Source organism: Erpetoichthys calabaricus, chromosome 15 (assembly GCF_900747795.2).
Source record: "Erpetoichthys calabaricus chromosome 15, fErpCal1.3, whole genome shotgun sequence".
Classification (NCBI taxonomy): Eukaryota; Metazoa; Chordata; class Cladistia; order Polypteriformes; family Polypteridae; genus Erpetoichthys; species Erpetoichthys calabaricus.
In genome coordinates, this window is record NC_041408.2 from 95,656,314 (window position 1) to 95,800,492 (window position 144,179).

At 47.0% G+C, this 144,179-nt stretch overlaps 4 protein-coding genes and 1 non-coding gene across 10 annotated transcripts in view; 2 read left to right on the top strand and 3 right to left on the bottom strand.

Annotated features, from left to right (window-relative positions):
• LOC114665841 (serine/threonine-protein kinase ICK-like) overlaps positions 1-598 on the bottom strand; it is a 24,655-nt gene extending 24,057 nt beyond the window's left edge. The window contains exon 1 of the mRNA XM_051919262.1: positions 454-598. The gene's annotated coding sequence lies outside the window, so the exon portion shown is untranslated. The remainder of the gene's footprint in view (positions 1-453) is intronic.
• A 4,828-nt stretch (positions 599-5,426) lies between these two features.
• fbxo9 (F-box protein 9) lies at positions 5,427-29,695 on the top strand. Of its 3 annotated transcripts, none has more exons than XM_028820674.2 (13): positions 5,432-5,593; positions 8,927-9,001; positions 11,834-11,968; positions 13,994-14,051; positions 15,893-15,992; positions 16,569-16,699; positions 17,487-17,649; positions 20,324-20,442; positions 21,641-21,731; positions 22,256-22,351; positions 22,448-22,541; positions 24,604-24,758; positions 25,648-25,886. In XM_028820674.2, exons 1-13 carry the CDS (start codon positions 5,591-5,593, stop codon positions 25,754-25,756), a joined length of 1,329 nt encoding a protein of 442 aa, XP_028676507.1. In that variant the 5' UTR covers positions 5,432-5,590; the 3' UTR covers positions 25,757-25,886. The 3 variants fall into 3 exon arrangements, with proteins under 3 accessions (XP_051775371.1, XP_028676507.1, XP_028676508.1); XM_028820675.2 differs by having other exon boundaries at positions 17,535-17,649; XM_051919411.1 differs by lacking the exons at positions 24,604-24,758; positions 25,648-25,886 and adding an exon at positions 29,630-29,695 and having other exon boundaries at positions 5,427-5,593.
• LOC114665983 (chorion-specific transcription factor GCMa-like) lies at positions 28,427-35,820 on the bottom strand. Of its 2 annotated transcripts, XM_028820676.2 has the most exons (6): positions 35,712-35,820; positions 33,537-33,628; positions 32,917-33,169; positions 31,170-31,282; positions 30,721-30,849; positions 28,427-29,376 (listed from the first exon to the last, which is right to left on the bottom strand). In XM_028820676.2, exons 2-6 carry the CDS (start codon positions 33,612-33,614, stop codon positions 28,669-28,671), a joined length of 1,281 nt encoding a protein of 426 aa, XP_028676509.2. In that variant the 5' UTR covers positions 33,615-33,628; positions 35,712-35,820; the 3' UTR covers positions 28,427-28,668. The 2 variants fall into 2 exon arrangements, with proteins under 2 accessions (XP_028676509.2, XP_051775370.1); XM_051919410.1 differs by lacking the exon at positions 35,712-35,820 and having other exon boundaries at positions 33,537-34,507.
• A 28,202-nt stretch (positions 35,821-64,022) lies between these two features.
• Positions 64,023-106,237, bottom strand: elovl5 (ELOVL fatty acid elongase 5). 3 transcript variants are annotated; one of them, XM_028820727.2, is made up of 9 exons: positions 106,129-106,237; positions 105,362-105,430; positions 96,134-96,198; positions 85,718-85,905; positions 73,194-73,271; positions 70,827-70,998; positions 68,452-68,576; positions 66,612-66,746; positions 64,023-64,779 (listed from the first exon to the last, which is right to left on the bottom strand). In XM_028820727.2, exons 3-9 carry the CDS (start codon positions 96,189-96,191, stop codon positions 64,666-64,668), a joined length of 870 nt encoding a protein of 289 aa, XP_028676560.1. In that variant the 5' UTR covers positions 96,192-96,198; positions 105,362-105,430; positions 106,129-106,237; the 3' UTR covers positions 64,023-64,665. The 3 variants fall into 3 exon arrangements, with proteins under 3 accessions (XP_028676560.1, XP_028676559.1, XP_028676558.1); XM_028820726.2 differs by having other exon boundaries at positions 106,124-106,211; XM_028820725.2 differs by lacking the exon at positions 106,129-106,237 and adding an exon at positions 105,952-106,117.
• Positions 102,379-102,455, top strand: trnak-uuu (transfer RNA lysine (anticodon UUU)). The gene has a single exon. It is a non-coding gene; the product is annotated as a tRNA-Lys (tRNA).
• Positions 106,238-144,179: the final 37,942 nt, after the last annotated feature.

Below are 144,179 nucleotides of genomic sequence, written 5' to 3' on the forward strand. Positions count from 1 at the left end.
TTAAGTAAAGATAACCCAAATGTTAACGTGTGCGCTCTTAATGGACGTCAAGTCGGCTGTTGAGCCTGATAAAGGCCACAAACACCTCATCAACCCGGCAGTTCTAACAACTGCAGACGGGCTGAGAACTCCGTGACTCTGACTGGCGACTTCACGAACGCGGCTCGGTCCCGACAACGCTCTACCAGGATGCCGCCCTCCATCCCATAGCTGCACGCCTGCTGCCGCCTCTTGTTCTCCTCTCGTTTCTCGAGGTGACGCACGAGAACCCACCGCGGGGACACTTGAAGAAAAGTTCGGCACGGAGAAGCATCAGCACGGGCTGGCCATCATCCCATAGGCGCGACCCCGCTCGTTTCACCGCCCTTACGGCGACCCAGGCAAGCCCTTTATGGCACATGAGACGGGGCTAACCTTCGCCTAACCGAAGAGAACGCCACGTACAGCACTCACCTACAGCCGGCGCCTGCTTTTCAACTACTTTTGTGTCACCGCTGCTGTCCCTCACGCCACAAAGCCATCGTCTCAGTAGCGGATAAACATGGCGCCGCTACGCGCGGACTGCAAGGAGAGGAGGGCTTCCCGCGAGTGGGCGGGCTCAATTATTCAAAGTCTCTTCCCACATTCTAAATACAGAGGCTGTGTGAGAAGGCGTGGGCGTGGCCTGTTATTCATTAGCATGATCCGTATAGGATGTAATCGCAGTGCCCGCCGGTGTGGGCGTGGTTTCCTTTTCCTTCTGTGTTGTTTTTTATCCCCATCTGTCCCGCGCACAGCCGTGAGCCGCAGCCGAAAACAGAAGCATCTGGACGGCTCGACCCCGGGGCTCTGGGCCCTTCGTTTCTTGTCAAGTTTTCCTTGTTTTACTTTATTTAACACTTTAAAATACGCCGTGATAGTTGCAGACAATGTTTATTGAAGGAAATGCTAATAAAAGTGCATGATAAACTAATCTTTTCGTCCGCAGTAGTATTAGAAAGCACAGGGATAAAGGGGACGACGTGTAGACTCCACAGAGGACGGTGTCCAAGGCGGGAGTGTTGAGCGGTGGGGCAGAAACCCCGACCCATGTGGCCACTAATAAACACATTTGTATTCTAAAGTCTAATGTCTATGCTGCTTATTCAGATGGGGGCCCCAGTGAACGCACAGTGCTGTGTTTGGCTCGCTTTCCCGACTTGGCACTCTGCTGTGAGTCTGGTTATCATTATCATTAAGCACAGCAGCACATTAGGCAACCGCCAAATGGGCGTAGGCAACTGGGGAAAAGCGCGCTGATACTCTGGAGGGATGGCACGCCACACCCCAGGCTGTGTCACAGAAGAACTGGGGCCACCCCTTATTAAATGACAGTGACCTACCGCACTCATTCAAAGGCTTCGACTAAGAGGGTCGTGAGAGCTGTGGTGTTTACCCCTTGAACCTGGCACTTCATTAGTCTCATTGTGTGGTATTGGAAATGAAGAGCAGACTGTGATACAATAAACAGGCATACATGCACTCCCGGGGCCGAGCCCATGGTCACCTAGTGATAAAAACCAAGAGTAGGGTGGCACTGCTATAAAGGCACAAGGATGCAACGCAGTGACAGGTAATTCAGCAATCGGCCTGCTTGGACGTGGCGCTCGCTACCCGTTCAATCACAAGTCACTTGACAAAGCAGAGCGGGTTGATAGCACGCTGAAGGGGTTAACCGGGCATCTGTGTCACTATCACAACTTGCAGCTCATCCTGCTGGCCTGCCATGGCAGCTGAGGGGCACACTGGCACTGGCGGGCCTAAACCTCCTGCCATCCTGGTTAGATGCCCACACCACCTCAGTAGGCCCCTCTTGAGCTGGAGGAGTAGCTGCTCCAGTGGTATTACCATGATGGCATCCTTGGGCAGGCATTTGGACATATGGGGATGGTGACCCACAGCTGAATTAATGGCAAAATATTCTTCTCAATGGGCAACTTGTTGACGTAGTGCTTTCATGGACTCGGCCTGCTGGGTTTAAATTTCATGGCGGGCCGTTGTCAGTGTGGAGTTTGCACTTTCTCATGGGGTGTCTGCTGCTCCCTCATCCTCAAAGATGGGCATGGCAGATTCATTGGCACAATGACTTGGGCCTGTTTACAGTTTGCCAGCTCTCAAAATTCAAACGCAGGCTTTCAATCAAAAGGTAGGCCTTGGTGCTCCTGTGAGGCCAGGAAACAAACATCAGCTGAGCCACAAACCCCACCTAAGTTAGCATGATAGACCTTTCTCGCTAGAACGGGGGTACGGTCTGATAATTGTGCCAGCTGATATTAGAACAGGGGGTCTCAGCACTCAGGGACTTACAAGACCCAACTTAGAAATGGGATAGGCACACAGTTTTCTGACTGTCGTCTTTTTGAAATGGTTCAGAAACGTCTTGAAGCGACTTGTAATGATCTGAAATGTAACAAGACTCAAGCTTTGAACATAACGTTTCTTTTTTTTTTTTGGCTATTTTTCTTTTTTGTGTGAACATTGGGGTGGCACGGTGGTGCAGTGGGTAGCGCTGCTGTGGGTCCTCCCTGCATGGAGTTTGCATGTTCTCCCCGTGTCTGCGTGGGTTTCCTCCCACAGTCCAAAGATTTGCATGTTAGGTGCATGGGCGACCCTAAATTGTCCCATGTGTGTGTGTGTGTGTGTATGCGCCCTGCAGTGGGCTGGCACCCTGCCCGGGTTTTGTTTCCTGCCTCGTGCCCTGTGTTGGCTGGGATTGGCTCCAGCAGACCCCGTGACCCTGTAGTTAGGATATAACGGGTAGGATAATGGATGGATGGATGTTTTACTTTGAATTTTAACTAAAACTTTTCAAAACAAAGTATTAAATATTTAGTCTGTGGAATCATTTCAGTGCATCAGGCTTTTGTTGAATCCAATTTTTAAGTTAGAGCTGCTGAACTTTGGTAATTTTAGAAAAACACAGCTAGCACTTATAAAATGACACAGTTCAAAATTCAACATTCAGGAGGCAGCCAAACAGACAGGAGTGTTAACCAATGCCTCAGCACCAGCACTGCATGCTCCACCAGGCTGTAGGGGCCCGAGGGTGGTCCCACAGCGGCCGTGGCCCCGGGATCAACACACAAAGATTATGAACTGAACGGAAATGCATAACAAACACATAAACAGGAAAGCAGCAAATGCCTACTAACGATACACAAAGGACCCCCAGTTGAGGTGGGACACGTCCTGTAGCCTCTGCATGTGCCGAGCGGCCCGTCCTCTTGCGGAAGCCGTACATTTATCACGAGATTAACAGGCTGCGTTTCTTATTTCTTGGTGTGTTTATTTCATTCTTCTTCATGTGTTTACTTCAAGGACGCCACTCGCTACGTTACGGCCAACGTGAACTCCAGAGACCCTGGCACATCAGTTGATGCCATCGCTTCAATGGGACTCGGCCGTCACTGAAAGCTGCTGAGCTACCACAAGCCCATCGGGTCTCCATTTGTAACTACATGACATTGTAAAGTGCGGTTGAAATGACGTCTCAGAATCGGCACAGCAAGGGGGGGCAGACACAAGGGGGGCACTTCACACGTTTAGTGCTCTCATTGTGTAAAAAGACAACAGAAAGTGAACTCTTCTAAAAGGGAATAATAAAGAAGAAAACTGAACGGCACCCCAGCGCCTCGGGGTCTCCCCTGCCCATCGAGGTAGCTAAACGGCCCCCTCACATCTCCATTCCAGGCCTGTCCAAACTCCTCCCCTCCCCCCCCCGTTTGCACAGGTCCAAATGGCCACTGCCCAGCAAACCAGAGGGTACCAAAATAAACTCCAAAAGGGGGCCATCAAGTTATCAGAGACGCACAACTAGCACACGCGGTGGGTGACATTCCATCATCACTGTTCTCTTTGAAGTTCATCAACTAAAACGGGACAACAGACTGTTGGATGAAGGAAGGAAGGAAGTAAAGCTCCTTCAAACGCTCCACGCTAGCTGACCCGGTCATTGGACCCTCCTGAGTGTTACGCCTCGCTGACATCTTCTAACTGGTTTGATCAGCCAGCTACACACAATGTGCAGCAATCAAAAAGCAGAAACGCTCTTTATGAATTTTTGTAAATGTGTTAATAAATAAAATGAAATATCAAATTTCCAGAAATCTTGAGACCCTCTTGCTATGACCTCAGGTGCAACTCATTTCTATGGATTATCTCGGAGATGTGAAGTGTCCAATGCGATTGACTGGACCGGATTTGGAAGGCCCACCTCGGCTTCTTTTGGGGTCTCACATGGCCAGTGCCAAGCGGTCAAAGGGATTGTCCTCCAGCCTCTGAGGCAGGACTGTGTCAAAGCACAGAAAAATGTCAGCAGCTTTGAAGGTAGTGAGGAACACAGTGGCCACCACCATCCTCGGACCCTTCCTTGAGCTCGCTGCCACTCCAAACTGAGCAAACGAAGGGGAAGGCGCAGACCGAGAACTGAGTGAAGGGCACTCGGACAGAACTCCAGACGTTTCCACAACCTGCCAGAAGGACAAATCCACCAATCGGCGTTTTCAGTAGAGTGGCCATACAGAAGCAACTCCCCAGTACAAGACGCGTGGAGGCTCACATGGGCTTAGCCAAGACACCTAAAAGACTTGGGAGGCCATAGAGGAATAGGATTACGTGGTGTGACAAAGCCAAGTCCTCGGCTGGAGAAAAGCAGGCAGTGGTGGGAACATCATGCTGGAAGAGTGGTCTTCAGCAGCAGGGCCTTGTCAGGATTTAGGGACAGAGGGACATAGCGAAAGACAAAGAAATCTTGGAGGTAAACTCAGTAGCTCAGGTTTGGACAAAGGCGATCCTTCCAACACATTAAAGACCCAACACACACACAGCCCGGTCCACACAGAAGGGTCTTTGGGATGAGGGCATTAATGTCCTTGAGTGGCCCAACTCTGGAAGGACCTTTAAACAGCGAGAGGTGCCCGACAGGCCAAGCTTCACCCATCATAGCCAAGAAGACTGCCAAGGGGCTTCAACAAAGTCCTCGGGCAGGAGTCAAAGCCTTATGGGCGTGTGAGATTTCATTTTGGTAATACATGTACAAAAACTGTTAAGACCTGCTCGTGCTTTTTGATTCCTTTGATTACAAAATAAATCGAACCAATTTTAGTCCACGGCCCCCCCAATTAATGGCCGCCTCCTATGAAAGTAGAACGGACGGACGGACCCGTGTCCAGCGGCCTCTACAACACGGGGCACCGACTTTAACCAAAGACACTGGGAGATGGACAACATCTCGACCGCGGACACCGGAGGACCACCCCTGGCACCCTGGCCGGGTCTGTTCGCAGTGACGTCCGGCGTGAAGCGCAGCCCGTTTCGCCAGAACGCAGCGCTGCAGGTCGCGTTTCAAGCGCGCACGCGTGCAGTTTGTCCGCCGCGGCTCGCCGTATTGTTGTTCTGCTGTAGTTTGTCCTCTCGGGTTCTTCGCACTTTGCGCTCGCAGACGGCGTCCGACATGGCTGCGGTGTGGAGAGCTCGTAATTTTGCTCGCTGTGTCGTTCGCTTTTCCGACCGAGAACTCTACTAAGAGACGGTTCTCCGCGGGAAGCAGAGAAAGACGCGCCCTTACGTCAGAATGGTAACGTATGAAATGCGAGGCGATAGCGCCGTACGAGCCCCGACACTCGAGCGCCGTTGAGGGGGAAGGCCTGCATGCTCTCGTGAGGCGAGAGGGGCGCCGTATGTGGTGGCGACTCGAGACAGCCGTGCACCCCGCCGCTTGAAGACTTGCGGGCCCTCGGGAAGTGTCGGCCGTGAGTTCCTCCTTGCTGCTGCCACTACTAAAGAGCCGAGAGCTGGCGGTACTGCTGCTGTTTGCAGTCGACCCAGAGAAAGGCCCGTTTACCGTCGTGGATACGTCAGTGGGGCGGCTGGTAAGGGGGCGTTTCGGGGATCGGCCAAGTGACTGATTGGCACTCGCCCTACGTGGTAGGTAACTCCATATCAGGGCGGCCTGTTCCGAGGTCATTGACGTGAAATACGAGGCGAGTCCCACATTCGGCTGTCATCGAGCAGCTCGGCGCCCGTGTCAGTCCCACGATCCAGAGGGGTCTTTAGCCAACTCGGGTGCTCTTGAGGTGGCCGCACATTTTAAAGGTCGCATGCGTGGCGCAGTGGTTGGCGCTGCTGCCTTGGCGAATGCCCCGTCCAGATGATCCCCCAGCTTGCACTTTCTCCGCGTGTCCTCGTGGGTTTTTTCTCACACCTGCCGCATCCCACAGCAGCGCGAGTCAGCGCAGGTACAGCTCGGTCTTGGCTCTGTTCACGTCTCTTCTGTGGCGAGGATCGGGTTTTGTTAATCAATTACTCGGGTTCACTGTTTGTTCGCTCCTTAACCTAATTTGTGATTTTGTGGATGCACGTCACGAAGTTTATCAAATGTGTCATTTGTTACAGCACTCTGGGCCTGCGCGGCATACAAAAATGAATGGGCTGGGAGGTAGCAGCAGGTTCAGAACATGAAGGAATCTTCATGTTTGTGTAACCAGCAGATATTTTGCAATGTCGGCCTTGGCAGGACGCGCACCATGTGGTTGTTCTACGTTGTTCTTTTCTCTTCTTATTCTTCTTATTACAAGGATGTTCTGCCATTTAAATTGCTTTAGATATGAAGACTCAAACAGCAAAGTGAAGGAAGTTTCCGAGAAAAGCTCAGCACACCGTAGGCACATTCACGATGGGAGTGCAGAAGGTGACCCATTCGGCGTTTGGGGAATTTCAATGAAAACAGACAGATAAGACCCTCGAATCGCCCGCCTTTAACAACTGGGCTATAATGAAAACCTGTGTGCACAGCGGCACTGCTGGCGTTGAGCTAATTCAGCTGTTAAATTGGTGGTCAGATGGCTCCATGATTGTGAAACTGGTTGGAACAAAACCCTCCAGCCAGAGTGGAGACTCACAGTGGTAACTGGTGGACTTCATCGTTGTGAATTCCGCTGCGTTTGTTTGTTTTGACTGGCATGTGGAATCGCAGTAGTAAGGTCACAGACTCTTTATTGTCGCACTGATTTTTCTTTCGGGCTGCACGGTAGTGCAGTGGGTAGCGCTGCTGCCTCGCAGTTGGGAGACCTGGGGACCTGGGTTCACTTCCCGGGTCCTCCCTGCGTGGAGTTTGCATGTTCTCCCCGTGTCTGCGTGGGTTTCCTCCGGGCGCTCCGGTTTCCTCCCACAGTCCAAAGACATGCAGGTTAGGTGGACAGGTGATTCTAAATTGGCCCTAGTGTGTGCTTGGTGTGTGGATGTGTTTGTGTGTGTCCTGTGGTGGGTTGGCACCCTGCCCGGGATTGGTTCCTGCCTTGTGCCCTGTATTGGCTGGGATTGACTCCAGCAGACCCCCGTGACCCTGTGTTCGGATTCAGCGGGTTGGAAAATGGATGGATGGGTGGATGTTTTTTCTTTCTATGAGGCCTCACAGTAAATGTCGCAGTGCAGCCAGTTGTTTCATTTTAGTTATTTTTGATGTTGCACCCAACAAATAATATTTAATGGAATCAAAAATGGAGTAAGTTATAGCTATTAAGAAACCACTGCAGGGAGACGAGTAGACATTGTGATTGTGTTCAGTTCCGCTTTTCAGATTTTTTTATTTGAGTTTATTTGCAAGCGATTAAAACAGTTGTGACAAGGACAGGCCATCGAGCCCAGCGAGTTTGACAGTTCTGTGCACCTCCATGTAACATCAAGTCACGCTTTGAAGGTCCCTAACGTCCGGCTGTTCACCCCACTACTTGGTCACTTATTTCATGTGTTTGTGCTTCTCAGTGTGAAGAAAATCTTTCTAATGTCTTTGTGAAGTTTACCACTAACTTACCAACTGTATCGTCAAGTTCTTGTTGAAGAATTCGTTGTAAAGTAGCAGGTAGGATTCCGGGACTCAAAGGTCTGAACTATGAGGAGAGATGGAAGGAGTCGGAACCTTTTCAGTTGAAGCAAATGGTAATTAAGAGGGAAGAGGAATGACGTTTTTAAATGAATAAACTTAATTTGTGCAGTGGATCCCAGTTGTTACTTTAGATTCTGCAACAACAGCATGGGGAGTCAGTTGAAATCCTGTTCAGGGCAGATTTGGTACAAACGTTAGAAAGTTTCTTCTTCACCCCAAGAGCCACAGACACATGGAATGAAATACCAGGTAGTGTGGTGGCCAGCAGGACTTTAGGGACCTTCACATCTTGACTTGATGACATGTTGGACAATCAAGTGGTGAATAGAATGGATGAGCTTGGTGGGCTGAATGGCTTGTCCTTGTCACAATGCTTCTCATGTTCTGACATGCCGTTAGCCTTTTTAATGGCTTGCTTCTCTACACTGTCTAGATGTTTACAGTTGCCAGTCAACCTCATAAAATGAACTTTCAAGTTTCAAACCCCACATCGTCACAAACGTCACATTTACTTACGTTACATTTCATCTACCCAAGCATGTATTCTGTCCCGGCCTCTCTCTGACAGTGATGGTGCCTTATCCGCCCTTGCGCCTGGTTTGTTTTTTTACTGTTTGGTTTGTGTTTTGCTTCCCCTCAAAAATGCAATTGTTCTAGAAAGCTGCACTCTTCAGATTATGCTGGTAACGTCAAGGGGTCATCCTTTTCTGCCCTGCTTGCCCAGTTCAGCTTCAGAAGGGACCACAGCCTCTCCCACCAGGATGACACGGGCATACGTGGCGCACACTCCAACAGTACTGGCATTGCTATAAACACTGTAAGTTAAGTCTGGCGGCACCAGGGAGAGAAACATACGACTTTAAGAGCAGGAGCCTTTTTTTCAAGGCTTCCCTGTTGAGGGCCCTGTAAGCGCCATGGAGTTGTCCTTGCTCTTTTCTTTCTGGGTCTAACATTGTCAATACTGGAGTTCTGGTTACTTTGTGCTTCACTCTTTAATGAAGTCTCTTTCCTCTGCTTTTCAAACAGGCAGAACAGGATGTAAATCCTGCAGAAACACTGGAAGAGGAAGACTGTGAAAGTACTGACGATCCTGACCTTAACGTGAGTATGAAGGCCCTGTCAGCAATGGCCAGTACACTGTATGCTGTGTGTTTGCACCATTTAGGCTTTGTTCACATTTGCTTAGGTGTTAAAGAGCGGAGTTGTTGATGCTGTGAAATTCTTTAACAATACTGACTGACTTATGGTGTTTTATGTTTACTCTTCTTACATCTGGACAGTAGAATTTTGAAAAACATTGAGTAAAAAATCCATACTGGGCACAAATAAAATAAAAGTTAAACAGTCCTACACACCAGGCCTTTAATGACCTCTTGGGCACAGCCATCAGCAGTGTGTCTGTCTGCGGAGAGAGTGTCGACTTCGTCGAGAGGTATACTTACCTTGGCAGTGACAATCATGTGACTCTTCCTATGAAGTCAGTAGATGGATTGGGAGAGCATGGGGGATGGGGGGGGGGTCATGAGGTCACTGGTAAGGGGTGTGTGGCGCTCCCGATATCTGCAAAAGGACGAAGTCTTTAGAGTCCTGGTGCTTCCTGTCTTACTATATGGTTGTGAGACATGGACGCAATCCAGTGACCTGAGACAAAGACTGGACTCCTTTGGTACTGCGTCTCTCCGGAGAATCCTTGGGTCCCGTTGGTTCGACTTTGTGTTGCTCGTGGAGTCCTGAATGAGGCACATGACCTGCATTGTGAAGGAGCGTCAGTTACGGCACTACGCGTTTCCCAGAGGGTGAACCAGCTCGTAAGACCCTCATTGTTGGGGACCTGAGTGGCTGGACAAGGCCAAGGGGTCACCCACGTAACCCCTGGCTGCGGCAGATAGGGGGTCATTTCTGGAGGGTGGGACTGGACCGCGTGTCTGTCCTGGGGGGTTGCCAACCGGGATCCCGAGTTGTTTCGTCATGTAGTGGGTGCAGCAACGCGCTGTATCAGTGCATGCTCCCCAACTTGACTTGACTTGAGTCCCACACGCTCTAAATAAATAAATTCAAAGCAATTGAGAATGAAGGAAAGACAAAAATTGCATATGTTGTATCTTATTCAAAAATTTTATAATGAATCCCTGAATATTACTAATATTAATCTCTTATTACAAAAAGACTCATCAGATTAGATTCGATAAAACTTCATTCATCCCAGTGGGAACTTTAGATGCATACAGCAGCAGAAACATTATACACAAAGACACAAACTCACAGGACAAATGAAACAAATCCGTGGGCCCACCCATTAACATGCGGACCCTGACAACTCCAGAAGTCTACTGGAGGTTATCACATTTAAGACATGGTGCTCTGCTGGCGTGACGCGACAAAGGGCAGTCAGAGGGTGGGCATTTGTGGTAGCTCTAGAGCTGCTCTTTAAGACGGTGAGCACTTGTGTACTGTACGGTATACGATAAGACGTGGCTGAGGGCAGCAAGCAATTGAAAACATACCTCGCATGAGGAATCTAATCCAGGGCTCCCCTCAGATTAGGCCAGACCTGGAACATATAGGATTGACTTCCATTTGTGATCTGAGGATTCACCTGTGTGGTCCTCTTTTCAGCACAGTCTTAGGTTATCTAAATGCATGTTATTGTCAAAAGTTGAGTATGGTGTGGATAGACGTCTGCAGTGGTGCTTGTAATAAGGGCTCAGTAGTAAATGCAATTCTCAAGTTAACCTAAAACAAGTTGGCTTCATGTCTGCAAAGCAGGACACCACTCTGGACATGGTGCCAGTCCATCACATTGCCCACTCGTGTGCACACCCTCATTTACATGGGGCCAACGGACACTGCTCTTTGGTAGCAATGTGGGAGGAAATCTGAAGTATCCAGAAGAGAACCCATGTAGACACCGAGAGGATGTAGAGGCTCTGTGCTTACTGCCCACCATTGCTGCTGCCTGACTTGCTTCTCGTTACTCCTGATATGTTTCTTGTGTACACCAAGCATAGTGATTTAAGTGATTTCCACAATACCTGAAAAATGTCATTTAAATGTCCCAAAAGTAGCAAAATACCACCGTAGCTCTCGTCTTTGTTTCCTAAAATATCATAGCATAAACAAAACACTGTATGTGAGTGTGTATGTGTGTGTGACATAAAATATTCTTGACTCCTGTGCTTCCTTTATTTTGTGTGTCATGTGCTGCTGTTGTGTTTTGGTCTCCAGTTCTGAGGAGACTTGAAGAGGTGGAAACCCACTGTTCTGAAAATTGAACTTTCTGAGGATGCAGGTTGAAATTTAAAATCATGTAAAGTGCTTTTTGTCAGCTGCTGACCTTTATGAGCAGCTCCAGTCCTGCTTTCGGAGACGTGCACTGGTTTGAGGATCGATATTCATGGCTCCACATCCTGCTCTGATTGCTTCTGCTGGATCTTTCAGCACCTTTCAACACAAGTCAATCGTCAGGTTGTGGGACGCCATCTGGAACCAGTGTGGCTATGTCTGGTACTCTTCTTAAACCGAGGACCTAGGCCAGTATTTGGCTGTAAATACAAATGGACGACATCTTGTCCAGTCTTCTGATGTTCTCTGAGGCTCAATTTTAGGTCCCGTTTTGTTTTTATATTCTTCGGTAGTATTATGTATAAATCAGGTCTAAATGACTGTGAACAATGTGTGGTCCTTGTCCTCCTAGAACAAAAACAGTGAAAACCTGAAATTTGATTTCAAGTTAACACTTAATGTGGAGTTGGGGTAGCGGTAGAATGGCAACTTTATAGTAAGGACTGCGCACATTGAGTTTTTGTAAAAGAAAATGACTGGTGATTGCCTAATGGATTCAAAGTTGAAATGGAGGAAGATTGTGGAGTCACTTGTGGAGCCAGTTAAGTCATGCATTAGAGTTTGGCTTTTCTTTTCTTACTGTATCTTTAGGTGGAACTCAGTGTGTTCCGAGCTCAGTGGATGTCTGAATTGAATCCTTCTTCTGGCTCCAGTGTTGCTAAAAAGGAGTTCCTGTCTAGATCTGCAGACCTGAAAAAGAGACAGGAGCTGGCCCGGGAGGAGAAGGTGAGTGCCCGGTACACTTGGGGAGCCAGTCATTCTGCCATAGCAACAAAAAGTGTAGCTTGGAGGGCGTTACAAGAAGTAAACGAGAGAATTACAGAGACGGTAAATAATAAAAAGAGAGGTAAAACTGCAGGTTGTGAAGTCCTTAACACAAGTAAGCATAAGTTGAAATAGTTGTACCTGAATACAGTTTTCAGAGTTGAATCTGTAGAGTTAAAAGTCAGAGCCCAGTGCAGTGGTCAGAAGGCCAAGGAGGAGGAGAAAACCAAAAGTGCAGACATTAAACCTGACAATTAAAAGGAGCAATCAGAAATCCTACCGCACCTCGAGCTAAAGTTGCTCTTCATGAACAGGAAATGCATTCCCATAAGACCTGAGTTTTTTATTTGAAGATCAGCATCTCCCCCTCATTCATTGGTCAACAGTCCTGTCTTCAGTTCAGAAACTCTGTTCCATGTGACTTTGCCATTCCTATTAAAGATGTGCAGCGATTATTCTGAAAGTGTCTAATTAATCATTTTTACATTAAATTTGTGTGTTTTTCACGTTTTGAGCATGCAACTGGATAACTGATGGTGGGCTATGTAACACGAGTTAAGTGAGATTTCCCCCCATAGACATTTTTGTTACATCATTTGCTGGTCACCATTGGCTTATATCATATCTTAAACATTTTATCTTTCTTTGTTTTGTATGAAAACATGATTTTAAGTTTTTTCTCGGTTATTGCTAAAAAGCACAGTAAGTAACATACGTATGTGAAAATAACATTTTAAGGTGGAGTATTCCATGCAGGGTGGTAGCTTACCCTTTGGAGCCTTCATTTTCAAGTCAAGTCGTCTTATGTTTTTCTGGGTTTGGGGTGGGAGGTTTGATTTGCTTGAATGAGATGAGTGTTGTGTGTCTTCTTGACGGACAATGGGCGCCGGGCTCTTCGTATTTTTTATTAGCGAGTGTTGTGCCTGCAGCATCGCGGAGTGCTGGGTGTTCGGTTACCGTAACCATCTGAGCACAGGAATGCAGTTTTGTTTTGTTTTTTTTGTGAGTATTTTGTGCAGGAGAGAGAGATGATCCGTCTCTTTGTATAGCAACTTCCCCACAACCTGATTTTAAGGTAATCTTTTCATAATATTGGAGCAAAAATGGGTGTCTTTGCCAGAATTTCAATGTAAGGGTGAAAGGGGGCAGAGGAAGAGAAGTGGGGTGAGAATCGTTCAGAGCTCTGTACTTGTGTCCCTTTTCATGAGAAGCCGTATAGCTAGTTTGCTGAGGCAGAGGTTTTAAAGCCCGTTGCAGAGTGTAATGTGAATGGCTTACCTCAGAATACATCGCTTTGTGGGTTTTGTGGTTCCCATGGACCAAATATTTGGAGCCTCCTACACCCGCATTCTTGCAGGATTTTCCACAGCCCTGTTTTCAAGAGGGAGCTTCTTCAGCTCTGGTCTCCCTGCATGTTTCACTTTCTTGAAGAATTTTGACATTTTCAAAAATAGATTAGATTTGAATCATTTGTTTCAAATTCTGAATTCTACACATAGCGTGGGTTTCCCATTCCAGAGCACAGTAAGAGGCAGGGATCGAGAACATTTAGAGAACGGTCTGCCAGTACAAATGTCCCCATTGTGCTTTGGCTGAGAGGACTCGTTGAGTGATGTGTGTTTCCTTGCAGCTGTTTTTCTGACAAATACGTTTTTCTCCCCCATAATGCATTTGAGTTGCAGTGACACATTGGCCGCGCTACTGAGTAGATCCATCAATTCGTTTTTAGACATTTTTGAAGGAGCAAGTGTTTTATTTTGCTTTTGAAAACCATTAGGCTAATTGCAGACTTTTATACAGCAATCTATTAAAGACAGACATGCTAACACTTTGAGTGACCGACCCAGCAGTGTATTGGCTTTGTGCACACTCAAGCTGAAATGATGAATTCCCAAGAATTTTAGCTAAACCTGCAAAACTTTGTCTCATGTTGTGCTGGTTGAGTATGATCTGTGACATCACTACTGCTCTTCTCTTTTTCGCTAGGCCAGAGAACTGTTCCTTCAGGCAGTGGAGCAAGAGCAGAATGGAGCTGTTTATGAAGGTAGGGAAGGATTCTGCTAATTGTGAGTCACTTTTAAATAGCAAAATCTTTTTGCTTGTCATCTTACTGGAGTTCTTCTTCACCACTGTAGCTGCTCATTTCCGCTTGTATTGTAGTCAGTCTGACTTTTACTGGTGCGAATGAATGTAGTGGGAGTCACACGTGCAGGTTCTACCTTTGAGTCTGCCCATCTTCAGCTTTTATTTGTTTATTTCCTAATAATGACTGGCTTGGTCTGAGGGATGGGCGGCCCAGCATTTACCATCGCCTTTTCTGAACTCTACTGTATGTTTCAGTTCTGGGTTGGCACCATGGACTTGTGTGGGGGTATGCAGCCGGGTTTGTGTGCCTCTGCAGGGCTCATCTCTGTCCTGAACCAGTTGCTGCTGTTTTAGGCATCACTTCCTTGGCACAGCAGGTGGAGTGAAGACAGAGGCAGGCTCTTGAGATGATGTGTGAAGTTAAAGTGAAAAGAGAAGAAACATTCCGATGTCTAGTGATGTAAAATAGGATTTGGACAAATGGAGTCAAAGGGTTTGCATTTTGAATATGGACAGTAGGACATGGTAGTAGATTTAGATGAATTACATTCAGGTTTCCATGGTCCATGGCTTGATTTACATTTTTCACGGTGAAGTCTGCTCAGCCGACTTGTAGTTGTGGATGTGGAAGGATATTAAGGTAGGCCATTAGCATAGTACGGGATAGCCATCATCTAAAATAATCGCAGGCTTGAATAAATTTACAGAAAAACGAAATCCACCATAGAGAATGTTAGAAAACCACATTCTCCTTTGTTATTTGCAGGTGGCTTTGTGCTAATGCCGAACCATTTAGTAGAAAGGAGGATCATGCCTTTTGTGACACATCGCCTAACCGACACAGAGTGTTCTTGCAGAGTTCATGCTGCCATCTCAGATGGACCTTTTGTTCCTGCTCTTTTCGTAGTCGTGCAGCACCAGAAATGTATTATCGAAGAATTAGCTAAAAGTACTCGGATTCTTGATGTTTGAGTTCTTCCACCAGCTCAGTACTCAATGAGTGATGTTATCGGTCCGCTCCCTTCTGTCGATGTACACAAACATGGTGGCCACATTCTTTCACACCACAATCTTCTTTGAATCTCCCACATGAAAGACTAGTTTTAGTTTTTGTATGAATTGCCAGAGGTGAGCACACCAGTGACGTCCTTGGTGTGGTATTGAGCTGGTGGAAGAACTCAGATCTCAAGAATCAATGTTCTTTTAGCTATTCAAACAGAAAAATGTCACTGTTCCTTTTAATGTTGCAGGAGGACAAAGGTATGAATGTACTGAAGTAGTGATATCTCTGATAGTGACAAAGACGTAGCTACAGGTTAGCCAGGAGGTAACTTACTGTCCCTGCAACCTGATGTTCAGAATGGCGTGAAACCTGAAGCTAAATATTCTGATGTGGTGCTCATGAATGGCCACAAAGCAGTGGGCTTTACCCAAGTTCGTTTGTCTCACTTTTTGGTAAGAAGCAGGTACTGAATCTGTGAGCACAATAATGAGAGATCAGCAGCATGGAGGCAGTAAAAGCTGAAGCAGGCCTTGAATTTTTCTTTCTTCATTGGTGGGATACGCGCTGAGGTGTTTGTATGTTACTGACCCTGCGGTGTTTGTGACACTACAGTTTATGCTGTGATGACAGTTGGAAGCTCCGCTCTGTGACTTTGCTAAGCAGTGACACAACAAGTGTAATGAAATGTTTTATAGAGTGTGTTTGAAATAAGGCCTTTCTGAAGCTTTTATCCTTAGATTATGTGACGGTACCTGATGTTTACATGCTGAACTGTTGATTTATTTTTTTATTTCCAGCCATCAAGTACTATCGAAGAGCCATGCAGATCGTACCTGACATTGAATTTAAAATCAACTACTCCCGGCCTCCAGACTCCGATGGAATAGGAAAGAACTAGTATGTGTGTAATTGTTGGTTTCTTGCACCTTGTCTTTGTTTCTCAATTGCAAGGCACGGCAGAGCAGCTGCTGGAAGTGATGTTTGGGCCTCTGGCACCAGGAGGCTTGCTGCGTGTGTGGCATTTCTGTTTTCCTCCGAGTTTGTGTGTTATGTCTCTGAGAGCAGAGGGTCACTCACCTGGCATGCCGATTTAATCAGACTCTCTTTTTCTTTGTGCGTGTGTGTGCGCATGTCTGTGTGCATCTGTGTGTGTTTGCGTGCGTGCGCGCATGTGTCTGTCTGTGTGTGTGCGTGTCTCTGTGTGTGTGTGCGTCTGTGCGCGTGAGTGTGCGCGTCTGTGTGTGTATGCGCACACTCTGTTTAGCCTCCCAGCCTGAGTTGGTTATCTGCAATGGGGGTTTGTTTCTTGAAAGGCAATGAGCCTCTTTAGAAAAGCATCAGTGTGGTGTAATGAATTTGTGAGGCCACCCTAACAAATGTAAAGTGCCCGTTTGTGACGTGGCACCAGAGCGAGCGAATGTAATTGGGGGTTCATTATACGGTTTTTCATTGGTTTGTTACTCTTATTCATAGCTTGGAAGAGACCAGCAGCATCGGAGAGATTGATGATCTGCCATCCTATTTCCTGCAGCAGCTTCACCTACAGGATATCTCTTTTAAAATTTGCCAACCAGAAGGGGACATTACACAAACTCACATTTCAGGTAAAGTCGTTTGTTAGTTTTTCATATCATTTCAGTTTAGATAGATAGATAGATAGATACTTTATTAATCCCAAAGGGAAATTCACAATTTAGAAGGAGATTAAGACGCACTGTACCACTGATAGACTGTTTTATGACTGTTTTATTGTTATTAAGTAAATGTGTCGGTCATGTGTAGCACTGGCAAAGGCACACGGAGCAAAAGGAGATTTATTTAATCCTCCCAGTCCTTTTCAGCGGTGCCAGCAGCCTGACACGGGTTGATGTAAGCTGGCGTATGATTGGAGTGCCCTCTGTGTGATGAAGTTGTCAAAGTCTGAGGACAACTTAAAAGTATTGAGCTCAGCTGTGCAAGTCAGCCATTGAGGGCTTCATCACGGTAATCTCTCCTTCATATTTACTGCTTGTATACCTCACAGATGTACCCCAGCAGACTCCAGTTTGCATGCTCAGGTATGTGGTGACTCTAAATTCGCCACCCATTAGGGAGTGTGCCCTGTGATGAAGTGGCACACCCTGAATACGTAAATGGATGGGTGATCATTGCAGGGACCTCATTTCTGTGACTCCTAGCGAGTGGGTCTTTGTTCCAAATGACACAACTAGTTGTAAGGAGACCCTGAGGCCGCATGCTGTACACCTTTTGGAAAGTCCAAGACTACATTGTTAAAATGCTGTTATTGTTTCATGTAATTTCTTTTCTATTGGTTTACATTTCTGCAGATTTCTCATGTGAATTTTAAAATGAGCTCAGCTTGAAACCCTCTGCTTCCTGTTTGCTCTCCAGCCCAACAGCTTGCTAAATGTCATGTTATGGGAATGCTTTTGTTGACAGCTCTGCCCATGGAACTTTTGATGTACGTTTTCCGCTGGGTTGTGTCCAGTGATTTGGATCTCAGGTCACTTGAACAACTGTCTCTGGTTTGTCGTGGGTTTTACATTTGTGCCAGGTATTGTACTGCTCTCATGATTTATTTACTTACTTATTTTCTGTGATGTTGTTCAGGAGAGCTTCTCTCTCTGTTACTGCTTTCTTTAAAGTGCATGAGTGGGAAAAACAAACAACAACCCTAAGTAAAGGCTGGCTGAATGACTGCGGTCAGCGTAGATGATGTGAATGAAATGCTGACTCATTTTGAGTAACTGATTGTGAGAATTGAAATGATGAATTAGTCAAATATTTGATACTCCTGTACTACACTGAGGCATGTTGTGCACATGACAGTAGAAGACGTTCAGCTGTGCCACTGCAGGGGCGAGAGAAGTCAACTAACTAACCTGACGAGCACCATAAGCATAAACCTGGAGAAGCACAAGGGTCACAAGCAAACTCCACCCAGAGGGGACTCGAAGTATGCGCCATGATATGATATATGATATATATGATATGATATGACACAACATGCGCCAGGGTTTTTCATGGAGGTGCTGATGTTCTTTGCTGCTGTTGAACGTTGGTGCCAGTTGAGTAGCACAGCCATAACAGCAAACCACACACCAAGACTAACAACCAAAAAAACAAAAGAAGTGTCCATTTGTGGAATTAAGAGGACATGTGATTGATGTGTTTAAAATGAGGGAAGAGAGCCAGTACAGTGGAACTTAGTCATTACTTTAAAATGAACAACAAAGAGACATGGATAGAAAGTCATTCTGGGTAAAAATCGCACAAACCGTAGAAAGGCTTCAGTTACACAAAGAACCCCAGATGCCTGGAATGAGAGACCAAGTGCTGTGGTGGACAGCAGCACTGAGGAGACCTTTGAAACTCGACTTGAGGAATTAGATGGATGGGACTGAATGGCCCTAATGCTCCTTTGTAGTCTTCTCTTACGTTAGGATTATGCAGATGGCAAGCCACGAAGCTGCTTACATTAAAGAGAGTTTTATCTTGGATTGAAAGTTAATTGGAAGGCTGCACACACTTGGCTTTCTCCAGGTCATTTGACTGCCCAGTGTCCCGTGTCTCCACAGGAGATGACAGTTTATGGCTCCTTCATATCACCACTTTAGCTTGAGAATGTTAGTGAATTAGTGGCATTACAGATGCTGTCGGTCCAAAGAGACCCAATTTAAATTGGACTCAGTGCTGGCTGCTGTGCCCCTGTAAGTTGGCGTCTACGCTGATGGCTTTGGGTGCAGCTCTGTCTAGTGCCCCACTCGCACACCCACACGTGGCCAGTCTGAGGTTTTCAGTCGTCCGTGGGCAATGGTCACATATGAAGGCGGCCACGGGGGAGTTGATTGCGCTGATTTGATGCCAAAGCTGTTGGGTTGAGTTTTCAAGGATGTCGGCTAAAGTGTCGTCTCTTGGGTAAGACTTGTTGAAAGAGTGAAAGAAGAATCCTCAGAATGTCTTAATTGTATGATTTAAAGAAGTCTGCACTTTAGGTAATCTAAAATACTAAACGGCCTCAAAGTCATGGCCCTGTAGCTAGAGTGGTCTAACATAACCGAACAAATCGGAGTCGGCTGACCGAACACATTCAGGCACAGCACAGGGATAAGCCTGCAGGATAAGACCCAGAGGAGGGGTGCCTGGTGCCAGGGCTTGGCCTTCTTGGAGTCGTTTTATCAGATGTCGATGGATGAGCACTGTTGGCACGCCATGTTATTATGTGCATTCTGGGTAAGCAGCATAAAAACAAAGTGCAATTGGCAAAGCACTTGTCAGTTCACCCCTGGCCCCGTAGGCTCAAGAGGAGCGCGTCCCGTGTGGGAATCTGTTTATACTTGGACCTGTGTGAACGTTTAGATGATGCCTTCACTGTTTTCATGGGACTACCTGGATAAGGCGTGATGTTGTGTTTACATTCAGGTGCCACTGGTGTGAACAAATGGGCATCAGGGTGGGTGGGCCGGGCATTGTCAGAGTGCAGTAGGAGTTACTGGGCAGGACTTGTGCATTTCATTCCGTTAGAGACAAATGGCTGCCATGTTTGTCATTAAGATAACCACATCCGTGGGTAATTTGGGATGAGTGACGGCCCTTAGTGCTCTGTGACGGCAAGCGGCCCGGGGTTGACGCTGCTCTCCCACACAGTTGCTTTGCGTTTTCCCCCAAGACTGAAGTGTTACGTCGGCCTGGTCATTAACGTGATGTGGGTCTCCGTGTGGTGTTTTAGTTCTCGTAGATGTGCAGGATTAGTGGCAGACTAATGTAGCCAAAGTGAGTGGGATACGTAGAATGCGTTTTAAGAGAGCCTGAAACAGCTGCCATTTCCAAGTCTCTATTGTGTTTCTTCAGGTTTTGTGTTTAATTCTCGACATACGTTCATGTTAAACTCGTGTCTCTATGATCCTTGGAGACCAAAGCAGGGGCATATGCCAGGTGGTGGGCTTGACTGTGCTGGGCCTGCACACTGATGGCTGCAGAGTAGATGAGATGACATTTCTCATAATGGGAGTCGAATCAAAAATAAAACGACAAAGAAAGGAGCATCCCACCGGGTGACATTCGGTTCATTGGAGAGGTGGCTCTTCTACACACCCAACCATTTCCAGACTCAGAACGCCACATTAAGTGCAGGGCCTTGAAGTGGAGCTTTTGTGACTGTGACCTGTCAAGTGAAAGAGTCGCCCAGAAACGTGACGCGATGTTTATCTCCAAATTTTGTGTTCCAGGGATCCAGAAATCTGGCGTTTAGCCTGTGTGAGGACCTGGGGTCGCAGTTGCACCAAAATGATTCCTTACGGCTCCTGGAGGGAGATGTTTCTAGAAAGGCCCCATGTTCGCTTTGATGGTGAGTGGCACAGTTTCTTTCTTGTCATGTCAGCCTGCTGCCCGTTAGTTTGTGACATTCTTAGCACACTGCACTCTCGTAAACGTGGTAGTAAATGCTTTGGCCTTCCTCACTTGTGCTAAGTTGCTTCTTCTATCATAAGCGTAGACCAGGTGTCCTCAGATTTGGTCCTGGAGGGCCACAGCGGCAGCAGGTTTTTGGTCCCAGCCGGTTGCTAAATTAGAAACGGAACTTGTTGTTTAATTTTAGGGCGCGTTGATGCTGTCATTCTGCCGTATCGAATTATTTTGAAATTAAAGGTTTTACTTTTCCAAAAATATCATGCAGAGAAGAGTGACCTTCCAAGAATGTTCCTAAATCCAATACGGGTTAAAAGGTGCGCTGCTGGCTCCTTGGCATTTAAATTACACTGGCACTGAAAACAAGAAGCGCCTAAAAGATGGCGAGCCTAAAATGAGCCGTTAGTGGAGTGAGACAAAGAAAATGAAACTTGAAATTGTTACTTGAGCAACAAAGACACCCATGTGTGGCGGCGTTTTTGTGAATATCAAGTAAAGTAAGATGGCATTTCAAGTTTGCCCTTTCACTTTCTTAAAGTGGGCTTGGATACAAGAAGAGTTTTTGCAAATGGCTGCATTTCTCTTAAAATCTCTCTTTTGCATTCAGGCAGCCTTGATTTGCATCCATTGTTGTTTGTTTCTTTTAATGTGGACATCCAGTTACCAAAGGGGCTCAAGACCCCCATACCCCTCCCCCCCACCCCAGTTTAGCGTGACGGGTGTCCGTGCAGGCAGTGGCAAACATAAGCCTGAAATGTGTTAGAATGAACATGGCGCTGATACCGAGAGGGCAGACATGTCAGTCAGTCAGTACCCAACCTGCTATACCCTAACACAGGGTCACGGGGGTCTGCTGGAGCCAATCCCAGCCAGCACAGGGTGCAAGGCAGGAGCAAATCCTTAGGCACGGCGCCAGCCCACCGCAGACACCTCTCTGTCTGAATGTGAAATGTTGCGAGTCAAACGCAGCTTTAAAGGTGGAAATGGATGCTGCGTCCCCCCAGTCGTCTGTCGGAAGCCACATGGCGGTTCACTGATTGGGATGGAGAGTCTCTGGTCGTCAGAATATTCTGTTGAGTTGGCTAAAGGGGCTGCTGGGTGTTTGGGTTTCTGTAATCCCTAACTGTCCCTTTTCATAGGTGTCTACATCAGCAAGACCACTTACATTCGCCAAGGAGAAGAATCCCTGGATGGGTTCTACAGAGCCTGGCACCAGGTGGAATACTACAGGTGGGCCAGCGGTGAGGGTGACGTGTCTTTGGTCACGTTGAATGGCCACAGTCTGCTGTTCAGACGGGTCATCTTTGGGCCTCAGCTCTTTTCAGTTTTCTGCATTGACTGCTGTCTTTATAGTTTAAACTTTAAAACTGGTTTATCACTAACTGACCCGTGAGCTTGTGTGCCCCGTCGGCGCCTTTCTCTTGAGAGCCTGCCTGATCCGTCAGCGCTCTCCATATTTAGGTGTTATTATTCAGACTTGACGATTTGTCAAGTAGTTTGCTAACTTTTAGCACCTGAAGAAAAGGTTTTGGTCAAACGATGTATTAAGTTCAGAGGAGCCCGAGCTTCAGCTTTTAATACTTAGAAGCGAGTCCTGGAGGGAAGGCCTTGACCTGCTGATTCTTTATAGGGTGAGATTTTATTATGTGGGGTGTGTGGCAGCCGTCAAGAGCACCTTGGGGCCCATCAGGATGACCCTGTCCCAGAGCTCCAGCCCGGTCTGCTGAGCCTTGTCTTGTCTGCTCTTCCTGCAGGTACCTGAGGTTCTTCCCGGATGGTCAAGTGATGATGCTCACCACCCCTGAGGAGCCGCTCACCATCGTCGCTCGTCTTCATAGCAAGAATGTCAGGTACTGGACGTGCTGGACACACGCGGGCATCTTTGACGTGTCTGGGATGAGCTCTTGGAAACGCTGCTAACCGCCGTGTTGTTGTTCCCTCCTTAGAATGGAGTCTGTCTTGTTTGGACATTATCGCCTTTCCCAGGAGACCGACAATCAAACCAAAGTTTTTGCTGTTGTTTCCAAAAGAAAAGAGGAGGTGTGTAAACATCTGTCAAGCGCTTCGCTTTTAGTCTTCTCTTTTGTGGCAGTCAGAAATTTAGAAATTCAAGAAATGAAAAATGTTTAGTTTATTGAAAAAAGGAGGGACAGGAACCACACACATGCACCAGGCATGAGCCCCAGGTTTTCATTTTCATGTTGTGTGTCCCAATCAAAAACCAAAATCCATTCGTCCTTTTATCCCATTACTCCATTACTGGGAAGCAGAGCCGGAGTCTGTCATGCTGCATGACGTTAGGATTCGTGGACAGATGCCCAACGCTGACGGTGACCAGACTGACTCCATTCTCCTGCAGTGTCCGGCTGAACGCCACCTCACGGTGCTGCCCATTAGGCTCAGATAAGCACCCTTGAGCTTCCCCATTCAGTTGGTGGCCGGAGTGCCCTGCCCAGGTGTCCACTTTGCTTCAAACCGAGTGGTGTGTAGTGAAGGACCCTTCCTTGTTAGGTTGCCCCCCTCATCCTTCATCATGACTCTTGACTGATAAGAACACAAATCAGAAAATATGCTTTAAACTCTCAGATAGCTTGATGAAGGGCCCCGAGGACTGAGGCTGGCTGCTGGGCCTGCAGTGAGCGGTAGGTGCGCTTTGTGCCAAGCCCATACGGACCCCTACTTGCACTTCTTGCATGCCCAGGAAGTCCCCTTTGCCATATCAGTAAGGGCAGCTCCGTGGACCCACTCACCTGATGCATGGAGGTCTGTAGTAAAGAAATGGAAACGAGTTGAAGTTTGACGGGACGGACCCCGAGAAGGATGAATTCATTGCTCCTCACCTCACAGTACGGAAAGCCGTAGCCTTGGGTGCCTCCTAGTGGTCCTCTAATCCCTCTGGTGTTGATGTGCCTCAAATTGAGAAGATAAGACACAAACTGAATGTAAATGAAGAAAGCCAAGCTAGTGGGGTGGAGGGCGTCCTCGACGGGTAAAGAAGGCCACGTCCGCAAGTACTGCAGAACAGAGCCGTCTCAGTTGGTAGGGCGCCCAGAAGTACCCTGCGTCCTGCTGGCAGCTGGTGGCCGTGTACTGGGAGGACGTTTGTCTGACTGGCGAGTGAAGTCCTCCTCAATGCAAATCAAAGGGCCTTGGCACACAAGACGACCAACGGACAATGAGACCACATGGCGCTTCATCCCACAATCCACTGCAGCAAATGAAGTGAACGTCTTGCTGAAGATTCTAAGGAAGAACCTGGTGAAGGCTGGCACCAGCAGAGTCGGGGCAGTTCAGGTATTCAATGTGATTTAAAATCACAATTCTGAAACGGAGCTTCTCACAGCGAGTTGATTCTCCTGCTTGGACTTGAGAATGACCAAGGAGCCCAGCCAAGTTTGGAGTGGTGGGATTGAATTCAAACTGGGGGGGTGGGTGGGGGCTCTGTTGTACCATAGACTTCCCTTTAACTACTGCATGACCAAAGTGCCTCCATCACTGGCCCCCTGTGGACAATGAGGTTACGTCTGCAGACAAATGGTCACCCAAGGGGCACCTCAAACAAGAACCTGAGGAGGATGGCAGTGAAGACCAGTGAGGTGCTAAAAGCCCTGGGGCGTCCCCTCACAACAAATCACGAGGCAGTGCCCATAAAAGAGATGGAGCGGGAGACATTGGCACTGGCAGGCAGCCCAAATACCCGTGAGGTTCAACAACACTGAGAAACTGGCACATGTGTCACCTGTGACCGTACCTGACATGCCACTAGAAAAATCACAGCATGGCACTGCACCCCACCCGGAAGCGCTCATGTGATGAGGTGCCGTCAACTGCTATGACTTTAAGATGGGCTGGCATCAGCATGGGTGCACATGCAGCTGCAAGCTAATTTTCTGTTGGGCCAGCTTAACTCGGGGGCAACAGAAGAGAGATGGGTGGTGAAACTCCAGACTGATTTGTGCCACGGATGGCCACTTTGAGCCTGGGTGGGATTGTGGGCTGGCGTGTCACGTGAGACTCTGAGGCTCCCTGCCAGCGTCACCGCAGCGGTCCATTTGTTGAGTGTCTGCTCCAGTAACGTCCATTTCTCCTTTTGTATTCACAGAAGGCTCCGGAGTTTCAGAGGCATCGATATTTTCGTCGAAGTCCAGTTCAGGAAACTGACCACAGTTTTCACGTTGGCCTCCAGCTGACTTCAGCCGGTTGGCAGAAATTCAATAAACTGACGTGGATCCATCACTCGTGCCACATCACCTACAGGTACAAGTGAAGGGCCTGTGCCAAGCAGGTGCTGGAGCCCCGGGGTGTTTCTCCCCGCTATGCCACGAGGGCTCCTGGCACCATCTGCATCGTGGGCTTCTGCTGTGCGTTTTATGTATAGCCAGGAGGGGGAGTGCGGTCCACATGATGGTCTGTGAGTAGGTGCCACTGCCTCAACTGGTGGGCCTCTAGTGGCTGGCGTGTGCCATTGGCGGGTGGCAGTTTTAGTCACATTTTCTGTTTATTTTGATTCAATGGCCATTTGTTACGACGCCATTGAGATGGGGACACTTGAAATGTGGCTGCCATCTGAGGGTCTCAGTGTTTTTCTCCATATTTTGGGTGCCCCCCCCCACCTGCGGGACAGTGGCACTCCTGGGCAGTTCCCATAGTCAAGTGAGGTGTCCCCTCATCGCTGGTCCTCAAGGACAGCGGGTTTGGTTTTGCCAACTCTTGTTGAAATATTGGCACCGTCACACATAACACCCCGCATACCACCATGTTACCTTGGGCTCTACGCACGAGGCTACTGCAGAATGGGCACCCGGTGTGCGTCTAATAGAGCCGGAGATGGGTCATAGGGGCTGGGTGAGAGTTGAGACGTAGTCGGGTGCCATGGTGAATGTGATACGACAAGGCTACATGAGGCCCAGTCTGAGAGGAAAGGCCTGCCACTGGGCACCATGCCAGAGGGGCCCTCGAGTTCTTTACATACCCCATATTGAGTTCTTGATGAGCTTGTGACTTTGTGGGCTCACCCAAGTTGATGTGTCACATTGATGCCACCAGCCGAGCTGGCACTGATGGAAGGAGGAGGGTGACGGTGTGGTAGGGTGTAAGTGGTGATGAGTGACCTCTTTCTGTTCCGCTTGTCTCTCTTCATTTTCAGATCCACTGGCGAGACGGCCATCACGACATTCGACATTAACAAGACGTATCGGCCTCTGTTCTTTGCCCGTGTTAAGAGCTACATGGCGTACTCGGAGAAGCCCCTCTGAAGACCCTGGAAAGCCGCATGCATGCAGCCAAAACGTAGCAGCAGCACTCGATGTGATTGTTCTTTCTACTCTTTGTTGTTTTACGCTGGATTTTAATTTAAACGAATGTAAAAAGATAAATTTCCTGGCACTCTTCTTTTGCTCCGACTTTTCATTTAAAGAACTCGACGCGTATCCCAACGCCAAACGAGGGGCTTCACCATGACGCGAGTAAAACTGATGTAACGAAGTGGCGCATCGGCCGCATTTCAATAAAGCTCGTTTGCTCCGTGTCTCCTTCGTGTCGCCATTGTGCTCTTTGACTTTCACTTGTTAGGTCACCAGCGCACAGACTGGCACTGCACTTCCCAGAGTGCCCTGGGCCCAGGGATCGTGACAACGATGGCACCACAACCCTGAGAGCTCAGTGGCCGTTGCAAGGCGTTATGGGTAACCGTCATGGACACCGATGCCTGTGTTGACATGCAGGAGTGCCCACGGGAGAGGGTCTGACTGTAGGGCGTGCCCTTCTTAAATACTGAATGGTGAATGTGGCGCTGCCGTTGGCACACCTAATCCACTGTGCCCACTGAAGGGCTGCACTATTTATGCTTACCAAGAGTAAAGACGGCCCACCAAGCTAGAAGGTGTTCAGGAGGACAGGAGCTGAACCTTGCAGCCAAGGCCAGGTGGCACCGTATAGTGCCTTTCTGAGGCCACTCGCCAGTGTTGGTGTGGGATTTTCTCTCAATTTGGAGAAGTGGGCTCTAATGCCAACTGACACTCCATTCAAGGCGGGGATTGACTGGATGAGAAATGCTGAAAATTACAGGAACAAAGTGGGAATGTGCGAGACCCCCACTTCCACAGGACATATGTGAGCCTGAGGCCCTGGAAGGGGACTTCGCACAGCGCTTGGCACTTTATTGGGCATTGGACATGTTGGGAAAAGCAAGTCGTGAAGAATTAAGAACACCTGCCACGATATGCAAGTTGATGAAGCAAATTTACCGTTGGTGTGCCATAATGAAGATGCCATCACATCCATGGGTGCGGGTGCCCGGGGCACCCACTGTCCTTTGGGGTAATGGCAGTGTGGGAGCACACAAAGGGGCAGAAACAAAAGCAGGTCGATTGGTGCCTGCTGGAGTTTGAAGACCTGGGTGCCAGGCGGGTATCGGGATTGCCAGTTAAGCTGATTTGGACTTTCTCGATTCCAACTCCATCCTCGCTTGTTTCACTCGGCCTGCATGGTCTGTCCAGTCCGACCCCATCCCACCCACATCAAAGGCTTGCCAGTCAATGCCATGCCTGGCACACCCAGGGAGAAGAGCTCCTCACGCCGGCCACAACCCTAAGCCCACAATGCCCAGCTGCTGTTTTCCACTTTGTGCCAATTGTAGTCTTAAGTATTTGATGGCCCACCATGGCAGCACGTCATTTATCGCTTTTGGCCAATGGCAGTTAAAGAGCACCCGAGTGAGAACATCAGCGGGCAGATGCGCCCAACTCCCGGCAGGTCCGAGTCTGTCTGGGCCGGTGGGATGACATCTGGAAAATTTGTCCCTTCATTGAAATGACCGAGGCGGCTGGAATGGCCGTTGAATTACAGGAGCAAAAGAATGCCAGTCTACAAGCTGGCAGGGCCCTAAGGCTTGTGGGGACACTCCGAAGGGAAGGCACTCAATGTGCTCACCAGGACTAACATTTCTTCTTTGGATGGCACCACTGTGGCCTTGTAAGGTCAGTCAAACGTAACCTTGGCACCAGTCTCGCCACGTTAGATGTCAGGTGTTCAGCGCTCTCCCGCACAGATGCCAGGAGCATCCTAAATGCTGTGGCATGCCAGCTGTCTGGCCATTTGGCCGTTGGGTGAATGTTGTGGCATGACTGCTGAGTCGCATGCTGCGCTGCCCCCCTCTGGTTCGGCTGTGGGGTGCTGGCACATGCTCAATTGTATGAATGCAGCAGACCCTGGCACACTGTGGCAGATTGTAGTTGAGATGCCCATGTTGTGCTGGGTCTCAGGGCACAGGCTGGTGCTCGCTGCCCGAGTCTGTCTGGTTGGCCAAAGTGACATTCAGTTAAAGTGGCCATCAAAGGTGGTGTGGTGCCCCAGGCTTATGGACTTGGCACGTTTTCCTTTCTCACCCTTTACTACACAAAACGGGAGTCAGCTGGCACTTACTATGGTGGCTTCCTCATCTCTGTGGCCACAGCGTGTCTTCCTCATCTTTGACTTGCAGACCACAGTGGTAACAAAATGCCAACATGATGCGCATCGGGTCACAGATGGCTTGCGAAATGCCACAGCACGATGACAAGTGAGATTGACTGGCATTGGCAATGGAACCATAGCCTGGCATAGCTGTGATGGCAATTGATTACAGAAAAGCAAAGTGCGGGCTGAGTACCTACCAGTGAGGCCACTGATGGGTAGTGCCAGGTGCCCATGCTGACCACGGAGTGGTGACCACACCTGAACAGGCCTCACTGCCCAGTCTGGTTTGACTTTATTTTTATTAAAGTGACCTTTTCTTGTCACCCGCTGTTTGAGCAAGCCACGTGCCACCCCAGCTGTCTGTCTGTCTGCGCCTTTAACATCCCAGCCTGCCTACCTGCCTGTCTGCTTGCCTACTGTGTGCCATTCTCGGGTTGCTGTACCTCAGCAATGACAGATCACACAAGGAGTGACATGTGAAAAGAAGCTTTATTGTGGCACAGTTGTGACAAGTGACAAACATGGAGAGACACAGGCTGACCCCAGCAAGCCCCTCACCTCACTCGGCCCTTTCCTGCTCCTTGAGGCCACCCAGCCATCACTGAAGTGGTCAGTGGTCCAAGGTTACGCTTGTCCTGTGCCCGCTCTGCCCCAGACCACCCTGGCATGGTCCCCAGACCCTCGAGCCCAGCGATGCAGCCACCTGACTTCATCATCTGAAGGACTCATTTATGAAGTACGTCCTCTCGTCCCCCCCGGCCGCCATGCTGCCGTACTTTCCTTGTGGCAGTCTCTGATCAGTTAGTCTCGCTATTGGCGAGGGTGGGGGGGCTTGGCTGGCAGGGTGTCTACCCACCAGTGCGTCTTCCTGGTACGCGTCGTATGCTGGTGAAGTGAGGAAGCTGCTGCCATAGCTCCACACGGCCTTCTTGTCACAGCCGTCTCCGTCCCATGGCTGATCCCCGCCCGTGTGAAAGGTGCAGTAAGGACCTCTGCTCTTCGGCATCGCGCCCTGGCAGCCCTCACTTGGGGTGTCAAAGATGCCCTGAAGATCGGCGGTCTCACAAGGGTAGCCCCCTGAGCTCGGCGCATAGCCAATGAAAGGTTTGCTTGAACAAAAGTTTAAGTTGTGAATCATCTTGTTCCAGGTGTCCCCAGAGTCCCAGCTGGAGTTGCCCACCGCCGCATAGCCACCCTCCGGATATTGCAGGCATCGGCCGTAATACTTGGTGCCCTCCACCACATCAAAGGGGCCGTCTGGCACATAAGGGGACATCCCGCAGCCAAAAGTGCCAGGAAGTGGGAAAGCAAGACTTGGGTGGAGGGGCTCCTCCTGGTACTCCTCCTGGTACTCCTGTGCACACTGGGATGGCATGGCGGGCAGCTCTCCCTCTGAGCCAGAGGTGGCACCTGTGAAAAGCTAAACAGGAAGGTCTGAAGTTAGAGCCTCTGTGAAGACGAGCGGGCGTCCGGCGGTCAGTCGGTCAAGTGGAGGGACCCCACCCAAGAACAGGCTAAGCACATGCGGGACCCCCGGCACGATTGCGAGGGCAGAGAAAGCTCACAATTCACAGGGTTGTCCCTTAGGGCCACACAGCAGGGGGGACTGAACGGGTGACTCTTTGTAAAGCCCCCTGTTTTTACCACTCGACTCCCCATCCAGGCTAATGACCAAGGCTCCCGTCCTGGCGGACCACTTCAAGGGCCAGCATTGTACGCTTTAAGCAGGTCCACGACGGTGGAGGTCACCAGTGAGCCAGCCAGCCCGCCCGCCCTGCTGGGGTTGATGGACGGAGGTGACACTGGGACACTCGCTGGTGTTGGCTTTTTATCTTTTAGTTGTTACCAGCCAGGCTGAGCTCAGGGGTCCAAGGACATATCTCTGCTGAGTGAAGGTGGCAGGTGGGCACCATGATGTCCCAGGGGCTTCTGCAACGGCGTGTTGGGGTGTGACGGTCACCTGGTGGTGCCGCTGACAGAAGAGTGAAGGACAGCGAGTGTGACGTTTGATTTTGAGTTCTTGGGGGGCTTCTTGACTTTCTCATTGCTTGCTTAGTTGTCTTTAGAGGTTTTGCTTTCCACACAAACGTTTTTCTAATCTGCACAATAAAATCTGATGAGCGCCCGTGGACTTCTGGGGTCTCGTTTGTAAAACTTGGCATGATTTATAAGACCACCCTACGACGAGGTCCTGCATATGCTAATGAAGCACATCGCGCCACCCTAAGCCTGACCTGACATGCCCACCTTACCAGACTAACGAGCCACGACATTCGAGAGAAGGGGCACACATGCCCACCATCATCATGACCACTTGACCCTGCCAGGCAAGCCATGATGTGTCAGCCACCAGGCTCCAGCCAGGCTGTAGGGGTGCCACAAACTGAGGGGCACCGAGGCGAGGGTTTCAGTGCAAATCCGTAGCATTAGCCCCCTTGAAAGGCAACCACGATGCCCCCGTTTGTCACTTTCATCTGCTAATGACAGTGTCTCACCCATCTGAAGCTCTGGGCTGCACTTCCCTCCTTCATCAACGGCGTCTTCATCTCCAGATGGTCCAGGGTGGCCTCAAATTAATGCCAACAGACGTTTCTGCCATTGCGCCCTCCTGACTTTGGCGTGCGTCCCCCTCACGCCTTTGGTTTGTTTGTCTAGAAGCCTGATCCCTGGCACTGCCCATCTAGCGTAAGGATGCTGGCGGACGCCCCTCGCTCTCTCCGTCCAAACCCACCAAGCGAAGCCCCCATTGATACGACGAGGGTACCTCATAATCCAAAGCCTTCGGCGTATTCAGCGTCTTCATCGGGGCACTCGAGCGTTTCCTGTTGACCGACTTCCTCGCCTCGGCTTCCAGCTTGGACTCGGGCCTGGGGTGGTCGTGGACTCCTTTGGACTAAAACCCAATGCAAAGTGAAAGGAGGGCCACGTTAGCCTGGCACCGCGGGTGAAATTCTCCCAGGCGGCCCACTTACTGGAAGCTCAGACGTCGGCCCCCTGGCCCTGCGGTGACATCTGAGGCCACAGTCACTTTAAGTCCCTGCATGTCCCAAAGACCCCCGGGCGATACGCACCCTCCCACTCAAACAACAGGAGACCCCCACGGTCCAACAAGTCATAGCTAAGCCGTCCCAAATGGCCTCAAGTGGTCTCTGTGCCCCCCTCATGCCCCCTTCTTCACATATTTCATCACTGACTCCAAAAGGATATGCTCACCTGAAAGAAAATATACAAGCCCTCGTGTCTCCAGAAGTTGGTGACGGGGTATCCGCCGTGTCCTCGACAGCTGACCAGCGTGAGCAGACCGTGACAGTTGGGACAGCCCTTCTCTGAAAAAAGAGGACACAAAATCAAGGGGACGAACACCCGAGGGCCCCTTAGCCCATTTCCTGGATGTGAGACGACGCCGAAAGGCGGCCATGTTTGCTGAAGGACCCCAGCCCCGCATTACAAAATGGCCGCTCAGGTGAGTCCTGTCCCCCTGTGACGTGTGACGCCGAGCGGACCCCCCGCAGACCTTCACCCTGCTAACTCACCCACCGCACCGCTCCGATCCGCTTCATGCCGGTTTACTTCAACTCCTTGGCTCCTCCCTCACAATCCACTCCATACGTCCAACCCAATAAGAAGCCTGGGAGGTTATCAGGTGAGATTCCATTGGGTCCCACCCCCCAAGCCCCTTCTTCCGCTGATCAGCTGACTTTTTGCAGCTCCCGTTTCCAAGCAGGAGCCACGGACCCCCTGGGCGCTTTCTGTCACCATCACTGGTCAGTGCGGTCATAGCTGATGACCCGGCACAGTGGGCCACACGCCCGTCCTCAGGTGTCACGTGTCCTCGAGGGGTCAGGAGCGTGTGCCCCTGCCACCCCCACCTCACGATGAAGCCCCCCGGTTTGGGACCCGAGTGCAGCGGGTGACACCTGAGCACCACACTGGATGGGGGTTGTGAGACGGAGGACCTCCTTGCAGGGCTGGACATGGCAGGGGGCTCGCTAACCCACCCACTCTGATGGTGGCTTTCTGTGCCACTTTGCTCTGCTGCTCCCACCTCTTCAGTTCCCGCTTTGTTTTCTCAGCTTTCATCTTTAAATTTCCTGCAATAACGGATTTTGTTTTGTCCCCCATGCAGCCCCCTTTCCTGTTTCTGCCCCCACTGGCGGCCCCCAGGACTTGTGCTTCCTGCTCCTTTCCTTTGGCTTTGCTGATTTCAGTGACTTTGCCTGACTTTTGCTCGGTAAGACCCATGAGAGTTGACGGTGGACCCCAACCCGGACCCTGACCCCCTGACTGGCATCCTTTGCATTTTGCTGTCCTGGCCTTCAGTGCCCGCTACGGTAGGTGGCCCACCTGAGGTCAAAGACTCTCCATGAAGAAGCGAGTGGGGTGAATGGTGGCGGCCCAGATGAGGGCATGTTAGACTTGGCACGACGGCGTATGAGCCGTGCGCGGAGTTACTTCTCGACGGCGTGGAGGAGTTCTGTGGCAGCCATTTAACCTTGCAGTGCGCTCCTTACACAGAACTGGGATGTCCTGTGCCTACATGCACACACATGGGGGGCTTCATCTTATACTGGGCAACTCGACGACACAGCTGAGTTGGCACAGGGCACTTGGGCAAAGTGGGTTTGAAACACATAAATAAATGGCTCCCGCCACTTCCTATGGTGCAGCAATGCCCATGGCTGATGCCCACGCTGCCTATGTCCTCGAAGCTGGGCACGTGTCATGGACGCCTTAAATCGGTGCCAGTGCCTGTGTGAACGATAATGTGGAGGCCGCGGGTGCCAGACACGAGTGTGATGGCGCTGAACACATTGGCAGGGCCCCCCCGAACACTTGACTTTAAGCATTTGACCTTATCGACGAGACAAACCGTGCAAAGCCCACCGCGACACTGTAACTCCCCCCGGGGCAGCACGCCCGACAAGTCAGCCCCTCAAAGCCGTCGGGCCGCCATACTCACTTTGCTGCTTCTGCCGGGCCTTGTCGCAGATGGCGGGTCTCAGGTAGATCTTTCTTCCGTCGGGCGTCGTGCAGTCGTTACTGCAGAGCACGACGCCCAGGCAGGACTTCTTGAGGATGCGGGAGTTGTGGTTGTTGGTGTTCCTCATCGCCCAGCCGCTTAGGTGGCGCTGGGCGTTCTTGTCATGGCAGCCATAGACGTGCTTGACGTACGAGTCCGTCCACTCCTGGAACTTGTCGACGTGCTTCACATCCTTCAGGAGACAAGACAGCTTAGTGGGGGCCGACGAAACGGAGAACGACAAACCCTAACCCCGCCAACCGCCTCTCAATGGCCCTCTTGTCACCTCGGGCACCGAAAATCACAAAATGAAAACCACGAGGCCTTCTGATTGGGAAGGAAAACCGCACACAAGAAGGGACCCCGTGAACCCACCTGGCATCACGCTGCCACTTCAGCCCTGTCTGCCAGAGCTGCGCCAATGTGCTCAAGAGCTCCTCGTACAAGCAGCAGACTAAGGAGTCCAGGCGAGGTGGCAGCGTGACACCAATCAGGAGAAGGACCCCCCAGTGATCCCAGTCAGACACAAGATGGCACAATCCGTGTGAGCGCAGTCCTACCTGAGGAAGGCTGACGTCATTAATGTCCCAGCCCATCCTGCTGAAGAAGCCCGGGTTGTCAGCTGTGACCTTTGACATCTTGTGACGCCGCTCTGCAACACAGAAATCGTTAGAGATGCAGTGGGGCACCAGGCCAGCGTGCCCACCCAGGCTCATCCACTTCCTACTCTCCCACACCGATTGTCCCCCACCAGCCCCCTCAAAGGCAATATGCACTTCATGCGGGTTTGGTGGTCTTCAGGACTGAAAAAGGACACGAGAAGTGCCGGAGATCTACGCAACCCAAGTCGAGACCCCAGCAGCGCTGTGGGCAAGGCAGGAACATTGGGGGGGTGCCCTCACACCCACATACTGGGACCAGCTGGACACGAACTCCTGTGGGGACCCTTTGGGTTCGGTCATCCAGATTTCTGCGTGTTTTGGTGTCCCCCTCGTCCTAACGTGATGTCCTGGTTTCTCCTCCTGCTGTTCCTTGTTTTATGTCACCTTTGTCATCGAGCGTCACCACAAACTAAACTCACAAACGTTAGACAACATCCTAAAGAAATGGAAGAAAGGGAACATTAAACAGAGATGTGGGGACCTCATGGGGGTCTTCAAGGTCCTCAGAGGCGCTGATAAGGCCCATCCAGCTGAATTCATTCATCCTAAGGGTGAGTCACACACTCGAGGACATCGGTGGCAATGAAAGGGAAGCGAAGCCAGGAAGGATGTCTGCACGCAAAGGATTGTGGGAATCTGCAGCCAACTACTGAGCCATGGGGGGGGCGTGAAGGAGACGGTGGGAGAACTGAGCTGCGCTGACACGTCTAAAGGGTCTCCGCTCGTCTGTCAGAATTTCAAATCCAGACAATAAAACACCAAAAAGGTCAAACTTGGTGCCTCCGTCCATCCACTGTCTCGTGCCACTCATGTATGTTCAGGGCTACAGGGTGGTCCCGATATACGAAAATGAGGCGAATTAAGTGACATGTAGACAGACTCTAGGCAGAGGTGGCAAAGGAGCCCACCGGCAGTAGGAGATTAGCCCACAAAACTTCTGAAGACACGACCATGTTGGCATCACACAGTAAGTCAGGTAGTGGGCACTAGAGAGCAGAACACATGCCAAGATGTCCCAGGTGACATCAGGCCATCGCCTTACCAATTGAGATGGACACACAAGGACACTCGAGGAGGGCACTTGACACTTTTAAGGTCATATCAGTGTCTTAAAAAAAGAACAAAGTAGGCATACAGCAGGCATAATGCGTAAGGTTGGCACCCTGGCAGCGGGAGTTATTAAAGACATTGCTGGCAAATCGTTTTCAAAAGTCGCGAAACAGCCGCACCAGCTCACCACTCAGTGACTCTCCTCTGGAAACACCAACAAGAAGCAATGGCAGCAGAAAGAACGTGCAGGCGGGCGATGCCACTCAAGTGCCAACTGTCACTTAGCGCAGTGATGGGGGGGTGCAGCGCTGCACTCTGCTCATCAGTTCGCTTAAAGTGACCGCAAAGCAGCGAGAGGGCTCAGCGGACCACCCAAACTGTGTGCTCTGTCAGGTCTGAGGTCCCCCATCTGAAGGCTTCGCTCTTTTCAGATTTGCTTTGTCGCACGTCACTGCTCTTTTGGTTTAAACTCCACTCACTCATCAGAGGGTGACAAGGACCCAACCCGATCCCTGGGACATCAATCACAAAGAACCCAACTGGCACAAGATGCCAGTCCGTCACAGGGCACAATGAAGACTTGGCACCAAAAAAAAGGCGCACCTGAGGCACCTGACGGGAAGCACGACACGGTTCGTAACGCACTGCCGACAGACCACCGCGTGTATGGGGGGGGGGCTCTGCGGCTCAGGCCCGAGGGTGGCACTAAGTGGCCGGGAGGATCGGCGCTCATAAACGCCGATGTGAAAACCGCGTCAGCCTGGGAAGTGCGGAATGACAAGAACAGGACCACCTTTAGAAACCCCAGGCGACACACAAGCGGCACTCCAAACACGCTCGTGTCTGGGCACCGCCACAGTTGTCACCCGGTGTCCCGCAGCTCGGACAATGACTTTTCGAATGAGGCGATGGCGTCCATCTGCGGAGAAGGCAGGACGCTGGACGACGACAGCCACGGGACTCGGCGCCGCTTTCCCTCGGACTTGAAGCCAAACTAAGCGCCGTCGAGCACTTTCCACGTACCTGGCGGGCTCGGCGGGAGTGCAGGGCCAAATTGTGGCGCCCGGGGCGCACGCTCTTCATGGCGCGTCTCGTCTCCGGTGGCTCTGCCTCCCGTCGGGCTCACCTGCGCGTTTTTCTGTCGCCTCGGCAGGCAAAGCAGCCGGCACGCCTGGCCAATCGGAAGGCGCCTCACGCAGGTGAGCGGCTTTATAAGGAGCGTCGCCCTGGTCGTGTCTTCTGTGCGAGGGGCACCCGCGGGCATCTGCCGCTTGTCACGGAGATCGCGACAGAGCAGGCGAAGGTGGCCCAAAGTTGCTTGTGTCCCGTGTGTTTGTGTACGCCGGTCACTGGGGTGTTAAACGTGGATATTCGCCCCCCCCCCCCCCCGTGGTCCTGGGTGCCAATAAGTCTTAAATATGATGAACTAATGATGCCCAGCCGATTGTGATGTCAGGAAGCTTTGCCCAGGGGCACAAATGCCAGCACTTAACAGCAGGAACATTGGGGGGTGCCAGCCCTCTCTTTGCCCGCACACCCACATACTGGGACAAAACCAGTAGCTCCATAAGCATAAAACCAGTCAGAGGACTAGCCAGGCCTTTGCTGACGTCATGTTAATTCTTCTTCTTCTTCTTCTTCTTCATTTAGCGGAGGGCGGCCTTTGTGTTCCTCCGACTGGATTGTCGCGCCCGTTTCTGTCTCTTTGCAGATCCACTGAATTTGTTCACTCAGTTAAGTTTATTGGCTTCCCATTTCACCTCAGGATTGGCCAGTACAGTATGGCCAGTACACTTTGTTTGTATAGCGCCTTTCACTGAGTGCGGAGGGCAGTTCTCAGTTCAAACAGACGTTTACACGAGTGGCACACACAGAAACGCAGATTTGTTCACGGCAGGAGCCGATTGAACAGAAATGGAGACCAACAGCAGCTCTCCATGAATGACCTGAGGATCTCTGGCCACTTGATTAAAATCGTAAAAGTCACAAAGAAAGTCAGAGTCCTGGGGACCTCGGCCAACTGACCACCCACCCGCTCCTGGCTGATGAGAGTAGCCTGGCAGTGGAGCGGTGGCACCAAGTGTCACATCCAGGGACCAATAGAGACGTCAAAAGAATGCAGAAGGACACTGCCGGTCACCACTGCTTACCATCATTGTCTCGGAGCTCCACGCTGACTGGCTTGTTGGCTCATCCTGCAGGTCTCACCTGGTCTTGTGAATCTGGGGGTCCACACGTTAGGCTGGCAAGAGTGTCTAGTTCTGGGAGATCATTACAGACTCTGTGGCACAGAGTGTTAGTCTGCCAAAAAGGCCATTGGCAGATGGGCACACTGTTGCCAATTGAGACGCCCCCAAATGGCAGTAATGTTCACAGGTTCTGCTGATTTCTTGAGTTTCTCCATTTTGGGCCCCATGCAGGTACCAGTCACACTTGGCACAGTGTGGGCTCATGGGGTCTTCATTGCGTTTCTTACTTTTGCTGTATTTGTGTTCTTTGGGCCACTGAGACCGCACCGTGCCACTCTTCACAGACAGAAATGCCAGTTCATTGCCAGTCGTGTGTTGTGATGTTAGATCAGGTCAGCTTCTTTAATCCCGAGGGGACATTCAGGCGCCTGCTTTGGCACAAGTCTTGTACTCGACTGACAGTGGACTGACTGCGGCCCACCTGCTTCACAGCCACTGTTTGCTGCCTTTATCCACTCTGGGGTCTTCATCAAGTGAATGACTTCTGGGGGCCGCCACTGTCACATGTAAGAAATTGGCGGTCTGTCATCTCCTAAGACCCCTCATCCAGTTACGACCCTGCCATGCAGAGTGTTGGCAGCACCTGTGATATTGAAAGTAATTGAGCAAGTCGACTTAATGAAGGAGCCACACAGACTAAGGTGGGCTTTAAGATGTCTGACTTGAAAATCGTGTAGTCACCTGTGGATGTCTTGTACCCATCCTCCTGTCACACATCTCCTGTCAAAGGCCTGGCAGTAATGCCATCTGCGTGGGCGACAGACTCGTATCTCACAAGACCTCCTGAGAATCTTCAGAGCCGCACCTGAGAGCCGTAATGTGATGAGACTCACCATCTTCAGTGGCCTGACCCCCAGCAGCCAACTTGTTGGGGACCACGGTACCCGCCGTTGCTTCTGAAGGATCGTTTCTCTTTATAGGAAATTCTTAAAGGTGACTTTTTATTCAATGGCATTCCTTTAGAGATCCAACAATTCATCAGTTTGTATTCTTCAGCAAATCAATATAAAGTGACGTGGATGCATGCCTGGCATTACTCGGGTAAAGATGTGCACATCTGCTCTGGAGGTAAATCACGTCTGATCGATGGCACCTCAAATCTGGACCTGTGTCTTATAGATGTCCCTGCAATGAAGCTTTGCTGTAATATTTACTGAATGTGCCAACCAACAAAGGCTTCTGAGAAGGCCAAGGCTGCCCCATGAAAGGCTGGCACCACTGGCTTGTGCTGCATCCAGGGCAGTGCCCCTCTTGAGTGGTGATTAACAATGATGGAGATAAACCCGAAGACCCTTAAGAACCATTGGGAGTGTCCTCTCTTTGGCAGAATGAGGACTTTAACAGAAGTGCGTTAAGAAAAGACCACCCGGTCTCATTCATGCCACCTTGATGGTGCCTCACTGGGGCAGCTCTCCTTACCTTTAGCCAAACTATCTATCTATCTATCTATCATATAGCACCTTTCAGTCTATCTATCATATAGTGCCCTCTATCTATCTATCTATCTATCAATCATATAGCGCCTTTCATGTCTATCTATCTATGATATAGCGCCTTTCACATCTATCTATCTATGATATAGCGCCTTTCACGTCTATCTATCAATCTATCATATAGCGCCTATCACTCTATCTATCTATCATATAGTGCCCTCTATCTATCTATCTATCTATCATATAGCGCCTTTCACGTCTATCTATCTATCTATCTATCTATCTATCTATCTATCTATCATATAGCGACTTTCACTCTATCTATCTATCATATAGTGCCCTCTATCTATCTATCTATCATATAGTGCCCTCTATCTATCTATCATATAGCGCCTTTCACGTCTATCTATCTATCTATCATATAGCACCTTTCACTCTATCTATCTATCATATAGTGCCCTCTATCTATCTATCATATAGCGCCTTTCACGTCTATCTATCTATCTATCATATAGCGCCTTTCACTCTATCTATCTATCATATATCGCCTTTCACGTCTATCTATCTATCATATAGCGCCTTTCACTCTATCTATCATATAGTGCCCTCTATCTATCTATCTATCTATCTATCAATCATATAGCGCCTTTCACATCTATCTATCTATCTATCTATCATATAGCGCCTTTCACTCTATCTATCTATCATATAGTGCCCTCTATCTATCTATCTATCATATAGTGCCATCTATCTATCTATCTATCTATCATATAGCGCCTTTCACGTCTATCTATCTATCATATAGCGCCTTTCACTGTATCTATCTATCATATAGTGCCCTCTATCTATCATATAGTGCCCTCTATCTATCTATCTATCTATCATATAGCGCCTTTCACATCTATCTATTTATCTATTGCCCTTCCCGTCTGTCTGTCCGTCAGGTGTATTTCCTGCCCTGACATCCAATGTGATTTTATCAAGAATTTTGAATTTTATGTCATAGAGGATTCATTGAAATCCAGCAGTGCAGCCCCCCTTTATAATCGGTGGTCCGCTGACTGGATGAACTGCACTCTTCCTGACTTCTGCATAAACTCATCGATATTTTGAGTTGTACCCCAGTTTCCATTCTTACACAAAGCGGGGTCTACTTGTGTTACGGTGTCCACCAATTTAACGAGCACCTTCAGTTCCATGCGTTGTGCCGATGGAGAAGCGCTGCCCCCTTCTTTAATGAACTCATCGTTTGCTCAGTGTGAGGGGCTTTGGGACCCTTGAGGTGCGCACAGGAGCCGCGTGCTCAGACTTGATGCCACACTTTGGTGTTTTATGCCCTAAATGTGCTTTGATTTCAGTCGTCCTAAAATGAGATACACTGACAGTTCTGTGCTGCACTTGCTGAAGCCTTCATTTCTGGGACATTTTCACATTTTATTATGCCACAGTTTTTAATCTTAATGGATGTAAATCAGCCCAAAAAGCATTAAACTGAAAAAAACTTCAATCCATGAATTTTCTAACCATCCTTACTTCATCACAAGCGTTAATAAAAACAATACGCCTTCCAGATGAATTGTAAGATAAAGAGTTTTAATTTTATTTGCGGCTCGTGTCAATTAGTCCCGCGGTGGTCTTCAGAGGTCACGCTGGCAGGTGGGCTGTCACGTGGCTTCCCACCGAATTACGATCTCTGACCTCGAGCCCTCAACACACCGAAGACCACAAAAGCATTGAAAGCAAACCCTGCGGATGAGCCGCCCCGTCTGCAGAAGCGCATTGGCAGGAGACGAGAATGGCGGTAGCGTGAGGGGTCACAGACACGGGAGCTTCACACATCTGAACTCGGTGGGTCGGAACGGAACTTCTAAAGATTCTGCGGTGTGACCAGAGGACGTTGCCCCTTCGTGGTCTTAACGCAAAGCCCGACAGCGCACGCCATCCACCGGTGAAGCGTGGTGGTGCAGCTTTAGGCTACGGGATACATCTGAGCAGAGAAAAAGCAAAATGGACTCGGAGCACAGAACAGAGAAACGGCGGGGATGTGAGGAAAAAGTTCGGGGGCTTCAAGTAAAAAGCGACAGTTCATGTCTGCTAGCAGGACTCCGAGCCAAAGCCGCCGGCGTGAGCCAACAAAAGTCAAGAACATGGGGCAGAAAAGAGAAAAGTCCAAACCCGAGAATACCCGGCGGGACCTGAGAGAGCCAGCGCAGCGAGCCGGCCGGGCTCCATCTCAGAAGAGACCCAAACGCAACTACGAAGGAAGGCAGCATGGTGTGTTTTGTTGTTTTTTGATTTTCAAGTATCTGTAGATGTTTCTTATCACTCTGTTATGATGAAGTGTTCATGTTGATCACTGGCAAGTTTATACGCAGGTAGTTTATGATTCTGTACGGTTACACAATTCAAAAATCCCGGCGAGGTGAACGCTGTCATTTCATGCGCACAGCCCATTCACAAGACTCGGGAAGTGCAGGAGGCCTTTGGTGTCTTCAGCCTGCTCAAGTCGACAATTCCGCGAGTTCATTCCTGAGTGTCGTTCACAGTCTGAAGAGGACGAGAAGACTTTGTGCGCCGGCGCGACACTCAGGCGCTCCGCCCCGCCCCGCCCCGGATGTCGCGCATTAGTCGAGAGACGAACTACTAGAAATTACTGAAGGGTTAGGGTTCGAATCCCGCTCATGGCACCTTACTGAATGGAAGAATATATCTCTAAAATGTATATATGTAGTTTAAACTTTCTCTTCGACGAACGGTGCTTTGCATTTTACTTTGCAGATTTAGTTGTTTATTTTTGTTTTTTGATTAAACAAAAACTGTTTAATGAATGATTGATTTGTTACGGTACACATGGACAACAAGCATCGTTAAAATCACAATTAAACAAACTGCCTGCAAATTCTGTTAAATCATAATTATAACAAATAATAACGCATTTCACTTACTTATATAGCGCCTTTACCGAGCTCTCAGACGGCCGCACAGATAATCAAGAGGGGTACAAAAAAAATGAAAGCACAATAAGAATGAATAGATAATCGTGCACAGCCTTGTGTTTGTAGGTATTTATAAAATTTGGGAAGTAATATATTCTAGTTGATGCTGACATTTAATTAATTTGAAGTAGGTAAAAATAAATATTTGGAAATATTGCAAAGGGAAACGTTGATATACTTATAGTAAATAGCAGACACACAATTTAGTTAATTATATATATATCTTCTTCTTCTTCATTCGGCTGCTCCCGTGAGGGGTTGCCACAGCGGATCATCTATCTATCTATCTATAATATAGTGCCTTGTATATTCTATCTATCTATCTATCTATCTATATATAATATATGCTTTTGTACAGCACGATTAGAATCGTCTGAGTATTAAAGATGTAGGTCTGTTTTTTAAGCATATTATATAACATCAATGTTAATACAGAGTATAACTGTAATTATTATTATTCTGTATTAGCATTGATATGAACGATTTGTGAAATTAGTCTTAAGTATAAAAATTTAAACTATGATTATCAACAAGTCAATGTTTATTATATTTATACATTATTATAACTGTCTTTATATGCTTTGCAAACATATTTAATAGATGTAATAAACTGCACCAAGAATGCTTAAAAAATCATTCAAAAAATGTGTACGTGAATGTAAATCTATCTGCACAAAGCGACACTCGTGAGTAACATTTTTAGAAAGTTCAAAATGAAACGCAAGTCGCAAAGCGTCTGTATTAACTGACAAGAGGCCGGCCCGCCCGCCCTTTTCGAGTTTTGGTAGCCAACACGAGCCGTGATTCGCCAGTTCTTGGTAGTCGATACGGGCTGCGATTGGCCCGAGCGTTCAATTCTTGGTAGCAGAAAGCGATCTGATTGGTTTTCGCTACCAAGAATGACCTGACTGATGGCTGCTCGGGGCCGCCGGCTGCAGTAGTGGAGGCGTTGCCATCTAGCGGTCCTTTGGAGTATTGCCTCGTTCAGTGCGCTTCGCCCTGTCGTCCATCCATCCATTATCCAACCCGCTGAATCCGAACACAGGGTCACGGGGGTCTGCTGGAGCCAATCCCAGCCAACACAGGGCACAAGTCAGGAAACAATCCTGGGCAGGGTGCCAACCCACCGCAGGACACACACAAACACACCCACACACCAAGCACACACTAGGGACAATGTAGAATCGCCAATCCACCTAACCTGCATGTCTTTGGAATGTGGGAGGAAACCGGAGCCCCCGGAGAACATGCAAACTCCACGCAGGGAGGACCCGGGAATCGAACCCAGGTCCCCAGATCTCCCAACTGCGAGGCAGCAGCGCTACCCACTGCGCCACCGTGCGCTTCGCCCTGTCGTCCATCCTCAACGGCAATAGGATGGAGTCCAGCGAGCAGTCCGCGATCCACATGAGCCCTTGTGCTTTCAGACTTATGTAGTACAAACGACAGGTTTAACTGCCTCAAAAACGTTTACGTGTAGAAATGTTTTGTTGGATGTCTTTGATGCTAACTTTGTGCTGAAAGTGCCTTTGGTGTTGGAGTTTTACGAACAAGAACGGGACATCTGACAGTAAAAGCGGCGCTCTGACCAAGGCTCGTGTTTTATTGGCGTCCTTCTTCCCCTTATCTTGTCTTATCTTGAATGAGCAGATGCTTGTCAGAGCAGGACAGAATGAAGGCTGTCGTTTTTGTAATTCTGAGTTGCTGATGTTCTCCTCTCTGACTGAAGGAGAGAAAGCCGATTGTTTGAACTTTTCATCTCTGGTGTGAAGTCCCCATCCCAATCGGGTCTCGCTCGGCCCCTAAGCCAAGTCTGAAGAGGCTTCATGCTGCTTTTACAATGAGTTGTAATTATTTTTGAACTCCTGGTCAGTGCTCCTGATGGCATCTCTTTTACGCCAGCACGTGTGATCGAGTGGTTTTCAGACATTGTTTAAACACCTAGAATCATTCGCGTCTCGGCTTAGCCATGGCCTCCTCCTTCCCTGCATGCTTTGCCAATTACTGAACTGGGCCTCTGTGTGTGTGGAGGTCCGGCAGTTGTGCCCACTTATTATGGCGTGACGTGATGCCCATGCCAGGATGCACTTTGTTGTTCTCTGTGTGTGTGTGACAATGATGGCCCTGTGAGCCCCGCGGTCACGCGATTCTTAGACACGTCGCCGATGGCAGGTCTTCCTTTCTGGTGTTTCTCCGTCATTGTTGATGCGTCAGTTTCCGTCTCTTCTGCCGTTTTGACGCGTCACGTTTGTTAGCGTTGTTTTGATTTTGTCCGTTTTCCTTTCTTCTTCATTTCCCGGTTCTCCCTGATTGCCTTGGATTGCTGTTGTCCTTTCATCTTCCCTGATCCGTGGGCTGTCCCCGCTGCTTTTTGGACCCTCCATTTCTTCTGCTCCTTTGCCGTCTCTCACATTTTCAAGCCGAGGTGTCTGCCTTTCCATTCTTGCTAGGAGATCGACATGAAATGCAAACTTGAAACCAGTGGCCCACTAAGCCTTCATGGCCAGTAAACGTTTGTGCTTCTGGAGTCCACGGGAACTCCTTATGGGATTTCTGTGTCGCCGACCCGACCGGTGGGGTTTGGAGGGGTCACTGGTCTCTGACACGGCTCACCTTTCCTTCTCAGTGGTTTTCAATTCAGGATGACAGGATTTCCAAACTGAGTCTTGAAATTTCACACCCAGAAAGAACTCGGAGTCCCTTTTGGAAATCGCCTTCCTCCAAATGAGCTTGTAAGTCGCTGGAGGACCCCACAGACACGGCGCCCTGGAGGTTCAGGGGGTCATCGGCGAGGAGCAGCACCTTGAGACTTGTCACCTGGTCACTCGGTGGCCGCTGCTGCTGTCGTAGGGCCGTCCGGCTCCGTGATTTAAGAGGGGGGTCCTGTTCTGTCCTTGTGTTTGCCCCCTTTTTTTGCCACCCGTTGCATACCCAGCCTCCCTGTCTCTCTCTGAATTGCCCTTCACAAGATGTTGTTTTCCTCTTCAATTTCTGCTTCTCTTATAGGGAGTCATAGCTGGGGGGCTTGTGAAAGGCACTTGTGGGCGATTCAAGAAATAAAAGGTTGTTGTCGTCGTAAGACAATGATGGAGAAGGACTTGTGGAGGAAGGATGGTGTGTTGGCAGACTGATTCAAAGGGCACGGTCCTGTGGCAGTGCCGCAGTTGGCCTCCTCTAATTTAGTAACACGAGGGGGCCGGTTACGTGATTTAAGAGGACGGACATTCCTGACATTCCTCTGATTATGTACTCTGTGATCACTGGATGGACGTAACGCGCCACCCTTAGTCTCTACGAGTAAGATGCCATCTCCCCAGCAGAGCACTGGGAGGTCGGCGAGGCCGCACTGGTAAATCCTGCTGGACGTCTTCATCACGAGGCCTTCAGGTCTCAGCTGTGCCATCGGTAAAGTTTCAGCAGGACATTAATAAGGTGACTCTGGGGGTCTGACCAAGGTGGCACTAACAATTGAAACACACAGTATGTCTGGTAGATTCAATAAAACGACTGGAATTCTTTAATGGGAAAAAAACCAAACCAGTGGGGTGTTGTCCAGCAAAACCAGAAAAGGTTACCGACTTCTTAAGCAAAAGTTCAACCTTAACATGGACGAGAGATGGCACAGCACCCGTCCCCACAAGGTTTCCAGGTTTCGACAGAATTCTGGTCTTAAATGGAATGGCGCTGGATTATGGAGGTCCTTCCTAATAAACGTTCTGCTGCTGGCAAACCCACCAGGGCTGGACCCTCATTATTGTGTGCCAGTCGAGGCCGCAGCCACGAAGGGAGCCTTCAGCCGGGCAGGATGATGAGTGGCAGCCTCAGCAAGTCCAGCACGAGGTTGGCGTGTCTGCTTTAGGACAAGCAGAGAAGAGACGAGCCAGTCGAGCAGCCCACCCTTAACGCCTGCCTTGTTCAGCTGAGCTCGGCCCTCCTTGCTGTGCAGAGAAGTCAAGAAAATGGCGTCGTCTTTCGTTGTGAATTTGCAGACTCTGACCCAACTCCGCTCTGTTCCCTGCACTGAACAACACGGCGAGCGAACTGCCGTCACCGATGTCTGTCTCGATGTGCCGTTACGCAGCACATGAAGAGCAAGTACAGGGGCCATCTTGGGCACAGGCGGATGGTGATGATGATGATGAAAGGACCAAGAGACCAGCAAGAGTCGATAAGATCTGAGGAAGTCTTTTACCAAAATCGAAACGCTAGTTAAAGCTCATGTTGTCGAAGTTCTGTTAAGAAAAAAAGCACAACGTGGGGGACCGCGATGACACCAAGATGTCACCTGAGCCCGGGGACCACAGCGAGATGCTGCCGACTACGCCGAGTTCTCTAAACTCTCTCGTTTGAGGACTAAGACACATTACTAAAAGAACAAAGCGGGCACAGCAGTGCAGGACCTCCTGTGGAGTTGATGAAGTCTGACGGATCGTCACGCACTGCCAGCCTCGCCCTTTCACGTCGGACTTCTCTCCTCGTCGCTTCTTTTTGTTGTCAGGCTGCCGCCATTTCACGGAGGTCATTTGTGATTTTGAAGTCTTTCTTTTTTGTGTCTTGATTGGCTGTTTGCTTGTCACGTGACCACGGCCTTGTGATGAGTGACATCATCACTGCCGACATATAAAGATGGCGGCGTGTCCCTGCTTGTCCCTGCGTGTCCCTGCTTTGTGATTTTCAAGACGAGTCATTTTTGTGTTGTAAGGTTTTCTTTAATGGCGGTTTATTTTGGTTGGTTTTGTGCCTCAGATGCCCCTTTGGTGCCCCTTTGCTTCTTCGTAGTTTTCCGATCTCGTTAACTTTGCTGGTGCTGACTTCTGTCTGTCCCTGACTCTGAGCTGGCGTCTTCTGGTGACATCAGTCACAGTAATCTTGGCGCGGGTTTTGTCCGTTTGTAAGTCCTCGGCTTTCTGCCCCGCTCCTTGGCTTCACTGCCCACCCTCTGCAGTCCCCACCACTCAGCTCCTCCAGCACTGCCACAGATGCCCACTGCGCTGCCATCTGCTTTTTGACTCTCCATATCACTCGCACCACGACAGGTGGATGTCTGCCTCTGCCTCGGAGTTTAAGCCTCAGTGTGATTAGAAGGCACCAGGGACACTCTGCATTTTAAAAATGTGTCACGTGTCACCCCTCGCAGCAAACAAGTGCGGCCTTCTGGGTAAAGTAGACGGGTTCTCGTCTGTGCAAAGTGCCATCCAGCCTCACAGTCACTGCTTCACAGTTAAAACATGGCCTTTAAGTTGGCGCATGCGTTAATTTGATTTGTTCGTCCCACACAGCCTCGGCCTGCTTGCCCCTCTGCTTCGGGCTGCCCGTCCTGCTGTGCCACGTCTTAACACGAATGCTCAGGGCAGAGTTAAGAGGCAATAAAGAGGCAAAGCACATTGAAATCAGCCCTGACAGAAACGTTAGACTCCGCAGGCGATGAAATGTTCAATAGCTGTGAGACAAAACAAGAAGGCCACAGTCCGGCGAGGAGACCCCCGTGACACTTAGGACCACTAGGCCTCCTGAGCGGCTGTGACATCTGACTTTGGGCTCTTCTTTAAACAGTTTATTATAGGAGAATACAATAATGGCCTTCCAAGAATTCTGAAGGGTAGGCATCATCTTACAGCGTTTACAGGGGAACGACATTCCTTCATTTTCTACTGGCTGTGCTACCCGTCTAAGATGGTCGCAATCTAAGTAATCAATGTCGAAATCAATCAGACCACGCAATGAACACGTCTCTGTGACACGTCTCCAGTTGTACAAGCCGTGAGGGTAAAGATTGTGATGCGCCATTTGTTGGAATGACAGAGACAGACACTGTTATTAAGGTGGATGGCATTAAAGTGTGTTTAAGTGTGTGCAGCGCAGTGGACTGGCGTTTGACAAACCACAATGTTCTCCTCCAAACGTGGCGAACATTAAACACACACAGACGATCACTGAGGGGTCCTGTCCTCGAGGCTCCACATTTGGGTCTTTGAAATCATTCACCCGCCGAACCTCAGAGTCGCAGGGGGTGCAGCAGGCCTGAACCTCTGACTGAAATCTAATGGGGTCCTCGCTGTGTACAGCTGAGATTTGACAAACATGGGAGTCTGCTGTTAGAGACCTGCGGGACATGAAACGGGGAAGAAATTTAAAGGATGGCAACTTCTGAGCTGATATTGTGTGGGAAGAAAAGTGCAAGAAGATGGCATAATCAGTGCCCCATGCGGAGGTCATCGTCAGTGTATCTGTCTGAGCAGTCATTTGATAGATAGACTGAAAGGTGCTATATAATAGATAGATGAAAGGCACTATATAATAGATAGATGTTAAAGCACCAGTGATTGGCACATGAAGGTATGACATTCACTAGGCTCTCTACACAGGGCCATGCCTTTCACTTCTATCTATCTATCTATCTATCTATCTATCTATCTATCTATCTATCTATCTATCTATCTATCTATCTATCTATCTATCTATTATATAGTGCCTTACATATCTATCTATCTATCTATCTATCTATCTATCTATCTATCTATCTATCTATCTATCTATCTATCTATCTATCTATCTATCATATAGTGCCTTTCACTTCTATCTATCTATCTATCTATCTATCTATCTATCTATCTATCTATCTATCTATCTATCTATCTATCTATCTATCTATCATATAGTGCCTTTCTATCTATCTATCTATCTATCTATCTATCTATCTATCTATCTATCTATCTATCTATCTATCTATCATATAGTGCCTTTCTATCTATCTATCTATCTATCTATCTATCTATCTATCTATCTATCTATCTATCTATCTATCTATCTATCTATCTATCATATAGTGCCTTTCACTTCTATCTATCTATCTATCTATCTATCTATCTATCTATCTATCTATCTATCTATCTATCTACAGTGGTGTGAAAAACTATTTGCCCCCTTCCTGATTTCTTATTCTTTTGCATGTTTGTCACACAAAATGTTTCTGATCATCAAACACATTTAACCATTAGTCAAATATAACACAAGTAAACACAAAATGCAGTTTTTAAATGATGGTTTTTATTATTTAGGGAGAAAAAAAATCCAAACCTACATGGCTCTGTGTGAAAAAGTAATTGCCCCCTTGTTAAAAAATAACCTAACTGTGGTGTATCACACCTGAGTTCAATTTCCGTAGCCACCCCCAGGCCTGATTACTGCCACACCTGTTTCAATTAAGAAATCACTTAAATAGGAGCTGCCTGACACAGAGAAGTAGACCAAAAGCACCTCAAAAGCTAGACATCATGCCAAGATCCAAAGAAATTCAGGAACAAATGAGAACAGAAGTAATTGAGATCTATCAGTCTGGTAAAGGTTATAAAGCCATTTCTAAAGCTTTGGGACTCCAGCGAACCACAGTGAGAGCCATTATCCACAAATGGCAAAAACATGGAACAGTGGTGAACCTTCCCAGGAGTGGCCGGCCGACCAAAATTACCCCAAGAGCGCGGAGACGACTCATCCGAGAGGTCACAAAAGACCCCAGGACAACGTCTAAAGAACTGCAGGCCTCACTTGCCTCAATTAAGGTCAGTGTTCACGACTCCACCATAAGAAAGAGACTGGGCAAAAATGGCCTGCATGGCAGATTTCCAAGACGCAAACCACTGTTAAGCAAAAAGAACATTAGGGCTTGTCTCAATTTTGCTAAGAAACATCTCAATGATTGCCAAGACTTTTGGGAAAATACCTTGTGGACTGATGAGACAAAAGTTGAACTTTTTGGAAGGCAAATGTCCCGTTACATCTGGCGTAAAAGGAACACAGCATTTCAGAAAAAGAACATCATACCAACAGTAAAATATGGTGGTGGTAGTGTGATGGTCTGGGGTTGTTTTGCTGCTTCAGGACCTGGAAGGCTTGCTGTGATAGATGGAACCATGAATTCTACTGTCTACCAAAAAATCCTGAAGGAGAATGTCCGGCCATCTGTTCGTCAACTCAAGCTGAAGCGATCTTGGCTGCTGCAACAGGACAATGACCCAAAACACACCAGCAAATCCACCTCTGAATGGCTGAAGAAAAACAAAATGAAGACTTTGGAGTGGCCTAGTCAAAGTCCTGACCTGAATCCAATTGAGATGCTATGGCATGACCTTAAAAAGGCGGTTCATGCTAGAAAACCCTCAAATAAAGCTGAATTACAACAATTTTGCAAAGATGAGTGGGCCAAAATTCCTCCAGAGCGCTGTAAAAGACTCATTGCAAGTTATCGCAAACGCTTGATTGCAGTTATTGCTGCTAAGGGTGGCCCAACCAGTTATTAGGTTCAGGGGGCAATTACTTTTTCACACAGGGCCATGTAGGTTTGGATTTTTTTTTCTCCCTAAATAATAAAAACCACCATTTACAAACTGCATTTTGTGTTTACTTGTGTTATATTTGACTAATGGTTAAATGTGTTTGATGATCAGAAACATTTTGTGTGACAAACATGCAAAAGAATAAGAAATCAGGAAGGGGGCAAATAGTTTTTCACACCACTGTATCTATCTATCTATCTATCTATCTATCTATCTATCTATCTATCTATCTATCTATCATATAGTGCCTTTCACTTCTATCTATCTATCTATCATATAGTGCCTTTCACTTCTATCTATCTATCTATCTATCTATCATATAGTGCCTTTCACTTCTATCTATCTATCTATCTATCTATCTATCTATCTATCTATCTATCTATCTATCATATAGTGCCTTTCACTTCTATCTATCTATCTATCATATAGTGCCTTTCACTTCTATCTATCTATCTATCATATAGTGCCTTTCACTTCTATCTATCTATCTATCTATCATATAGTGCCTTTCACTTCTATCTATCTATCTATCTATCTATCTATCTATCTATCTATCTATCTATCTATCTATCTATCTATCTATCTATCTATCTATCTATCTATCATATAGTGCCTTTCACTTCTATCTATCTATCTATCTATCATATAGTGCCTTTCACTTCTATCTATCTATCTATCTATCTATCTATCTATCTATCTATCTATCTATCTATCACATTCATATTTTATTTATTGTTCTTATTGTTTTTATCTTCATCTTTTTCTATTTTTTGCCTCCCCACAGATATGTTTACACATTAAAACCTTCTGCAGTCTGTCATTGGGGGTTGCGATTTTCTACAGTTTTTATAACTGAATGTACAATTCTAGCAGGGCACATGAATTTGCATATTTGATTAAATATACTCTAAATGCAAATAAGCCTTAGTGGGCACAGGAAGCAGACTATTCTTGTATTTTTATTATTCTGTTTATTCTTCAAATGACTTTCTACTGAATGTTTCAGCGTGTTATTCCTTTATTTTTTTTCCCACCTTTCATTTGCATGGAGGTCCTTTATTTATTTCTTTATTTTCTTTCTTTCTTTCTTTCTTTCTTTCTTTCTTTCTTTCTTTCTTTCTTTCTTTCTTTCTTTCTTTCTTTCTTTCTTTCTTTCTTTCTTTCTTTCTTTCTTTCTTTCTTTCTTTCTTTCTTTCTATACGATGTGACTCCTTTGCTCTTGTATGCCCAGCCAAATCCACTTAATCCCGTTCAGAGTTGCACCCTCGGGTGAAAGCAGGAACCCCAAGCCAAATGTGGCACAAGTCCTCGCAGGGCCCATTGGCAGTCGCCACTTTGCCTCATCTGCACGTCTTTGAGATGTGAGAGGACTTGGCAGAAGCGTCTCTGAGCAGGCCAGGAGCTGAAGCCATCCCGTGGTTCTGTGGACCAGCAGCACCAGCACGGTTCCACTGTGCAGCCATTTCTTTTATTCATTTTACAACATTTATGATTCAATGGCTTCCATTGCTTTGGGTTTTCTGATTGGAGCCCAGGCAGGTCACACTGGTGTCAGTAGTAGGATTTAAACCCACAGCCTCAGGGTTTGAAGTCCAAAGCCTTCACCACTCCACCACACTCCCTGCCTAATAAGTTGGACCAAAATGAAGTGGGACACACAAGCCCTGCTGTTTCAGTGCCCAGCACAGGCCACCGTTCTTTGCACAACAGCTAAGGTGACTCCAACATCTGTGACAAAGACCACCAGTTCAGTCCAAAGAGACAAATGAATGGAGGATCTGTTGTGTCACCAGAGTTGTGCACAAGACAAAGCACAGACGTCCATTATGTCAGAGTCAAAGTGACAGCGTGTGGCCGACGTTGGGCTTCATCGGACCCTGAGTCCGTTTTCTGTAGAAGGTACTGATGGACTTTTTGAAGGGTCCGTAAGTGTGGGCTCATCCTACCAGCTGTGCCTTGCCTTGCCAAGTCTCTGGGTGGGCGCCGATATCTTGTTGAGATTGTGGCTTCATCTGAAGGCTTCTTTAATATCTGCGTCTGCGCCTGAGACAAAGGACAAAGAATTGGAAAGCGAGGTATGTGACAATGGTGGAGATCTGTAACTTGTAAGTGATGACAAGCAGGCCAGCAGCAAGTTGCATTTTGACCAATTGGGTCACCTCAGGCTGTCAGTGCCAAGCCACCTAAAATATCACCCAGTTGAGTTGTGAAGGTCCTCAAAGTCCTGCCGTCCACCACACTCAGTGATTTGGTGACTTAGTCCATCTGTCTTACCGTCCTTTGTGTGTCGATAAACCTCCTGACGTTTCTAAGAAATTTGCCCTCATCAGGTCTCACTCTGTGTCCCCGTGCGCCTGTTTAATGTAATAATGCACTTTGTCATCCCTTAATCACGGAAGAATATTTCAAAAATTAAATTTATAAACACACAAATACGTGAAAGTATTGTGAAATAAAGAAATAATAACGGAATGTTCAGTGAGTCTGTGACACATTTAATGATTTCTTCTACCAGTGAATCATCGGCAGCCATTTGACTTTGCACGTCTTCCAACAGCGCGTGACGGAATTTGCCGGTGGTGGCCAGGAATTCCTGCACAGAGTGGTCCTTGGATTTAAGAAGCCCCCAACTGTGTGTCCTGCTTGTAAAGTGGGGCTCCACCAATCAAGACGCTGCCCTCACTAGAGCCCGCCCTCTCGACTGTGATGCGTGCGGTGAAGCGATCGTCGACTATGAGGTACAGTTGGACCGTTTCGTTAGGCCCGCAGGCTTTGTTATTGATGGATTGATTGATTGATTGATTGATTGATTGTCATATTGCCCCTGGTATCCATTTATTTCTTTATTCATCATCTCCATTTGGCTCTTCTCCTTCCACCTTTGCTCATCTCTCAGGACTTTCTGTAACAATACGGAGACCCTAATGGCGCCACCAGCTCAGGCTTACCTCCCCAGTGCCCTGAATGCCCTGTTAGCCTGTCTGAATGGGGACAGTGACGAGTCCACTGTGACTCCGGGGTCCTTCTCATAAGGTGGTCTTTCATTTTTTATTTCTTGTGGTGCGTAGGTGCGCTTTCTCCCGGCGTCTCTCGATGCTTTGCCATTGGACAGACGAGCCCCTCTTCTGCTCGCACTTCCCTCTGGGTTGCCCTTTTCAGCTGTGGCACACACAGGAGCCCACCCAGCCTCTAACAGCCAAAGTAAACCTGTCAGATTTGGATGAGGCGAGTTGCTGGCGATGTCACACTGCAGGACTGGTGGTCACGGCTGAGTGTTACAAATGTCACTCAGAGCCGTGTAATGTGACGCTGGCCGTGTCCTGTTGCCACCACAGTGTTCATAGTTCAATTAGTCGTCGCCCTTCCGTTAACGTCTGCAGGCTGACCTCCTGCGTGTGTCTGAGCATAACTGAGCCGGCCGGTGGTAAGGAGGGCATTGGGCACACACAGTTGACCGTTTTGACTCTGTGAAGCGTCGAGGTGTTGGTGTTGTTCCGCCATACTCTTTCCGCATGGCAATTCGATGTCAATGACTAATTCACAATGAGATTTGAAGCACAAATGTGGAGAGAAGGCCCACTGGACTTGGGATGGACTGACTCACTTGAGATTCTCTGAGGCCAAGTGCCCACCGGCCCTCCAGAGAACCATCTGAAGGATCACTGATGCAGCAGTGCTTGATGGGCCACATTTCTCATTCCAGGTAAATTAGGGCGCCCCTCGTGTCTATGTTGGATTTGCTCCTCCTGAAGATGTTTGCCATCATCCGTGCTGAGCTGGCCATGCTAGGCCTCTCTAGCCTTATGCTTTCCAGGTCCTTGGAGGAGATTCCCAGCTGCTCCCATGTTCCTAAAAGTTAACCTGAGCAGCAGGTCCTGGGTCTGTGCTCGAGTCTTTTCCCGGTGGGTTGTGCCTGAGATGTGAGGACATCTTAAAGCACCTCAGCTGGTTCCTCTCCATCTGCAGGGCTGTGCTTGTAACTCCAGGGTCCTTGCTGACCTTGTTACACCCTCATGTCCTATTCTTTTGGTCACTCGCCAGACACTTGGTGACCGTAGGTGAAGACAGGGACTTAGGATGAGCAGTAACTTGAAAGCCTTAGTCACTGTGACAAGCTGGGACAATCTCGGAAGACCTGCCATCCTGCATTAATTCATTGGTTATCCTCACGACTCGCTCTGCCGTCACACATGGTGGAGCTCAGGTTATACCAGCTGCTCAGCCAGAATACGCGCCAGGGATGGTGAGAGCACCTCGGAGGCCTCATCGTCTCCACCGTGCAGGAGAGGATCCAGAGGAGAGCAACTGGCCAATTCAGGTGGCTGGTGCTGAGCTGTGAAGAGAGGAGGAGGAGGAGGAAGAGAAATGTTGTGGATTATAAGAGGAGTTAGCAGAGGCGGTGTCAGCCTGGGGTCCGGGTCTGGTTTAGTTAAAGGGAGACACGGGTGGAACAGATGACCAATGAGTGTGGTGCACAGCAGAATTTGGCCAATCTTCACCTCCCGAGTTTCCCCTGCTCAGCATCTGAGAACTCCCAGTGGCCTTGAAATATCGGCCAAGGACTTGTAAGATTTGTGCTGACGCGGGGAGAGGAGCCAAACAGTAAGGGGCACCGGCCAGAGAAGTCAAAACCCACACTGAGATCAAAAATGTGGCGAGCCACCTGAAAACCCGAGTGGCTAACGCCATCTTCCTGTGTGACTTAGCTTGTCGTCTTCTCCACCGTCCTCTCCGTGACACAAGCCCTTCTTCACACCCTCTGGCTCTTCACCGACCTTTCTGTTTTTTAGCAGCAGGTAGAGCTGGCAGTTGTGCCTCCCTTTTGTTCTGCATGCCATGTGACGTTGGCATTTTAATCTTCCTGTCTTGAGGACCGTGGTGGCCTTGGTCATTTCTCCCGTTCTCATGGTTGGTTCACTTCATTCGTTCCCTGCGTTGTTGCTGCTCGTTGTCCTTGCCCATCTTGCTCTGAGCACAGACGTTGACCTTACGGCCTCCTGATCTCTCCACCCTGGGTGGTGAAAGGCGCTATATCCAATGCCTCTTCGGCCCCCCGGGCCCTGCCTCCTTCATCTCGACTCGTCTTCACGCCTTTGTTTTTCTTTTCTCCTCCGACGTTTACATTTAGTTAAATCTTCGCCCCCATGTTACACAGAAGGAAAAACAAATGCGGCAACAGAAAGGCCGTGTTGTGATAACGCTGAAGGAGTGCAACTGCTTTGTGGTTTACGGTTAAAGTGGCCAGGACAGAAATTTGCTTAGATGAGGTGGTTTGATTCTACCTGAGGGACATTTGACATCTAGATTACCCTGATCAACTTAATGTGTAGGAAAATGAGCGCCGCCGCGTCCAGGGCTTCTTCTGCGATCACTTTGTTTATCCAAATAGCTTCGCTGAACAAGCTGTTTGTGTTTGTGGGACGCAGCAATTGGGATCCTTCTCATCCCCACCATGCCACCGGATCAGCGTTTGCCACGTCCCTCGACCGTTACCAAATGCAAAGTGTTGGGGCCCCCAGCAGGAAATGAAAGGGACACTGGCAGTTCTGGGGCAGCTGGGCCATTTGGTGCTCTTGGGAGGTGACATATGGTGACGTCTTACTTTCTGAAACACGTTTGCAGCACGGACTGCATGCGTGACGTGACGGCGTGTTTTCCATTAGACCTGCATGGCGGCTCATTTTGAGATCTCACCGTTTGTGCCCAAGGTGAGGATGGGCCAGTGTTGGTGGTGGGCTTGTACTCCCATCTCAAAACCCACCAGATTGCCCTGACTGTCACTTGCTTCAGCTCCTCCACTCTGGTCACCTGTGCCATGACCTCTGGTCTAGAGGTGACCAGGACTGTGCTGGAGGTGACAGGAGGGTGGCTTCTCTCTTGGGCTGTTTATAGCATAGGGGGGGGGCCACTCGTCACAGCCGGCGTCATTGCTACTTTAGTGGCCTGACAATACCTGATCCCGTGCGGGGGGGACGGCCGCTTTAAAGACCCCCACAAGCTGTTCCAGGAATTCCTCTCCTCCCAGTGCCATGCAGCTTTCTGATAAGAAATATCAGAGGCCATCAAATGTTAGGAGTGCCAGTCGCGGCAGAGACCTGCTGTCTGACCGTTCCGAAGGATTGCTGCACGAAAGGAACCCAGTTGTGAATTTGGTGCTCCCTTTTATTTGACTGCTTTAGTTGACGCTGAGAAGACAAACGTCAGGCTGACTTGAGTTAACTAAAAACACAAAGCGCAGAGAGGTGACCACTGGGCCTCCCCTCCCAGCAGGACACTCGGTGGGCCCCCAGTGCCATCATCACGTGACACACAGGCTCCCTTGAGTGCCCCGGAGACACCGCCTGGCATCACCGACTCACACAGCCCTACAATGCCATCCATGCCAGGGCAATCAGCTGGACTTCAGTAACCTTTTCAGAAAGTGAGGGCCACGAGTGGCCAGTGCCAGGCCTGTCCCTAACCTTCACCTGACACTTTGTGGACATCGTTGTGATTTGTCTTGTCTGTTGTTGTTATTCTGGCAGTGCCACCTTGTGCTGCCTTGGCATGCTGAGGCCCATTTTGTGTGTGCTCGCCATATCTACGCTGTGGTCACATGACAAGCACTGTCCTCGCCCCCTGCCTATGTAAGATGGCGGTGCTGTCAACTGCATCCTGTTATGTTAGTTAGTTTTATTGAGTGTGACACTAATTTGTCATCTCCCGTATCCATGGGAACATCCCAGCATTCATCGGGGGTCTCGACGTGGGTTTGCAGGTCACTTGTGATGTATTTATTTCTGATCGCTGGGCAGTTGTCTTGGTGCTTTTGTTTCTCGGTTTCTGTTTCTGTATGTTGACCCTTTGGTTCTGATTGCGTGTTTCCCTGGTCACTTTCCTTCTCTGCGCCCTCACTGGCAGGACACGTCCAGACTTCTGGATCTGTGACTACACCTTTGTGATTTGCTAGCCTTTAAATTCTGTTCTTGGCATTTGGGAGTTTTGCTTGTGTTTTTCACTTTCTGGCGTTTGGCTGCTGCCCGTTTGTCGAGTTCTCTCTCATCTGCTGGTCCTGCGCCTCTCTTTGCCCCTTTGGCCTACCAGCTGCCAGCCCTGGCACTGGAAACATCTCCGGCTGAGGTTGACATTCGCTGCCCACAGAACAGCCCGGGTGATGTGGGATGGGCTGCCAACTCCTGCCCGAGGTGCCCAGTGGACTCTCCAAACTTCACTGTCAGCTTCCTTGATCTCCTTGGGACTCTCAATCAACTCAACATGGAAGGCCTGTGCCCGTAGTCTTCCTCAACATTCGTTCTCAAGGTGCCCCCACTTCCAGGTCCATCGGAGACAGCTTGGCACCTCTCACCAGGACATCAATGGGGACAATGATGATCAAGGCAGAATTTAAGTGACCTCATTTCTGAGCATGGTGGTCCCTGTGGACTGTCAGCGTCGGGCACATAAATTCAATAACACTTCAGGGTGTGTTTTCACATTAGCATTTGCCCCAATCTTGCCCTTCAGGTGCTTCTGTTCGTCCCCATTGTGATGCTGGGAGATTCTCAGCTGGACCAACAAGGCGACTAGGGGGCCATAACCCCCACTTTGAGATGTCCGCCCTCAGATGAGGACAGTGAGTGACGTCACCCCGATGTCGGCTGAAGGACAGCAGCCTACCGTGCCGTTGAGTGCAAACTTGACCTCAGTCTTTGAGAATCGACCTCCATTGCTCGTCCTCTCGGCTGAACAGACTGGCACGAGCAGCGCCAGCGTTCCTGTCTACATCCTGATCCTGGGAGGGCACCCATTCCTTACGTAGTGCTGGGTGGTGGCAAAGGGCATCCTCGGCCCTCCGAAGCCCTGAGTTCAAATCTCAGTCAGCTTCTCTTGGATTTCCTCTCCCGTCCTAAAGTTGTGCCAGTCAGGCTGATTGATGCGGACCCCTGATGACAATCTCGACCCCGGAATGTCCTTTTGCTCTCACGCGCTCCTTTTCGTCTTGTCAGATGGAGCAGTGAATCGGGACGACAATTTGTCACTTTTCATAACCGTTGTAAATTGCGACTTTAATAAACAAACTTGCTTGGTGTTTTGAAAAGAAAAACAAACGAGAAACATAAAAGAAATTTGTATGAGTGAACATCAGCACATCAGCATAAAGCCCTTGAGATTGTGCCAAGTTGTCGTTAGATGGCCCTGCAGATTAGCGTCAGACTCGCCCGAGTCGTACGCCTTTTGTGTTTCTCAACAACAGCAGCAGACATTTGCATTTCTGTGATCTGACGAGGACTTCTGGTCAAACTGGAGGAGTCTGGGACAGGAATGTGCATTTGGCCCAAATCGGGACACTGTGGGCCTTGGGCCGGTCTGAGGTCGGATGATGTGACAAATCTGACCAATCGGGTGTGGCGACACACTCGGTGGTGGAAACCCGTTAGACACGGCCAAGCGTGCCGGGAGACCAGAGACTGGTGGGCCTCACCGATCCGGACTGGCAAAGCCCAGTGGCCAAGAGGGTGAAGAAGACGGGATAAGGGGGTGACGCAGCCATGGCCATGGAGGGACAGGAACGAAATTGACAATGGAGCTTCAGGACCACATCGTCACTTTGGCCCATTCTCACACCTCGGTCACTTGTGGTGGTTGGTGGCCTTGACACAAACTCTCCTCAATGGTGAGCACCTCACAGAAGTAAGAAATCCAAGGATTCTAAAACATAAAGCACCCAAAGGAGAGACTGGCACAAAAGTGCCATCCCTGTGGATTGAGCCACCTTCTCATCATCCCAAGTCTTCCTGTCCTCTCTTGGCTTCCAAATCTCTCTCTCTCTCTACGCCCCCCCCACCCGCCATGCCCCTGGCATCCTCTACCCAAACGAAAACAGTCGGCAAGACTGAGGTGCCCCTGCCCTACACACTGGCCGACCCAAGCCCTCTCCCAGTACCAGAGTGCTATGTTGGCCGCTGCCTTCTTTCTGAAGTCCACCGCCATCTCCGCCACGTTGTGTCCTTCCAGCTCCAGGGCTGCGGTCTGCGAGCGACTTCTGTCTTGTTGTCTTCAGTCCTTCTTGATGAAATGTCGACTGCCAGCTCACATCTGCTGACTTCTGCCTTTATCGTATTACTCCTGCCTCCCAGACATGGCACTCTCCTTGGTAACTTGGCCCACCTGTGTGGTTGTTTGGCACTACGGTCCACATCACACCTGCATGTCAGCTCCTGCGAGTCACTTCGAGCCACAGGCTTTACATTTCACATCCATTTAAAGGAGAGCAGCTGGCACCCCAGGCCTCGGCCTTCAGCGCACCTCATGGCAGAGATAGTCTGGAGCCACACTGCCACCTGCTGGGCCCACGGAGTGTATGCTCTTCTGGTTTAAACAGGCTGCTCGGCTCTGTTATTCTCGATGGCTGTTTGATATAAAGCGCCTTTCAGTTGAACTATTACAGTGGAACTAGAGGGACGCGGGCAGGTTGGAGGGTCAGCGAGCCAAGAAGAGGGTCCTGGAGTCGCTGCAGGTGTCTCTCTGTTTGCATGCTTTATCTTCGGAGACCACTTCACGTCCCCTGCAACTATAGCAGCGTGTCCTCACTTTTTGCCTTGTTCTGGATAAAGGGGGGCATTGGGTGAACCTGTGAATGATTGGTACATCACATGGTCATAAGTGGCACCATGCTGACCTGCCCAGTGGTGCCGCCCCTCATGATGTGCTTTTTAAAACTGCATTCACTCTCTTTCTGGTTTTCCTGTGTGATGGGTTGGTGTGTTTGGGAATAATGGGACTGATTGGCATCCCATCCAGGGTGGGGGTGCTGCCTTGTGCCAACGTCTACAACACTGAAACGGAATAACGGATGGAGTCCGGTTTGCTCAATGACAGAATTATGGGAGACTTCCATCTGTCTGGCATCAGTCTAATACAGAAAGATAGATTGAATGAAAGGCACTACTGTACATGATAGATAGATAGGTGAAAGGCGCTATATGATAGATAGATGTGAAAGGCGCTATATGATAGATAGATAGATGTGAAAGGCACTATATGATAGATAGATAGATGTGAAAGGCGCTATATGATAGATAGATAGATAGATGTGAAAGGCACTATATGATAGATGTGAAAGGCGCTATATGATAGATAGATAGATAGATGTGAAAGGCGCTATATGATAGATAGATAGATAGATGTGAAAGGCACTATATGATAGATAGATAGATAGATGTGAAAGGCGCTATATGATAGATAGATAGATAGATGTGAAAGGTGCTATATGATAGATAGATAGATGTGAAAGGCGCTATATGATAGATAGATAGATAGATGTGAAAGGCGCTATATGATAGATAGATAGATAGATGTGAAAGGCGCTATATGATAGATAGATAGATAGATAGATGTGAAAGGCACTATATGATAGATAGATAGATGTGAAAGGCGCTATATGATAGATAGATAGATAGATAGATGTGAAAGGCGCTATATGATAGATAGATAGATGTGAAAGGTGCTATATGATAGATAGATGTGAAAGGCGCTATATGATAGATAGATAGATGTGAAAGGCGCTATATGATAGATAGATAGATAGATGTGAAAGGTGCTATATGATAGATAGATAGATAGATGTGAAAGGCGCTATATGATAGATAGATAGATAGATGTGAAAGGCGCTATATGATAGATAGATAGATAGATGTGAAAGGCGCTATATGATAGATAGATAGATAGATAGATGTGAAAGGCACTATATGATAGATAGATAGATGTGAAAGGCGCTATATGATAGATAGATAGATGTGAAAGGCGCTATATGATAGATAGATAGATAGATAGATAGATGTGAAAGGCGCTATATGATAGATAGATAGATAGATGTGAAAGGCGCTATATGATAGATAGATAGATACTGAAATGCACTCCTGTGGTGGGCTGGCGCCCTGCCCGGGGTGTGTTTCCTGCCTTGTGCCCCGTGTTGGCTGGCATTGGCTCCAGCAGACCCCCGTGACCCTGTAGTTAGGATATAGCGGGTTGTAGGATGGATGGATGAAATGCCCTCTGTAATCGATAGATAAAGGCGCTATATAATACAGGCGCACTCCTGGAGGTCTGCAGTGGCTGCAGGCTTTCCCTTTAACCTCCTTTTTAATTTACTGATCACCAAAGACCCACCAATCACAGTGCACAGCTCACTAGAGCCCGCCCTCTCCACTTTAACGGCTTTCATTTCATTGCGTGTTTCACGTTGTGTCCCTGAAATTAATAAAATAAAAGTAATAACAACACCCAGCCTTCATGACGCGCTTCACTATTTATGCTCACATCATTCACTTTGCCCGTTTATTTATTTATTGTCACATTTCACAACGCATTTATTTACTTGCTTCATCAATGACTTTCATTTTGGTTCGAAATCTCCCTCCCTAAACGGGCACAGAACGTCTCATTTGGCACAACGACCTTCAGATCACGTGGCAGAGGGCGAACTTCGAGAAACTTCCAACCACGGGAATTCAGGACAGATGGAAGATGGTGAGCCAGCCCTTCATTAAAGGAGGATGCGATAAATGAGGAAGATGAGGCACGAGGAGTGTGAGAAGCGGCGTGCCAAATGACAGCTGAGTGCTGTAAAAGTGAAGTTATTCGTGCCATGCTGGGCACTTCATTCTGGTTGGCACACCAGTGTTTGTAGCTTTTCGGCAGGGCTGATGATGTGTCCCTGGATGAAAATTAGGATGAATTACCAGAGAAAGTGACAAGTTGCGCATTGAAATGAAATTCAGATCTTCACGAAGTCACAGAGGTTCACAGAGAGACAGGCGACCTGCTGGGTCATTCTGGACGGAGAGGTCGGGGCCGCGTGTGCCAATCCACCGACGTGAAGAGGCGCTCGGCTGATCGGCAGGAGACGTGGGCTCGCATTGTGCCAGGACACAGACTGCCCTTCTGAAGGCCACCTGATTGGCGATTTGTTAAATCAGAAGAGCCATTAGCGCATCTCGAGGTGGCCTGTGGCCGAGCCCCGTGCTCGCCCCCGTGCTCGTCCCCGTGCTCCTTCTGTTGGATTTGCTGGCTCTTTACCGCCATCTAGCGCTCGCAGTCAGAATGGCCTGCCCTTCTCTGTGCTCAGTAGCTCTTTGTAATTTTCTTTTCTCCGCATGTTTTCTGTTATTTTTCATCTCCTTAACTCTCTCGAAGTGTCTACGCTCTTGAAAATCTTAGTTCTTGACCAAGCACCATTTAATTCTGGGAAGAGATCTTTGTGTGTGAAGTTGATTCTTTGAAAAACTCCCTAATCTGTAGAAAAGAAAAGGGCATCTTTAATGGATGGTGGGCTGCAGGACACTAACAAGATGAAGAAACCCAGAACGTGGCCCGTGTTACCAGACGTATGCAGCAAGAGTCCTGCTAAAATCAGGAGCTACTGGTACTTCACAAATGTGTTTCCATCTTGACATCCAAGGGCGCACAAACAGTCAGAATGGAGAATTCAAGGAGGTTCAGCCGACTTGCTGGGACAGACGCCCCTCGTCACCGTGTGACCCCGTATCATGAGGACCCCTCTTCAGTTTAGATTTGATGGCTCTGCCTTCTGTCCTTCATCCTGCAGCACTGCTTGAGATCAGTGCTTTTCAAACTGGGTCTGCCAGACTGTGCTTGGGGGGCTGCAGTACTCCTGGTGTAGGTGACATTCTTCTCTAGTAAAATTCGGGGAAGTTCTGCGATTGCTGCCTTCAGGTATCCCTGTGTGATCCTGGACATCGCAGGCACTCCTGGCACGGCTCGTCCCCACTTGTGAGGGACACTCGGAGCCTCCTGGATGTGCCCACCCCTCACCCTCAGACAGAAGCCATGCTGTGGTGTACATTAGAGATGTGTCACGTGTGACTGAGGACCACTCCACTGGGATGCCTGGCTGATGAGGTCATCATCATCATCATCTCCAGACAGCAGAAGCACTGCCAAGCTGCTCTCCTGGCTTTGGAAATGTCAATCGTGAGGTCAAACGAGACAAATGCTTGGCGATTCGCACGAACAGAAAGCATAGATGGTGTATTTAATAAAAAGAAATGAGGAGGCCCACCAGGACTGGAACACACAGGGGGACGTGTCAGCAGGACAGAGAAGGAGCCCTTTGGTGGGCGGGTACTCGTGTGCCCTTTCCATTGGGCCCTCCTGTCCAGCCCATCCACAGCAGGCCGAGGAGCGAAGGTCCGCAGCACACGCATGCCAATCTGGATGGCAGGACCCGAGTGCAGCCGAAGGTCACGTGAAACCCGCCGGAAGAAGGAGCCAAGTGAGACCACCGGGCTTCTGACACATCAAGAGCAACCAGGGGGACAGTTGATCGTGAAGGGGACAACAAAAGAAGGCCAGACTCCGATGAGAGCAAATTCAATGGTTTTTATTCAAGTACTTTCATTGTAACGTCAGAAGGTGGGACAGAGGAGCATTCACTGAAGATCCCTGGTTAGGCTTTGAGGTTTGGTGTCAGTAATCTGCGACTCCACGAGACAAACTGGATGGTTAAATGAACGCAGGACGAGGAATGGCTTTCTGTTCGCCAGCAGGCCGTCCAAGCAAACTGACGCAGTTAACGTTGGCACAGTTCAATAAAAGTGCCAGGCCCACAGAGTTCAGCACCTCGACGCAGCATTAAGGCACATCGGATATGTGAACGGAGACGGCGCGGCGCGGGCAGGACGGTCCAAGCAAAGAGCCAAGTGGCTTCGACGGGCGCGTCAGGAACGGCGATCAAACTGACGGGCGGGCAACTCAGACAAACTGCGGCACGCTGGAGGGCACACGGCCAGGGCAGTCCTGGCCTCCAAGATGGACCAATGTGCTTGGCATGGACCTGGGTGTTGTGTAAACCAACATGGCGCCTCTCTTCAGCTTGTATCGATCCAAGTCGAGAAACTCAAGTGAAATGAAAGCAGTAAGGCAACGGTGAGCCGAAGCAAAAGGGGACGAGGAAGAACAAGGGGGGCAGCGACGAGAAACGAGGAAGAAAATCCAAACCACCGACGAGTACCCAGAAAGAAGCAGAAGCGCCAAATTGGGAGCAGCCATCTGGACCAACACCACCCAAGTGATCACACGTCAGACACGACAGGCAGGCAGCTCCTTCTGAAACATGACGTCACAGACAGGGGGACACGCGTCCTGTCAGATGGGGGGCCGAGCCGACACCTCACCCTCACGTCGGCTCGTCTCAAACTCCCAATGCTGGCAAATTCCATTCCTGACCCAGCTGACGAGTTCCAAACATGACGGAGGGCACACTTAATGGGGGCAGTGCCAGGCTATCCAGCTCCCTGCACACTTGCTGAGGCCCAAAGCCTGCCTGGCGATGCCATCTCTCTTTTTTGGCGGCTGCACTGCTACGTCACAGGCAGAGGTCAAAGTCACAAACCCGTTCAGCTCCACGCTGGGCTTTGCCAAAGTAACCTGAGGGCGAACAGCACAAAGTCAAGCAAGCAACAAGAGACACACCCGATGTGCGCCATCAGCACTCAGACCGGTGCCAGCCATCAAGCAATACGAAGGCCGCGCTCCACATGGTTGACAAGGACAGACTGCAGGGTCCTCACTCACCTGCCCCCAGTTTCACCTGTAACTGGCGCCGGGGCTGGCGGTGACAAAGAGCCGCACACCAATGTGAATGCCACCTGCACCCACCGTCTGCAGCACGACATTTACAAATGAAGGGAAACCGCACTGCGCCCCAACAGAAAGAGGAGGTCCAAGTGAGCGGGTGAGTAAGTGGCATGTGTGCCCATGACTAAGATGGCACATGTAAGTGGTGTGCGAAGGCGACAGCTTCTAGTAGGCTTTGAGCGAGTGGTCCACACGTGTTTAGTGACAGGAGGTACAAGAAGCGTTTTAGGAAGACCCACGGAGAGTAACACAGAGGCGATTAGGAAGCGGTTTCAGTAGAAATCTAAAAGGATTTTCTTCATCTGCTAGCGACGTCTGCCAGGTTTGAGTCAATCGATCCTCGCTTTATTCGGCTTTACGTTGCCATTTGTGTGCCCATTCATTGACAGCGAGGATCCATTCTGATGCTCCTTCCACCGTGAGGCGTCCTTCTTTTTGTAGGTCTGAACAAATAAAAGAAAATGAAATTAGGAAACGATGAAAACGAGGGGAAACCCCGGAAAGCAGCAGAAATAATCCCAGGGTGCCAGCTTTGACACAACAAATGCAGGTCTCGGCGTCTCCTCGCAAACTAAACGTCACACTGGCGACTCCGGCCTCGCCTGGCACACGCCACTTGGCAACAGAACACGAGGGCATAACTTGCATTTCTAAAGTCCTCGGGGTGTCAGAAACGGACCCTCACGCGTTTAACGGCTGTGGCCCGTTCTCAAACTAGGGCTGCACGATAACAGAAAAAATGATTATCACGATTATTTTGCTCAAAATTTTGATCACGATTAATAATGACGATTGTTCCTTTGGTAAATGAAGTCTATGACCAAAGCAGTGTAGCCTCGGCCAGTTATTCACAGATGCTGCCCTAATCATATTAGCTGCGTTGTCCGTTGTGATGCACACAAGTCTTTCTTCCACCAAGCCCCAAGCGGACATCGCTTCTTTGAGGCCCACTGCAATAAACTCCGCTGTATGGTCTTGTGGGAAAAACGAAGTTTGCAAAAGCTTGCTTTTCATCTCAAACTCGCTGTCAATAAAATGAACTGTCAAGCTCAAATACGGTTCCGCAGTTCTGCTTGACCATAAGTCGGTCGTGGCAGCAAAATATTCAAGGCTGAGCCTGAGAATTTCTCTTTCTATTTCTTTTCGGCATTTCGCATACAGCGAGGGCAGCGCAACATTGGAAAAATGGTTGCGTGAGGGAATGCTATATCTTTTATCAAGTGTTGCGATCATTTTTTTAAACCCCTCACTGCTCACGGTGGTTATTGGACACATATCCTTGGCTATATGGTACGTGATCGCCTCTGTTATTTCCCGGTGTCTTTGCGAGCTAGGCAGATATGGTATCGCGTTGAACAATGGCCCTGATATTGTTGTCTGTGTTGTGGATGGCTGGTAATTTTTTGTTGTTGCTGTTTGTGCCTTCAGTCGTTGAAATTCTTGATAGTGTACTTTGTGGTGGCTTTTAAGGTGGTTGATGAGGTCTGTTGTGTTACCTTGGGACGTTTGGACGGAACAGGAGCAAAGTTTGCACAAGACTCGTACCTGATCAACATCACATTCCTCGAAATCGAAATAGTTCCAGACAACTGAGTATGACCCCTTTTTAGGAACTAACGATCGCACTTCTGCATGTTGCTCCGCCATCATATGTTTATTCTGACTGACTGTTATTGCTGCTGTTGACTTCTACTGCTTCAGAAAGCGCTTGCAATCTAGACGCAGTAACGTCACAGTTTGGTCTTTATACTGTAAAATCGCGACGATATTTATTAACTGATCGTGGGTCATAAATATCGTTATCATGAGAAAAAAAAAAGATTAATCGTGCAGCCCTATCTCAAACGGTGCCTTTCTTATTGAAAAGGTTGTCGCCATCACAATTTATCGGACAAATTCCAGTGTGGCTGCCTCACTGTGCAGAAGCGGCACTGCCCACCCGTGCTGTAAGCGTCAGGCTCCATCAATGAGGCTGGCAGACCGCTGACATCGGCCCCTCTGGCGCTCTCCTTGTGTACTCGGGCTCATATTTAACAAAGAGGGGGGATGACGTTATACTTGGAAATGACATATGGGGTCTTGCAGGCCTCGGTGCTCACACCTTACTGCTCTAAAGCAGGGACTCGGCTGCCGCAGTTGGCACAGATGCCACTTTGAACAAGGCAGAGAGAGAGTGAGAAGGTGGAATTCCGGGAGGGCAGAATGCATCATCTACAAGGAGTCAGAGAGCGCCACTGGACGATGGCCATCGTAACTGAAGCCGACTCGGACTTACCTTGATATAGAAATTGGAGAAGAGGACGATTAGAGACAGCATGTAGCAGATCTGGAAGTAGAGCCAACCCATTGGGAATCCGCAGGGCCAAAGGACGGCACACGACGTCTGGACGACCGTCAGAACAAACTGGACCTAAAGAAATGAGAAACGCACCCTTAAATTCACAAGGCCTCAAGGTGCCACTTGATGGTGGCCCAACTGCTGCTACCAGTTTACACAGACCAGTAAGACACTCCAATGGACAGTGGGAGTTAAAGGGTGACAGCTCCGAGGAGAGCAGACGGACTCATTCACGCCAGGTGGAAGGCCCACTTCAAACATGGCGGTAACAGGACACTGCTGGTATCTGTCTTAAGGTGGACACCTTTGGGCTGTGAATGCCAGACAAGTGTGGTGGTCACTGCCGCTCACCCTCCTTCTGTGACCATATGTCACCTCAAGCTGGTGACCTCACTTTACTCCGCTGGCTGGCACACTCCTAAATTCTTTTTGGCACGAGGCGGGACATGGAGTGGGACATCTGCAGCTAGACAGTCTGACAGAACCAGGTGATGAAATGACGTCAGCGTGAATCCATGATGTTCTGCTGCTGGTCCTACATGGTGACACGACAGGTGGACAAAGTGGCGTAGGCAGCTTTATTAACCTTACAGCTTATTAAATAGTGACGGCAACTTCTCAACCAGTGACCATTAACTGAGCGCTATGCCACGGGTGCCAACACAAGCGCCCCCATCTTTTATGGGTCAAGTGCACCATCCATCATTAATGTCTCAAAGCTAGCAAGCTGACATTGGTGACACTGGACATGAGGCACTGCTGGAGCTGGCAGGCCTTCTAATCGAGTCCTTGGTCCACCTGCTCTGGTCTCCTGCTCCTGATCTTCAGTCTCTGCTGCGTTTCTAATTCCCATCAGTCATATGGCATGGATCGGCGGCTCATGGCTTCACGGTGCATCCTGGCATACGGCGGAGCTGCAGCAGAGGGTCACTTGAAACGCACGTCTGGAAGGACGGGCCTGACCGCTCACAACGCTGCCATCTTTTGAACTCCAAACTCAAGTCTTTTCCAGCGGTTGGTGACCTTTGTGGTTGGCCTGCCACTTTCGCTTTGCTATTTCTTCTCAAGCTTCCTTTGAACTCTGCAGTCCAAGAGCCGAGTGGTGCAGATGGGCGTCACTGTGGCGTTCATTTCACGCCGTTGGCTTTACGTCGACAGCTGACCCGTTGTGTGTCCAGTCATCTTTGCCAGCACCTCGTCTTTCGAGTGCCATGTTAATCTCCTATACTGTGCTGCCTTCATCTTCCTCGTTGTCCCTCTCGTTACCTCAAGGCTGGTCTGCTGGGAGTTTCACAGCCCTTACAAACAGTTCAGCTAAGGCTCCTGATCACGTCACACTTGCCCTAAACGCCACCCGCGTTCCATTGACGTCAATGAGCACCGCCTGATCGCCTCCGTAACTGCACTCCATCTTGTCGTCCTGTTGGTCAGCGTGTCTCCCACGGTGGTCTGCTACTCTGAAATTCAAACCCTCTTGACATTTGTTCTCCAAACTCTGCTTGCCCAGCTTTCCTTCTCTTCGCGGTCACTTTACGTTCGGTTGTCTTGTTTAACTGCTGTGGCTTCACAACTTCAGCCTGCTCTCGTCACTTGTACCCTCTGACCCTAATCAGTCCAGACAGTATGACATACATCTTGCAATACAAAGAATGCTGGCGGGCACTGCCGGTGCCCCAAGTCGTTTCACCAAACTGCTACCCTCAGTCTTGCACGAGTGACAGACGGCGTTTAGAGACCCCGCTAACATCATAAACAGAAGCGCACTTCTTAAACTCACCAGCTGGCCCTGGGTGATGTACCTCTTCCACCACAAGTAGGGCCGCATTGCAGGAACGGCCGAGAGTCCATAGTAGGAGTACATCAGGACGTGGATGAAGCTGTTGAGCGTCGCACCAAAGTAAGCTGAAAGAGAAAAGCCAAAATGTTCAAAGCTGTCTAAAGAAGACAGAAGGACGGACCTCCGCCACCTGTGAGTGGGCCAGAAATTCACATCACGCCGTAAATGATAATTCTGATGGATTTCAATGCATTCCTACAAACCTTCAGACCAACAACACGCGTGTTACTGGTAAACGGCGAGCCCCTCATCCGTCAGAATTCTGCGAACGCGGACCCGCCTCTCTGGCCTGAGCCAATGAAAGCGCAGCGTCTCTGTGTCTCTCGCTGCTGTTGTGCAGACACCGAGACGAGAGGCGGTACCGAGCCACCAATCAGATCAAGCCTCATAGCACCGTGGGTAATGTTCTTAAGGGACGGGCACACTTGTGGCCCACAGGTCACGTAAAGGTCCATCGACAAGACCTGAAGTCAGCGGCACAAAGCCACGTTTCCTTTTGCATGCACAGATTTCCACGTTTTGCGACAGGACGTTCTTCAGGTTTAACTCGTTTGTATGTTTTGCACTAAATTTTAACATCCCGGTGAAAAGGTTTCTTCACAGCCTCCTGCATGAACTTTCAGCTGTCCGGAGGCTCTTCTCGCTAAGCCACATTCGAGATAATGTCCATCCATCCATTATCCAACTCGCTATATCCTAACTACAGGGTCTGCTGGAGCCAATCCCAGCCAACACGTCCGTCAGAACGTCTCTTACAATTCAATCAACAGAGCCGAGGGAATGAAAGAATGACATAAGATGGAACACACGGGTGCAGCCGAAAAGCACAGCAAGAAGAGAGAAGAAGCTCGAGGCGCCAACATGGCACAGCCAAAGAAGAGCAAGCAGGCGGCAGCAAAGGTAAAGAAACAAGACGTGAATGTGGATTTAAATGTTGAGTCACGTGGTCACTTTGGATGGACAGCCGAGATGTTGGGCTACTGAGCAGAACGGGCGAGAACGACACACATGTGTGGCTTCATTCAAGTAAATATGAACAAGAACCCACAGAAAGTGTTGGAACTGGTGCCAGTGCATGTCAGGACCCTAGCGGTGGCACTTTGGTATTCTTTCAGCACCAGACAGCCAAGATTTAGTGGTGCTGATGAGGCCAAGTGGCCACACCGAGCTTTTATGCCATGTGAGGGTCCGCTCAAAGGCCACAGCTTCAGCCGGGGTACCAATTTTGGTGCCGACATTTGTTTGCAGATAAAAGCAACAAGTAAATTCGCAGCAAAGCTTGCCAAGCACTTTAAAGGCCTTGAACTAAAGTTAAATGGCAGGAAGAATCTGTGCCCAGAACTGCTGAGCTCAGGCTGTCAACCTTAACAACATTTTGGACCCAAGAAAGGGGCGGTGTGGGGTAACCACGTAGCAGCAGGTCACTCGTGTCACGTGTTGACACCACCTGCATGTACGCGTATGCAGGCGTATGCCAGCATCGGCTCTAAAAATGGCACTGCCACTCAACATGGAGGAGTGAAAAGGCAGACAGGGAGTCACGTCTCAAAGGAGTAAGGGAGCCGACCAGGAGGTGGGAAAAGCAAACGTGTAGGACGACTGGCGAGAGCTGCTGTGGGCACGTTTAGGGGCAGAGAGGCCATTTAAACTGAAGCAGGCGACACTAAAGTGACCCCTGAGGATGGCATTTAAAATGTGAAGCTCAACATGGGCTAACGTAGTCTTCACCTCCATGAGGAAGGCAGGAGCTGTGTGATCCACTTTAAAGGTGATTCATCCCGAGCCGACGGGGTACTGGACTGGTGTGACGGGGGGCATGAGTGATTGAGGGGGGGCACGATGTTATTAGACGTTTGTAGGGCACATAGCCGAATGACCCGCTAGTAGCACTACACTGCACTGCAAATCCATCTGGAGGTAATGGGGGGCTTTGCCCCGATACAAATACTGTATAGCATCACTACACCCCAGATCACTGCGCAGCCTGAGGTATTTTGGGGGTCTCGCACAGTTACTCTGCCAAGCCAGAGGTCCTCGGGTTTACCCATACGCACATTGTGTCGTGATATTCACGCGTCTTGTAAATGAAAGCTCCTTTCATTCGCCGTCACCTGCAGCCCTGAATATTCACGCCTGGATTAACAAGAAAGCGCCGGTTTGTAAACTGGCACTTTTTCGGGTCGCTTCTCTCTTGTGCGAAGCCCCTGGGTGCGACACGCGGCGCACAGGCCAGGCCTCTCGTTCGGAGGTGGGCACAAGTCCTTGCAGAAGGCTGACGGAGCTACTAGCAGAGCGGCTTGAGGCGAGGCACTCACAGTGTCCACAGGGCACCCAGTTCATGACAAACCACCAGATGTTCAGCATGGTCCCATGGTGGTAGGTGTGCAGGATGGTGATCTGGTGGTTGTTCTTACGCAAGATAAAAAAGAACGTATCCATGAATTCAATCAGCTTGGAGAAGTAATACCACCAAAGGACTCGGATAATCTGCAAAGACACAACAAGAAAGATGTGACAGCTTAGACATTCCAAGGTCGTTTCAGGGACACCTGCTCTTGCTGCCGAGGCAATTTTTGCAGTGACTCACATAAATTGTCCTGAAACACCTGAGCAGGCAAAGTGAGGCTCCCTTGAACAAATTACTTCGGAAGTGGCACTAAATTGTAAGGATGCTAGTAAAGGTGACATTGTTAGCTCTGGATGGGCCGAAGGGACAAGGAACAAAACAAAATCCACAAAATCTGCATCTGTGACTGGAAAAGACAAAACGGATCAAGCTAAGCCGTGGAGTAGACAGGAGGACTCCAAACTGTGTCAGTAATCACGGACACGGTACAGCTGAAAGACTGAGGACATCTGACCAGCACACTTAGACGAGCAGTGGGTCTAATGTGAACCCTAACAGGCTTTTGGGGTGGAAATGTGTGCCCACTCAGCCAAAGGAACATCAGTGAGGTCAGATAGCGATGTTCATCCTCAAGGATGAAGGACAGAGGACAGAGCTCTGTGCAGGCCACTCGAGTTCCTCCACGTCCTTATGGACCACAGGGGCATACAAAGGGGCCTTCCACAGACTGGCACTCCTGTCTCAGACGTCTTTGTCTGCTGTGGAATTAAAAGGACCCTTTGCTGGCAACAAGGGGCCGAGGCCAAACCCTGCCATTGTCCCTCCACCAGCAAACTTTACAGCAGGCCCCCGATCTTTATAATGGTGCCAACAACTGGTTTTGGTTTTTGTCTGTTTTTATGTAACACTGTGATTGTCTTTGGTACCGAATTGCTTATTAAGATAGATAGATAGATAGATGGATATGTGAAAGGCACTATATAAATGATAGGTAGAGGTTTACAGAAGCTCTTTAAATAAATAAATATATCGTACCTTAATTTTTTTTATTTTTCTCAGTACTAACCCCGGGTGCCACCACTTTGTATTTTCGTTCACAGCTGTTAGGGCCATCGCTGTATTGCATGTTGTGACGCCGTGACATGTAAACATGGTGGCCCTGTGATGCTGATAAATTCCAAACTCCTCACCTCCTGATTAAGAGACCACCGGTAGTTTGTGATGCTATCATTCTTTATAGACGGCCCTATGGTAAAATCTCCCCATGGCTCCCCATCTCTGCCCTGCATTGTATGTTGATGTGTATGAATGCCCAGGTTTGTTCAGTTAATGCCAGGCGTGTCACTATTGCTGGATACGTCGTCGTTTTCAGACAGACACACACGGCTGTTCACTTGAGTAGCAGCAGGACTTCAGCATGAAGCCACTGAACGGGACGTCTGGTCTTGCCGTGGTATTGTAAAAGTATCCCCAAGTTTCTATGGCATTGCTCACCCAGGCTCAACAGGGCTGGCTGGCTGTGCTCAGTGGGCCGAGTCGATTTTATCGGCCAGCTTGGGTGAACTCTTTGACCGAGGAGCTAAGGGAGCCTTTGCCTTTTCACATGAGAGTTGGATTATGTCTTGGATAACATTAAGTGGCAATTTAGAAATCACACTTGGGTTCAATTTATTGAATGTCACATTTTCCCAGAAGGTCTGAAGCCACTTGCTGTGACAAATACATATAAACGGAGGACACTGGGAAGGTGGCTAACACTTTTTCATCGAACTATAACGCTCACAAATCTAGACTGCACAATTATGTAGAGAATGAGGCACTGGGGAATTTCCTGCAGCGGTATGTCATGTCTGGGCTTCTCTTTGTCACCCCGTCTGTGACTCTGCCGATTCTTTAGTGTTGCCCTGCGAGCTTCACCTCCACTCCACTCCACTTTCACGCTTGCTCTTTTCTTTCAGAGTGCACATCGCCAGTATGCAGTCCTGACCACTCAGCACAGTGGACAAAGGGGTCCGGCCGTACAGACAAATCACCTTTAAATGGATGCCCGGTTGGACTGCTCAGGACACCCAAAGGGGGGCTCTCTGCTTCATCTTGTGGCAGACACCACTGTGGTGCCTTTCATAAATCAATGAAACCCCCACGACAGCATCCTATGTCAGGGAAAGTGGCGCGGCTGACAGACACCTCCAAGGTCCTCACACTTACTGGGCGTTTATGATGAACAACAAAAGGTCCCTCGACTGCAGTGGCCTGGGTCAGTTCCCAGAAGGCATCTGTTCAGCTCTGGGCAGCTCAGTGTTTGGTTAAGTGCTCAGTAGTCAGTAGGCCTTACCTTCATGTCAGCTTCTCCACCGCTGTGAGTGTCCTGGCAGAAGAAATTGTAGCCTCCCTGCCACACTCCTGTGACGAGCTGTCAGAGGACAAAAGCAAAAGTGTCAACAGCAACAAAGCAGTACGGCTGTAGAGACCACCAACATATTCAAACTATTGCCAGTGTCAAACCGGCACGCCTGGTGCTGATCAGAATCTGATGCCATGTGTTGCTGCCTTGTTTTCAAAGATTAACCAAGAAGTGCAACCAACATTAAGGAGAAAATAAACTGCAGGGTCATGGCATGGCAGACCTCGAGTGATTTATGAGACCACTCCAGGAATGTGGTGTCATAAAAAGGTTGACAGTCAGTCGCCAGCCTATGAAAAGAGAAAGGATTTACGGCCTGAGAGGCAGTGTGAGGCGAGACGTGACACAAACGTCACAAGGTGGCAGCCAACTACCCACAGGGAGGCATGGGGGGTAAAAAAGAATGACCATCAGTCGACCAGAAAGCATGGAAAGAAATCCACAAAAGCCAGCAAGCCAAAGACAGCGAAGGGCAATGTCATCCTCAGCACCGCCACATGGGCCGAAACCCCACCGGTCAAGTGCGACTGTCACATGGGCACCCGCATTTACCTTATTTATATCCGAGTGTGCCACTCGCGTGGACTGGAGATTAACAAGGCCACTTGTCACCAACACCCGGCTTTGATCCTGGTCACGTGACAGCGAGAGGGTTGTGTGGAGCAGCCTGGCACCGTCGCCATCACACTGGAGAGACTCGCCTCTCTCATTGTCGGTTATTCTCAGCTCTACCCATCGCTCAGAGTCCTTCAGGACGTGTGTGAAGTGCGTCGAAGCACATGTCGAGTTACAAACGTTGATCCCTAAACTCAGAAAGCACAAGTTCGGGGTCCTGTCGTCTCTCCTGGCTTTGCAACTTTGAATGTCTCATTAAAGGGCGAGCTCTTGCAGGCCTTTGTTTTACTAGCAAATGAGCTTCGTTTCCCGGATTTGTTTGCATGGCTAAAGCATTAAAGTGCAGCCTCTGACAGGCTTGTCACGCGCAAACGCATTCATTTTATTGTGGGAAACAAACAACAAGGCAGACACACAAATCCGTAATTGTGTGCTGATGTGATGACCACTCAGCTGTAAACGGCACGTCAAGGTGCTCGGGCCATCATCAGGACTTCTCAGACGTGGCAGGCTGCCGATTCGTCCTTTAGAAGAAGTCACGGGTTGTGATGAAACATGACCAAGCTGCACCGCAGGACCCTTGTTGAGCTTCCCCTCCCTGCAGGTCTTACTACACCAGGGGATGGTTTGAGGGGTGCACTGAAGTCACGTGGCTCTCGGTTTCCTTTTCCAGACCAAGCCCTGGACGTCTCACTCCACCCTCTTCCTGTCCTCCTTGTGCCAGACCAGTACAGCTTCACTGGCCACCAGCAGTTGTCATCCTAACTCTGCACTGATTTGCTCCATACAAGTTCACTGTGGAAATGCTTCTACCGAGACCACCCATACCTGACCTCAAACAGTCACATACCTCTCAGGTGTATTTTATTTTGGCACCAAACTATTTAGTAAAGCTCTGCGATCTTGAACGCCTGTTGGCTAAGCCCACGCCACTCCACTTGAGTTCTACACGCGTGCACCACATTTACACACACGATGGCCTCAGCCAGACCCTCTGCTTCCAGGGCTGCTAAGCTTTACTGTTACGTCTGCCACAGTGTGGAACTTTCTTTACTGACTCCAGCTGGACTTACAAAGGGTTAGGGTTAATCACAAAGTCAGAATGGTGACGCACATCTCAACTGCATGCCCACATGCCTCTTACAGTATATGCCTGGGCACATTGAGGATGAGGCCTGGAGACCTGCAGGCCACTGAGGATTCAGGGGTACCTTACAGAGCTTCAGTTCTGAGCTTCAGTTCTTTTTATTGCAATTTCTGATGGATTCACATCATTTAGAAAAAAACACGAGAAGATTCTGGTCAAGAACAGGACATTCAGCCCAACAAAGCTCGTCAGTCCTAGGCACTTAATTCATCCACAATAACATCAAGTCGTGTTTTGAAGGTCCTTAAAGTCCTACTGTCTCCTTCACTGCTTGGTCATTTATTCCATGTGTCTGTGGTGCTGTGCATAAAGAAAAACTTCCTAACGTTTGTGCAAAATGTAACCTTCACAACTTTTCAAGTGTGTCCCCGTGTTCTTGCTAAACTCGTTTTAGAGTCACGGTCTCGACCCACTGGACTGACACCCTTCATCATTTTAAACACTTCAGTCAGGTCTCCTCTTACTCGCTGTAAAGACTCGGCTCTTTTCATCTTTCCTCATAACTCATCTCCTGCTGCCCTGGAATGAGCCTCGTCGCTCTTCTCTGGGCCTTTTCTAGCACTGCTTGGTCTTTTTTGAAGCCTGGAAACCCTAACTGCACAGAGGACTCCCTGACCTCCCTCTTCTGACCCCCACGCTGACTGTCCTGTCCTCGCCAGGTGTTGGTCAATCTTACCTTTGATAAATCCTTCCATTAATTTTCCTGTGCTGCACGTTAAGCTTACTGGCCTACAGTTGCTTGGATCTGCCCGGCCCCCCTTTTTATGTAATGGGACACTGGAATGTCCCCAGTGTGCAGTGACTTCCTAAACGTATGCTTCAAGGCTTTGTATCTGAACTCGCTACCCTCCTCGAGGGTAAATAAGATCTGGTCCTGGGGTTTTTGCTTGATTTCTGCTCATTTAATGAACGTTGCTTTACTTCCTCTACAATTTCCAAATCCCTCAGCACCTCCTTAGTAGTCCCTGTTACTGCTGGAGGTGATCCACCTCCTCACATGTGAAGACCTCAGAGAAATATGAGTTTAGAGCACCCGCTATCTCATGGTCTGGATTTTGAACTCCCTTTTCCTAACCCTAACCCTGATGAACTTCACCTCCTTGACTGTTCCTTTCCTACTAAAATACTGAAAGAATGTCTTTGCATCGTCTTTCGCCTTACCTGCTCTCTCGAACTGCCTTTTAGCCTCCCACTTAATGTTTGCCCTAAGCCCCTCATATGCCCTACAATTCACATTAGAGTAATTGGAATAATTTTAAATGATTTCTGATGATGCTTAGGTTTTATTTTATTAAAAAAGCATAAAGAATTTATTGTCTTATGAAGTTTTTCAAGGAAAACGCTGGCTTTATTTTGTGAAGGTAAACTGCAAATCAAAGCTGGGACTGCTCCCTACGACTTTGGATTTCTATTATTTGCACCCTCGTCTCCCTCTCATGGTCGTAAGTCTGTTATAATTTTGTGAAGACACCGAGAATTGCACTGTAAACCTGAGGAGTCTCAGGCTTTTTAACATACAGATGTACGTTTCTCCGGTCTAGAGACGTGGCTGCCCGAGTCTCAGAGTTTGAACTTTGGATTGTGGTCGAACAATACGGTTTGCCCCATGACATCACCGCCCAGTGTAGTGATGCTTCGGCAGAGGTGTCATCCTTCTCAACACGGCTACACTCATCAACCCCTGTGGCCGCCCAGTCAGGTGAGGTGAGCAGTGACCCTTGCACAGCATTTCGCTAATCCACTTCTCAGCTGGTTGGACTTTGTACGCGTATGTGAAGTGGAATCCTTGATCTGCCCTCTGCTGTGTTTAAACAACTGTGGTCACAGCAGCCCGAGGACACAACATCAGACAAAATGTTCCTCCTCATCGGCCAGCGTGTCCTCTTGTGCGTGAGAGGCAGAGACTTGATTTTTGAAATACCTCGCCTGTGTTCTCATTCCTGTCGAGGACCCTCACTGGGCCAGGCCTGAAGACACAGTTGCCTTTCTGGCTTCACGCTGGCCAGTACTAATCAAAAGATTTTTGTCATTTCTTATGTGGGATTTTCCAGCCCTGGGTCAGATAGCATTCTCTAGAGTGGGATCTACAAATATTTATGCAGAACATTTTGTAATGCTCAAGAAGCGAAAAGATAGTTCTAGCTTTTATACACCCATGGGCAAGCGGATGAGGGAGAGAAAAGCTCAAGTTCCTGGGTAACAACACCAACAGAAACCAAAATGTGCTCAGTTCAAGGTGGCTCTCCACCTAATGGACCATTCCTACAGGCCCATTATTGAATGTGCTTTGTCCTTCTTCATCAGCGCCTCATCTCAAATTATCGGCCACCACACCCCAATGTGGACTCTTATCTGTTTCCAGACTGAAACCAACGCCCTCTTTGGACCTGCTGCACCTCTGCCACCCTCTGGTCCACCACTCAAGCTTGGGTTGATCACATGCAGGACTTCACCATTTCATACGCTAAGAATACAAGCTGTGACATAAGTGAATTTAACGCTGTGACTTGGAGAGACGTCCACACTGAGCTGACTGGGGCCATCTGGGGCTCTTGGCAAATGTTGCCTGCTTTTGTCCTTAGGCTGTCACGTTTGCACTGATGTTTCACGTTTAATAAGTTACACCTGTTTAAATTCAGCGTTTCTGTTGCAGTCGTATTTACTCTAAGGCAATCCAGGAGATTGTTAAGGGAGGGTCCGCAGCCCCTAAGCACTCACTTGGCCTGACACCAAGCTAGTTGTGGCAGTATGTATGACAATTACTGGATATTTGACGCACGACATTTTCAAAGCCACTTAATGTAATTCAGGGCTATGTTAGTTAGCTGTATCAAACACCAAGTTAGAGCCAGCAAGGACGGGGCACCAGTCCACTGCAGAGCCCACTCAGGAGCCAATTAACTTAATCTGCTCACGTTTAGCAATGTAGGATTGAAAAACCCACACAAACATGGAGGGAACGTGCCAGTTACTCACTGGGCAGCACCTGGGCCCGAAGAGCTATCTGCCAGTGAAAAATAAAGGGGCTTTGTGCCCATGTGCATGAAGATAATAGCAGGAGGAGTAAATGATCCTTCTGGGATGTGTGCCCCTATGTTTGATTTGGAAACTTCAGTCCCCGGACCCCACTGAGCCGTTACAGAATTGCTGATCACATTCTGGCCTCCTCCGTCGTGACGCAGTGGCTGCTACTCTTAATCATTTCATCCATTACTTATTTCCAAGGGTGCTTATCCCGTCCCACGACTGAGGACAGAGAGCCGGCAATGAGGTTAGAAGACTTCTGACTCACTGTTCCCTGAATTACAGACGGGCTTTCTGTATTCCTGTGTTGCTCTCTGTCAGGCACTGTGGTCAAGTGGATTAGACTGTTGGAGTTCACTCCCTATCGTTGGTTCCATGTGCGACCTTCGGCTTGTCCAGTTACCACCTGTAAGAAGCACACCTGTAAATGGCCCTAACATCTGCCAAATGCTGCACTGCGGCTCCTACTTTGCAGCCAAGTCCACGGTGCTAGATGAGTGCAGCCATGTAGCTTGTGTGCTTGGCTATGATAGACGATCAATAACTACACGCCCAAGAAAAGCAGGACTGAATGACGTTCAGGAGGCACTTTGGAGCAGAAAAGGAGACAATGAGGTGAGCATTTACAGAGGCAAAGGAAGCACATGAGATCAGCCGATAAACAGGTGCTCAGCCATGAAGTGCCAGCTAATGTATCCTTCACCCCAAGTTGGCATGGAAGGCAAAGAGCTGCTGCTATGGCAACAATGCCAAGGATGACAGAGGCCATCATATGATTTGGTTGTCAAAGAGGTGAGTGACATGCCTGTCAGTTACAACGGGTCACTCTAAAGAGACGTGAGGAGTACAGTGTGCCAGGTCTGAACACATGATGCTGCCATCCAGCAGCCAAAGCAACTTGAACCAAACTCCATGTGAGAATGCTGACCTCAATGGACAGGTGCATGCATGGGGCTCCACCTGCCAACTTAGCACACCATGGAAGAGCACTGACCAGGAGGTCCCAAGGAGCAGAATGCGTGTACACCACTCTGGTGCCAACTCTTCTAATGAACATGGATGGCCCCCCACATGTGACTAATGCTTAGAGCGTAAACGGACACCTCTGGCAGTGAGTGCCTGGGCGTGGCGTCCATCACGGGACCTCCATGGTGTGAGGACTGACTGATCTGACACGACTCACAATCATCATGGAGTTCGAAAACACAGAACAAATGCAGAGTCTGGGGCAAGATGGGGGAATGGAGAGGACAGACCAGTTATGGAGGCTTGCTGCATGAGGCCTGGGAGGTCAGAACTGAAAGAAAGCGACAAGAACGTGAGCTGGGTCCAGCAAGGGTGCAGTGAGAGAACAGCTATGCCTCGTTAAACTTCGCCCTTTGACCTTTCTCCGGTATATTTTGGTGAAGCTTGTATTCAGGTGTTGTTTGCTACTTGTACAGCTTCTCATTCAAGTCTAAGCTCCATTATGCCTGCACTCAATTCTCCTGATGGCCGTTTAGGCCCAGAAGGCCCCTCGCACATCCTGCTCCATACCGGCCTGCCGTGAGCCGCAGCCACAGAATATGGGCAGATGGCCTTTTGGGACGGTCCTGGTCTCAGAGTTTCACTGTAGGCCTTGAAGGATCTCTGCTCGCAGCTTGTGTGTCTCCTGCCTGCTCCGAAACGCCATCACATTCACGCACTTGGAAATTAGCGGACAAGGCAAAGGGCCCAGCAGCACATGCACTGCAAGGGTGAATTTGTTTGATTATCACTTTGTGAAGCACAAAGAACGCACTTTGCGGAGCTCCTGAGGGTTTCACACTCATTAGAAGGCTGCTGGAATTGACTGTCATTTCAGGGGGCGGTGGGGGGCTCCGCCATGGCCTCCTTCCAGCCAGACGCCTGCATAACAATGTCATGTTATACAGTGGAACCTCGAGACACGATCACCTCTGTATACGAGAAATTCAAAATACGAGGAAAGTATGAGCGAAAAATTCAGATCTAAATACGAGCATTGGCTCACGTAACGAGCCACGTGCCAGGCTGTGGGTATAGCTCTCAGCTTAGCGAGGGGGCGTGGTAGCTGTAGCGAGCCGCAGGGCGATCTGCGGTGTCTGCGTTTCTCACCTAAGTGCACAGGTGGGAAACTGCCCACATCCATGATTTGTCCTGTGGCTGATGGGCTGGGCAGGGTTGCCACCCGTCCTTTAAAATACGGAATCGTCCCGTATTTGAGAACGAAATTGCGCGTCCCGTTTTGAATCAATACGTATGCGTCCCTTATTTTTTTGTATTAAAAGTGGTAACCCTAGCAGCTGCCATGTCTTCCCCGCATATATAGAGAAGCGCGAGCCGGTTAAGGGGGAGAAGAAGTAAAAGAAAAGAGAGGAGAGGAGAGAGAACGGAGGTTGCAGGAGGAGGCAGGAATCCGCAGCAGTAGGAAGTCGGTGCGAGAGAGCGAGCGAGTACAGGCGAGCCAAACAGCTGAAGCAGGACGGTGTAGAGAAGGTCAGCTGCATTAAGTGTCTCGCCTGTTGCAGAGCCGGCATGGGAGAAGCAGGTGAGACGCTAACAGAGAAGAAGCACCGGGGATTGTCATCTCTTTTTTGAAGACTGCTTCCTGTCGACGTTTTAACCTCGTGTTAAAGGATTGCTATTCTTATGTACTTTAAACCTCCACTTCACAACTGTTTTAAGGATTAAAGATTTATTGAATGCTCTACTGCACTTTGGACACCTGTTTTGATTCTTTTAATAATCAGTTATATTATTTACCAGTGTTATTTATTAAAGGTAGACTACAGTATATATAATTTATCAGTGTTATTTGTTAGGAAAATTGATTTTTATGTTAATATATTTGGGATGCGGAACGGATTAACTGGATTTCCATTATTTTCAATGGGGACGTTTGTTCTAGATACGAGAAATTCGCTATACAAGCTCAGTGCTGGAACGAATTAAACTCGTATCTAGAGGTTCCACTGTACCTGCTTTGTTATCACTCTTTAATTTATTGTTCTTTGTATCAGAATGCTGCTGCTGGAGTAGGTGAATTTCCCCTTGGGGATTAATAAAGTATCTATCTATCTATTATATAGTGCATTTCATTTCTATCCGTCTATCATCTTCTAATTTAAAAGTGAGTACACAAAGGGAATGCTGGTCAAATATTTAACAAGACCGTCTCTCTCGCTGTTTACTTAGCTTACGCTGGTTACTCCCTGCTCCGAGGAACACCTCTGCTTCAGGCGGCACATCCACGCCCCGTCCTGAAGGGTTTGGAGGGTCTGGCGTATGGGAGGGACGCTGCATGCCCACTTGGCTGAGCTGCTAAATCAGCCTGGAGGTCTCAGTTGGACTTTACTGAGTTTTTTCCAAGACAATTGTGTTTTCTGCGTACATAATCTAAATGGGACGCTTGCATCATGTGTTGCTGCTCTTTTGCAATCCTGATACCCTAGGAATTCTCCAGAAGTTTATCAGTGACCACCCCCTCGCTCTGTACTGTAAACCCACACCCATAGATCCCACTGGCTGGAGGTCATATGCTGCCACCTGCTGTCTGCCCGCTTGTCACCCACCACACCCCTCTCGGCAGACCAGCGTTGAAGGGGAAGCCGAGCTCTGAAGGACCCTCCCTACCGCACAGTACTTTCCTCCCCACTCAACTCGTCATCTGTTGGCATTGTTGTTTCGAAACCCACCATCTGACTCCTTTTTTTGTTATAACCCTCCAGTGCTCAGCCCCAGGCGGTGACCCCTCAATCCTTCAAAGCAGCTCCCCTAACAGGCACGTTGCCGTTTCTTTGTCTTTGTTTTCCATTGGTGAATCAAATCCACCGGCCGCTGGTGACTTTCGCTGCTGCTTGGCACTTTTCACCAGCGACACTAGAAATCGCGCCTTCTTCTGCGCCTCCTTCCTGAAAAGCTGTGGCCACAGGCTCTTCATACCCAACCGGCACGTCCTTGGAAAAGCAGGCAGAACACTTAACAAATTCTGAGAAATGTTTGTGCATTTTATCTTTTAAATGTTGAACATGTGGCTGTCACCCTGCTTTAAAATACTGGGGCTGTCCATGTGATGTCTGCTATAAAACCGTCACTGTTTCCTAAAGAGAAGACTAAAAGGCCCAGTGTTCGACTTTGCATGGCCTTCCCATGTTTGGTTCTGACCTGCGCTTTGTCTTCTCCTTCACATCGCACAAATTGCACTACATGAAGACCCCACATACATCGATGGCGGCGTAGCTACAGCAGACGACTTCTTGAAGAGACTATTAAAAACAGCAAAATGATAAATGCACTGCCATCCAGCTGACCGGCACCAAATGCCACTTTTCCAGCTTTTGCCATCCATTGACAGCACGAGTACTGCAGGGTACAACAACTCTGAGCCCCTAACCGCCCCCCTCAGCGGGCTTGTTCAGTGTCACAAAGCTCTGCTGTTTTTCTAAAATATGCCAAGTAAGAATTTGGCAACCGCGCCAAAACAACACGTCGGGCACAAAGCCTCTTGGTATGCGCCACCCGCCCCCAAAGGCGTCTTGTGACGCTAAGCTGCAGAGCACGAGCAGGCGCCGCACCAGAGGTCACCCAGCCGTCCGCTCTGGTTATTTGTCTTTCTTCAGGACATCTGAGGGTCGGCCACACCTTGTACTGCAGGCACGTGCCATCTGCTCGGTGTTCTCCGACCGCATCGGCGAGACGCACCACTGCTGCGTTCAGGCAAGTGAATCACGCCTTTGGCACACTCGTTTATTTGTAGCGCCTCTAAAAGGAGAGTTTCTCTTGTCAAATGCAAAGCAGCAGAGAGTCAGAAACAAGCAACAAAGCATTCGACATCCCAAATGTCAAACTTCATCCTGCACGTTCTTTACAACGACAGCACATTTGGAATGGCAGTCCAAGGCGCTAAACAAGTGCAGCATTACAAGACCGACAGTCGAAGACATACGGCCTTGACAAGGACACTGCGTCACAGACAGAATTATCACAAATGGCTGATCAGAAAACCTCTGAGGTCTGCCTAAGCAAATGGCACCCCGGCCTCCCTTCTGCTGGGCTAACAGCCTTAGACAGCTGCACAGAGGGCCACTCTTCTCGGACCCAGTAGAGTTTCACCTGACCTCCAGGACCTGCTTAAGGCCAGAAAGGTGTGAAAAGTGGCAAAGCCTAAAAGTGTGGCATTTCAAGTGGGGCTCCTGCATGTTGCATTAGCTGGCATGTTTAAGAGAGCACCTGCGGGCACACTTGCTCATGTTTAGCATCTGCCATGAAATGACACGCATGAAGACTGATTTGTGGTGACAGCGACAGCCCGATAAGCACTCACATCGTCCAATGACAAATGTTTCATTTCGTTTTTACTGCTTGACCTTAGTGTTCCACTTTCACCCACCGACTCCTCAGGCTACGGTCTCTCAGACTCAGAACTTCATGAGCTTCTGCTTAACAGTACACCCTGTCAGATGTCCTCCGTGTTCAATACGGAAACAGCATTAGTCAGCACTGTCAACGACATTCTGATGATGGAAATACAACGATTATCAGCTAATCAGATTTAAGCGCAGCTTTTAGAACCTCTGACCACCCCAGTCAGTTACCCAGCTGAGAAAACGAGTGGGCCCTCTGACGGTTTTAGTTCCTTAACAAATCGATTTGACTGCATGCAAACTGTGATGACTCTCATCGAAGAAGCGAGACATGGCGTCCCACAGGGATAAGTGCTCAGGCCGTCACGGTTTTCACTACGCATGTCACTTGTGGGCGACATCATTACAAGACTTGCATGGAAAAATGAAATGCTCGGGTCCATCTCCCCAACTGCATTTATGAGTTTGAACATGAGGTGAGCAATAACGCTTCTCTCCTTGAATGCAGAAAAATCTAAATGTCGTTTTGGTGGACAAGACATACCAGCATCTACAGAGCACGCACAGTCAGTGGGCCTCAACATCAGTTAACTGCATCAATGGCCACTAAGGTTTAGGCTTGAGGGTGACCTCTAACCCCAGCCTATCTGCTTGGCCTTTTCCAGCTTGAGTATTTCAAAATGAAATTAAGAGCCCCGTTAAAGACAAGAGGATACTAATGTGTGCATTTATCTGAAACAGAAAGGCAATGTGCTTGTTGATTTCAGGAACTACAACCAGTAACTATAAGCGCACAACTCCTGTCCGCGGGTCGTTGTACTGGCGTCCAGTTAAGTTTTGGGTGGATTTCAAAATTCATGCATAGGCTGCTCGGAGGTCCTACAGGCTACGCCATTAGTATATTCACAACACCGTGAAGAGTGCATTACAAGCCAAAGACGCCGGCCGACTGAAGACTCCCAGGAGGAATAAAACAATGGAAGACTGAGCTATTATGTGCAGGGACCCAAAGCTGTGAAGTGATCTAATAAAAGATGTCCCATCAGCCTTAGCGTTTCAATGTACCTGATTAGCGCTGCTAACTACTGGCTCGGTTTGTCAGTCAATTTTGTTAGTCATCTGCACGAAAATTCAAGTACGGAGAAAAAGCTTTAAAAAAAACAGTTACTGGCCCCCCCCTCTGCTTGGTTTCTTTTCTTGATATCCCACCGCAGTATCTGGTGCCACTGCTACTCTGCTCCATAAGGAGACACCATGGAGATGTTGCGAGCTTTGGAATCTAACGCATCAGGTTTCCTAACAGCACATAGTGAATATGACTGTAAAATGTCCAACATCACCAGAACAAGGCAATGAAGGTGTGCCACACACTGCAGTTTTTGTTTTCTTCTCCTCCATTGTCAACCATCCAGATGTCCTCTTCAGTAGACACCACTATGAAGGGCCTTTGCTTTTACGTTAATCACTGGAATGTTTTGCTGTGTTTTTACACGAGTTTCAATGTGTTGTCTGCTTAAACTGGGGGACCTACTTGTGAACACTGGGGAGACCGCAGCGTCAGGCTTAGCGTTTAAATCAGGACTCCACTCTGCCTTTCATAGGACGCATGCTGCCGAGATTGTTCATTTCATCTTCTTTAAGTGCTTTCAATTAATGCTAGCAATCCTACCGATTAGACCTGACTATGGCTTTGCCTCCCATTGGGTTTCTTTGTTTAACATCCATTATGGCATTTGGTCAACCTTGGAACGATGGGCCGATTATCAAACATTTTGTACTCAATTTAAACGGCTTAAGACCCGAGACAATCTGAACTCAAAAAAAACTGTAGGACGGTGTTAATATGAGCCAGCAGACAAACCGCGACGCCTGCCACAGTCACTAACCAGTTACACACACGGAGAAGACGTCTGGTAACTTCAGCCTCTGCTGTCACAATTACTGGCCGCTTTAAGGACATTTTGCTCCAAGTCAGACACAGCACCCCCACCCCATGGCCCCCAACTTCCCAAGGAGAGCCCTGCGGTGGACAGCACAACAATACCAAAGGGAAGGGAGAGGAAACAAAAGACTCGACATCATGCCATGGACCCTGGAGCGCAGCTCCGCTCTAACACGGACTCAAACAAGTCCCACAGAGGACTGAAATCAAAGACAATTTACCAGCCATTGTGCCAAGAGAGCAGCTTCTGCCCTTTTGCGAATAAGACGAGCATGTCTGAATTATAAAGGTTTACTTGATTCAAATGTGGCAAAAGATAGGAAGCAGGCGGCCAAAAGTCGAGACGAGCGAGAAGTTAACGTACCTCAATGAACATGTAGAGGGACAGCAGCGTCAATCCAAGGTTGTACAGGATAAGAAGAGTCCTGCAAGAAAAGGCCTGCCTATTGTGCATGTATCTGGGGCCTATCCAGACAATGAAGTAGTAGAAACATGTAAGCATAAAAGTTGGGAAATAGTTTTCAAGAAGGAACCAGCCTCTGACCCTGGGATCTGAAAGACAGGAAAAGAAGACAACATTAGCAAGCGAACGACTTCCTCCATGCAAGGAAACACTTTGGAAATATCAAGTAGAGCCTTTAGTGAAACAAGCCAAGTGTACCGCGTTACAACGAACCACACGGCAACAGAAGGAACATTTAAGGAGGACGGCCAAGTGAAAAGGCTTTGCTTGCAATCCCATGGTAAACCCCCCCAAGATGTTGAAGGTCAGCAACAATTCAAGTGTCAGCTCTTTTGTTTTTGGTGGCTAAAAATCGTCTCGCCACCACTTCCATCATCAGTTTGTTCAGAGAAAGGGCGAGCCCTCAGCCACTCATCATTAATCCATGCAAACGTTTGTCTGGGTGCCCGGGTGCCTGCATGTTGTTATCACGTTTCTGGCCCTCAAGATACGCTAATGTGCGCCTACCATTTCAATGTCAGCCACTTCTGCTTATAAATTATAGGGGAGCTGAAGTCCAAAACGTAATCTGCAGGCTAACAACTAAAGACTCCAAAATCAAAAAGAGCCTGCTGAAAAGAACAAAGCACAGTGACTGCTGTGGCGCCTTCAGAAGGTGCTGGAGGTGGACATGTGGACAACACCACCAACCATGCTGGCACCCAATGTGTCTCAGCCCTAAACTGCTCCTCTCCAGCTCTCCTGGCAAGCGAAAGCGCCGATTAAGAAAGCCTGCTGAATGAAAGCCTCCCTCGTGTCCAGCTGGCATAAGAGGCATGGCAAACAGGTAACTGAGAACGGACAGGATGGATTTTTAAATAAAAAAAGGCCTTGACTAAGGGAAACAGCAATGGAATGGCAAATGGATTAAAAGCCACAAATGCACAAAAACATAAAACAAGACCAGAGCTTTCAGAAAGCCAGTCTGGGAGAACTGGTGAAGAAACAACACAAGGGCATCCGCCTGCCTGCCTGCTGCGTCCAGACTCGGCGTCATGAGGTGCTGTAAGGCGACCAGGCAGTTGAAAGCCCAAAGAAAGCCCCTTGTAAAGTTTACAAGCCTTAGGTGGATTCACAAGGAAGATGAGAATGGAAGCAGGGTGTTCATGTCAATAGAAATAAAAAGTATCAGGCAGTGGGGTGAATATTGGGCACACAAACCACACGCACCCACAATCAAACAGACCAAACAAAGTTCAATGCTGTCCCACATCACAGAGCTTCACAAGGGCCGACGACCGCATGAAGCAGGTCACTGGGGCACCAACCACAAAACAAGAGCGCCAGTGGCACAGACTGTAGGCAAACAACTGCGACATTTTCAAATCCAATTCCTCTTTGAATATTTGTGTGTTTGGCTGTTGCCAACAATTTGGAGCCGCCATTGTGAAATGACAATTTTGACACAAGGTTAATAATTACATTCCAGGTTAAGAGCGCCCTTTGAGATGTTAAAGTCCTCTATGGAGTGGAGTGACATGTGACGTCAGAGTGCAGAGGAAGAGGCCAAACAAACAGCAGAGAGCTCCTAACTGATAAAAGGCCACATTCGTATTTTAACAACAGCCTTCAAAAAAGGCCGCCTTGTGCCCTTCACGTCCTCTACCGACACACAGCGCCTCGACATCATGGGCCACAGTGAACAAGACAAGCACACACGTTACTGGCTCGGCTCTTTACGGAGGCTCGCGAGGTTTTCCCCACACTTCCTGTATCCTGTCCTTGGCGGAGGAAACCTGCCATGAAGCAGACACCAGAATGCTGGTTTAATGGACAAAAGCCGAGACCAATCCTGTACTTCAGACAGCGTCCGCATTCATGCCATAGTACGACGTTGGTCACACATGTCTGGGCACGAACAGCAGACGCCTGTCCCAGCTGGCCCTTCCACGTCCATGTCGACACCCCTGGACATCCTGTTCAAAGAGATCACCCTAAACCTAACTGGTGGTCCTCTGGTAACTTCACAACCTCATTTTACATAAATCAGCTGTGATAACATATGGAGCAAAAATGAAAAAGACAAAAAAACAAAAGGCCTGTCATGGTGCCAAACCTCTGAAGCACAGCAAGAGAGCGGATAAACACCGCAGCACAGCGGGACGCTCACCGCCACAGTTAAAAAAGGCCAAAGACAAGCCTACGTCACCTGCGCAGCTCACCCATTCACCGGTCATACGACCATTGACATCCTCCATGTTCGTCTAGTCAGTGAGGCCTACAGCAGAGTCGCAGGTCACGGGAGCTGTCACCATAAGTACAAGGACAGCTATAAGGCAGCATCAGTCTAGCTGGAAGACCCCTGTTGATGGACCACCACCAGCAGCTTAACTCTGCCATGGTTCTCAAATACACTCGTCACAAAGTGCCTAAGCACACAAACCCACTCGTCTCGTGTTTTCTTTGATGTTTCGTGACTGATGTTCTTTTTTTAAACGTGCACGACAGGCACCTCACAGAAGTCGAGACCATTCCGAATATTCCGTAAATCAATATTGTAACCTGTCCACAGTAAGGCCAATAGTGCAACATAACCCTAACGCTCTCAAACCTGCCGAAACTCATTTAGGGTGTTGGAGGCCTCAGCCTATCCCAGCAGCGCGAGTGCCATGTAGGGAAGAGCCCTGGACTTGGCACCAATCCAGCATTATAAATTGGTTAAAAAAAATCAAAATGACCTTATCAAAAAAAAACCAAAGACAATCTCCCTCCGGCACCAACCAGAACACAACAGAATCCTTAAAAGGGTGGCTGCATAAGAAGAGTTTGAGAAGGTGAAGGCACCTACTTTCAGCTTCACTAAATCTCTGCTCCTTCAGAGTGTCCATGTGTGTCACAACACTCCAAACCACGGTCACCTCTAACCCACGTCCTTCTGCCCACCACTTAAACACTGCCATTCCACAACCAGCCAGGTCACTTTCTATGGACCTTCTCCAGCCTTCTTGTCATGTGAAGACTCAGGTGGGACCTCACAAGTGTGTTCTGATGCATCAGACTTCCTCATGGCATGGAGTGTTGTGTCGCCCCAAAGCTGTTTAAAATACTGCTGTACGCAGTCTGAATGAAGAGATTAAGAAGACCACCAAGACCCTTGTAATACTCAGTAATAATATGGAGTGGATACCACAAAGTAAGCATGCAGTGATGAGAGTACAGCACGTGTCAGACGGCCATTTATAAAAACCACTAAGTGTCCCGTCTAATCTCAGCAAGGCACACTATGGTGGCAAAGCCTACAGGTGCGGGGAGGGTCCTGTGGCAGTGGGCACCTATGCACAAGGCAAAAACAAACATTCAGGAGCAATAAGATGATTACGAGAACTTTACAGTCGATTTTTAAGGAGTTTAAAAAAGATGCTGCAAAGGAGGAAGCAGCTCAGTAAGGTGTGCAAGACAAAAAAACGCAGAGCTCATCAGGACACGAAAGCAGCAGGAAAAAGGATGTGAGAAGTGCAAACAGAAAGTGCGCGTCTCACTTCTTCTTGTGCTACGGCAGGTGAGATGAGCGTCCCTTTTCCTTGCCGCACCCTGCACTGTGATGAATGTGAAGCAGCAAAAACAAAAAAGCCAAGGCGCGCGGTGTTGAGGGAGGCTCTGTCAGTGTCTTGGTCATTCTTATCTCGTAACGGACAAAAAAATGTTTGCTTTTGTGACTTTCCAGTTTCAGTTGTCCAAGCAGAGACTACACTGCATGTGCAAAGGTTTACATGACTAGTGGGGAAATTCTCAAGAAACAAAGACTGAGAGGACACCAATTAGAAGTTTAAACTACGATGATGATGAAGATGTTAAAAAATGAGCTCTTCAGCAAGAATCTGGGGCACAAATGGATGCCAGCTAAGGGTGAATGTGGCATAAACATTAGAAAGACTTTCTGCAAAGAGGGAAACACAGATACACTGAAGACGCTACCATGCATTATGGGAGACAGGAGCAGTTCTTTGGAGCTTCAGATGTCGCCATACTTCTCAAATGTTAGGTGATGAGAGAGGGATAAACTGCGTTGGCTTGTTCTCGAGACAAAGCCGATCTTGAGAGCTGTTACAGGCATTGATGGCCATGCTTACCGTTGCTCGTGGGCCAACAGAAAGGCAGCACAAACCACCATTTGCTGCACAGCTCTTTAGCAGCAACCAATAAACCCAATCAGGAGCAAAACCCCTGGAGACAAATCAAGTTCTGTCTATCTGAACACCACAAGTCCAACAAAGTCGACGTTCACGCACACATTTCAATAAACGCAGCAGCAAACAAAATAATGTTCGCATTCAGGCAAACGACGCCTCCTTCTCTGAGCTGACCTTCATTAAATGTAAGATTTTAGGTGATGAACGCGCCTTATTAAGTTAAGGTGCACACATTTGAACAGCGGGACATTTACAACTCTGGACACTCCCAGGATACTGAAGATCTCTAACCTGTACAAGACTTGCTCCCATCATGCTAACCCACACTTTGCATTCGCCACAAGACTGAGGCCCAAACAAAGCCGCCTCACACGATCTAATTGGCCATACCTCGAGTGCACCCCTGAGCCTTCTGGGAAATGAGGAATGCAGGCATGTGAAAAGTGTGGGACATGTGTTGATGTCATGGAGAGCCTGCCTTGTAATAATGGAATGAAAAAGTTTGCTTTCATATTCGCAGCGCTGCATGATGAGTATGAGCCTCACTAATATTATTTATTAATATGCCAAACTTGGCAAGCCAGATACGTCAATTTGAAGTGGACACCAGCTGCCTTACTTAGATCATTACAATCAGAGGGCAGGGTTGTCCAATTGCCTATCCATGTTGTACATCCAACAATAAAAATATCCAATGGCAGTCCAACCCACAGCTCTGCAACAGTTGTGCTCTTCTGCAATGTGCAAAGCGCGTGTGTGGAGGGCCAGCTGCTTACCCGGGACTGCGCCGATTAAGAAGGCCCTCTGCCAACACCCTGAGAGGCTTCAGCTCTACAGCAGAGCCTCTGGACGCTCAGCAGTAACCTAAAGCAACGGGAGGCAGAGCTTTACGAACTGCTGGTTGAGCGAGATGTCAAAGGTCACACAAGGAATTACGCTTACCATCAACCTAGGCTCTTAACTATGGAGGGCAGTCGCAAGTGTCGGCTCTAAAAGTGGCATCTATGCAAAGGGGCGATTGTGTATGTGCCAGTGACCAAATGGACGGATTGACAGAAGCAGGATGGATTGAGCCCAGTCACGCAGACTTCGCTGAGCGTGATGACCAAACCTAAACCGAGTGTTCCTATGCCATTTCTCACTATACAAGTCTCAACTCTCCATGCTACTTGCCAAGAAGTGACCTGGCCTGCTCTCCCCACTCTTTACTTCGACTCCGTGATGTTATATCGCCTAACACTACTTGCTGCGTGCCTTATCTTGCACTTTTATACTACAGTTGTGTTGCCTTTGCTTACATCCTTGAGATATTCTGAACTGCTTTCCTGGGACTGACCTTTGTGCCCAGTTGCTATCTGTGTGCTGTTTGCATTCTCTTGTGCTTCTGCCCGGATTTTACACCCCACATGTATGCCACTTAGTTTAGCTGGTAGCCTTAAACTGGCCCTGGTATGTGTGCGGGCGTGGATGGGCGAGTGAGCGGCCTACAAAGCGCCATTTCCTGCCTTGTGCCCAGTGCTACCATGGATAGGTTCTGACTTGGTCGCCCAGCCGTCATTTAAAACGTGTTACGTAGATGTCCAATGCCTCCTGTCATCAGTTGAGATCGACTCCTTTTCTTCCGATGTGCAATTTTGTTTTTTTTATTGGCACCAAATCAGCTCTTCACAGGAGTTTTTCAAGATAACACAGAAGTCACTCAAAGCGCTCGGACAAAAGATTGAATTAACCGAATTAAACTAATTATCAAACTGAAGAGTACACTGTGGCCTTCTTAATGAGGCTTCGTTCTGCTTTACATCTTGTTTATGGGTAAAGATGGAACGCTGCTGCAATGTTCTCAATTGGCTTAATGCAGAGAGAAACTCAGCTTCTAACAGCTACCAGTCGGACTAAATCTGTTCACCGGTGACACTCCTCTCACCCTGGTGACACGTATCTCTGTCATCTCATGTAAAACTGATTATTACAGACGTCTGACGGACCCTTGGACCTACACAATCGGCCTCTTCCTCAGACGAGTACAGATAATGTGCCTATTCTAGAGGCTAGTCCTCCCAGACTGGTCGTGATCCAGACCTGACCTCTAGACCTGACCACCAGACCAATGTAAAGTTCCTGTCTGCAGATCTTATCAAAACGCTGAAGCACAAGAGCTGATCGCTACACACCATCATCTCCAGCAATACAGTCTCATCTGGGCCATCTGAACTATTTGATGTGCATCCGGCGCCGCCGTGAGTGGCAGCCTTTTCAGCAGCTCCGTGTATGACTGTATATGTATGTGTACTTTTCTACTTTTATTTTTCCTATGTTTATTTATTGATCACTCCTATTACTTTATTTTATGTGGATTCCTTCCCTGGACACACTTACTTTTACAACGTGGGCATGGATTTTAACACGCCGAGACTCGCCTATTCAAGTACTCAACTTCGGGCGCTGAGAACAAATGCCAGTGCCGGTGTGGTTCCATATTTACCCGACGAGGTAAGAAGGCGGTATCGTGGCAGCAGAGCCGGCACTAAGCTAAAAAAGAAGCGGCTTGCGAGAAAGTGGTGTTTCAAGCCTTCGGTGCCTTCTGTGATTCTGAGGAATGTGAACTCAATCTCAAATAAGATCGACGAACTGGCTGCGCTGGTGAAAAATGTAAGGACCTACAGAGAATGCAGTTTGTTGTGTTTCTGCGAAACGTGGCTAAATAACACCATCCCAGATGCCAACGTGGAGCTACCCGGGTTTAGCACAGTTAGAGCGGACAGAGATGCAAGTACCTGTGGTAAGCACAAAGGAGGAGGACTCGCTCTCTATGTTAATACACGGTGGTGTAACTCTGGACATGTTAACGTCAAAATCTCCACTTGCTGCAGGGACATCGAACTGTTGGCCATAAGTTTACGTCCCTACTACTTGCCCAGAGAGTTTGGACACGTCATTGTGTACATCCCTCCTCGGGCAGACGAGGAGTCAGCGAGTGACATCATCCATTCCGCTGTTGCTAAGTTACAAACGCAGCACCCTGAGGCGCTTGTGCTAATCGCTGGAGACTTTAACCATGTGACGCTGGACAAAACATTACCTGCATTCTCCCAGTATGTGGACTGTAACACCCGGGGAAATAAGACTATTGATTTACTGTATGCAAACGTTAAAGACGCATACAGCGCCACCCCGCTGCCTGCGCTTGGGAAAGCAGATCATAACCTGGTTCTGCTTCAGCCTCACTATAAACCAAAAGTTAGAGTCCTACCTACAACCACACGATCATTCGGGAAGTGGACTCCGGAGGCTGAGAAGGCTCTGAAAGAATGTTTTGGAACTACAGACTGGGATATCCTGCAGGGATCTTATAGTGAGAACATTGAGGAAGTTGTTGACTGCACTACTGACTACATCAACTTCTGTATGGACATTGTAGTTCCAGTAAGAACAGTATGCTGCTATGCTAACAACAAGCCATGGATTACAAGTGACATCAAGGGCCTTTTGAATCAGAAGAAAAGGGCTTTTATAGACGGTGATCAGCATGAGCTCAAGCGCATGCAGAAGGAACTCCGAGTCCAGCTCAGGGCGGCGAAGGAGCAGTACAGGAGAAAGCTGGAGCAGAAGTTGCAGAATAACAGCATGAAGGAAGTGTGGGATGGGATGAAGATCATCACTGGCTGCAGCTCGAAGCGGGGTGCCACCATTGAGAGAGACGTGAAGAGAGCAAACCAAATGAACAACTTTTTTAACAGGTTTGACCACCCTAACCCACTCTCACTCTCACCTCGGAGTACTGCACCCTCCACACATCCTTCTGCTGATACCAGCATAGGAGAGACATCCCCACCCATAATTACAACAGCGCAAGTGAGCAGAGAGCTGAGGAGACTTCGTGCCAGCAAAGCAGCGGGTCCAGATGGAGTATCGCCACGACTGCTGAAGGTCTGTGCATTGGAGCTGGGGGGGCCCTCTACAGCGCATCTTCAACCTGAGCCTGGAACAGGGGAGAGTCCCGAGGCTTTGGAAAACATCTTGTATCACCCCAGTCCCAAAGGTATCACGTCCTAGTGAGCTGAATGACTTTCGGCCTGTTGCTCTGACATCACATGTGATGAAGACCATGGAGAGGCTGCTGCTTCACCACCTTAGGCCACAGGTTCAACGCGCCCTTGACCCTCTGCAGTTTGCATATCAGGAGAAGGTGGGAGCGGAAGATGCCATCATCTACATGCTACACCGATCCCTTTCTCACTTGGACAGAGGCAGTGGTGCTGTAAGAATTATGTTTCTAGACTTCTCTAGCGCCTTCAACACAATCCAACCTCTGCTCCTTAGGGACAAGCTGACAGAGATGGGATTAGATTCATACCTAGTGGCATGGATCGTGGACTATCTTAAAGACAGACCTCAGTATGTGCGTCTTGGGAACTGCACGTCTGACATTGTGGTCAGCAACACAGGAGCGCCACAAGGGGACTGTACTTTCTCCGGTCCTGTTCAGCCTATATACATCGGACTTCCAATACAACTCGGAGTCCTGCCATGTGCAAAAGTTCGCTGATGACACTGCTATCGCGGGCTATATCAGGAATGGGCTGGAGAAGGAGTATAGGGACCTAATCAATGACTTTGTTAAATGGTCCGACTCAAACCACCTACACCTGAACACCAGCAAAACCAAGGAGCTGGTGGTGGATTTTAGGAGGCCCAGACCCCTCATAGACCCAGTGATCATCAAAGGTGACTGTGTGCAGATGCTGCAGACCTATAAATACCTGGGAGTGCAGCTGGATGATAAATTAGACTGGACTGCCAATACTGATGCGCTGTGCAAGAAAGGACAGAGCCGGTTATACTTCCTTAGAAGGCTGGCTTCCTTCAACATCTGCAATAAGATGCTGCAGATGTTCTATCAAACAGTTGTGGCGAGCGCCCTCTTCTACGCAGTGGTGTGCTGGGGAGGCAGCATTAAGAGGAAAGACGCCTCACGCCTGGACAAACTGGTGAGGAAGGCAGGCTCTATTGTTGGCATGGAGCTGGACAGTTTAACATCTGTGGCAGAGCGAAGGGCGCTCAGCAGGCTCCTATCAATTATGGAGAATCCACTGCATCCACTAAACAGGATCATCTCCAGACAGAAGAGCAGCTTCAGCGACAGACTGCTGTCACTGTCCTGCTCCACAGACAGATTGAGGAGATCGTTCCTCCCCCAAACTATGCGACTCTTTAATTCCACCAGGGGGGGTAAACGTTAATATTTAACATTATACATAGTTACTGTCTGTTTTTTTCACCTGCATTATTATCATTCTTTAATTTAATATTATTTATTGTATCAGTATGCTGCTGCTGAAGAATGTGAATTTCCCATTGGGATTAATAAAGTATCTATCTATTTACAGTACATTCTGTCTGAAAATGGCACTCATTGCATTAACTGCATCTCCCCACCTGCTGCAGCAGCACATTTCACTTCTGCTGGCCATTTTGATTTGTTTCTATTCAGTCAGAAAGCTGCTTTTCTAAATTTGGCTCACATGCACCAGCAGCACTGATCAAGTGACGCTCCTCTGAGGCACATCCTTTTATTTTACTTTTCCACCCACTCTGACATTCGTTGCCCATTCACCACCACCCTTCTGCCACTCCCAGCACACTCTACTGTCGACTCCCCATACTGAACTCCTATTGAAGACTCCGAGACGTCTGAGCCAGCAGCTGTTGATGTGTTTGCCAGGCGTAAACACGACATTCTTGGTGGAGGCGGGAGGTGGCCTTGACATTGAAATCTGATCACCACTTGTTGGGCTCCCAAACACTTGGAATAGAAGAAGAACAGAAAGGTTTGCTTTTTTGGCCTCTCACAATGGTGGTTTGCATGAAGTCATTCCTTACATGACTTTGTTGTTAGGATTTGCCCTGAGCAGATATGTTCTGCCAATATTGTCACTGTGGACGTTCACCAGTGTTGAGTGAGTCAGTTTTTCCCAACTTGGCAAAAGGCCCCTTGCAGATGTGGGTAGGGACCCTCCCACCCAAAAGTGTCTATTAATCATCTTTTTATGGTTTTAGAAGAATTCACACTTTTACTCTGAGCCAACACACAGCAAGTCTACATGTCTACAGAGAGGGTGCAAACATTTGAGCTCGGTCAACAACCCACCTCTTGGTCCCATCCATGAGTCTATGTAAGTATTTGTAGCACGATTGAATGCCTCCATTTCCAGCCTAGAAAGCAAACAGAAAACTATTATTTGCCTGGGAATACAAAAAAAGCCAAGATTTAAATACAGTACACTGTAACAGTTTTAAGAGTTTAACTGCAACGCTATTTGAATATGTCAGGACTGAGTGGTTACAAAAGGTGCCTCCTACAACCCAAAATGATCCTGCAGCAGATAAAAGTGGTCAAAGTAAAAATGATGAATGATGGAGCGCTTGTCTAATAACACTTGATTTGCATGGCGCCTTTCTGAGGCTTCGCTTTACAACAAAGCATAGCACCTCTGTGGGTGGCCATCTTCGTTCAGGCCCCAGCATTTTCGTCTTCTTCAGCCATAATTACTTTCAGGGATCAAACCGGGAAAGAATGGCATTGCACCGCCACCGCCAACGCCAACAAACTCCTGCTGTGGGATCAATTGGACTTTGGTTCATGGTCCTTCCAACCATTAAAGGTCAAAATCGATACCCATCTAAGACTTGGCCAAGACTGATGTGCTCCTGCTGAATTGAGCCGTGCATGTCGTATTCTTGCATTCTTACACCATTATAACTGAATGAGATTTACATTTCTGGGTGACTTCTGCACAGCAGTTCAATTTTAAAATATATCACATTTACTTCTAATAATCCATTCCTTATCATGTTTTATTGTTTCACTTGTATTGATGGATTACTCAAAGCCAACCTTCAATGACTGCTTTACTAAAGTAGACATGTACACTAATTCAGATATTTTACCACACAGCTGGTCAATCGTTTCTCATCCACCATTACATAAAACACAAACAGATTTCTAGGCTGCTCGACTCACCTTCTTGGTGCCGTTACTTACAAGCACTGAAAGCAGCAAGCAGGTTAGGGAACTCGAGCCCCCTTCACATTTAATGTACGCTCTTTAAATTTCACTCCCAGTCCCAGCACAGAATTGAGACATTTCAGAACATGAAGGCCCATAAAACTTTGCAGGAAAAAAAAAAAACACACGGCTTGTGTTGTGCTTTGCATCCTTATGGAGCTTCACTGGAAAATCTGCCACTCATTAACGTCCATCCTGAAAAAGCAGATTTAATGGAAGGGATCGCCCACCCTGGCACCGCTTAAAACTAAGCTAAGAATTTGGTGCAGTCGCCAAGCACAGATCCGAAAATGTCTCAAATGTGCTAAAAAAAAGTCATCCACAAAATGGCTGCACGTAAACAAAACCACAATACAAATTTCAAAATCTTTACATATAATACTCTAGCGTGGCTGTTCGTTTGTCTATCTAGGATTTTAAATCACCTGTAGCTCGCAAACCATTTGAACTATTGACCTGATATTTGGTACACATATAAAACGTGACGTCTACTATCCGCTTTCAGGGTGATGATTGACCTCCAGGGTTATTCCTCTTTTTATTATTTTATTGTAGAATCAACTCTCGGCAGTGGCCATGGCGGTTCTCATTCCTACCACCTGTGCCGTCGCTTCCCCTACCTCTTCATATCTTAAATCATTCTTGAGGCAGATTGAAGAGTTAAGTGCCAGCTTAAGTGAAAAATGAAAGAAAACATACTAAGTAATTACAACACAAACACGGACTTAATCAGTTTTAACACGAAAAGATGACGACGAAATAAGAGAAGAAGGGGGCCGCTAGGGGGGGAGACAAGAAGAGCTGCTCAGGAAACAGCAAGTGCATTAACCTCTGACCAAACGAATGGTAAACGTACGGGGAAAGAAAGAGGAGGAAAACTAGGAACGCTCAAGTCAAGTGGATTCACTGCACGTTATCGTTACAGCAGTGCGTCGTTACTGGTGTACAGTGATCCCTCGCTATATCGCGCTTCGCCTTTCGCGGCTTCACTCCATCGCGGATTTTATATGTAAGCATATTTAAATATATATCGCAGATTTTTTGCTGGTTCGCGGATTTCTGCGGACAATAGGTCTTTTAATTTCTGGTACATGCTTCCTCAGTTGGTTTGCCCAGTTGATTTCATACAAGGGACGCTATTGGCAGATGGCTGAGAAGCTACCCAACTTACTTTTCTCTCTCTCTCTCTTGCGCCGACTTTCTCTGATCCTGACGTAGGGGGATTGAGCAGGGGGGCTGTTCGCACACCTAGACGATACGGACGCTCGTCTAAAAATGCTGAAAGATTATCTTCACGTTGCTATCTTTTGTGCAGCTGCTTCCTGAAACGACATGCTGCCCGGTGCTTCGCATACTTAAAAGCTCAAAGGGCACGTATTGATTTTTGATTGAAAAACAAACTCTGTCTCTGTCTCTCTCTGCTCCTGACAGAGGGGGTGTGAGCTGCCACCTTCAACAGCTTTGTGCCGCGGTGCTTCGCATACTTAAAAGTCAAACAGCCCTATTGATTTGTTTGCTTTTCTCTCTATCTCTGTGACAGCCTGTGCTCCTGACACGCACTCCTTTGAAGAGGAAGATATGTTTGCATTCTTTTAATTGTGAGACTGAACTGTCATCTCTGTCTTGTTATGGAGCACAGTTTAAACTTTTGAAAAAGAGACAAATGTTTGTTTGCAGTGTTTGAATAACGTTCCTGTCTCTCTACAACCTCCTGTGTTTCTGCGCAAATCTGTGACCCAAGCATGACAATATAAAAATAACCATATAAACATATGGTTTCTACTTCGCAGATTTTCTTATTTCGCGGATGGAGGAGGGATTACTGTATAATATATTATATATATACATACATATACACATATGTGTATATGTATATATATATATGACAGCAACACTCATAACAATGACAACACAATTACATTGACAATCATGTTACGTTATTTTTAAAATGTTTCCTTTACTTTTTCATAACCTCTTTAACACACTACTTCTCCGCTGCGAAGCGTGGGTATTTTGCTAGTATGTATGTAAAATACAGTAAAATAACTCAATACTAGGATTAAAAATGAAATGAGCATATTTTATATATATATATATATATATATATATATATATATATAAAGCAACAAAAGTCACCAGCCAGCCTCAGCTGCATGTCCACCATGACGACTGTCCAGACCAAAACAAGGACAACATTCATAAGACTGCATTTGTAAGGTGACATTTCATTTTCTACGAAAAGTGCTCTCCATTCTCTCTCAAGACTGTGGGCCTTCACAACTTCTTCTTAATTCTCTCATTTCTGGACTCATTGCCTAACCTTCTTCCTGACTAAGCCTTCCTTCATAAGCCAAAAAATTCTGGTCAAGGTGGTAGCCCTGCAATAATTCTATGTGATGAACAGCAGCCTCGTCACCTCTGGAAGATTTGAGGGGCTCACAGATATTTAAACAAAGTCAAACTCAATTATAGTACTGATGTGCAAAGCATGAGCGCCAAGCTCACCCACCGTCCAGAACGCAGTTTGTCAGAAGGACAAGAAAAGGAGCCAGAGAGCAGTAAACACCCAAGAGGACTGGTGCTGAGGATAACTGGCAAAGCCCTAACTTTAAATTTAAAAGTCCAAATGAATGGATGTCACCTTTTATAACATCTGCTTGAAGTTCTACTCAGGTTGAAGTTTATCGTCGTGTGCCCACAGTGGAATGAAACGCTTACGGCGCCAGCTTGTTCTGCACAGACTAGTTAGTGACAGCAGAAGAAAGACAACGCAAAGGTACAGCAGCAGTTGGGTTGAAACCTCAGCTTTGTATTTTTAAAAGATTGTTGCTTTCTGTATCTATATTTTATATATATATATATATATATATATATATATATATATATATACACATACATAAACACACACATAAACAACAAACACACAAAGACTTAAAACTTGACCAAAATTCTACTCTTCATTCCACGCTTACATGGCTCCTGAGCGTGCTACTCATTTTTGTCTTCACTTAGTGAACTACTCGAGCATTATGAATAAATGCCACCAAGCTTACAATTAGCAGCACAAGATGTAGTCCTGCTGTGATTTGTCCTAAGCGATGCTTTGAGCACACACTTGATTTTAAAAATGGTGATAATTTAGTCTGCAGAACAAAAAACTGAAAATGCACTTCCACTGCCAAAAGCGTCTTATTTTATTTCCGTCCATTTTCTGAACACACTTAATTGGGCTCTGGGGGTCCTCGGTCAGCACCAAAGACTGTGTAGGATCTAAAAGCAGCCAGAGCATGCCAGGTGCCTGCCGGGTCCATTCACCCCGTCAATCGGGCACATTTAGAGTACCTAACATGGAATTCATTTTCGTCACCTTCTTGCTCTTTCCACCTGTGGTCAGACAAACGCGTCACTCAGCATCGTCTCTTGAAAGTGCGGCTCCATTCCTTCCCACACTATGAGGCCTTGTCGCTGGCCTTAGAATAATGTGTTGCAAAACGTTGACATGGCATAACACGTTCTAACATCTCACAGTCATCAAGAAAGTATGTATAAAATAAGGCCCGAGAAGCCACATGAGCCAGGAAGATTAAAGTTAAACCTTAATAAATAGTTAGCCGGCTGTTCAAACTTTAACTCCGAGTTAGCTGTCTGTTAACAAATGAACAGCAAGTCGTGTCATTAACCCCACCATGTAAAACTGTTCTCAATTCGACGTCTACGAGAGCCTGCATGGACCATACAAGACACACCATGAAGTAAGCTGTAACTTGGAAAACAGCCATAGCGGTGGTGCCAGGGAGCCGAGGAGGGTTACAAGGAAATGCCCCACATTCATGTGTGCTGGACCCTCGTCTCCCAGACTGTGTTTGCATTAAATAAAAAGAGCCCCTCTGTTCATACTGCTCACACAGTTGGCTACTCATTTACACCAACACTCTGCTCATCGCATCAGGCTGGCCGGAACCGCTCTGTCAGGATTTACTGGGGCCGACTGTGTCGGTTTTGACCTTCATGTCCTTTGTCGGAGTATTCCTTGTTGAACACTCGGATGCACAGAGCTGGCTGACGTGTGTTGTGATATCAGACATATTCATAGTTTTTACTACACTGGGCCATTTTTTTTTCTTTGCTCAATTCCTTTCCTGCTTATTTATTTCGTTTTGTCGCGGACACACAAACAACTAAGAGGGATGCGATTTTTTCCTAAGCGTTTCGGTGTTGGCCTTGTCCCCAATAATGTCACACCACTTGAACAAGTGGCAAAGTGCCGTGAGAGGATGAGAGGACCACACGGCGAAGGCTCTGCAAAACAACAAAAAACACACTAAGGAGACCACCATGCAAATCTCCACCCAAAGCAGCACAAGTAAAGAAAATGTGCCTTCAGACTTGAACAGAGTGTGATGGATGGCCGGGGACCTTGCCGCAGTGCGAGGCCTGGAGATGCAGGGGACGGGGAGAAGGGCAATTCCTTCCCCAGGACGTAAGAGGGCAGCCATCCTGGATTGTGTGGAAGCCTCAATCCTGTGGGGATCCGTGGCCACCGCCATAGAGGTGCCCGAAGGACTAAGGAACCTTGGACCGCAGCACTGTCGCCACACCAAGAAGTGCATGAGGGAGATCATCAGGGTGCCTTATAAAAGGGGCCGCCTCTCTCCACTCGGGAGCCGGAGTCGGATGGAAGAGGACGGAGCTGCGAGGAGTGGAGTGGAGGTGACAGAAGAAGGAAAGTACAGGACTGAGTAATTGTGAGAGTTTATGGTGCTGGATTGTGTACTGTGTGCAAGAAAGAGAAATAAACCGAGTGTGTTGTGAACATCTGGTGTCGGGTCCGTCTGTGTCTGGGCTGGAAAGTGAGAAGTGCACAAAAATGAAGAGCATGTTTAATTCTGAGGGAAAAGAAGCAGGAGGTTTACGGAGGACCTGGTTTTGTATTTACTCTGACAATCATGAGTGACGTCACAATTCTAAAGCGAGTTTAGCAGCTTTAAGGAAGACATTGAGAGACAACCAATATGTCAGAATGAACAAATATTGTCAATGAGTTCATTAAGTGTGTGAATTGTTGACATTCTAATGATTTTCATACAATTATCATTATTTCAATTCATCATTCAAATTAACAGTTTAACCTTTCCAATGTCGTAATCAAAGTCTGTTTCAGCAGCAACGCTTACAACAGCACAAGCCCATCACAGGCCCACCACACACTCAATTTGGAATCAGCAGTAACTTCACACACAAAGTAAAATGTCGAAGTCGGACCAATCTCACACTGCATGTCAGATCTGTGAAAAGGCTGGATGAGAAAAGGCTCATGGTCCAACTTGACCTTTGTGGATAGCTCAGTCGGTACAGCATCAGACTTTTAATCTGAGGGTCCAGGGTTCAAGTCCCTGCTCGGGCGTGTTGTCCTCTGATCCTCACAGGTGGCACAGTGGTAGTGCTGCTGCTTTGCAGTAAGGAGATTGTCGGTTCACTTCCCGGGTCCTCCATTTGTGGAGAGCGCTTTGAGTAGTGAGAAAAACGCAATATAAATGTAAAGAATTATTAGTATTATTATTAAATGACACATACGAGTTGTGCCGAGTTCTTAAAAAGCTACGATATGACAAGCTTGTTTGTTGTACTGAAGATGCTTATGACGACACCAACCCAGCACGGTCACTCTGTGTATTTCTAAAGCGTATCGCAATCTCTTAGTACATGACAACGATGTACACGTTAGGCTGACCGATGACAGCAGAGAACTCAAGAAAACAAACGTGTGAGTGCCACTTGGCGAAATCCTCCAGTCCTTCCTGCTTTGACTGCACACACTCAAATAGTCCCCAGTTTAAGTCATCGAACTACTAGAGGAGGATGAAACAAGGTGGCGTCCCATTGCAAAGCACCCAGAAAGAGCTCACCAAGGACGAGAAGTCAAACAACTTTGATAAGACGCAAGGAAGAAAAAAACCAAAATGGCAGACCTACAGGATATTCTCTCCCATCACGACTGGCTTAGCAAACAGTCTGAAATGCACAGTAAGTGCACCAAACAAATGCATTATCATGATAGGAGCTCTAAAATCCTTAGACACCTTGTCAGATAATACATTTAGAGATGAAGACAATCATCTACCACACACCAAATGATCGGGACAGCATCTGAGAAGATGGGACACCCCAACTGAGAGTGCACTTTTTGGAGGCTCTCATCAACATCTTCTCTCTTACACACAAGATTTCTTTCGGCTCTGATTTACTGCAAAGGCGCTAGACATTTTTGGCATTGATATGCAAGCTGATCAGCGCAATAAAGCGGCAGAGTGCATATCAGGCAAAGCCTGGTGCTCATTCCAGGGCTGTCGGTTTATTGTCAGTTTATCTGTAAAAGCCGAACCTTGAAACTTGAGCAAGTGCTGTCAGCCTGGGCGCAGTCAAGAGCGCCATATAAAAACACCCGGAAATAAGGAGAACTGAAATATTGTGCATAGCAACCAGACTGACACGATGAGATAAGGGAAGGTCTAAACCTACAAAGTAGGAGCTGAACAGACAGAACTGAAAATCACTTACACAACCAGTGCAGAGAAGCAAAAAAAGGGCAAAATGTTGTATTACACAGCGGCCACGTGTCATGACGAGAAGGCCGTGTTCATGCAGACATTACACAACCCACCTGACAGGCGACTAAAGAGCACGACAAAGTCCCAAAGAAGTGAAGGATTGTGGGGTTTAAAAGTCAGAAATGGGTTCATTTAGCACGTTACCTCCCATCGTTCGCAGCATGTCCCTTGGCAAGTAAGGGGGCACAGATGGATGCTATTTCAGGGTTAAATTCTGACAAGATAAGAGTCATTGGTAGTGACACTGGATGTGGCTTACTTTACCAAGTAGTGCGGCAGACAAGATGACCGGCTCCAAAAATGGGTGCCAGAGTTCTCACTTGGTCCAACTACTCCTTTTAGGTCTAATAAACATAATAATGTAACACAAGACCACCCTGTACCTGCTCTTGCATTGCTCTGCTGGGCTACTGGTTGGGTTTTTCATACAAATGACGAGATTCTCCAATTTCTTATTTCAGCACTAAGCTAATAAATCCAAGACACACTCCTGTGCTTATGATGTATGAATGACATGTTGTGTCCTCCTCAGCTACTGCCTTGCATCTGTAAATGTGTGGAACTGCGGCGACCCAGGAACAGAAACCACACGAGAAGAAGCGAGGCTGAACCTAACCACACAAACTCTCCTTCCATCGGGTGTGCTTTTAAAACGAAATACAAAAGAGAATGATGTAGCAATACAAGTTTTAAAAGCATTACTCCACTAGAATGGCCAATTAATTCTTAAGCTAAAAGTACAGAAAAGATGCTGGATTCATATAAGGAATCATAATAAAAAGCACACAAAAATAAAATCTGCACCTGGAAATAAAGTTTTCTGGAATGTTCATCTTAAGAAATATGTTAACACCACCTTGTAAACATGACGTTAAATCAACTGGAACAATGGCCCAAATCTGCCAGAAAGCCAACTGCTCTGCTATGATAAAAGGCCAAATCAAGTTAAGGAGCACATGGACGAGAATCCGTGAACTCCTTGACATGAGCGTCACAAAGACACCGCTTTAGGACCACCGCGAGTCACTCGCCGAAACCAAATCTCAGGTGGCCATGGAAATACACAGGTGGCACACAAAGACGACGTAAACATCACAAGTGGCAGCTCGGTGCCAACCAGAGGCGTTCAAAGGTAAACGCATCGGCGCGGATGACAGTCAGCCTCTCCGCTCCACGACACACGCCCGGGGCACCGATGCCGCCTTTGTGACGCTCAAGGGTGGCCCCACCGACAGTCCCCCGGGGCCATCCGTTACCTTAAAAGTGCTGTCGTCTTTGTTTTACGGTCTCAAAGAATATTCACTGAAGGGTGGAGGCGCCTCGAAGGCTCGAGACACGCCCAGGCAACGATGCGATCAGATCGAGCGGGCTCGGTCACTTGACGGACGGACAGTCGAAAGACCCCCTCTAACAGCAAGAGATGCGACGCCAAGGACTCCTTCGACTTCCTGAACTTTTTTAACTCCTGCCTGCCTGCCTGTCTAAAGCAAACACGTTTGACACGAACTGAAGCCCCACACCTCTTGTGCGGGTCGTGTCCATCCGGAGCCCAGCTCAGTCCTTCTACTACAAGCACTCGCCCGGAAAAAGAAGCGACTGCTGGAGTTTGGAAGTAACCGCGTTCAACACAAGCCTAGCCTGGTGGATAAAAATGGTGCGCAGCAGATGCCGATCGCATGGCTTCATGGAAAGTCTTTCTTACCTTATCCCACCAGCGTAATGCTGTTAGAAAGTTGACTCTCCGGGCTCTCGGCGGTTTTCAACTTGATGCCTGCGGGGAAAAAAAAGCGAGAGACAGAAAGATGAGCACAGAGCTGTGGCCCGCTGCACCTGGAGCCAACGGGAGAAGATGCGCACATGTGATTCTCCTCCTGCTTCGACTGGCACTGGCGGCGGCGGGGACGTCATCGCGGGCAGGCGGGCGTACTGCCAGCCAGCGGGTCGGGGCTGACAGATGAGTGCGAGGGGCCGACCTAAAAAGACTTCCGTAGACTTGATGCACGAGGGAGGACACGCCGGTTCCTCGCGTACCCTGCACAGCACGGCGAGGAGTCGCATTTCCTCGTTTCTCTCGATTTGTCGATTCCGAAAAGCACGGAGCCAAAGTAGCGCCTGTCATTCTCGCGACTTTCTTTAACCGACACTTGTGCTCCGAAGGCTAACTTCTTCTTAAACTGTTAAAACAGTCTGACGCTGCGATGAAGGCGATGTGGCGTGACGTATTATGTTCTCCAAATGCACAGTAAAAGAACGCGAAGAGGAAGACTGCCAAACACCTAAACAATGGCTCACTTGTAAACTTGAATTTGGCTCGCGGAGGAAGCTTCTAGAATGAAACTTAAAACTGTGCGTCTTTCGTTCTTCCAGGGGACGCCGTGGTTTGTTGCCACACCACTTTTCCTAACTGAACACTTTCAAATATACGAAGGAGTACGGCGACTGCTACGACTCAGCCGATCATTACCTCACCCTTTAACCGCTAGCTTTAAAAAGAAACCCGTAGCGGATTTCGGGCTGGACTGCTCGAGAGGACTCGGCTTCGTCACCCCATTCATCTGGCGTCTGCGATGGCCAATCAGTGCCGCCTGACGGCACGGGGGGCGGGGCGAGACTGCTCGGTGATTTGCGCACGCTGAAAAGTAAAAGCGGAAAGATGAACGGCGCTGTAATGGCCGGGGAGAGAAAGGGAGATCTGACGGATTTGCGAGCAGCCCGTTAAGAAGGCGAGGTTTCTGAAACACGAATACATTACGGGGAGTCAGAATGACTTCTTTAGACTGGGTTGAAATGGTGTAACCTTGGGGTTCCGTCGTCTAGAGTGTGAGAAAGAAGAGGCAGCGGTCTGTCTGAAACGCTTCCTCGTTCAACGACACCGCTAATCTACATACTGTAGGTATTAGTGCCGTCCTCCTAGTCGGATGCATACACAAGAAACTTGAAATATAACCGCTGTTTGAGGACACCACAGTCCTACAGTTTGACCCCTTAGCCACCATGTGCAAATAGCATTTCCTTTCTTATTGGTAGTTACTGAGTCCAGCAGAACCTAATGACTTGTGGAGGGCTCTCCAAGTGAAATCATCTATTTTGCTACCCTTTAAGTGCATTGCCCTAGACGTTCTGCTGGCATTGTTACCAATTCCCCTTTCTTGTCCGTGAGGATGGTGATCCATCCATCCATTTTCCAACCCGCTGAATCCGAACACAGGGTCACGGGGGTCTGCTGGAGCCAATCCCAGCCAACACAGGGCACAAGGCAGGAAACAATCCTGGGCAGGGTGCCAACCCACCACAGGACACACACAAACACACCAAGCACACACTAGGGCCAATTTAGAATCGCCAATCCACCTAACCTGCATGTCTCTGGACTGTGGGAGGAAACCCACGCAGACACGGGGAGAACATGCAAACTCCACGCAGGGAGGACCCGGGAATCGAACCCAGGTCCCCAGATCTCCCAACTGCGAGGCAGCAGCGCTACCCACTGCGCCACCGTGCCGCCCGAGGATGGTGATAAACCTTTTAATTCAACAAAGGCTGCCGTTTTGTCTTTTCTGATCCAAGGTAAAGTGAAGTGAAAGGTAAACATGATCAGAAAGGTTTATTGGGTAAAATGTCTTCGTCATGAGGATAGAACATTTAACACCTGCATGAGCCTTGTCCCCAGAAGGTGTTCGCACTGGCTGGACCAGAATCCAGCAGGGATTCCACTAGGTTTCTCAAATTGTTCATGTTGGTTTCCTTCAGGTATTCTGCTTTTCCACCCAAATCCAAGAAATATGCTCAGTTAATGTGAGAATTGAAGGGCTGTCCAGGACTGTTTTCTGCCGTCAGGAGGTTTTTCAGGCTGCACTCATAAAGGGATGTGCGGAGTTCACCGACCGGCAGGATCTTGACGAGAGCTCGGCAGTAGGCACATATACAGTGGTGTGAAAAACTATTTGCCCCCTTCCTGATTTCTTATTCTTTTGCATGTTTGTCACACAAAATGTTTCTGATCATCAAACACATTTAACCATTAGTCAAATATAACACAAGTAAACACAAAATGCAGTTTTTAAATGATGGTTTTTATTATTTAGGGAGAAAAAAAAATCCAAACCTACATGGCCCTGTGTGAAAAAGTAATTGCCCCCTTGTTAAAAAATAACCTAACTGTGGTGTATCACACCTGAGTTCAATTTCCGTAGCCACCCCCAGGCCTGATTACTGCCACACCTGTTTCAATCAAGAAATCACTTAAATAGGAGCTGCCTGACACAGAGAAGTAGACCAAAAGCACCTCAAAAGCTAGACATCATGCCAAGATCCAAAGAAATTCAGGAACAAATGAGAACAGAAGTAATTGAGATCTATCAGTCTGGTAAAGGTTATAAAGCCATTTCTAAAGCTTTGGGACTCCAGCGAACCACAGTGAGAGCCATTATCCACAAATGGCAAAAACATGGAACAGTGGTGAACCTTCCCAGGAGTGGCCGGCCGACCAAAATTACCCCAAGAGCGCAGAGACGACTCATCCGAGAGGTCACAAAAGACCCCAGGACAATGTCTAAAGAACTGCAGGCCTCACTTGCCTCAATTAAGGTCAGTGTTCATGACTCCACCATAAGAAAGAGACTGGGCAAAAACGGCCTGCATGGCAGATTTCCAAGACGCAAACCACTGTTAAGCAAAAAGAACATTAGGGCTCGTCTCAATTTTGCTAAGAAACATCTCAATGATTGCCAAGACTTTTGGGAAAATACCTTGTGGACTGATGAGACAAAAGTTGAACTTTTTGGAAGGCAAATGTCCCGTTACATCTGGCGTAAAAGGAACACAGCATTTCAGAAAAAGAACATCATACCAACAGTAAAATATGGTGGTGGTAGTGTGATGGTCTGGGGTTGTTTTGCTGCTTCAGGACCTGGAAGGCTTGCTGTGATAGATGGAACCATGAATTCTACTGTCTACCAAAAAATCCTGAAGGAGAATGTCCGGCCATCTGTTCGTCAACTCAAGCTGAAGCGATCTTGGGTGCTGCAACAGGACAATGACCCAAAACACACCAGCAAATCCACCTCTAAATGGCTGAAGAAAAACAAAATGAAGACTTTGGAGTGGCCTAGTCAAAGTCCTGACCTGAATCCAATTGAGATGCTATGGCATGACCTTAAAAAGGCGGTTCATGCTAGAAAACCCTCAAATAAAGCTGAATTACAACAATTTTGCAAAGATGAGTGGGCCAAAATTCCTCCAGAGCGCTGTAAAAGACTCATTGCAAGTTATCGCAAACGCTTGATTGCAGTTATTGCTGCTAAGGGTGGCCCAACCAGTTATTAGGTTCAGGGGGCAATTACTTTTTCACACAGGGCCATGTAGGTTTGGATTTTTTTTTCTCCCTAAATAATAAAAACCACCATTTACAAACTGCATTTTGTGTTTACTTGTGTTATATTTGACTAATGGTTAAATGTGTTTGATGATCAGAAACATTTTGTGTGACAAACATGCAAAAGAATAAGAAATCAGGAAGGGGGCAAATAGTTTTTCACACCACTGTATACTGAAATATAAGAATTGGTTTAGGAAACATACTGAGAAATCATGTACCAGAAAAAAGGTTGATAAAATATACAAAATGTGCTGAGAGTTGACTAAGAAATCAGCAGCTGTCCTGTAAACGAGAATTAGACATTTCAAGGGTGGTGGCTCATCTCAAAGGTATAAGAAGAACCAGAAAATAAGAACTTTGGCTTCATTTGAGTGTAAACCAATGGACCAACCAGAGATAAACGTATGCATTGATTGACACTGTATGTAAATTCAGTAGTTTATAAAATTAACCTCTATTCTTTATTTTCTCACCATTCTGATCATTCTGGCCAGGCTGTAACAGACTGTTTTGGATGAACGCTCCCTCCAAGGCATTTTCCTGAGGAGTAATTCAAAGATTTAAGGAACATCTTTACTCCTGCCTGAATGCTGAATTGCCCTGTTAGAGGATGTTTATTTCATTAATAAGATATTACATTTCGACCACAGGAATCATTTCTAAATGGTCAGAAAACTGTATGCCTATCTCATTTTACAAACTGTCAATGAGTCTTTCTGTCTTTGCTAGCTATGAGTCTAATCCAAACCCACACGGACTCAATGAACTTGCAGTATTGCTGATATAGCCAGAAAGTTCTATCTCAGATTAACTTATAGAAGGTGAAAGGCTAAACCCTAATCTATAGCTAGGAAAGAAAATGACATTCTATTCAAACTAAGCACACACTAATATGAGTTTAACTTAAAGCATTAACTTTCTAAGATTGGCTCTTACATTTCTGGCCCCTACTTGTTTATGCAGGAACAGAGACAATCACAGTATTTTACTTCAATAAGCGGCACAAACTTTATTTTCAAATCAAAAGCAACAAAGCTGCAAACAGACAGATTTAAGAATTTCTTATATCAAGTATTAACTGTTTCTTGAAGCAGGTATAACTTATTCACAGTCCTGTCCAGTGTGCTGGTTTTAGTTTGCACACAAACTCTTCTGGCTGCACCTTTGGCATCTGCCATTATCTCGATGACTCGCCCCATTACCCAGGAAATGCAGGGTGCAGCATCATCTACAATTAAAACAGTGTCTCTTGGTTCAAAATGTCTTCTTGTTGTAAGCCATTTTTGACGTTCTTGAAGTATTGGCAGATACACTTTAGACCATGTGAGAGAACCAGTCCAGACACATCCAGACGGACACCGGCAGTTCTTAATAAACACACACGTTTATTAGAATTGTCCCCACAAGTCCAAATCCCGCACAAACACAGTGTTCCCAACACCACAACACCCTTCCTCGGGCCTTTCAATGTCTGTGGGCCGCCTCTCTTCCATCTGTCTTCAGCTTCGTCCTAATCCAGATCCCGATTCCAGGTCGCTGACTGTAGGAAGGCGGCCTCTTTGATATTCATCCGGATGTGCTCCAGGTGCTTGATGACGTTCTTCCGGCAGAACTTCCTGTTGTGGTGGAAGTGCCGCATGAACACCCGGAAGCAGTCTGGGTGTTGCTGGAAGGACCTTCCACTACCTTCCCAGGTGTGGCGCATGTGCTGATCTACTGGGCTTTATGAGACTTAGGGTGCCCCCTGGCGGTAGCCACGGGCCCCCATGGGTTTGTGCCTCCTTGGTCCTTCCCCGTGGTCCCCTGCTTTTTCAGGGCGGTTGCCCCCTCGCGGCCTGGGGGACGTACAAACTGCTTCCCATTCTTTCCAGACGTCCTGGCTGGGTCTGGCCCACAGCCTTCACAACCATCTTTTCCAAAACAAATGTTTTGAACTTGCTTCCAGGATCTTTAAGTGAATTGTTCATTTTTAGAAAAGAGACCAGGAGGCATACTGGGTTGTGTCTTCAGTAACAACCAGTGATTGGGTGTGAGTGCCTCCAAAGTAATTTGGGTTGTTTGAGGTCTTTGTGAGGGGTCTGTTCTTGATGATTGATTCGACTTCACACATCACTGTTTGGAGACTGTCATCGTTGAATGTTTGTTGGTTAAGTATTGAGATTAGATTCTTTCTTATGCTTCTAATTTGTCTTTCCCATACTCCACCTTGATGAGAGGCTGGTGGTGGATTGACAATACATTTGATTTCTTTCTTCATCATAGCATTGCTGATTTTTTTTGGTCAAGATTTTTAATTATTCCCTATAGCTGCTCCAACATAGTTTGTTCAATTATCTGAATGCATGATTTTAACTTGTCCTCTTCTGTAAATGAATCAGCGTTTGGCAATGATGCAAAAATCAGGGTCAACGCTGTGTGCCATCTCTATGTGTACAGCTCTGATTGTTAGACAAGTGAAGATTTCTCTGTAGCTCTTGACCAGACTTCTTTCACTTTTGACTTGAAAAGGACCAAAATAATCAACTCCAACATAGCAGAAAGGTTGCTGGTTGGGTACAAAGTAATCTTCTGGCAAATCTGCCATTTTTTGCTCTACCTGCTTTTGCATTGTAACAATATTTTAACATCATTTAACTCAGTTAGAATCCCCATTCATTTTACTGAAGCAGCCCGCTATCTCGGAGTTATCTTTGACTCTAGCATGTCATTTAAAGCGCACATCTCAAAGTTGTCTAAATCCGGTTTCTTCCATCTTAAAAATGTTGGGAAATTAAGGCGTTTTCTGAATTTGCAGGATTGTGAGAAATTAATTCCTCCATTTATTTCTAGTCAGATTGACTACTGCAATGCAGTGTTCACTGGATGTTCTAATTGTTCTTTATAAGCCTCCAGTTCATCCAAAATGCTGCTGCAAGAATTATAACAAGAACGAGAAAATACGAACACATAACTCCAGTTCTTAAATCCTTACACTGGCTCCCGGTTAAGTTTAGGGCTGATTTCAAATTCCTCCTTTTAACATATAAATCCTTAAATGGCCGAGGTTTGGCTTACTTTTCTGAACTTATCATTACTTACAAACCTGAGCACACATTAAGATCTTAAGATACTGGTCTGTTTATGATTCCAAGAAATAATAAAATTAACAGTAGGAGGTCGAGCTATTAGTTACAGGACCCCTAAACTGTGGACTGGTTTGCCTGCTACTGTAAGAGATGCCCCTTCGGTCTCAGCTTTTAAATCTCATGACTTCAGTTTAGCACACCCTGACTAGAGCTGCTGATTAACTGTGCAGACCGCCAATAGCACTAAAACATAAGTAATACTGATAATTATAATTTATTCCTAATCCTCACCTATTCTGTTACTCTTTTTGGTACTCAAATGTGCCACTTGGTGCCGCTGCCCACGTGCCAAGTTGTTTTGCCTGCCTAAGATAAAGTCATCCCTGATGGAGGATCACAGGAATCATCGGGTAGAGGGGTGCTTTCATCAGATTGGCTGGTCCAGCACTGTCTCAGCTGTGGAATGGCCAATAGGGGGAGGCAGCTTAATTGGTGAGGTCTCCAGGACTCTGAACAAATCCAAATCATATTATAGGATATCATCTACTGCTGAATTCCGCTCTCTACTTGTAATATTTCTATTGCACTATTGTATTGTATTGAGGATTAATTGTGTTGTGTTCTGTGTATTGTATTGACTCCCACTTCACGGCCATCCTACCACAAAAGGGGTCTCTCTTTGAAATGCCTTTCCCAATGTTTCTTCTATTTTTTACATACATGGTGTTTTGTCTTGGTAGAGTAATATATATTGCTCTACTTTCCCCTATTGTATTATTAATATGTAGCCTTAGAATGCCTAATCTCACAGACTTGCCACTGTTTATAAGGTATTATTGTATATAACTTATCCCCACCTTCCCTTCTATATCTATTACCTTAGGGAATTAGATGTAGTAAAAAGACAAGCAAAAGTTAAGTTACAGTTTAAATAATATATTATTGATAATATTCAGAAATAATAACAAAATGCAAAGTATATTTGAATATTGACAACCATTCAACCTGATTAAATGGTGATGTGTAGTTCAGGCGGCACACAGACTTGTAGTTACTTAAATGTCTCTAGTTAAGGCATCATTGGTGCTCAGCTTTCAACCACATGTCTGTTCAAAATGGCTGCTGAGCTGTGCTCTTCATTGTGTTCTCTTCATCATCACAGGTTAGCAAGAGAGATACTTCTTCATCATATATTGGTTGGTAAGAGAGAGATTGTGAGGTTAAACACAAACATTTATAGATGTTCTGTCCAACCCCTACAGCCAATAGGACATCATGGTACTTAAAGGCTTCTGAACCAAGCCAATTCCAAACAGCCATACTTTAGACCAAAGGGGGAAATAGAACATCTTAACACCTGCCACCTCCAAACCATATGTTAAAGTACACCTTAGCCCAAAACACACATCCCCCAAATCCTGTCGTAAAATTCAAACAGACCCATTCCTAAGGTTGGTAAACACTAAATTACATTGCTTTGTCTAAATTACAAATAAAGATATACAGTACAAAATATTCATCAAGTTATATGTAAAATCTCACATCACATGGTTTTCTTTGGGAGTTTTTCTTTGTTTCCTTAGAGAGTGAAGGCTGGGGGTTGTCAAAAGGCAGGGCCTGTTAAAGCTCATTGTTGCACTACTTGTGTGATTTTGGGCTACACAAAAATAAATTGTATTTAGTATTCACTTGTGCTCCAGGACTCATTAAAGGAAAAGAAAAGGAACTGAGCTACTGGGATGTACTGTGCTCTTATCTTCTCTCTCTCTATGATCGTAAATGAAAGCAAGGTCGCCGTTCCAGAATTTGAGAGGCTGTAAGAGACTGTGATATAATATAAAGCATCATGGAGGATCACTTGTATTTGTGCCCGAGATATTGTTGGAGCGTCTTTAATGTGACGTAGCTGTTGCTAAGATTCGGCTTATCTGAATGTGCGCTGTCTTGTGCTGCTGTGAAGATGTTGATGTCCAAGCGTAGCTCCAGTGAAGTTACAGGGAGTAATCCAGGGAATTTGCTTAAGGATCTTAAAGATCATATAAAGAAAAGGTAAGATCAGCTTTCTGATTTTATGGCCGAGATTGAAAGCCTTAAAAAAATTCCTGAAAGCTTTACCAACATAGCACAGCAGTTTGAAACCTTTGGTGAGACGTGTAGTCAGGCTGAGGATCTTTATGGAAGAGTAATATCTATGCTAAGCAACGAAAGCGCAATTTAAAAACAGACAACGGCACACGCAGCAAACTCTAAGATTTGGAATGAATTTCGTGGTACTACAGCAGCATGGCTGACTGATACAAAGAGTTTCTCAGCAAGTCCACCTGACAAACTGCTTATTAATCAATTCAAAGAGCTGCAGCGACACTTGGCAGCACATTTTATTTGGAAGGTAGACTTTTTTCCTGCCAAAGTAAATCCTAGAACAATTTTCATTGCATTATGAGAACTGAAGGGAGCCATTAGTCCTGTTGCCAAACTGGGCTCCTATCCAAAACCCACTAGCTAAAATTCTGGTGACATTGATTAAATAAGTCTCCCTAGCAGACACCCGGGTGACCTTAAATGGAGAATGTAACTGGTCATTAATCTGTCTGCTGGCTCCGTTCTTTAGACATCACTGTTAATTATTGTCACACATGCTGGTTAGGCTGGTATACCGGCAATACCAAAGGGACATTTGATAGGCTTCTTTTATCTGTTAGCTGCTTTTGTCAATCGTGGCCATTATAGTGGGCTTGCTGAATTACTAAATCTGCATCTGAGAGTTGGCCTCAGAGTTAGACAACTGTTAGAACAAATTCTAAATAAAATTATTAAAAAGGATTTTGTTCTCTGTCGATATTACAAAATGAAGATGGTGTGAAAGTAAAAAACCACACTTTATTCTGTCGACCTTTTTTCTGTTGTTGTGTAGGTGCAAGCAAAATGTCAGGTGTAACAGTTTCAGGAGAAATCACCTAAGATGGACCTTGAGGTTACGTGTGAGGTAAGTAAAGGCGAGCCGGTCACTGGGACATTACAGCTGCTTAGACGAGAAAGGGCCATGCAGCCCAAGCGTGCCAGTCCTGTTTGTTCACAAATCTATCAAAAATCGCATCACATCACGTTTTGAGGGTCCATAAAGTTATTCTGTCTCACTTATTTCATGTAGCAGTGGTTTTGCTGATTAAGGAAAAAGTTTTTAACGTTTCTGAGGAATGTCCCCTTAGCAAGTTTCCAAGTGTGTTCCCATGTTCTTGCTGAAGAATTAGATTTATAGTTACGACTGGGATGAAATGGATTCATCACCATCCTAATTTTAATTTTGAGTCATAGTAAGAAATGAACTGCTTCAGTTAGGTCACATCTCAAGCACTATTTATTTAAAGTCTTAAATCTTACATTAAAGCTCCAACCTGTCAACCCTTTAATCAACCTGCTTGTTCTCCTCTAACCCTCCTCTAGTGCTGCTTTATCATCTTGTAATATTAGAGCCCAACCTGTGCCCAGGACACCAGATGAGGCCTTAGCGGTGTGTTAGACGGATTATTAATCCAGAACATTAATTGGTTTGGGCTGCTCAGTGTTGACTGGTAAAAACACAACCTAGAAGTGACAACATGCAGCATAAAGTGGGCAGGCGCCCCTTGGAACTGAAAGTTCAGGTGGCACACACTGGCACACAGCCCACTCAAGGGTACACCTAGAGCACTGTGGCTTCATAGGCATCCACACAAACTGGAAATTAGTATTCTCACATACAACAGAGGAGACAAAAAACATATGGTGGTAAATTTGAAAGATAAAATGGAGTTTACTATAAACGATTGAATCCGAAGTTACTGAGAGCAGATTGATGCTTATTTTGCACAACAGCACCATCTGCTGGCTAATTGTGTAATCACCACAGAAAAAACCAAAACCAGGAAAGCTAACCCCAAAATCAAAGTCTACGTCTGTCCCTAAATTTCTCAACACAAAGCATGCAGGTCACAATAATCAGATGGTGTGAGGCTGCGCTGGGTGACCTTTACGCACTTACACCAACGGTATCATCATCATGCAATCCTGGTGCATTGTGGGAAGGATTTTCATGCGAATGGGTGACACACAGACTTTAACATGTAACACCCAGAGGTTAAATCAAAATAAACTTCAATGTAAATACTCTAAATAAGAGCTAATGGAAGAAAATGATTCTCTGGGAAAGAATATCCTAAGAACACTGTAATAGATTATTTGTATATTTTGAAGAAAGCCTGAAAAAATTTTAATACTAACAAGATAATTAAAAACCCGGCCCTTCATGCAGCGAACCCACGTCTGGTCTCCACACCAAGGACTGACAGAGAATAGGAAAGATATAAATCACTATTGTGGAGGATTATTTTGGAAGCAGCTAACAAACAAACGTAAAATATGAACATAAGAACGATCTAACCGTATCCCTAAATCAGCAGCCATTGTGATTGTGATATAGTAATAATTCTTTCTTTGGTTTAGAAACAGGTTTACAACAGCATTTATACACTCATCATGTTTTAGGCTGCCGACTCCATTTCTAGGGCGTCACACTCGTGTGAGTAGGGGGCAGCTAAAGGGCCTGTAATTCTACACCAGGCCAGGGGGTGGTGAGTGGCGCTGACTGACTGTCTCTCTCGGTCTGTCTCTTCCTTGCAGACCATTCTTGGGAAATCCAATCAGGTTCCTGCGCCTCTGATGACATCACTTCCTCCACTGGCCTTTAAACACTAGAATTATCAGAGCCTACGAAAAAACTCATAGATCTGTCCCACCTTAAATCGCTTCACACTTCTCCATCAGTGTCTTTTGTCTTCTAAATGTGTAGGTAAGCAGCAAGCAGCCTGCAGTCACTTCCTCCACTGGCGTCGTTTTCTCAGCTCAAGTCTGTTTACCTGTGTGTCAGTAGCTTGGAGTTGTATAGAGTGAGAAGTCAAGCAAATGACACCTTTTATAAATACTAGATCGTTATTTGGAACACATGCATTTTGTGTGTGTTCCGTGTCTACCACGATCTATGTAAATACATCATTAAAACAAACGTTTTTCATGTTTTGCTAAAAATTGACAAAATGTAGACATGAAGTATATAATGTGTGAAGCCTGAATTCCAAATATCAAAGAAACACTTTCACAAAAGGTAGAAATATAACAGAACAAATGAGCTTTTATTCAAAGATATAACTTCAGAAAAACAACCCACGTTTACCTGCGACATTGACATGTAATTTGTACGAGAGCTTCAGTGGTGCAATGGTATCTGCTGCTGACTTTTAATCAAAGCTTCATGAGTTCGATCCCGGGCGAGTCTGTTTTGAGAAATGAGTTGCTCGTATTCTTATTTTTAGAATAAAAACATACATTTGATTTCAGTCTGTAACAGCCAGTGTAATTTATGATACTTGTAAAGGTTTGCTTTGTTTTTTCTATTCTGTTATTCTCTCAGCTGCGTTCACATTCCCAACTCGCCACCCCCCCCCCCCCCCCCGCACATTTGATGCTGCTGATTTCACATAGACGCGCTATAACAGAGGTACAGTCAACTCATGCTGACGATTCCACATCGGATCAAGAATGCACTTTTGCCATCGCTGCACTTTGTGTATGTAGATTTGAAGCTCTGCACTCGAGACTTTGCGCTGTAGATCTGGCTCTTGCATACAAAGGATGGTGCATGTGCCCAAAACATTAACATTTACATGATACTTACTGTAAAAGACAGACAAGAAGCACATAAAGGTTTGGGGTTTTCCGGCCCCGTATACTGTAAAAAGTCACAGATTGATGTCATAAACATACAAGCAATGTCATAACACCCTCCGCCGGCATGACGGAGGGGGGAACATTTAAGCAGAGAGACTGGAAATGGAAGCATGGGCTGATGGGAAAACCGAGGTGGATAGTGGGACTGCTGATGTCATCGGGGTGAGACAGGGGAACGGCGGAAGTGGCGTGTTTTCTCCGTGATTAGGAGGACTCATGGCAGTGGTGCATCTTTCTTCCTGTAGAGAGAGAGAGAGATTAGTACCCTGCCATTCCGGTCTGGCATACGATGTCGTGTTACCTTTTAGATCGTTCCACGGCTCCCTAGTCACGCGTGCGTGACATTACATGAAAGCCAGATCTTATGTAGAGCCATCATCATGTAAGTAAATAACTCAAAGTAAATAGGTAAATAACATTAGATCTGGCTTTCATGTAAGTAACATAAAATGTTAATGTTTTGGGCACATGCACCGTCCTTTGTATGTAAGAGCCAGATCTACAGCATAAAGTCACAAGTGAACTGCAGAGCTTCCTCTGATCGTCAAAGGCAAGCTCACAAATTATACGTATAATGTCACGAAAAATACCTTCTGACGCTTTAGTACGCAAGCAATGGTACGAGAAAGCAGTTAGACTTTTTTTGGGCGCATACACCACACTAGTGTTTAGATCTGGAAGGTGTAGCGTTGGAGAAATAACCCAAATACTAATCGGCACAAAAGAGACAATCTACAATTAACGCGGGTCTTCTCCATATAGATGAACCCTAACTGGCCAGTAAGAAAAGTACCAGAATTACACTTAACCTAACATCTACCTCGACTGGAACCTAATTCTGTAAACAATATGCCAGAATAAACGCTTTGCTAAACCCTTAATGTTCACATCTAGAATTGACTCTTTACATCCAGACTTGCGATTTTCAGATTAACCCTTCACATTCCAGCTTAATTTTACCCTTTAGATCAGCGGTTCTCAAACTGTGGGGCGTACAAATGCTGCCATATGTGGCGTAATTTCGATATTTGTAGAGAAATTTTAAACTTGTAGAGAAGTATCGGCAGCAAAAAATAAGGGGTGCAGTTATAACTTATGAAAACTTGGGTTGCAAATACTTAAAGTTTGAGAAACACTGCTATAGATTAACCCTTTGAAAATCTATATTAACACTTCACATCCATTAAACCACCTTTTTCACCCGATTCTTGATCTCCTGAATTAACCCTTCTTTCACCCTAATTTTGCCATCTGGAATTAACCCTTCTTTCACCCTAATTTTCCCGTCCGGAATTAGGGTTAGGCTTAGGGTAGGGGATATGGCCATTATGGCACGCCCACGTACTACGATTCTTGATATTAATTTTTTTATTGTTTTAATCTACCCCCTACTGTCAAATAAAACTGGATAACTAAATAAAAATAAATAGATTCATAAATCCTTTATTTTGAATAAAAAAACTTTACATATTAAAAATAATCTAATAAACAAAACTTTATCCCCTAATTTTAATCTACAATGTTTTTTACCCACCCCCAAATTACTATTAAAAAAATCTATTTTACAAAAAATCATCCCCACCCCTTAATTTTTGAACTAAACATCCCCTTACATTTAAAAATTCCCCCCTAAAAAGGATTTAAAAAAAAAAAATCTAACCCTATCATAATACCTAAAAAAACATATCTAAGTCAATAAATACATAAATATCTAAATATTACCCCTATTCATTAATAAATAATTAAAATAAATAAATAAACCTCATTTTTCATTCAACCCCATTGGGACCCAGGTATTCAAAGCCTCCATCCATTTCTGTTCCGCCCTCAACCGTCTGGTCTTGTTCCAATTCCCCTGCTGCTCCAAGCCAAACATCACTGGTTTATGACCTTCCATCCCGAAGTGGGAGTACAACACCATCTGTTTCTTTTGGTTGTCGATGAGTCTGAGGTGCTGTACAAAACGCTCCCTCAGGGCATTCTTGGTCTCCCCAATATAAATTAATCCACAGGTGGAGCACTGGATCCCATACACAATTTCTGTAGTTAAGATGAAATGTTTGAAGAATTAGTTTATCCAACTTTACTAGTCTAAATATTTTTCTTCCTGGCAAAGGGGATTTTCCAAGCAGTTTTGTTTTTTTTGTTTCTTGTTAGGACACCTTGCATGTACCAAGATGTCCTTTAGGTTTTTGTTCCTTCTATAAGCGGCAATGATTTGAAATTGTTTTAATGGTGAATGGGTGCCCTGCGTCCCCACAAAGTTTGAACGCAGGACACCCATAACTGTCCTAGCATAATGTGAGAATGTAATGACCGGGATTTTGTAGCTGGGATCCATATTTGGTGTATGCTCCACCCATGAACCCTCGACCTGTGTCCGATCCCCCTCCCCCTCCACCATACACCGACCCGGGGAACCCTCAACACCCACCCCCTGTCACCCAACCTGGGAGACCCCAATTGCCCCAATTCCTGGATTGTTAACCTCAGGGCCCCCCACCCCCAAGTTTTTAAAGTTAGGGCAGGGGAAAGTTGGTAGGCTCCCCATTTTCCCAGGGGTGGGGGTCCTAACATCAGGGCCCCCCACCCCTAAGTTTTTAGGGTTAGGGCAGGGGAAGGTTGGTGGGTCCCCCATTTTTCCAGGGGCGGGGGTCTTATCAGGGCCCCACACCTCTAAGTTTTTAAGATTAGGGTGGGGGGGTTGGTGGAGCCCTAGTTTCCCATGGGGTGGGAGTCTTATCAGGGCCCCCCACCCCCAAGTTTTTAAAGTTGATCCCCAAGGGCTGCGGGGCCAAGGTTATTAACCTCAAAGCCCCCTCCAAAATTAAAATTAAAGTTAAGTCTAGGGAGGCCAGGTTGGTCCCCGTGGCTCCTAGGGTCATGGTCCTTAACTATGGGGGTAATTGGGGTCCTCAGGTTAAGATAAGGATTTGGGGGGGCTAGTTGGTCTACTAGTCCGGAGAGAGAGAGAGAGAATTTCTCACCCTCCGGGTTGCCCCGCACTGTGCTTTTAGGGTCATGGTCAGATACAATTTGTTGATCCCTGATGTCTTGCATACAGGAAGCCCATTGCAGATTCCATACCCGAACCGGAATAGAAGAGCAGAAGAAGAATGAAGAGGTAGCAGAAGAAGAATCCTGAGGTGTAAGTAAAAAGGAAGGTAAGTAAGAGCTGGTAAATGAATTAGGGTTAGGGTTAGGGTAGGGGATACCAGCGAGCTGGCAGACACGGGTTCACTATGTGCACTAATTCTCATTTCTTTTTCTCTTACATTCCCATCGTATACATTTCTATCCACCAAACAAGGAAAAAAAGACAATCAGAAAATTAAACCTATTCACACCTTTTATCCATAACATCTCCAGTCATCTATTTTTCATTTAATCCGTTAGGAAAAAATGTATCTAAAGATGTTATCCATTCCAATTCCCTCTTCAGACGTCTAGTTTTGTTCCAATAGCTTTGACTCTCTACAGGGAAAAAAAAAAACGGTTCATGATCTGGCTGGGCAAAGTGGGAGTATAACCCAGTGGGCTTTTGCTGATTTTCTATTAATCTAAGGTGTTGAATGAAACGGCCCTTCACCGAGTTTTTGGTTTCTCCAATGTAGAGCAAACCGCATGCTCGACATTGACCTCTAAAAATCGCATTTATGCCATCCAAAGTCAGTTGCTGATAAATTGGCATTTCTTTCTTTGATATTCCGTTTATCATTTTTTTTATTTATAAACGGAATATGCCATGCTGTTTTATTCCTTTTACGAATTGTACAGGAGGCCCTAATTAAATAATCTTTTAGATTTTTGTTCTTGCGATAGGCCGACACTAACTTAATGTTGGCCAGATCATCATTAGTCAATTGGGCCCCCTGAAAATTGTCCTTTAGCACTCTAATCACTGCCTGTGTCTGCCTTGAGTAAGTAAAAACCAAGGGGATGATCTCCATCGGCCTATTCCTCTCTTCACTCCTCCCTCCACCAATCTCCCCTCCATCCATTTCTACCTCCAAATCCTCCTCCACAGCCCCCATAGCTATCATCATTCCCCCTTGCCTCTCCCGGTCCCCGTCCTCCACTCCACTTATTCCTGTTCCAGACAGCCCTGGGGTGGGATTTTTAACATCAGGGCCCCCCGTCAAATTAACATCAGGACCCCATTTACTGACCTTAAGGTGAGGGTTAAGGGATGGGGCAGAAAATAGAATTTCTGCCTCCGTTAGGATGGAACTTTTAACATCAGGGCCCCATTTCCTGACTTTAAAGTAAGGGTTCAATCTCTCGTTCAAACTCCCCAAACCCATCTAGGTGGAACTCAGTATCCCAATGTCTTCCTATCATATCAACCCACCAAGCATACTGAATACTAGGGTCATATGGTGGTATAAGAACTCCAGGGCCAGTCAGTATCGGAAACCTCCCGCCATCTGCCCAGGATGAAGAATTGACCTCCGGCTCCAGATCAAAGTAAATAGCCCCAGGGAAACCCTCACTAGCATTAAAACAATACTGGAAGGAAGAATTTTGTTCCCTATTTTTATCTCTAACCTCCTCTGTTTTGCAGACCCCGGATGTCCCAACATGGCAAGTAGAAAAAAGGAAGGAATCGAAAAAAGAAAAGGTAAGTGCTCCCGTCCGGAAAATAAACTGTTTTATTCTAGGTGTCCAAGATCCCGAGAAGCATGAAGTAACATCCTCCAGGATAGCCATATATGTTAATATCCATGAAGCCAACCCTTGCCTTTCAACCTGACTCTGCTCTCCACTTGTTTAAGGATTCATATATTGTTAACCAGGAAGCTCCAGAAATATTCATATCTTCCTCCCACTGGATTCGAATTTGAGGAATCCCTGTGTGTTTATTTGTAGCATTAATTGGGACATGCAGATATCGCCTATAATCATTTCTCACCTCCTGTCGGATTTCTCTAATAAATCTAGAGTAACCCCTCTCCCTAAGGGCCTTAAACACTCGTACCGCCTCATTAACACTTCCTCCATGTTGAGTCGAGAAAACCTTATCAACTGATTTCACAATCCCTCGGAAAGTATGCTTTGGATGATAACTAAGTTTGTGTAAAAGGGCATGAGTGTCTGTACTCTTAAAGTAAACCCTAGAAAAAAATCTTATACCCACCCTGTGGCACCTGTTTGAAATATAATTGGGTGTATAATAGTGAGATGTACCCCATTCAATATTTCCACAAATTCCTGGAACTCGGAAACTGAATAAGTCCAAATCCCAAAAATATCGTCTAAGTACCGAAAATATAATAAGGTAATTTCCGACATTTAGTGAAAGCCTGCTCTTCCCAGTCCGCCATATAAATGTTCGCATAGGCTGGAGCGTATTTTTTACCCATTGCGGTACCATAGGTTTGCAGGTAGAGCGTTCCATCAAATTCAAACTCCTTGGATCTTAAGTTTAAACTCAATAAATCCAATAAGTATTTGTCTGGTCTTGTCCGGAAACCGCTCAAAAATCTTTTGTACGGCCTGCAAACCTAAATTGATGTTGATGTTAGTATAGAGAGATTCGACATCCATGGAAAACATGAATGCCTCGGGGTAAAACTCTATCCCTAACTGTAAGAAGTGGTACGTGTCTTGTACATAACTGTTGTGTACAAGGGGTTAAGATAAAAATCTATAAACTCCGACACCCTATATGATTCAGATGAGCAGTCCGATATAATCAGTCTGCCTGGGGGAATATAGTATGGCACTGTCCAGTTCTCTACTTTCTTGTGAACCTTAGGTAAGAGATAAAACTCTTATCGATGGATCCGAAGGTCCCTTTAAATATCGTTTGTTGTCCTGTTATAAATCCTTCTGCCTGCATAGCCTCCAGAATAGTCACCATCTTAGAATATATTTTTTCACGAATAGATTTTTTCAACCGTCTATAATGCAATTAGAAAGTTGTCGTTTAGCTTCCCTGATGTATTGTTCTCTGTCCATTACAATGGTCATAGACCCTTTATCCTCTGGTTTAATAATGGACTTATTTTTCCATCTCAAATGTTCTAGAGAACTTCACTCCCCCGGAGTCAGATTGTCTGGTACTTCAGGAAAAGCCCTCAACTTTGCCAAATCCTGCTGATCATCTCTAATCATCCTTCATAACCTGACTAATTTTACTATTCACAGGCTCCCAATGAGACGGTTCAACAAGTCTTTCGACCCCTGGTTTCCGTGATACTCAAAATAATCCAAAAGTTTCAACCGTCGATGATACCTACAGACATCTTTCTTAATCTCATCAGAATCTATTTGAGTCGGAACTGGAACAAAGGTAAGTCCTTTTTGTAATGATACATCCGCCTCCGTCAACCTAAACTTGGTACTTAAGTTATAGATGTTAACATCTTTTGCCTCCACAAACCTATAAGGTTCCTGAGACAATTCTAAACATTCTAGTCAGTGATCCGCAATCAAAAATCCCTGATCATCCATCCAATGTAAATTGTCCCCTTCCACCAAGTCCACATCTTCCTGGCCTAAGCTATCACCTGAATCCCCGACAACGTAGACAAATATTTAATCCCTGTATCCTAGTACAAACCTCTTCTGATTGCTCAGTAAGTGAATAGGGTACTTTGGCCAGATATATTATCACCTTTGGAAAAAACTTTTGCAGTCCATATTAAAGATGGAATCAAATAGTTACATCTTGTAGGTTTAGACTTGTTACAGTCATTCAGACCCACACATTAATATTTTTAATACCTGTACATTTGGTTTTCCCATCCGATTGATAATATCTTGTAACCCTGAGATTTATACCTGGATAACTATATGCCTCCAATTGATTGTCGAAAATGTGGAATTCAAGAAATATTTGAATCCCCAAAGATGACATAAGGTTTAGTAACTTGAGGGATCTTAAATCCCTCCTGCTTCCACCCCTTTACTCTAATGGGACGATCTACTATTTCAATCTGATCAATATTTCTAGGGCTATTAGCAATGGGATCAGTCTGGGAATCAGAGTCATTCATTAAATCAGAATTAAACTCCTCCCGTCTCATCCCCTTCTATTGTAAAAAATTATCCAGACTGTTGTTCACTAATAAGTTGTTCCAAGGAACCTCTAGATGTCCCTACAAAAGATAACACAACATCAGAATTACTTCGTTGATCCATGTCCTCCTGTCCAACCATAATTCTAAAATTCTCTCTGGACTGATCAAACCCTTACCTGTTCTATCAATCAACTGTAAGTCCCCCAATCCAGTAGTCCCACTATCAGTTTCCTCTACAGGTCCACCTGATGCACTCCGTATCTCCGCCTGATCTGATAAGGTAACAGTTTCTCAATCCTTCCACTTCACCACCCTCCTGCACTCCATTTCGATCCTTTATTTGTAGATTAACCACCATCTCCTCCCCCTGCAACAGCAAACCATCTTGTGACTTGTCTCCCTCCTGACTACAACCAAAAGAAATAAAGGAGTCCGGCGACGAATATGGTAAAATCTGTTCTACACCCTCCCTATCTTCTACCACCCAATCCACACCCCTTAAGGGTGGCCCCACCTGTCTGTTTCTTATCCTATTATTCCCTATATTTTTAACCCTTTCTATCCTTAACTCACTCCCTGGAAGAAGATCCCATATCCTCTAAGACTAATTTGTTTATTAATCCCTATAGTCTCCCAGGAAGAGAGAAGAAAGAAGGTAAGGAAATCACTCCAGATGTTTATTCCCTCCTGCTGTTGACCATCCCCACCACCCTTAATCTCCGGAAGGAGGTAAGTAGTAGATGAAGAAGACACCAAATCTGTTTGAACACTTTGTTCTTCTAAAGATTTTTTTATTTATTCTGAGGCAAAACATTCAGTAAAGGAGAAGAAAAAGAGGAAGGTAAAGTGAATGAATGTACATTTGCCATGTTAGAACCATCCAAAGGATTTACCCGATTTTTATTCTTGTTATTTTGGACCTGACCCACCGGAATCCACATCTGTTTCCTAATATCGGCTTCCTGGATATTGTTACTCTGATATATCCAGATCGAATTCGGCCACACATCCATCCTTCAAAAAAGCTCTAAGTTTTTGAATAGATGTTTCCGTTAATTTGGTTTTATATCTACTCTTAGCAAAATGTAACGCTTTTTGAACATCCTGTTCCTGTACCACTTCAATCCTAGGATATTCGTCCAATAGAATCTCCAAATGACAACATTTTAATGTGTGTAAATTGGCCATCAACCAATCAAATGTATTTCTCCTAATTTGTAAAGTAGTAATTCTATTAGGTACTGCTGGCTTAATAAAAATTAATTTCTCCACCTGTTTTTGCATCCCCTTTGGTACTGTCTTATTATTTAAACATTTATAAATAATTTCCAAATTGATAGCTTTTAAAAGTATGAAATACCTTTTATCTGGTTTTCGTGTTTCACCGGTCATAGAGGTGAGGGACATCCCTGGGTCTACCTCCATGTCTAAATCTTAGAAGGGTTGAAACCTATTTTAGTTGAACTGGAGCCATATATCTAAAAAAAAAACTATAATAATACACACAAATACCCACTAATATCTCACAAACCACGAAATAGGGAGACTTTATTTATAAAAATAAATCATTTTGTCTTACCCTCCTGTAGTTGTTGTTTCTGCAACCAATCTTATGACTTGTTGTGAATTTATACCAGGCCCTTGTTATATTATAAAAAAGGACTTATCCAATATGCAACCTAAGTGTTGTATACAAGTGCTTTAAAATAAATAAGTGCTATAATTTAAGTGCTTTCAATCAAACAAAAAAAGGTGAAAGACTTACTCTACTAACTACATAAAACTACTCATTAATTCTTACTAAAAATTCTTTTGAAAAAAATAAGTAAAAGAATTAAAGATTAGCCCCAGAAAACTATTTTGAAACAAACTGTCCCCCAGGACTAAGACTAACCCAAGAGGCCTAGCACACTATTTTGAAACAAACCATGCACTACTCCCCCAGGAATGAAAAAACATATATAAAAAAAGAAACATGCAAAAAACAAAGGACAAACACTATGCACAGTGAACAAATGTCCTAGATCAAAAGAAAAAAGCAGGCCTGCAAAAAAGTACTTTTTATCAAAACAAGAGCTCTTAAAAAGATTTTAAAGGTAAGCTTACCCAACCAAGTCCAAAACAAGGAAAAACCAAAAGAGATTTCTTCTTCTTCTTCTTCTTCTTCTTCTTCTTCTTCTTCTTCTTCTTCTTCTTCTTCTTCTTCTTCTTCTTCTTCTTCTTCTTCTTCTTCTTCTTCTTCTTCTTCTTCTTCTTCTTCTTCTTCTTCTTCTTCTTCTTCTTCTTCTTCTTCTTCTTCTTCTTCTTCTTCTTCTTCTTCTTCTTCTTCTTCTTCTTCTTCTTCTTCTTCTTCTTCTTCTTCTTCTTCTTCTTCTTCTTCTTCTTCTTCTTCTTCTTCTTCTTCTTGTAACCAACAAGTCTTACAATGGCCCTTCAAGTCAGCACTGCTTTTATACCTGCTGTCCTAATCACCTCGGCCCCAGGTGGTAATTAGCCAGGTGTATCAGAAAGGCCATCCTTATCTATTGTGATTGACACATGACTCATTAATGATACTTAAAAGACCGATCCTCAATTAGTTAAAAATAAACTTTAATTAAATCAATTTAAGCCAATCCTTAATATATATATTTAAAACCATATAAATTTATATATATTCTTCCATAAAAGAAGATATATTAAAACAATAAAACAACTCTCCCTATTTCACATACTCAACACTAACAAAACACAAAACAAAATCGTCCTGCTTGATAATTATCTAAATCCAGACCAATCAATTACTCCATAGTTGGCCTAAATACTCCCCTATGTGATTTTATTTCTCCAATTAATACTAATTTAATTTCTCACAGGACAATTTATATTTTACCGGTGGGAATAACAAAATGCACATTGGACGCTGGCAGGGTCAGGCTTAGGGTAGGGGATACCAGCGAGCTGGCAGGCACGGGTTCACTATGTGCACTGATTCTCAATTCTTTTTCTCTTACATTCCCATCGTATACATTTCTATCCACCAAACAAAGAAAAAAAAAGGACAATCAAAGAAAATTAAACCTATTAACACCTTTTATCCATAACATCTCCAGTCATCTATTTTTCATTTAATCCGTTAGGAAAAAATGTATCTAAAGATGTTATCCATTCCAATTCCCTCTTCAGACGTCTAGTTTTATTCCAATAGGTTTGACTCTCTACAGGAAAAAAAACCGGTTCATGATCTGGCTGGGCAAAGTGGGAGTATAACCCAGTGGGCTTTTGCTGGTTTTCTATTAATCTAAGGTGTTGAATGAAACGGGCCTTCACCGAGTTTTTGGTTTCTCCAATGTAGAGCAGGCCGCATGCTCGACATTGGATGGCATAAATGCAATTTTTAGAGGTCAAAGTCAGTTGCTGATAAATTGGCATTTCTTTCTTTGATATTCCGTTTTTTATCATTTTTTTATTTACTGTATAAACGGAATATGCCATGCTGTTTTATTCCTTTTACGAATTGTACAGGAGGCCCTAATTAAATAATCTTTTAGATTTTTGTTCTTGCGATAGGCCGACACTAACTTAATGTTGGCCAGATCATCATTAGTCAATTGGGCCCCCTGAAAATTGTCCTTTAGCACTCTAATCACTGCCTGTGTCTGCCTTGAGTAAGTAAAAACCAAGGGGATGATCTCCATCGGCCTATTCCTCTCTTCACTCCTCCCTCCACCAATCTCCCCTCCATCCATTTCTACCTCCAAATCCTCCTCCACAGCCCCCATAGCTATCATCATTCCCCCTTGCCTCTCCCGGTCCCCGTCCTCCACTCCACTTATTCCTGTTCCAGACAGCCCTGGGGTGGGATTTTTAACATCAGGGCCCCCCGTCAAATTAACATCAGGACCCCATTTACTGACCTTAAGGTGAGGGTTAAGGGATGGGGCAGAAAATAGAATTTCTGCCTCCGTTAGGATGGAACTTTTAACATCAGGGCCCATTTCCTGACTTTAAAGTAAGGGTTCAATCTCTCGTTCAAACTCCCCAAACCCATCTAGGTGGAACTCAGTATCCCAATGTCTTCCTATCATATCAACCCACCAAGCATACTGAATACTAGGGTCATATGGTGGTATAAGAACTCCAGGGCCAGTCAGTATCGGAAACCTCCCGCCATCTGCCCAGGATGAAGAATGTGCGAGTGCGGGATCCTAGTGGAGAAGGTTCTGCCTTTGTGTTGAGGGAGTACAACGCGATGTATTTCACAAACTGTCACAGTCTGAGAAGTGAGTGAACGAGAATCGTGCAACTCACTGGCTGGTAATGAAGAAGTTCGTACCCGAAGGAATCCATGAATGAGGGAATCGTGTGACTCGTTCCAGAGTGATGATTTGGTTTGAGAATGAAGTGCATGAAAAACGTGCGACCCCAAAAGAGAAGAAAGGGAACAAGAATCGAGCGACTGGTTTACAGGTAATGGCTCCGCCAAAGATTCCCATGAGCGAGAATTGGGCGACTTCTCAGTTCGAGAATCGTGTCTTGGAGGTGAGCGTGTGCAGATGAGGGCATGAAGATGGAGAATAAGCCCAATATCCTGAGGAGCAGACCCACTTTTTGAGGTTGTCATCATAATGGCTTGTGACCAGACAATGACCAGTCCTTTCCTTCCATTATGATTATCGATTGGCTGGGGCAGCACAGCCACACCTCATCACAACTGGACGCCACTTCTGTCTGCAGCTGGAGCTCTCAGGTACCCTAAGTGCCCACCAGGGTCTCCTTCAGTATATATGGAGAGAGAGAGAGAGAGAGAGTATATCCAGTCCTGCGCTGGCCTTGTTAGGGACCGGCCATATCTCAAATTGGCCGTGTGTCGGTCACAAAGAGTGCAGGTCACTTCGATTGAGGCCCGGGGGGCCTGGTGTGTGCCACACACAGTTTAACTGCTGCTATGGAGGGCCACAAACCGGCCACACGTCAGGTCTGCGTAAGGCAGTGTTTCTCTACCACGGGATCGTGCCACCAGTGGGTCTTGTGATGAGGTCGTTGGTTCGAGAGTGGGCCGCAGTTGGTCACCTAAGTGATCGGCTGTGCTGTGCAATGTGTTTCTCCATTTCTAAGTGAGCTTGTAATCACCAAAGGGGTGCTTTGCAATCGCTGCCAGTGGGTCATCAGTGAATTTAAAAAAGCAAAACTGGGGTGCAGGACCACAAAGGTGTAAGGAATGTGGCACTGCCCGAATATGTCAGAGCAGCGCTGATGAGAACAAACCTGAAAGGGTCACCCAAGAGTCACAGACCCTATGTAATACGATCATCATCATCATCATCATCATCATCACAATTGTCTGACTGTGGCTGCTTTGGCAGTTTCTACAAGTTTATCATCTGTGGCTTTCCTCTGAACCTCAGCCCTAAGTACAAATCGCCTCAACTCAGTCGGCTGTACATTGGTGTACGACTGTAAATATCTATACATATATGTGTATTAAACTTATTGTAATAGATAAGAGGGATCCTCAGCACAAAGAATTGGGGTGCCAACCCGGCAGACCCCATTTAATGATGACAAAAATGAGATGAAAATGGAAAAACAAGGCAATGATGCAAAATCGCGGCCACAGCCATTCACAAGACGTCAGCAAAGACTTCTGATTAGGAGTTCTGTCTCTGATGGTCGTCGGCCTGATTAGTGCTTCCAATTCCGGTGGTCTTCAGGGAGGGGCTTTTCATTCTGGACCGGAAATTCCAGCTGTCATCTCGTAGAGCTGCAGAGGGAAAAGGAGATTAAAAGTAGCAATGGCACCTCCTCTTGTCTCAGGGTGGTATTGCTTACCTGATGTGAGCCACAAAGACGTCCTCTGCTCGCATGTGTGTGTCAAGGAGTATTAAATGTTGTAACTTCAAGTAACTTATAGCTACAGGGTGGCACAATTGTGGATCCTTGGGGTTTGGGATGTACTATAAAAGTGCTGTAAATCCCCCAGGCCACTAGCTGGCAGCGGGAGAGACCTGCTGCAGGTATGCAGGTTACTGCAAGGGCTCATGGGAGTTGTAGTTTTAGCTGTGATCCAACAGTGCTCTTCATTAAAGGACTTACGAGAGCCTCCATGAGCTGAAAAGGTGATTAAAAGGTTAGGGTGGACATGGCAGATCTTGTGAGGAAAGGTGGAATGAAAGTTACTTGAAGGGTGGTTGGGCTTGGGCGAGCATGAAAGTTCAAAGGGTCGATGTTATTATGGTCTGTGTCAACCAGTCCAAGAGGAGCATTAGGCATAAAGAAGTAAAATGAAGGAAGCGTGGCCAACAAGGCCAACCACTGCGAATTCTGCTTCGCCAGGTACGTAACTTTCCGTCCGCTCCGCTCTGCTCTGCCATGCCGCATACTGCGGAGGTGCTCGCTGGGCTGGAGGAAGTCATCGGCCGGGGAGGGATGGGCTTCCTGTGTGGGGACCCGAGATGCGGCGGTGACTGTTTTCGTCGAGTCAAACTTTTTTCTTTCTTCTTTTATTTTTGTAATGTTACTTTGCTGTGTGAGTTATTGCTTGTCGCGCCGTTGACCAAGTCGGCTGAGCCACCTGCTCGGGGACCGGCCAGTGGCGGGGGTCCAAATGAAACGTGGATTCACACATTGGGGTCTGCAGCGAGAGGCAGCTGCTGCTGCTTAATCTGACAGAAGAAACAAAATAAAAATGCGACGAGACGGGGTGTGAGGTGGGCTACGCAAGAAGTGGCTGTCATCGGTCTGCGGGGGGCCATCAGATACCCCAAAAACACAAACAGTGCTAAGGCTACTTGTAACGTAAAACATCACAAACGTCCACTGATGGCGTCGGTTTGGGTGCCAGGCGAGGGCCAACCCTGGACGGGGCGCACGTGGCCATTTAAAGACAGTGGCACTCTGTGGGTGGGAGACACACAAGAACCTGAGGAGTAGAGGCCGAGTACACACAGGACAGCGACCAGTGGTGGCATTCATGGCTACATTCTCCACTGGACACTACTTCTTTTGTATTATAATATGCGTCTTGTATCCAAATTTGATCTTCATATAGTTGAACATTATCAATAAGTAAAGGTGACATCACAGGCTGGCAGGCACACCGACCGACGTAGTGCTTAAAACTTTGGACTTTGTGGGTTGAAATCCCACCGCTGACACCACTGTGTGACCCTGAGTAGGTCCCGTCACCTGCCCGTGCTCCAACTGGAGATACCGAGGTAAATGTTACTGAGTGTTTATGAGTGTTTATGTCAGATGTCTCAAGTACGCCTTGGATTACGATGTCACCCAAATTCAAATTCATAATAAGTTATAGTTATGGGGGAGAAAAAGAGAAATGGACTTTGCAGTAATTTATTTAATGAAAGGTGAACAGATGTGCCATTTCTGTCTGTGGAAATCACAAGTCCACCCTTGGCTCTAACCGCAGGTGGGGCTCCCCTTGTACCGTCGGCTGTCTCTGACATCGTCAATGTATCCTGTGATGTTTGAGGGGTGTCTTGCGTGCACAGCTTGTCACAAATCCCTCCTGCCAACAGCATCTCACGTCTGAGCTTTGTCCTGGCCATTCCTGAGCCCCCTTTTCTTCCTGTTCATTCAATCCTTGGTGGGTTTACTGACACGTTCAGGGACGCAAGACCCACGTTTAGTTGCGTTTTGGTCTTCTGACAGGTTGCATCAAACGGTGTGAGACCATGAAGAATTCCTAGTGAGTTCTATGATGGGGAGTCGTGATGCAGTGAAGAAGCCCCAAAGCAGCACACTTCCACCACCGGCCCTTCCAGTTACTATCAGGGTCTTCCACTTAAGTACTGTAGTTGATTGTTGCCGGGTAACTATCTACAGGAAATCATTTCCTCGTCTGTTCCACAAGTCCTGGCTCCTTCCTAGATGTCCTTAAGCACACTTTAGTCCTACCCTGATGTTCTTTCTGGTTTTCTCCTTGCACTCCTCCCATGTGCCTCACTTGTGCAGCTAATGGTAGTCCCCTGCACTTTGACAGCAACAGTAGCAAGATCTACCTGGACGTCCCAAGATGAAATTCTGGGCTTCTTGGAGACATCTTTCAGTAGCTTGACCTCTGGCTCGGCTTTCTCAGTTACTTTGCCAGGACAAGTTGGTAATTGTGTGAATTCCTCTCTACTTACAGATGATCTTCTGGACAGTAGGGTGGAGAGATCTTTGGAAATCCCTTCTGAGACTTGTAGGCATCTTTAGCCTTCTTTCTGAAGGCCTCCAAGAGGTCCTTTGATTGTAGCATGTTGATAACGCACCCCTCAAACCAAACTTCATGCTTAAATAAGAGCAGAGGTTCAGACACGATCCTCTCTGCTGAGGTTGTTGTCATTGGCACCTGATTCTGATTTGTGGTATTTAAGGTAGCGAGAAATGGAGGCCTTCACACACACACTCACACACACACACACACACACACGCAACATTTGTGTTTATTGAAATTTTGCAGAGGACTACAAATGACCCAAAACACATTGTGTGGTGACCGTAGTGAGTGTGCATGTGACGACGACAACAATAGCAAGGACAGTAAAGTGGCCGGACATCGGGAATCCTCATTTGCAACCTTTTGGTTTCAAAAACTGTCATGTGGCATCTGAATGGTAAAAGTACCCCAGAATACTGGAAGAACCCCCCAAAATAAAAGGGAGTCGTATAGATCAGTATTTCCCAGCCACAGCTGACCCCCGGATGAAAGTCTGACCACCAACCCCAACGGCTCAGACGATCGCACTCGATTCACAGCGGCAGCGTTGCAAAAGGATGGCGACCAATCCTGGAAGTCCTCGCCGCTAACACTCTGGTGATCACACGGGTACCCCCCAGGTTTGATTCACTGAGGGGCAGGACAATGGATCACAAACACACTGGCATGTGAAAAACTGAATCATGACACCACAAAGGGTGGTGTAATAACGCACCCCCAGCTCTCACTGTAAAACAGTCGGGCCGCATTGTCCGCGCCGTCCCAGCCTCCCACGTGTCCCGCTACGCCTTTCTCTTTCAGAGCACAGGACGACATTTTGTTTTCTAAGTGGGTACAGCTTTATTATGTCAAATGTCAGTGGGTGGAACACGTGTGGCGCGAGTGCCGGACTGAACGGGCATGTGTATGACTGAGTTGTCACCCGAGCAGAATTTCTCAAGATGGTGCCCAGACTTCGTTATTCTAGCGGATGCATGCCAGCTGTAGCGTAAGGCGCTTGGATTGGGCAGCTCGTCATTTTCAGTGGAATCGTTTTTTTTTTTGTAATGTAAGAAGGGGCTCTTTAATATTTTAAAATTCATCTGAATCTGTCAAACAGCCTAATTTAAACCAAAGTCACCTAACACAATTTGGGGTTGCATTGGCCAGCGCCAGCCTTGAGCACAATGCAGGAGCCAACTCTGGGTGGGCTGCAAGTCTGCTGGAGGGCCCAGTCACCAGCTAACCCATCAAGTGTGTCTTTGGCATTTGGAGAAAAGCTCACATGGACACTGGGAGAGCAAGTGAGTGTGCAAATCCTAAAGATACCCAGCCGGGGCCATCAGTCGCTATTGCAGATGGTTGTTAGACATGTTAAGGAAGGTTGGCACATTGGTGTAGCTGCTACTGCAATTGTCTCACACTTCAGGGACCCGGGTTCAAATACCGGCCTGGTCCCGTCCGTGTGCACTTTGTATTTCTTCTTTGTTTTCATCAGCAGGTGTGTAGATGTAGTAGCTGTGGGACCCGTGGTAGACTGGCATCCCCTCCAGGGTGGGCTCCTTCCCTGAACCTAGGCCACTGACGGACCTTGCAGCAACTGACAACCCTTCAGTGCAAAGCAGAAAGTCATTTAAGAAGTGGCAGGGCTGGTGGCTGGAAGTTCATTCCTGTGTTGAATGCAATTTCAGTGCATAACGGGCAAAGTGGGGCACAGACCGGGAAGAAATGAGCTTAAGGGCAGGAGCCATATTATCCTGATGTGGTCACAATCTTGGGAAAAAAAGGTTAAAGTCATATTTAGAAAATGTCGGCGCACCAGGCAGGGTCTCTAAAGGGCCGAGGCAGCAGATCCTGGCATTTTGCTCATCCGTGTTTGTTCAGACATGAATATGAGATTACCCCGTAGGTTTGACTGGGCAAGACTGTGGCACGTCTTTTCCTGCCAGGCCCATTGGGGAATGCGTGATTAGAAAGACGTCAGCGAGACGCGCCTCGGCTTTGTCACGTAGGCAGAGCCTCCGGTCCATTTGAGCTCACAAATGGATGCTAAAGAGGAGATTTCAATGTAAAAACGAAAAACAGAAAAGCAGCAAGGCCACCAATTTAGGAAGAAGTCGGGGGGTTTATGCGATTTCTACAGCCCTCGTTCATACAGCGTGCCCATTGCTGGCCCAGAGTTCATTGTTTTTCCGTACCCTCAGATGGCCTGGCTGACCTGTCCAGTGGCCGATTTCTAACCAACCTGCCTCTCCTTTCTAAATGAAAATGGTTGGTACGATGTTGTTTTGCCATCCTCGCTGGGTTTGTGGGCGATACAGTCAGGGTGTGCTACATGCTGGGTTACGTTTAGCTCAGCTGACAGGGAGAGAAGGTGGACACTGAAAGGGAGCAGGGTAAGCAACTGGGCACAGCATGTAGAAGTTCATCCACCCAAATGTGGAGGTGTGTGGCACCTCTCAAAAGATACAAACTGCCTGGCAGCAAATGCAACAGCAACACGTCTCACACGTCACGACTGGGCACTCGCTGATTTGGACTCTCCCTTTGCCACCTTCTTAATTAAAACCTGATGGCATGGCTACTTTCAACAGAACAAGCCTCCTTCTGGACATTGAAGTTTTACTTCTTCAGTTCGGTACAGGTGTCTCGCTTGGCAAGAGCCCAACCCTGGACTGGATGCCACTCCATCACAAAGCCACCATTTTTATATATTCATTTGTCCAACCATAAACCAAGCCACTTAATTCAGTTTGAGAATAGGGTGCCATTGTCTGTCCCAGGATCACTGGGCACAAAGCAGAAACCAATGCTGGCACTAAACATTTGGAATGGAGCCAACCCTGGGTGGAATTCCAGTCCATCATAAAGCACAATTATGCTCACACTTCCTTACCTTGATATTGATATTGATATTGATATTGATATTGATATAAAGCAGGTCATTGATACGGGTCTATCAGACCATTTTCTTCTACTATTTAATATAGAAATAATGATAGAAAACACTCATGAGAAGCATATTGTTAAAAAACGCTTCTTTGACTCATCAGCAACTTTAAAACTTACAAACATTCTAACCAATCAGTCCGTTTATAGTGCCAACTATAATAGCGAGGAGAATGTAAATAGTAAGGTGGAAAGATTTAATACTAAAGTGAGGGCTGCTGTTGACTTAGTTGCACCTGAAAAGACAGTTAAAAAATCTTCTAGCATTGTTATACCTTGGAAGACCCAAAGAGTGTCTGATTTAAAGAGAACATGCCGTAGAGCTGAGCGTAAATGGAGGAAGACTAAACTAACTATCGACTATGAGATATTAAAAGTTAAAATAACAGAATACAATAACACAGTCCGTCTTGAGAGGCGCTGCTATTTCTCTAAGATTATAAATAACAATGCTAGTAATCCCAGAGTCTTATTTTCGACAATTGATCATCTGTTAAACCCAGGTAACTCAAAGGAATGCCTCCTAAGTACTTCCAGTAAAACCTGTGAGGCTATCGCTGTATTTTTCAATCAAAAAATTAATGATATTAGGAATAACATAGTATATCTCCCCAACACTAAGGATCCTCCGAAACCCCAGTACTCCATAATAAATAAATTAGAGTCTTTCACTAGGATAGATTTACCTGATTTACATAAAATAATTTCTCAAATGAAACCATCCACCTGTGCCCTTGACCCAATACCAACAAATTTTTTCAAAGAAGTATCGGGTGTGCTTATTGATAATGTTCTTGACATAGTAAATTCGTCATTAGATACGGGGGTCTTCCCAGACTGTCTTAAGACTGCGGTAGTTAAACCCCTACTTAAGAAAAATAATCTCGACCCCTCTGCTCTTGAAAATTATAGACCCATCTCTAACCTGCCTTTCTTAAGTAAAATTCTAGAGAAGGCAGTCATTATGCAGTTAAATGAGCACCTCAATAAACATGCTATTCTTGATAAATTTCAGTCAGGTTTTAGAACAAATCACAGCACAGAAACTGCACTCGTTAAAGTAGTAAATGACTTGCGGGTAAATGCAGACAGAGGCCATTTATCTGTTCTCATCCTCTTAGATTTGAGTGCCGCATTTGACACTATTGATCATAATATTCTTAAGAATCGCCTTAGTCAATGGGTGGGCCTCTCTGGCAGTGTCTTAAACTGGTTTGAATCCTACCTGGCAGGGAGAAAATTCTTTGTTAGTTGTGGTAATTATAACTCAAAGACACATGATATTCTATATGGTGTTCCACAAGGCTCTATCCTGGGTCCGCTGCTCTTCTCAATCTACATGCTTCCATTAGGTCAGATTATCTCAGGGCACAACGTGAGCTACCACAGCTATGCTGATGACACACAGCTGTATTTATCAATAGCACCTGATGACCCCAAATCTCTTGATTCGCTAACACAATGTCTAACCTGTATCTCAGAATGGATGAATAGTAACTTTCTCAAATTAAATAAAGAAAAAACTGAAATCTTAGTGATTGGCAATAATGGATACAATGAGGCTATTAGAAATAAACTGGATGCATTAGGATTAAAAGTCAAATCAGAGGTAAAAAGCTTAGGGGTAACCGTTGATTGTAATCTAAATTTAAAATCGCATATTAATCAGACCACTAGGACAACATTTTTTCACTTAAGAAACATAGCAAAAGTTAGACCTCTTATATCATCGAAAGATGCAGAGAAATTAGTTCATGCGTTTGTCTTTAGTCGGCTAGATTACTGTAATGCACTCCTCTCAGGACTACCCAAAAAAGACATCAATCGTTTGCAGTTAGTGCAGAATGCAGCTGCTAGAATCCTTACCAGGAAAAGAAAATCCGAACACATTTCTCCAGTTTTGATGTCACTACACTGGTTACCTGTGTCATTCAGAATTGACTTTAAAATTCTGCTTATGGTTTATAAAGCTTTAAATAATCTCGCCCCGTCTTATATATCGGAATGTCTGACACCTTATATTCCAAATCGCAACCTCAGATCCTCAACTGAGTGTCTCCTTAGAATTCCAAGAGCAAAACTTAAAAGAAGTGGTGAGGCGGCCTTCTGCTGTTATGCACCTAAAATCTGGAATAGCCTGCCAGTAGGAATTCGCCAGGCTAATACAGTGGAGCACTTTAAAAAACTACTGAAAACACATTATTTTAACATGGCCTTCTCATAACTTCACTGTAATTTAATCCTGACACTCTGTATATCCAATTCATTATAATAACTATTCATTCAAAATTTGTACTAACCCCTACTCTCTCTTCTGTTTCCTTTTCCGGTGTCCTATTGGTGGTGGCTTGCGCCACCACCATCTACCCAAAGCACCATGATGTTCCAACAATGATGGATGGATTAAAAGCCAGAAGTCTGTATAACCATCAGCATCAAGTGACTCCGTGAGAACCCTAACTACAAAGAGGACTATTTCATTTATGTTAGGTAGAATGCCCAAAGGGGACTGGGCGGTCTCGTGGCCTGGAACCCCTACAGATTTTATTTTTTTCTCCAGCCTTCTGGAGTTTTTTTTTGTTTTTTCTGTCCACCCTGGCCATCGGACCTTACTCCTTTCTATGTTAACTAATGTTGTCTTAGTTTAATTTCTTATTTGTCTTTTATTCTTCTTTTCTTCATTATGTAAAGCACTTTGAGCTACTTTTTGTATGAAAATGTGCTATATAAATAAATGTTGTTGTTGTTGTTGTTACCTGTCCACGCCTTCATTATTAAAGCTGCTAAATTTATTTTGAGGATTGTCAGCAGGTGGGGTCTGTTCTGGTGGTCCCAGGGAGGTCACTCGGCAAGAGTCGAGCCAGTCCATCACAGAGCACATTTAGTCACACACTCACTGATCCACCCATGTAATTCAGTTTGTAGCCATGGGGACTGATGACTGTCCCAGCAGCAGCAGCAGTGGACACAAAATAGCAACCAGCCCTGAAGGGGATGCCAGTCTATCACAGAGCACGTTTAGTCACAGTGTCACTCATCCATTTATTATCAAGTCCACTTAATTCAATTTGGTGTCATAGTTTCTATCTCAGGATCACCGGTCACAAGGTAGAAGTCAGTCCTGGAGTTGATGCCACTCCATCAGCCTGTCTGTGCCCACCCTTGCTTATCCATTCATCCATCATTTATGTTTCTGCTCAGTGCTGTTGGCAGGTATTTTCTGTTCTGGCAGCCCCCAGGCACTCTGTGACGGGATGCCACTTTTAGTCACACACACTCTCTCGTCCTCTCACTTAATTCAGTTTGGAGTCCTGAGGGTCTGTGTTTGTCTGTGGGCACAAAGTAGGATCCAGTTTTGGAGGTGACACCAGTCTATCTTAGAGCTAATTTTATGAACTCACTTACATATCTGTCCATCGTCAAGGCAGCCTAATTCTGTTCAGGCATGTTGGGAGTTGCGGTCCATCTGTCAGTCTCTGAAGAATCAGCTCACATGATCCCTCACGCCTGACAAACTTGAGCATCAAAGTCTGCATTTTTCGACATGTCAATAAACTTTGGGACCATCCCACTCCCTGGCAGCAGGCTGGAAAACACTTCACGCCACCGAGTGATGTACTCACAATTTTTGAGTCCGTTTTGACAAACCACATGGGAAGTTCGCAAGTCGGGCTGAAATCCCGTAGCATACGGCCAGGCATGACTGCCATTGCTTACACTTGGAGGTGCCACCTGATCGCTGTATGGCCCATTTCTGGGGCTGTGGGAATGCAGTGGAGCACCTGGACAGGGTCCACAGCGACTTTGTGATTCACGACCAGGTGTGCAGAGGCATGTCAACCAAGAAAGCCCTACAACATCCAGAGCCTTGAGGAACTCTGGGCGTATCTCATCCACCCCCGGGGCCCTGCCACCAAGGAGTTTTCTGACCACTTCGGTGACCTCAGTCCCAGAGATGGGGGAGCCCACCTCTGAGTCCCCAGGCTCTGCTTCCTCATTGGAAGGCATGTTAATGGGATTGAGGAGGTCTTCAAAGTATTCCCCCCACCGACCCACAACGTCCCGAGTCGAGGTCAGCAGCGCACTATCACCACCATATACAGTGTTGACACTGCACTGCTTCCCCTTCCTGAGACGCCGGATGGTGGATCAGAATCTCCTCAAAGCCATCCGAAAGTCGTTCTCCATGGCCTCCCCAAACTTCTCCCACGCCCAACTTTTTGCCAAGCCAACTCACCACCAGGTGGTGATCAGTTGACAGCTCCGCCCTTCTCTTCACCCGAGTGTCCAAGACATGTGGACGCAAGTCCAACGTACAGACAGACGTACGGACATACAGATGGACGGACGGACAGACGGACATACAGACAGACTGGCAGACGGACGGATGGATGGATGGACGGACGGACAGACACATGGGCGGACGGATGAGCGGGCGGACAGACGTCCATCCGTCTATATGTCCATCCGTCTGTCTGTCTGTCTGACTGTCCGTCCATATGTCTGTCTGGCCGTCCGTCCATCTGTCTATCTGTCTGTCCGTCCATCCGTGCGTCCGTCTGTCTGTCTGTATGTCCGTCCGTCCGTCTTTCCATCCGTATGTGTGTGATAGACAGACGGACAAACATATAGACGGACGGACAGACAGACAGACGGACGGACAGACATTTGGACATACAGACGGAAGGACGGACTGACTGTACGTACATACATCCGTCCGTCTGTCTGTCTGTATGTCCGTCCATTTGTCTATCCGTTCGTCCGTGTGTCCGTCTTTCCGTCCGTATGTGTGTATGTACGTACATATGTATGTATGTATGTGTGTATGTACGTACAGTCAGTCCATCCGTCCGTCTGTCTGTATGTCCATATGTCCGTCCATCTGTCTATCTCTCTGTCTGTATGTCCATCCGTCCGTCTGTCTGTCCGTCCGCCCAGGGAGGCTGAGGAGTGTGTACGGTGTCTGTCTAGTGGAGGAGACACTGCCAGATACGCCCCAAATTCAAACGGAAAGCAACTCAGTTTTGAAAATCAAATGTTATTCTTCTCCAGAGTTTTCATTGGACAGACAGAGCATTTCGCGGGGTATGTAGTGCCCACCCCGGCCCCCCCGTGGTCACGCCTCTGACTAGGACCCCTGCAAGAAAGGACTGAAACATCATATGGACCCAAGTATTCAGACATTTTGCTATGACCCTTAAAATCTGGCTGAGGTGCATCCCATTCTTTTGATCATCACAGATGTTTGGAGTCTACCAGTGCTCAGTTCACTTGATTGGATTGATTAAGAGAGGCACACAGATGTCAAGAGAAGGTGCGATAAATGAGCAAAAACTAAGTCATGAGGTCGAAAGGATTACTAACAGAGCACAGAGACCGGATTGTGTCAGGGTGTGGATCTGGGAAAGGCTTCAGCAGCATTGAAGGAGCACAGTGGCTTCCATGATTCTGATATGGAACAAGTTTGACTCTGCCATGACAAACATGAGGTGTTGTGGGACAGGAGCCTTAGTAAGAGAGGTGACGCAGAACCCAATGGTCACTCTGACTGACCTGCAGAGAACCTGTGTGGAGACTGTAGGACCTTTCACAAGGACAATTGCCACTGCAGCACTCCACCAATACTGAGCTTTATGCGTACGTACGTACGTACATAGTACGCATGTATGTGTGTGCGTACGCACGTACGTAGTACGCATGTATGTGTGTGCGTACGCACGTACGTAGTACGCATGTATGTGTGTGCGTACGCACGTACGTAGTACGCATGCATGTATGTGTGCGTACGCACGTACGTAGTACACATGTACGTGTGTGCGTACGTATGTGTGTACGTATGTGCGTACGTATGTGTGTACATATGAACGTACGTATGTATGTGCGTACACACGTACGTAGTACATATGTATGTGTGTACGTATGTAGTACGTATGTATGTGTGCATGTATGTGTGTGCGTATGCACGTACGTAGTACGTATGTGTGTGTGTGCGTACGCACGTACGTATGTGTGTGTGCATACGTACGTACGTATGTGTGTGTGTACGTACGTCGTATGTATGTGTATGTGTATGTATGTGTGTATGTGTGTGCGTACGCAGGTACGTAGTACGTATGTATGTGTGTGCGTACGCACGTACGTAGTACGTATGTATGTGTGTACGTACGTAGTACGTATGTATGTCTGCATGTATGTGTGTGCGTACGTATGTGTACGTATGTGTGTGCGTACGAAGTACGCATGTATGTGTTTGCGTACACAGTACGCATGTATGTGTTTGCGTACACAGTACGAATGTATGTGTGTGCATACGCAGTACGCATGTATTTGTGTGCATACGTAGTACGCATGTATGTGTGTGCGTACATAGTACGTAGTATGCATGTATGTGTGAGCGTACGGACGTACGTAGTACGCATGTATGTGTGTGCGTACGTATGTGTGTACGTACGCATGTACGTTTGTGTGTGTGTGTACGTACGTACGTACGTACGTGTGTGTGTGTATGTGTGTATGTGTACGTGTGTGTAGGTGTGTGTGTGTACGTGTGTATATGTGTGTGTACGTACGTACATGTGCACGTATGTGTGCGTGTATGTGTGTGTGTACATACGGACGTGTGTGTGTATGTGTGTATGTGTGTACGTACGTAAGTGTGTGTGTGTACGTACGTACGTGTGTGTGTGTACGTGTACGTGTGTTTGTACGTGTGTGTGTGTACGTACGTGTGTGTGTGTACGTGTGTGTGCATACGTACGTACGTGTGTGTGTGTACGTGTGTGTGTGTACGTGTGTATATGTGCGTGTGTACGTGTGTGTGTACGTATGTGTGTGTATGTGTGTGTGTACGTACATACGTGTGTGTATGTATGTAAGTACGTTAGTACGTGTGTGTGTATGTGTGTGTGTGTACGTACGTACGTGTGTGTGTGTGTGTACGTACGTGTGTGTGTACGTGTGTATATGTGTGTGTACGTACGTGTGTGTGTACGTGTGTATGTGTACGTATGTGTGTGTGTATGTGTGTACGTGTGTGTGCGTACGTACGTACGTACGTGTTTGTGTACCTGTGTATGTGTATGCGTGTGTATGTGTACGTACGTACGTGTATGTGTGTGTACGTGTGTGTGTACGTACGTACGTACGTGTGTGTGTGTACGTACGTACGTACGTGTGTACGTGTGTATGTGTGAACGTGTGTATGTGTACGTATGTGTGTGTGTATGTGTGTACGTACGTACGTATGTGTGTTTGTGTGTACGTACGTGTGTGTGTGTATGTGTACGTACGTGTGTGTGTACGTGTGTGTGTGTGTACGTACGTGTGTACGTACGTGTGTGTGTACGTGTGTGTGTACGTACGTACGTACGTGTGTGTGTACGTACGTACGTACGTGTGTGTGTGTACATATGTACGTACGTACGTGTGTGTGTGTGTACGTGTGTGTGTACGTACGTACGTACGTGTGTGTGTGTACGTACGTACGTACGTGTGTACGTGTGTATGTGTGAACGTGTGTATGTGTACGTATGTGTGTGTGTATGTGTGTACGTACGTACGTATGTGTGTTTGTGTGTACGTACGTGTGTGTGTGTATGTGTACGTACGTGTGTGTGTACGTGTGTGTGTGTGTACGTACGTGTGTACGTACGTGTGTGTGTACGTGTGTGTGTACGTACGTACGTACGTGTGTGTGTACGTACGTACGTACGTGTGTGTGTGTACATATGTACGTACGTACGTGTGTGTGTGTGTACATGTGTATATGTGTGTACACACAGGTACACGTACACACTCACTCACGTACACGAACACACACACACACGTACGTACGTACACACACACACGTACGTACGTACGTACACACACACACACGTACACACGAACGTACACACACACGTACACACACACGTACGTACACATATACACGTATACACACACGTACGTACACACACACACGTACGTACATACGTACGTACACACACACACGTACGTACGTACGTACACACACACGTACGTACGTACACACACACGTACGTACGTACACACACACACACGTACACACACACGTACGTACGTACACACACACACGTAAGTACGTACACACATACACACAAACATACGTACACATACACACGTACACACACACGTACGTACACACA

Bases quoted from the DNA above. Each gene is read 5' to 3' on its own strand.
- fbxo9 (XM_028820674.2), top strand. The intron at 16,700-17,486 runs GTAAAGTCGTTT...TTTGCTCTCCAG, and splicing joins TACACAAACTCACATTTCAG to CCCAACAGCTTGCTAAATGT. The intron at 17,650-20,323 runs GTATTGTACTGC...TTTGTGTTCCAG, and splicing joins GGGTTTTACATTTGTGCCAG to GGATCCAGAAATCTGGCGTT.
- LOC114665983 (XM_051919410.1), bottom strand. From the start codon at position 33,692: ATGAGCCTGGGTGGGCACGCTGGCCTGGTGCCCCACTGCATCTCTAAC. The intron at 33,170-33,536 runs GTAGGACTGCGC...TGTCTCCTGAAG, and splicing joins ATGACGTCAGCCTTCCTCAG to GATGTGAAGCACGTCGACAA. The intron at 29,377-30,720 runs GTACCCTCGTCG...CTTCCTGTTTAG, and splicing joins CGAAGGCTTTGGATTATGAG to CTTTTCACAGGTGCCACCTC.
- elovl5 (XM_028820727.2), bottom strand. From the start codon at position 96,191: ATGGAGGCATTCAATCGTGCTACAAATACTTACATAGACTCATGGATG. The intron at 73,272-85,717 runs GTACGTTAACTT...GTCCTCTGACAG, and splicing joins CCCTCTACATGTTCATTGAG to CTCGTCACAGGAGTGTGGCA. The intron at 68,577-70,826 runs GTGAGTGCCTCG...TTTCTCTTTCAG, and splicing joins CTGGGTGCCCTGTGGACACT to CTTACTTTGGTGCGACGCTC.